Genomic DNA, 137358 nt, shown 5'->3' with positions numbered 1-137358 from the left:
CTATTACAAGTAAGCTCAGTTATAAATCAACTCTCTATTACAGGTAAGTTCAGTTACAATTCAACTCTCTATTATACGTAAGCTCAGTTACAAAACAACTCTGTATTACAGGTAAGCTCAGTTACAAATCAACTCTGTATTATAGGTAAGCATAGTTACAAATCGACTCTCTAATATAGGTAAGCTAAGTTACAAATCAACTCTGTATTACAGGTAAGCTCAGTTACAAATCAATTCTCTATTACAGGTAAGCTCAGTTACAAATCAACTCTGTATTACAGGTAAGCTCAGTGACAAGTCAACTCTGTATTACAGGTAAGCTCAATTACAAATCAACTCTGTATTACAGGTAAGCTCAGTTACAAATCAACTCTGTATTACAGGTAAGCTCAGTTACAAATCAACTCTGTATTACAGGTAAGCTCAGTTACAAATCAACTCTGTATTGCAGGTAAGCTCAGTGACAAGTCAACTCTGTATTACAGGTAAGCTCAATTACAGATCAACTCTGTATTATAGGTAAGCTCAGTTACAAATCAGCTCTGTATTACAGGTAAGCTCAGTAACAAATCAACTCTGTATTACAGGTAAGCTCAGTTACAAATCAACTCTGTATTACAGGTAAGTTCAGTTACAATTCAACTCTCTATTATACGTAAGCTAAGTTGCAAATCAACTCTGTATTACAGGTAAGCTCAGTTACAAATCAACTCTGTATTACAGGTAAGTTCAGTTACAATTCAACTCTCTATTATATGTAAGCTCAGTTACAAATCAACTCTGTATTACAGGTAAGCTCAGTTACAAATCAACTCTCTATTACAGGTAAGCTCAGTTACAAATTAACTCTCTATTACAGGTAAGTTCAATTACAATTCAACTCTCTATTATACGTAAGCTAAGTTACAAATCAACTCTGTATTACAGGTAAGTTCAGTTACAAATCAACTCTGTATTACAGGTAAGTTCAGTTACAATTCAACTCTCTATTATACGGAAGCTAAGTTACAAATCAACTCTGTATTACAGGTAAGATCAGTTACAAATCAACTCTGTATTACAGGTAAGCTCAGTTACAAATCAACTCTGTATTACAGGTAAGCTCAGTGACAAGTCAACTCTGTATTACAGGTAAGCTCAATTACAAATCAACTCTGTATTACAGGTAAGCTCAGTTACAAATCAACTCTGTGTTACAGGTAAGCTCAGTTACAAATCAACTCTGTATTACAGGTAAGCTCAGTGACAAGTCAACTCTGTATTACAGGTAAGCTCAGTTACAAATCAACTCTGTATTACAGGTAAGCTCAGTTACAAATCAACTCTGTGTTACAGGTAAGCTCAGTTACAAATCAACTCTGTATTATAGGTAAGCTCAGTTACAAATCAACTCTGTATTACAGGTAAGCTCGGTTACAAATCAACTCTGTATTACAGGTAAAATCAGATACAAATCAACTCTGTATTACAGGTAAGCTCAATTACAGATCAACTCTGTATTATAGGTAAGCTCAGTTACAAATCAGCTCTGTATTACAGGTAAGCTCAGTTACAAATCAACTCTGTATTACAGGTAAGCTCAGTTACAAATCAACTCTGTATTACAGGTAAGTTCAGTTACAATTCAACTCTCTATTATACGTAAGCTAAGTTACAAATCAACTCTGTATTACAGGTAAGCTCAGTTACAAATCAACTCTGTATTACAGGTAAGTTCAGTTACAATTCAACTCTCTATTATACGTAAGCTCAGTTACAAATCAACTCTGTATTACAGGTAAGCTCAGTTACAAATCAACTCTGTATTACAGGTAAGCTCAGTTACAAATTAACTCTCTATTACAGGTAAGTTCAGTTACAATTCAACTCTCTATTATACGTAAGCTAAGTTACAAATCAACTCTGTATTACAGGTAAGCTCAGTTACAAATCAACTCTGTATTACAGGTAAGTTCAGTTACAATTCAACTCTCTATTATACGGAAGCTAAGTTACAAATCAACTCTGTATTACAGGTAAGATCAGTTACAAATCAACTCTCTATTACAAGTAAGCTCAGTTACAAATCAACTCTGTATTACGGGTAAGCTCAATTACCAATCAACTCTGTATTACACGTTAGCTCAGTTACAAATCAACTCTGTATTACAGGTAAGCTCAGTTACAAATCAACTCTGTATTACAGGTAAGTTCAGTTACAATTCAACTCTCTATTATACGTAAGCTAAGTTACAAATCAACTCTGTATTACAGGTAAGCTCAGTTACAAATCAACTCTCTATTACAGGTAAGCTCAGTTACAAATTAACTCTGTATTACAGGTAAGCTCAGTTACAAATCAACTCTGTATTACAGGTAAGCTCAGTTACAAATCAACTCTGTATTACAGGTAAGTTCAGTTACAATTCAACTCTCTATTATACGTAAGCTAAGTTACAAATCAACTCTGTATTACAGGTAAGCTCAGTTACAAATCAACTCTGTATTACAGGTAAGTTCAGTTACAATTCAACTCTCTATTATACGTAAGCTCAGTTACAAATCAACTCTGTATTACAGGTAAGCTCAGTTACAAATCAACTCTGTATTACAGGTAAGCTCAGTTACAAATTAACTCTCTATTACAGGTAAGTTCAGTTACAATTCAACTCTCTATTATACGTAAGCTAAGTTACAAATCAACTCTGTATTACAGGTAAGCTCAGTTACAAATCAACTCTGTATTACAGGTAAGTTCAGTTACAATTCAACTCTCTATTATACGGAAGCTAAGTTACAAATCAACTCTGTATTACAGGTAAGATCAGTTACAAATCAACTCTGTATTACAGGTAAGCTCAGTTACAAATCAACTCTCTATTACAGGTAAGCTCAGTTACAAATCAACTCTGTATTACGGGTAAGCTCAATTACAAATCAACTCTGTATTACACGTTAGCTCAGTTACAAATCAACTCTGTATTACAGGTAAGCTCAGTTACAAATCAACTCTGTATTACAGGTAAGCTCAGTTACAAATTAACTCTCTATTACAGGTAAGTTCAGTTACAATTCAACTTTCTATTATACGTAAGCTAAGTTACAAATCAACTCTGTATTACAGGTAAGCTCAGTTACAAATCAATTCTGTATTACAGGTAAGTTCAGTTACAAATCAACTCTCTATTACAGGTAAGCTCAGTTACAAATCAACTCTGTATTACGGGTAAGCTCAATTACAAATCAACTCTGTATTACACGTTAGCTCAGTTACAAATCAACTCTGTATTACAGGTAAGCTCAGTTACAAATCAACTCTGTATTACAGGTAAGCTCAGTTACAAATTAACTCTCTATTACAGGTAAGTTCAGTTACAATTCAACTTTCTATTATACGTAAGCTAAGTTACAAATCAACTCTGTATTACAGGTAAGCTCAGTTACAAATCAATTCTGTATTACAGGTAAGTTCAGTTACAATTCAACTTTCTATTATACGGAAGCTAAGTTACAAATCAACTCTGTATTACAGGTAAGTTCAGTTACAATTCAACTCTCTATTATACGGAAGCTAAGTTACAAATCAACTCTGTATTACAGGTAAGCTCAGTTACAAATCAACTCTCTATTACAAGTAAGCTCAGTTACAAATCAACTCTGTATTACAGGTTAGCTCAGTTACAAATCAACTCTGTATTACAGGTAAGCTCAGTTACAAATTAACTCTCTATTACAGGTAAGTTCAGTTACAATTCAACTCTCTATTATACGTAAGCTAAGTTACAAATCAACTCTGTATTACAGGTAAGCTCAGTTACAAATCAACTCTGTATTACAGGTAAGCTCAGTTACAAATCAACTCTGTATTACGTGTAAGCTCAATTACAAATCAACTCTGTATTACACGCTAGCTCAGTTACAAATCAACTCTGTGTTACAGGTAAGCTCAGTTACAAATCAACTCTGTATCACAGGTAAGCTCAATTACAAATCAACTCTCTATTATACGTAAGCTTAGATACAAATCAATATCAGCAGAATTAAAACAAGACCTGAGCTTTATGATTGTCTATTACGCGCTGTCAATAGTGTGACCTACAAACTACTTATAAATTATCTTTTATCTAATAAATCATTTATTAAATATTTATCTCGAGCAGCGGTTCGTAACTTTGTTGGGCATACTGAACCCCACCAGTGTTATTTGCCCTTCAACAAACCCTTCTTTATTGAAAAATAATTTGTGATACTTTGAAAATACGGGTTGTCAACTCATTATATTTATGGAAGTGAAGGATATTGTGAAGTATTTGATCATTTTCATTACTGGCTATTCTGTGTCAATAGCTTTACAAACGACAATTAAGCGGGAACAAAAGGTTTATTGAGATATTATGAATGCATGGATCTATGTGATGCTTAGTTTTACTCCATGCCAGGCAGTTCTGTTTATGTTCCAAACAATCTGGTGCCCCAGATATAGCTTGAAGGCTGGTTCACAATTTATCGCTGTATGATGGAGTTTTAATTTTGGTGTTTATCGTTTATTATGTGAACCATAAACCGATGGCATCGATGAAGCAACATAGATATGTCGGGAGTGTTTGCAGCTGTCATACTTTCGCCGAGCATGGATGACTGACTACCGACTACAATGTGAACCATTTCACTAATAGTAATTTCCAGTTGCGGAATTGTCAGTCGCGGAATTCCAGTCAGAATTGTCGGAAGATAAATTTAACCCTATTACGAGTGAAGCGAATGTTGCCTATACTTTGCTCTCTTTTTCTGGTGGATTGATATTAAACATTTTCGATGCAACAATTCTGCTAACTTACCTCCAATTCGTCAAAAGATTTTTAATAAATATGCATTGAGATACCGAAAATTATCTCTACCGGTTGATATCTATTGCTTGCAATTGACCTGCAATGATATTATAGTCCGTGTCCTTTTTGCAATTTGTTGGCATTTTCGATTTTTATTTCAAAACAAATTTGAAGAAATATTTTTATTTCATATCTAACTTTAACAACGTTCCATGAAATCTCATTGCGCTCGTTGATATGTTTGCTACAGTTTACAGCCAAAACTAGCTTTTCATGTGCAATAGAAGTGGAGTTATAAGCATCGATCCCTTGTAAACCATGTTAAGATAGCCGCAAAATGCAAGTAAACAACATGCTATAAATCTGCATATTTATAAGTTATATATTGATAATCTATCAAATGATAAATACACATAATTATGAACAAGGGACATAAACTAACCATACTTATATTGCATGCAGAAACAAAATTTAACGTTTTTTCAAAACAAAAACACTTCCATCGTTTGTTCAGATAGCTGCGTTATGGTTGTTGCTTTTGATGGAACGAACATCTTCTAATTGTCCAATACCTATTACAATATCTCTTTGCCTCAATTCTTCTTCTGCACTGCTGAACTAGACGATAGTATTGTACAAACCATTTTTGTCAGAGCAAAACTTTTACGTGCTGCATTCAGCACAAATGCAATGCGTAAAGGTTTGCTTACTGAACGTAACTTTTGGTCCAAAACTTGCAAACCATTTTTTATATGCATGTTCTTCAAAGTATTAAGACCGTGTTAAAGGTTGAAATGCAACAAAATTCACTTTACAATTAGTTGGTATCAAAAGGTTCACCATACTCTGCTGTGTCGTAGGTGCAAAATATGTGGAAATGTGATTACAAGCTCTTTAAAGCTCAAAAACGAACAGTTAATCGCAGCCATCACGAAAACGCCGTAGAAACGAATCCCTCTCCAAAGCAGCTTAAATGGGACATAGTTGAACATGATGGCTTCTGTTTACACTTTCATGCAACCTCATCCATCGAAATAATTTCACAAATATACTTCACACATTCAATAAAACCATGTCTTTCATCTTTACACGTCTATTTCATCATCATCGTATTGCTGTCACTTTCAGCACTGATATCTCAAAACCTACCGTAAAAATCCGTTTAATTTTTTAACCTTAGCTCGAAGGAGTGCATATCATCTTCTTATAAACATGACGAGCCTGTTGGTCACCTGTGATAGTCGAAAAATGCTGCAAAAATTGTTCGTGCTATTTGGCAGGAAGTATGGATCACATGATCAGATTATGACTAGATGATTAGACCAAGCTGAAACGAAACTGTAAAGTAGTGAGCATCTATACTTGATACGGGCTTTTTGGTAGAACCCGAAGTGTTTGTCATAAGCTAGTGCTACAAGACGTTTTATGTTGAGCCTTTTATTGGTCTTTCATTTCACGTGATAACATCACGTGTCACAACAATAACCACAATGTTTGAGAATGTCATCGGAATAAAGATATTCCAAACTACGGCGTTTTCGTAATGGCTATGATTAACTGTTTGCTTTTTAGCTTTTAAGAGCTTGTAATCACATTTCCACATATTTTGCACCTACAACACAGCAGAGTAAGACATGGTGAACCTTTTGATACCAAATAACTGTGATGTGAATTTTTTTGCAAGTAAACCTCTAAAGATAAATTTACCTCCATTCTCCTATCTTCCTCTGCGGCATAACGCTGCTGACGCCTGTGAGTTCTAACCATAAGCTGCCTGCTCCATACTTTAACCGCTTGATGCTCAGAAAACTCTGAGTCACCTTCGCAGGAACTGGAAGCATTGTTACAATTATGTTGTTTGTCAATAAAACGTGTCGGTGCAGGAATTCAGTAAATTAACGATGTAAATTAATTCAGTAAATATCGATGTCGATGTGTGATCTAGTAATTGAGTAAAATCCCTGTATTATGACCTATGTAAAAAAACATCATGCTGATGATTGGCTAAAGAAAAAATTTTATATTTATCGCTCATGGCCTCTTTTCACATGTATCACTATACACGTCACGAAAAAAGCACCCGCTTGAATCTGATCGTTTCAAAAAATAATTTCATTCAAACGCTTATATCTCTAGACAGGGTTAGTCTACAAAGACAAAAATGACATCAAATTGTTGCTGATGTTTTACCCTTTTATTGGTCGTAATAGCATTTGATCGACTTTTTGACGCAATCACATCTTTAAAAAAAGAACTACAATTAGCCTGAGACAGATAATTAGTTATGTCAATGGTGTTGCTTTGAAAGTTCATCTATCAATGTAAATTTGAACCATTTTTTATATAGGTACATGTACTTCAAAGTATCAAGACTGCGTTAAACAAGAAACTACTATTAGCCTGAGACCATTATTAATTATTTCTATGGTGTTGCTTTCAAAGTCTTAACAAAAAAGCGAAAAGTTTTAGAGTTGGACAACGAGTGAATTGATTGTTATTAATGTAAACGATTCATTATTATACGATTTTGTGGACATTTTTCTACTGATCACTTGATATTATGAGTTTATAAAGATCAAAAATAGTTAAAGTGACGGTCAAATAAAGGTGGTGTTCAAATGGAGGGTGGCGCTCTATTTTTCAACCCTTCTCTCATAGTGGTGGTCAATAGAGGTGGCGTCCAAATAGAGGTTTTACGGTAACAGTTCTGCAAGCTATACTAAACTTCATTAGGTTCATGTTTTTTCTAAAAATTCAAAATGAAAATTTTTGTTTAATTCCCACATAATCTGGTTATTTCACATAAGCAGATATATTTAAACATAACAATAAACACATAACATTGACATTAGAAAAGATTGCACAATAGCTGATCAACTCGAATCCTGATTGCTTGTCTACATAACAATAAAGATAATATTATAACTGATTTCACATAAATATGTTTGAGCAAGTAATTTGTCATTTGGTGTGTCGATACAAAGGCTGCAGACCATAGTTATGTAACAAAGGCTACAGACCATAGCTATGCAACAAAGCCTACAGACCGTAGCAATGTAACAAATACTACAGACTACAGCCTTGAAACAAAGGCTACAGATCACAGCCATGTATCAAAGGCTACATACCATAGCTATGTAACAAAGGCTACAGATCAAAGCTATGCAAAAATGACTACCGACCATAGTTATGTAACAAAGGCTACAGACCAGCGCCATCTAGGTAACTGCCAAAGTTTTGTTACCTTGCAATATCAATACTAAATCTGATACATAAACAATTAATTGTTTGTTTAAGTACTGCAACTCCCCAAAAATAGCAAAAAGTAAGCTTAGATGAGAAGATTGAGCAATGAAATACACATGAACTTTGGAGTTGTCTTCTGACTGTCACTAAGGTTTAGTAGTAAGAGCCCTTAGCTGCTCTGTAGCTATCATAGTTGTCGGAGTTGTAATCTCGATTAGAGGAATAACTATAACTGTTGCTGTTATCAGTTGGTGTTACACTTCCTCTCTGTGACCTGCTTCCTGAGGCACCCTATAAATGTAATGAAAACACTGTTAAAAACCATAAAATTAATATTTTTGGCTAACATAGCCAATCTATGATTATTGATTATCAGAAAGCTAGCCTTGTAACAGGAAGAGAACTCAATCTGTAAACTTATCTGTATTACAGGTAAAATCAGTTACAAATCAACTCTGTATTACAGGGAAGTTCAGTTATAAATCAACTCTGTATTACAGGTAAGCTCAGTTACAAATCAACTCTCTATTACAGGTAAGCTTAGATACAAATCAACTCTGTATTACAGGTAAGCTCAGTTACAAATCAACTCTCTATTACAGTTAAGCTCAGTTGCAAATCAACTCTCTATTACAGGTAAGCTCAGTTACAAATCAATATCAGCAGAATTAAAACAAGACCTGAACTTTATGATTGTCTATTCCGTGTTGTCAATAGTGTGACCTACAAATTATTTATAAATTAGCTAATAAATGATTTATTAAATATTTATCTAGAGCAGCGGTTCGTAACTTTGTTGGGTGTGCTGAACCCCACCAGTTTCATATGCCCTTCAACAAACCCTTCTTTATTGAAAAATAAATTATGATACTTTGAAAATAAGAGTTGTCAACTCATTATATTTATGGAGATCTAGGGTATTGTAAACTATTTGATCACCTTGTTACCGGTTACGCTGTGACAATGGCTTTACCACAGAAAATTATGCAGGAACAAAAGATAAGTTCATTGAGATGTTATGAATGCATGGATCTATGTGATGCTTAGTTTTACTGCATGCCAGGCAGCTCTGTTTATGCTCCAAACAATCTGGTGCACCAGATATAGCCTGGAGGCTGGTTCATCCTATATCCCTGAGTTTTCATTTCCGTGTTTATCATCGATTATGTGAACCATAAACCGATTGCATCGACGAAGCAATGCGGGTATGTGGGGAACGTTTGCAACTGTCAAACTTTTGCCGAACATTAACAACCGCCTTTGCAGTGTGATCCATTTTCCCAATAATAATTCGCAGCCGCGAATAGCATCACTTACTTATTTTCGTTTGTGATAGTTACTGTGAAACTAGTATTTGATTCAAACACACGAAAACAAAGAGGTTTCTGCACGAAATTTTAAAAAGAAAAATGAGAACACAACGGCACAGAGTATTTGCTGATGCAAACGCGGATGGGTTTGTAATACTGTGAACAATGTTATCATCGACGATCACCGAAGTACTGTGGCATCAACGTTGAGACATGGCAATATATTGTGAACTAGCTTTTAGATGTAATCGTGTTGCTACAATCTCAGCTGCAGAAGTTAATTAGTGCGAATTACCGTTAAAGCTCTAATTGAACGCCATGGCGCTCTATTTTTCAATTCTTCCTTTATAGTGGCGGTCAATTGGAGGCTGCATCCAAATAGAGGCTGGCGATGTACTTTTCAAATGGCTCGTCAGAATTATCGGAAGATAAACTTAGCCCTATTACGGGCGAAACAAATGCTGCCTGCATTTTGCTCTCTTTTTCCGGTGGAGCGATATTAAGCCTTATGGATGCAATAAGTCTGATAAATTACCTCCAACTCGTCAAAGATTTTTTAATAAATATGCATCGAGAAACCAAAAAATATCTCTACCGATTGATATATATTGCTTGCAATTAACGTACAATGATATTATAGCCTGCGTACTGCTTTGCAATCTGTTCGAGCTTTCAATTTTTATTTTATTCTAAATTTGAAGGCACATTTTTATTTTATCTCTATATTTAACGATGTTGCATCAAAGCTCATTGCGCTCATTCATATGTTTGCTACCGTTTACAGCCAAAACTAGCTTTTTATGTGCTGTAATTGTGGAGCTATGAGGATCGATTCATTGTAAGCCGTGTTAAGATAGCCGCATTGATGCTACTAGATAACTTGCTGTAAATCTGCATATTTATAAGTTATATAATGATAATCTATTAACTGATACAAATATATATTTATAAAAAAGTGGCATAAACGAACCATACTTATATTCATGCAGAAACAAAAATTAACGTTTTTCACAACAAAAATATTTCCGTCGTTTGTTCAGATAGCTGCATTCTGATTGTTGCTTTTGATGGAACGAACATCTTTTAATCGTCCAATACCTTCCACAATATCTCCTGGCCTCAACTCTTCTTCTGCACTGCTGAACTAGTTGATACTAGTATCAAAAAAATTTTTGCCAGCACAAAACTTTTAAGTGCTGCATTTAGCACAAATGCAACGCGTAAAAGTTTGCTTGCTAAACATAACTTTTGGTCAAAAACTTGCAAAGCCTTTTTATATGCATGTTCTTTGAACTATTAAGATTAGAAGCTGACTTGCAAAAAAATTCACATTACAGTTATTTGATATCAAAAGGTTCAGCATACTCTGCTGTGTTGTAGGTGAAAAATATGTCGAAATGTGATCACAAGCTCTTAAAAGCTCAAAAACGAAAAATTAATCACAGCCATCACAAAAACGCCGTGGATTGGAATTCCTCTCCAAAGCAGCTCAAATGGGACTTAGTTGAACACAATGGCTTCTGTTTACACTTTCATGCAACCTCATCCGTCGAAATATTTTCACAACTATACTTCACGCATTCAATAAAACCATGTCTATTGTTCTTACGCGTCTATATCATCATCATCGTAATGCTGTCACTTTGAGCACTGATATCTCAAAACCTATCGTAAATATTCGTTTAATTTTTTAACGTTAGCTTGAAGAAGTGCATATCATTACTCTGATAAACATGACGAGCCTGTTGGCGGCCTGTGATAGTCGAAAAATGCTGCAGAAAATGTTCGCGCCATTTGGTAGGAAGTATGGGTCACATGATCAGACTACGACTAGATGATTAGACCAATCTGAAACAAAACTGAAGTAGCGAGCATCTATACTTGATATGGGCTTTTTGGTAGAACCCGAAGTGTTTGTCATAAACTAGTGCTACGAGACGTTTTATGTTGAGGCTTTTATTGGCCTTTCATTTCGCGTGATAACATCACATGTCACAACAATAACCACAATGTTTGAGAATGTCATCGAAATAAAAATATTCCAAACTACAGCGTTTTTGTGATGGCTGCGAGTAACTGTTTGTTTTTGAGTTCTTAAGAACTGTAATCAACTTTCCACATATTTTTGCACTTACAACACAGCAGAGTAAGACATGGTGAACCTAATGATACCAAATAACTGTAATGTGAGTTTTGTTGCAAGTAAACCTTTAAAGATAAATTTACCTCCATGCTCCTATCTTCCTCTGCAGCATAATGCTGCTGACACCTGTCAGTTTTAACCATAAGCTGTATGCTCCAAAATTTATCCGCTTGATGCCCAGAAATCTCTGAGTCATCTTCACAGGAACTGGAAGCTAATCATGCTGATGATTAGCTAAAGAAGAGATCTTATATTTATCGCTCTTGGACTATTTTCACATGTACATTATCACTATAAACCTCACGAATAAAGCACCCACTCGAATCTGAGCGTTTCAAAAAATGATCTCATTCAAACGTTTATAACTCTGGAAAGGTTTAGTCTACAAAGACAAAAGTGACATCAAATTGTAGCTGATGTTTTAGCCTTTTATTGGTTTTAATACCATTTGATCAACATTTTTGACGCAATCACATCTTTAAATAAGGAACTACTATTAGCCTGAGACAGATATTAATTATTTCAATGGTGTTGCTTTGAAAGTTCATTTATCAATATAAATTTAAACCATTTTTTATATAGGTACATGTACTTCAAAGTATTAAGACCGCGTTAAACAAGAAACTGCTATTAGCCTGAGACCGTTATTAATTATTTCTATGGTGTTGCTTTTAAAGTTTTAACAAAAAAAGCGAAGAAAAGTTTTAGAGTTGGACAACGAGTGAATTGATTGTTATTAATGTAAACGCTTCATTATTATACGATTTTGTGGACATTTTTCTACTGATCACTTGATATTATGAGTTTATAAAGATCAAAAATAGTTAAAGTGACGGTCAAATAAAGGTGGTGTTCAAATGGAGGGTGGCGCTCTATTTTTCAACCCTTCTCTCATAGTGGTGGTCAATAGAGGTGGCGTCCAAATAGAGGGTGGCGATCTATTGTTCAACACTTTTCTCATAGTGGTCGTCAAATAGAGGTGGCATTCTAATAGAGGTTTTACAGTAACAACAGTTCTGCAAGCTCTACCAAACTTCATTATGTTCATAAATTTTTCAGATTTTCAGATGGAATATTTTTGTTTAATTTCCACGAAAGTGCATTTGTTTTAAATATACCAGTTTTATTTAGAACACTCTGGTTAGTTCACATAAGCACCTATATTTAAACATAACAATAAACACATCACAGTGACGTTAGAAAAGATTGCACAATAGTTGATCAACTGGAATCCTGATTGCTTGTCTACATAACAATAAAGATAATATTAAAACTGATTTCACATAAAGATGTTTGAGCAAGTAATTTGTCATTTGGTGTGTCGAAGGCTATTGAGCACAGCCATGGAACAAAGGCTACAGACAATAGCAATGTAACGAAGGCTACAGATCATATCTATGTAACAAAGGCTACAGACCATAGCTATGTAACAAAGGCTACAGACCATAGCTATGTAACAAAGGCTACAGACCAGCGCCATCTAGGTAACTGCCAAAGTTTTGTTACCTTGCAATATCAATACTAAATCTGATACTAAAACAATTAATTGTTTGTTTAAGTACTGCAACTCCCCAAAAATGAGCAGAAAGCAAGTTTAGATGAGAAGATTGACCAATATATGTAGCTTTTGTTACATATTCTGCAAATGAACTTTGGAGTTGTCTTCTGACTGTCACTGAGGTTTAGTAGTAAGAGCCCTTAGCTGCTCCGTAGCTATCATAGTTGTCGGAGTTGTAATCTCGGTTAGAGGAATAACCATAACTGTTGCTGTTATCAGTTGGTGTTACTCTTCCTCTCTGTGACCTGCTTCCTGAAGCGCCCTATAAATGTAATGAAAACACTGTTAAACACCATAAAATTAATATTTTTGGTTAACATACCCAACCTATAATTATTGATTATCAGAAAGCTAGCCTTGTAACAGGAAGAGAACTCACATGTGTTCAATTTTGCAAACTCATTTGTTCCATATAAAATGTTTTGTTTATTTTCTATTACCCGATATGTTTGTTTTAAACTTACCCTGTCGCCTTTTGGGCCTCTCTGACCATCTTGTCCATGTCGGCCATCTGTTCCCGGAAGACCAGAAGCACCTCTCATTCCTTTTGGCCCAGGTGCACCATTAGCGCCAGGTGTTCCAGGTTCTCCTTTCATTCCTCTAAGTCCGGGTGCACCATCACGTCCTGGAGTACCATCGGTGCCGTCATAGCCATTTGCTCCAGATTCTCCTCTTGGTCCGGGAAGACCAGGTTGGCCATCTTGACCATTGAATCCATCTCGACCAGGAGCGCCGGTATCTCCTTGCTCTCCTTGAGGTCCTGGAGCCCCGTCGCCACCAGGGATACCAGCACTGCCATGCAATCCTGGCTCACCCTTCATTCCAGGTGATCCTGGTGCACCAGCCTGACCCATAGCGCCTTTCATTCCAGGAGCACCAGGAGCTCCTGTGTCTCCTTGAGCACCCGCTCTTCCATCATATCCATTTTGCCCTGGCTCTCCTTTAGCCCCATCAGCTCCATTAAGGCCTGGCATTCCGGGTGCACCATCTTGACCAGGAACTCCTGGTGTTCCAGTTTCACCATTAAGTCCATCATATCCTGGCCGTCCCATATCTCCTTGGTCTCCTTTTGGGCCAGGGGCACCCGCAGCTCCAGGAAGCCCATCGATGCCATTATAACCATCCAATCCCCTTTCTCCATCTTGTCCTGGGACGCCATCTCGGCCATCAGCTCCATTAGCACCAGGAGCTCCGGCTGCTCCAGATTCCCCTCGTTGACCAGGCATTCCAGTAATTCCACGAGTTCCTGGCATTCCAGGTTCACCTTTAGCACCCGGCGCTCCATCTCTGCCAGTGTTACCATCAGTACCTGGATATCCATCTACGCCATCGACTCCATCACGTCCTGGATTGCCAGGCATGCCATCGACTCCTGGCTCTCCCGGTGCTCCAGTTTCTCCATCATTTCCAGCTGGACCGGGATAACCACGTTCACCCGTTTGACCAGGCTCACCATCATTACCATCATATCCATTTGTGCCTGGGGCTCCAGCTTCTCCTTTTTGTCCTACAGCTCCGGTAAGACCCGTTGCTCCTGGAGCACCTGGAGCTCCATCATATCCGGGTGAACCAGGCTCTCCTTTAAGACCGGGAGCACCATCTACGCCATTGTAGCCATTAGCACCAGAAGCTCCTGGAGCTCCAGGTCCACCTGGAATACCATCAGCACCATCTATTCCTGGTAAGCCTGGTGCTCCTGGTGTCCCGTCATTTCCTGGTATTCCATCATATCCATCTTTACCATTAAGCCCTGGTGCACCAGCCTCTCCTTGTTCTCCTGTAGCTCCAACTGCACCAGGTCGTCCATCAGCACCAGGAAGACCGGGGGCTCCATCAGTGCCATCATACCCATCTCGACCTGCCGCTCCCGTTTCTCCTCTTTCTCCTGGTGCTCCGATAGCACCATCATACCCTGGGCGGCCAGCATCTCCTTTTTCTCCAGGCGCTCCCGGAGCTCCTACGCCACCAGCAGAACCTTGGAAGCCTTGTGCACCTGGAACACCTTTGTCTCCTTTAGCTCCTGGTAAGCCAGGTGCTCCATCCGCACCATCTTTACCATTGAGTCCATCATAACCTGGAGAACCAGCTTCTCCTTTTTGTCCGGTTGCACCATCTCTTCCTACATAGCCATCAGCACCACTAGCTCCAGTATCTCCCTTGGCTCCGCGTTGACCAGTAGCACCTGGTACTCCTGGATAACCTGTTTGTCCTGGGCTTCCTGGAGCACCAACATTGCCTCGCTCTCCTTTGCTACCAGTCTCTCCTGGTTGACCCATATCTCCATCATACCCTTGCATTCCTGTCGCACCAGTAGCTCCCATTGCTCCAGATGCACCTGGATAACCTGCGACACCTGTCGCTCCCACAGCTCCAGGGTATCCATCAGATCCAGCACTACCCGGTTCTCCTTTGTCACCTTTCGCTCCTGCATAGCCTGGTATTCCGGCGGAACCTGGCATTCCACGGTCTCCCTTTGATCCAGTGGGCCCAGGCAGACCTTGGAAACCTCTTGGACCAGCAGGGCCAGCAGGACAATCGCATGCAACAGCATTGTTGTTAGTACCAGTTCCATAATCTCTTGAGCCGCCTCCTCCGTAGTAGTTTCTCTTTACTATCTGTTATACAAACAAAAGAATTATTATACTGAAACTTTGCAAGCTAAACAAAATATTACCTTATCTTATTCACACACTGACAATATCCTTGTTACAATAGAAGACAACTACTAAAGATTTTTCTAGAGTTAATTGTATAATCCATTTCATGTTGTAGATTTGTATTTGCAGTTAAGAATAAACCATTAATTTGTACCTCTATTCAAGACTAACATTTTTGTAATAAATTTTAAATAAAATTAAATTCATTGATTGGTTTCTGCCTCTGGTTTGCCATAGTTATTCCACAAACTCACAGGATATCATCTTCCCTTTATTAAAATTATTGTTGACTTACCCTTGAGTTTTCTTTTTCATCTTGAGTGTTCTGGAGGATCAATGACTCTAGCCTCTGGTCTCCCTACAATATAAAATTACAAAATTAATAAATATTTGAGGCCACAAAAACTGTGTATTTATAGCTTTACATGTCAAGGTCATATCTGAACCTTTGTAGTCGAGTTTTAGCCATTCGCATTGTCAAAGTGTTGAAAGGCAAATAACACCGAGATGTATTAGTAAAAATCACCTTAGATATCAACTCTTACCTGGTCAATCTTCTCAAATATATAGTAGTACATGACAGCATTGGAAACGATGACTCCAATAACTAATATCGCGAGAGAGACAATTCCAAAACTGTGAGCCTTTGAAGTGCTTCTTCCAGTGGGATAATACTCTTCTTTACCTTCCATCTTAAAAATAGCAAGTACTTTCAGTGAACAAATAATTTTGATTCCATTATTTGGCTATAAATACTGGATTCTTTATGGATATATATGTAAACCACAAATAATAATTGGAAGGGCATATAATATTGGTTTGACCGATCTTGAGCTTTCATGAGATGCTTTTGTCACACCTAGCCGGTTTCTTTGATTGGTTATAGTGGTTTGAGTGTTTAGCTTTTTATGATTGATTATAAATATTTAGTTTATTTTGACTGGTTAAATATATTTAGCCTCTTTTGATTGGTTAAAAACATTTATCATCTTTTGAATGGTTAAAGATATTTAGCCTCTTTTGATTGGTTATAAACATTTATCATCTTTTGGTTGGTTAAATATGTTTAGCTGTTTATGATTGGTTACAAACAATTCACCTCTTTCGATTGAGCATAAGCCCTAGTAATTGACTGGGAAGACAATATGAGATAGGTTTTGCTTGAAAATAAGTCTAAAAACACTCTCTGTCTGAGCTTTTCATGAAATATTCCATAAAATAGAGCTACAAACATACAATCTCAAGGGATTAAAGATCAAAAATCTCTATTAAAACGATTTTCAAACACTAATAAAAATGCATAAAAAGCCAGTTTCAATTGCTTAACTTAAAACATAATCTTCATGTAGAAACCTTTTTTTCATTATGTTATAAGCATAGCTTACCTTGTTAGGCGTGCTCTGATCAGTCCAGCTGACAAAGTTATTTCTTGGCGATCAACACCAGTTCTGCTCTTCCTTAGGTTTGGTAAAGGCTTATATACTGAGCCACACTCGAGTGCATTTTCTAAGGAGGATGTGCGTCACGCCTCGGATCCTTCAATATCTTCCCATCAATCACATGAACTGCGCAATCTGGTCGCTTCTCTGCATCTGACCTGCTCTTCGCCGATATGAATCTCTTGCGCCTTCCTGTGAATAATTCAAATTGCCGGCACGGAGTACAGCTTGTTACCACTACAGACACGCATGGTAGTGTTTCTTTACATGACATCACAAACTTTTGTATCTAAACAGGATATTCACAGTGTTAGTAGGAAATAAGGCTTTCTTGGTACTGAATAGCATAATTAAACTTGGTATTGTGAAATAGAATGGAAAAGGGTATCAACCGTATCTCTGGTAGCGCTAACAACTGATTTGAAGTTATACTCAATAGTGCTTTCACAGTCTATCAAGTACACTGGATCATTGCTCACTTCAATACATACACCTCAGACGATGTGATGCCATTCAGATACAGTTACAGCAGCTCCCTAGTGCTGCCAGAGAACTAAGGTGATCGTTTGTTATAGGTAAATATTTGATGCTGTACCTGCATGGCCCCATTTCAGACAGCAAGTATTGTAGAACTTGTTTAAGTGCTCAATGTCAAATTCTTATATGGACAGCAAAGAAGAAGTTAGACTGTTGGCTTAAGTTTAAAATACAAGTGTATTATAATGTTGGCCTAATTAATAAATCATCACTTAATGCTAGATTGACTTTGAAACGTTTATTAGATTATTTTCTTAAAAGAAAAGTTGATTTATAGGTGGCGTATGTACAAAGCTGATGACAATGAGATTATGAGTTATATAAAGGCAAAACGAATGTCTAATAAAAGTACATTTCAAAGTAGCACGCGTACGAAGCAAATGAAAATAAAAACAATATTGTTGCTTAGCAAAAAGTCTTATGTGATTACACTGGCCGACAACACTGTGTATGCATAAAATGCACACTGATACAGATAAAATGTATGCAAATCAAGTTCATCTCCATATCAAAACTTACACCATTCAAGAATGTGGACATAGTAAAAAACATTCTAGCTATTTTGGTCAATTGCTAATCTTGTTTCGCTTTTATGCAAGTCAACTCTGTATTACCGATAAGCTCAGTTACAAATCAACTCTCTATTACAGGTAAGCTCAGCTACAAATCAACTTTGTATGACAGGTAAGTTTAGTTACAAAACAACTCTGTATTATAGGTAAGCTCAGTTACAAATCAACTCTGTATTACAGGTAAGCTCAGTTACAAATCAACTCTGTATTACAGGTAAGCTCGGTGACAAATCAAATCTGTATTATAGGTAAGCTCAGTTACAAATCAACTCTGTATTACAGGTAAGCTCAGTTACAAATCAACTCTCTATTACAGGTAAGCTCAGTTACAAATCAACTCTGTATTACAGGTAAGCTCAGTTACAAATTAACTCTCTATTACAGGTAAGTTCAGTTACAATTCAATTCTCTATTATACGTAAGCTCAGTTACAAATCAACTCTGTATTACAGGTAAGCTCAGTTACAAATTAACTCTCTATTACAGGTAAGTTCAGTTACAATTCAACTCTCTATTATACGGAAGCTAAGTTACAAATCAACTCTGTATTACAGGTAAGATCAGTTACAAATCAATTCTGTATTACAGGTAAGCTCAGTTACAAATCAACTCTATTACAAGTAAGCTCAGTTGCAAATCAACTCTGTATTACGGGTAAGCTCAATTACAAATCAACTCTGTATTACACGTTAGCTCAGTTACAAATCAACTCTGTATTACAGGTAAGTTCAGTTACAAATCAACTCTGTATTACAGGTAAGCTCAGTTACAAATTAACTCTCTATTACAGGTAAGTTCAGTTACAATTCAACTCTCGATTATACGTAATCTAAGTTACAAATCAACTCTGTATTACAGGTAAGCTCAGTTACAAATCAACTCTGTATTACAGGTAAGCTCAGTTACAATTCAACTTTCTATTATACGGAAGCTAAGTTACAAATCAACTCTGTATTACAGGTAAGCTCAGTTACAAATCAACTCTCTATTACAGGTAAGCTCAGTTACAAATCAACTCTGTATTACGGGTAAGCTCAATTACAAATCAACTCTGTATTACACGTTAGCTCAGTTACAAATCAACTCTGTGTTACAGGTAAGCTCAGTTACAAATCAAATCTCTATTACAGGTAAGCTCAGTTACAAATCAACTCTGTATCACAGGTAAGCTCAATTACAAATCAACTCTCTATTATACGTAAGCTTAGATACAAATCATTATCAGCAGAATTAAAACAAGACCTGAGCTTTATGATTGTCTATTACGTGCTGTCAATGGTGTGACCTACAAACTACTTATAAATTATCTAATAAATCATTTATTAAATATTTATCTCGAGCAGCGGTTCGTAACTTTGTTGGGCGTACTGAACCCCACCAGTTTCATATGCCCTTCAACAAACCCTTCTTTATTGAAAAATAAATCATGATACATTGAAAATAAGAGTTGTCAACTCATTATATTTATGGAGATCTAGGGTATTGTAAACTATTTGATCACCTTGTTACCGGTTACGCTGTGACAATGGCTTTACCACAGAAAATTATGCAGGAACAAAAGATAAGTTCATTGAGATGTTATGAATGCATGGATCTATGTGATGCTTAGTTTTACTGCATGCCAGGCAGCTCTGTTTATGCTCCAAACAATCTGGTGCACCAGATATAGCCTGAAGGCTGGTTCACCCTATATCCCTGAGTTTTCATTTCCGTGTTTATCATCGATTATGTGAACCATAAACCGATTGCATCGACGAAGCAATGCGGGTATGTGGGGAACGTTTGCAACTGTCAAACTTTTGCCGAACATTAACAACCGCCTTTGCAGTGTGATCCATTTTCCCAATAATAATTCGCAGTCGCGAATAGCATCACTTACTTATTTTCGTTTGTGATAGTTACTGTGAAACTAGTATTTGATTCAAACACACGAAAACAAAGAGGTTTCTGCACGAAATTTTAAAAAGAAAAATGAGAACACAACGGCACAGAGTATTTGCTGATGCAAACGCGGATGGGTTTGTGATACTGTGAACAATGTTATCATCGACGATCACCGAAGTACTGTGGCATCAACGTTGAGACATGGCAATATATTGTGAACTAGCTTTTAGATGTAATCGTGTTGCTACAATCTCAGCTGCAGAAGTTAATTAGTGCGAATTACCGTTAAAGCTCTAATTGAACGCCATGGCGCTCTATTTTTCAATTCTTCCTTTATAGTGGCGGTCAATTGGAGGATGCGTCCAAATAGAGGCTGGCGATGTACTTTTCAAATGGCTCGTCAGAATTATCGGAAGATAAACTTAGCCCTATTACGGGCGAAACAAATGCTGCCTGCATTTTGCTCTCTTTTTCCGGTGGAGCGATATTAAGCCTTATGGATGCAATAAGTCTGATAAATTACCTCCAACTCGTCAAAGATTTTTTAATAAATATGCATCGAGAAACCAAAAAATATCTCTACCGATTGATATCTATTGCTTGCAATTAACGTACAATGATATTATAGCCTGCGTACTGCTTTGCAATCTGTTCGAGCTTTCAATTTTTATTTTATTCTAAATTTGAAGGCACATTTTTATTTTATCTCTATATTTAACGATGTTGCATCAAAGCTCATTGCGCTCATTCATATGTTTGCTACCGTTTACAGCCAAAACTAGCTTTTTATGTGCTGTAATTGTGGAGCTATGAGGATCGATTCATTGTAAGCTGTGTTAAGATAGCCGCATTGATGCTACTAGATAACTTGCTGTAAATCTGCATATTTATAAGTTATATAATGATAATCTATCAAATGATACAAATATATATTTATAAAAAAGTGGCATAAACGAACCATACTTATATAGCATGCAGAAACAAAAATTAACGTTTTTCACAACAAAAATATTTCCGTCGTTTATTCAGATAGCTGCATTCTGATTGTTGCTTTTGATGGAACGAACATCTTTTAATTGTCCAATACCTTCCACAATATCTCCTGGCCTCAACTCTTCTTCTGCACTGCTGAACTAGTTGGTACTAGTATCAAAACCATTTTTGCCAGCGCAAAACTTTTACGTGCTGCATTTAGCACAAATGCAACGCGTAAAAGTTTGCTTGCTAAACGTAACTTTCGGTCCAAAACTTGCAAACCCTTTTTATATGCATGTTATTTGAACTATTAAGATTAAAGGCTGACTTGCAACAAAATTCACATTACAGTTATTTGATATCAAAAGGTTCAGCATACTCTGCTGTGTTGTAGGTGCAAAATATGTGGAAATGTGATCACAAGCTCTTAAAAGCTCAAAAACAAACAATTAATCACAGCCATCACAAAAACGCCTTGGATTGGAATCCCTCTCCAAAGCAGCTCAAATGGGACGTAGTTGAACACAATGGCTTCTGTTTACACTTTCATGCAACCTCATCTGTCGAAATATTTTCACAACTATACTTCACGCATTCAATAAAACCATGTCTATTGTTCTTACGCGTCTATTTCATCATCATCGTAATGCTGTCACTTTGAGCACTGATATCTCAAAACCTATCGTAAATATTCATTTAAGTTTTTAACCTTAGCTTGAAGAAGTGCATATCATCCTCTGATAAACATGACGAGTCTGTTGGCGGCTTGTGATAGTCGAAAAATGCTGCAGGAAATGTTCGCGCCATTTGGTAGGAAGTATGGGTCACATAATCAGACTACGACTAGATGATTAGACCAATCTGAAACGAAACTGTAAAGTAGCGAGCATCTATACTTGATACGGGTTTTTTGGTAGAACCCGAAGTGTTTGTCATAAACTAGTGCTACGAGGCGTTTTATGTTGAGCCTTTTATTGGCCTTTCATTTTGCGTGATAACATCACATGTCACAACAATAACCACAATGTTTGAGAATGTCATCAAAATAAAAAGATTCCAAACTACAGCATTTTTGTGATGGCTGCGAGTAACTGTTTGTTTTTGAGCTCTTATGAGCTGTAATCAAATTTCCACATATTTTGCACCTACAACACAACAGAGTAAGGCATGGTGAACCTAATGATACCAAATAACTATAATGTGAGTTTTGTTGCAAGTAAACCTTTAAAGATAAATATACCTCCATGCTCCTATCTTCCTCTGCAGCATAATGTTGCTGACACCTGTCAGTTTTAACCATAAGCTGTTTGCCGCAAAATTTAACCGCTTGATGCTCAGAAAACTTTGAGTCATCTTCACAGGAACTGGAAGCATTGTTACAATTATGTTGTTTGTCAATAAAACGTGCCAATGCAGGAATTCAGTGAATTAATATCAATTAATTCAGTAAATATCGATGTCGATGCGCGATCTAGTAATTGAGTAAAATCCTTAACTTCGAGATCACAGACAAAGCGTTTTATGAGTGATAACATTTATTATGACCTATAATTATAAAAAGATATCATGCTGATGATTGGCTAAAGAAGAGATCTTATATTTATTGCTCTTGGACTATTTTCACATGTATCACTATACACTTCACGAATAAAGCACCCACTCGAATCTGATCAAAAGATCAAATATAGTCAAAGTGGTGGTCAAATAGAGGTGGCGTTCAAATAGAGGGTGGCGCTCTATTGTTCAACACTTTTCTCATAGTGGTGGTCAAATAGAGGTGGCATTCTAATAGAGGGTAGCGCTCTATTTCTAAACACTTTTCTCATAGTGGTCGTCAAATAGAGGTGGCATTCTAATAGAGGTTTTACAGTAACAACAGTTCTGCAAGCTCAACAAAACTTCATTATGTTCATGTTTTCTTTCAGATTTTCAGATAGAAAATCTTTGTTTAATTTCCACGAAGTGCATTTGTTTTAAATATGCCAGTTTTATTTAGAACACTCTGGTTAGTTCACATAAGCACCTATATTTAAACATAACAATAAACACATCACAGTGACATTAGAAAAGATTGCACAATAGTTGATCAACTGGAATCCTGATTGCTTGTCTACATAACAATAAAGATAATATTATAACTGATTTCACATAAAGATGTTTGAGCAAGTAATTTGTCATTTGGTGTGTCGAAGGCTATTGAGCACAGTCATGGAACAAAGGCTACAGACAATAGCTATGTAACGAATGCTACAGATCATAGCTATGTAACAAAGGCTACAGACCATAGCTATGTAACAAAGGCTACAGACCATAGCTATGTAACAAAGGCTACAGACCAGCGCCATCTAGGTAACTGCCAAAGTTTTGTTACCTTGCAATATCAATACTAAATCTGATACTAAAACAATTAATTGTTTGTTTAAGTACTGCAACTCCCCAAAAATGAGCAGAAAGCAAGTTTAGATGAAAAGATTGACCAATATATGTAGCTTTTGTTACTTATTCTGCAAATGAACTTTGGAGTTGTCTTCTGACTGTCACTGAGGTTTAGTAGTAAGAGCCCTTAGCTGCTCCGTAGCTATCATAGTTGTCGGAGTTGTAATCTCGGTTAGAGGAATAACCATAACTGTTGCTGTTATCAGTTGGTGTTACCCTTCCTCTCTGTGACCTGCTTCCTGAAGCGCCCTATAAATGTAATGAAAACACTGTTAAACACCATAAAATTAATATTTTTGGTTAACATACCCAACCTATAATTATTGATTATCAGAAAGCTAGCCTTGTAACAGGAAGAGAACTCACATGTGTTAAATTTTGCAAACTCATTTGTTACATATAAAATGTTTTGTTTATTTTCTATTACCCGATATGTTTGTTTTAAACTTACCCTATCGCCTTTTGGGCCTCTCTGACCATCTTGTCCATGTCGGCCATCTGTTCCCGGAAGACCAGAAGCACCTCTCATTCCTTTTGGCCCAGGTCCACCATTAGCGCCAGGTGTTCCAGGTTCTCCTTTCATTCCTCTAAGTCCGGGTGCACCATCACGTCCTGGAGTACCATCGGTGCCGTCATAGCCATTTGCTCCAGATTCTCCTCTTGGTCCGGGAAGACCAGGTTGGCCATCTTGACCATTTAATCCATCTCGACCAGGAGCGCCGGTATCTCCTTGCTCTCCTTGAGGCCCTGGGGCCCCGTCGCCACCAGGGATGCCAGCACTGCCATGCAATCCTGGCTCACCCTTCATTCCAGGTGATCCTGGTGCACCAGCCTGACCCATAGCGCCTTTCATTCCAGGAGCACCAGGGGCTCCTGTGTCTCCTTGAGCACCCGCTCTTCCATCATATCCATTTTGCCCTGGCTCTCCTTTAGCCCCATCAGCTCCATTAAGGCCTGGCATTCCGGGTGCACCATCTTGACCAGGAACTCCTGGTGTTCCAGTTTCACCATTAAGTCCATCATATCCTGGCCGTCCCATATCTCCTTGATCTCCTTTTGGGCCAGGGGCACCCGCAGCTCCAGGAAGCCCATCGATGCCATTATAACCATCCAATCCCCTTTCTCCATCTTGTCCTGGGACGCCATCTCGGCCATCAGCTCCATTAGCACCAGGAGCTCCGGCTGCTCCAGATTCCCCTCGTTGACCAGGCATTCCGGTAATTCCACGAGTTCCTGGCATTCCAGGTTCACCTTTAGCACCCGGCGCTCCATCTCTGCCAGTGTTACCATCAGTACCTGGATATCCATCTACGCCATCGACTCCATCACGTCCTGGATTGCCAGGCATGCCATCGACTCCTGGCTCTCCCGGTGCTCCAGTTTCTCCATCATTTCCAGCTGGACCGGGATAACCACGTTCACCCATTTGGCCAGGCTCACCATCATTACCATCATATCCATTTGTGCCTGGGGCTCCAGCTTCTCCTTTTTGTCCTACAGCTCCGGTAAGACCTGTTGCTCCTGGAGCACCTGGAGCTCCATCATATCCGGGTGAACCAGGCTCTCCTTTAAGACCGGGAACACCATCTACGCCATTGTAGCCATCAGCACCAGAAGCTCCTGGAGCTCCAGGTCCACCTGGAATACCGTCAGCACCATCTATTCCTGGTAAGCCTGGTGCTCCTGGTGTCCCGTCATTTCCTGGTATTCCATCGTATCCATCTTTACCATTAAGCCCTGGTGCACCAGCCTCTCCTTGTTCTCCTGTAGCTCCAACTGCACCAGGTCGTCCATCAGCACCAGGAAGACCGGGGGCTCCATCAGTGCCATCATACCCATCTCGACCTGCCGCTCCCGTTTCTCCTCTTTCTCCTGGTGCTCCGATAGCACCATCATACCCTGGGCGGCCAGCATCTCCTTTTTCTCCAGGCGCTCCCGGAGCTCCTACACCACCAGCAGAACCTTGGAAGCCTTGTGCACCTGGAACACCTTTGTCTCCTTTAGCTCCTGGTAAGCCAGGTGCTCCATCCGCACCATCTTCACCATTGAGTCCATCATAACCTGGAGAACCAGCTTCTCCTTTTTGTCCGGTTGCACCATCTCTTCCTACATAGCCATCAGCACCACTAGCTCCAGTATCTCCCTTGGCTCCGCGTTGACCAGTAGCACCTGGTACTCCTGGATAACCTGTTTGTCCTGGGCTTCCTGGAGCACCAACATTGCCTCGCTCTCCTTTGCTACCAGTCTCTCCTGGTTGACCCATATCTCCATCATACCCTTGCATTCCTGTCGCACCAGTAGCTCCCATTGCTCCAGATGCACCTGGATAACCTGCGACACCTGTCGCTCCCACAGCTCCAGGGTATCCATCAGATCCAGCACTACCCGGTTCTCCTTTGTCACCTTTCGCTCCTGCATAGCCTGGTATTCCGGCGGAACCTGGCATTCCACGGTCTCCCTTTGATCCAGTGGGCCCAGGCAGACCTTGGAAACCTCTTGGACCAGCAGGGCCAGCAGGACAATCGCATGCAACAGCATTGTTGTTAGTACCAGTTCCATAATCTCTTGAGCCGCCTCCTCCGTAGTAGTTTCTCTTTACTATCTGTTATACAAACAAAAGAATTATTATACTGAAACTTTGCAAGCTAAACAAAATATTACCTTATCTTATTCACACACTGACAATATCCTTGTTACAATAGAAGACAACTACTAAAGATTTTTCTAAAGCGAATTGTACACTATAATCCATTTCATGTTGTAGATTTGTATTTGCAGTTCAGAATAAACCATTAACTTGTACCTCTATTCAAGACTAACATTTTTGTAATAGATTTTAAATAAAATCAAATTCATTGATTGGTTTCTGCCTCTGGTTTGCCATAGTTATTCCCCTAACTCGTCTTCTCTTTATTAAAATTATTGTTGACTTACCCTTGAGTTTTCTTTTTCATCTTGAGTGTTCTGGAGGATCAATGACTCTAGCCTCTGGTCTCCCTACAATATAAAATTACAAAATTAATAAATATTTGAGGCCACAAAAACTGTGTATTTATAGCTTTACATGTCAAGGTCATATCTGAACCTTTGTAGTCGAGTTTTAGCCATTCGCATTGTCAAAGTGTTGAAAGGCAAATAACACCGAGATGTACTAGTAAAGATCACCTTAGATATCAACTCTTACCTGGTCAATCTTCTCAAATATATAGTAGTACATGATAGCGTTGGAAACGATGACTCCAATAACTAATATCGCGAGGGAGACAATTCCAAAACTGTGAGCCTTTGAAGTGCTTCTTCCAGTGGGATAATACTCTTCTTTACCTTCCATCTTAAAAATAGCAAATACTTTCAGTCAACAAGTGATTTTAATTCCATTAATTGGCTATAAATATTGGGTTCTTTTTGAATGTATATAAACTACAAATAATAATTGGAAGGGCATATAATATTGGTTTGACTCAATCTTGAGCTTTTATGATATGCTTTTGCCACACTTACATTAGCTGGCTTCTTGTGATTGGTTATAAATATTTAGCTTCTTTTGATAGTTTATAATTATTTATCATCTTTTGATTGGTTAAATATATTTAGCTTTTTGAGATTGGTTACAAACAATTCACCTCTTTCGATTGAGCATAAGCCACATTGATTGGCTGGAAAGACAATATGAGATAGGTTTTGCTTGAAAATAAGTCTAAAAACACTCTCTGACTTTTTCATGAAATATTCTATAATATAGAGCTACAAACATACAATCTCTTTAGTGAATAAAGATCAAAAGTCTGTATGAATTGATTTTCAAACACTAATAAAAATGCATAAAAAAGCCAGTTTCAATTGCTTAACTTAAAACATAATCCTCATGTAGAAACATTGTTCTAATGATGCTATAAGTATAGCTTACCTTGTTAGGCGTGCTTTGATCAGTCCAGCTGACAAAGTTATTTCTTGGCGATCAACACCAGTTCTGCTCTTCTCTAGGTTTGGTAAAAGCTTATATACTGAGTGACACTCGAGTGCATTTTCTAAGAAGGATGTGCGTCACGCCTCGGATCCTTCAGTATCTTCCCATCAATCACATGAACTGCGCAATCTGGTCGTTCTCTGCATTTGACCTGCTCTTTACAGATATGAATCTCTCGCGCCTGTGAATAATTCAAATTGCCGGCATTGGGTACAGCTTGTTACCACTATTGACACGCATGGTAGTGTTTTTTTCACATGACATCACAAACTTTTGCATCTAAACAGGATATTCACAGTGTTAGTAGGAAATAAGGCTTTCTGGGTACTGAATGGCATGAATAAACTTGGTATTGTGAATAAGAATAGAAAAAGGTATTAAGCGTATATCTGGGAGCACTAACAACTGATTTGAAGTTATACTCAATAGTGGTTTTACAGTTTATTCAGATGGATCAGCTATAAACTAGTATTGTTACCACACTTCAAATACATTGGATCATTGCTCACTTCAATATATGCTCCTCAGACGATGTGATGTCTTTGAGATATAGTTACAGCAGCACTTAAGTGTTGCCAGAGAACTAGGGTGAGCGTTTGTTGTGTGGGTATTTGATGCTGTACTAGCATGGCCCAATTTCAGACAGTAAGTATTGTAGAACTTGTTTAAATGCTCAATGTTAACAGCTGTCAATGCTTAATGCTGTCAATATTCTTATATTTACAGCAAAGAAGAAGTTAGACTGTTATCTTAAGCTTAAAATACAAGCGTATTATAACGTTGGCCTAATTAATAATTGTCACCTATTGCTAGATTGACTTTGAAACGTTTATTAGACTATGTTAGTCAAAGAAAAAGTGATTCATAGGCAGCATATGTACAAAGCTGATGACAATGAGATTATGAGTTATACAAAAGCAAAACGAATGTTCAATAAAAGTACATTTTAAAGCAGCGCACAAAGAGAGCAAATTAAAATTACAATAATATTATTGCTAAGCAAAAAATCTATCTTATGTAATTACGTTGCCCAAACCAGTTCTCAAACCAGTCATGTGGAACACAAAGCTAAATTCACAAAATGGATTAAAAGTTTTGGTCTTCTGTAATTCCATTTTAATATTAGTTAGATTTTCAAAATCCGGTAAACAATATCCTAACAAAGATGACAATGAATAAGTAAAATATTTTTATCCTATCAGTATTTATTGTGGCTAAAACTATTTTTCATAATTCCAGTTGACTGGTTTGTTCACAAACCAGTTTAGAAGTTAGAGCACAAAGCAGCCAACTGGTATATTATTGAAGCAAAACAATGTGTCTGAGAATGCACAAGCGCATAGAATTACATTGGTTTATAATAGTTCTTATATAGTAGTTTACAAATATTGTATTTGCTTTCTCTAGATGAACAACCAGATAGTTTTACGACATTAAGGTACATAAGCACAAATTTACGATAGTAAACTTAGTCTATTTTAGGAGCAAAATCATGTATGATTTGTTTGTTTCTGCCAAAAAAGGAAGCATTGACTCGAGATCTTTCATTTTTGCTTCAGCTAACGTTATCACCCTTTTTGTCTTCTGGAGCATTGGCTAATCTGATCTCAGTTGAGGATCCTTTTGACAGGGTTTTACTTATAACAGAATCCAATTTTAGACTAGGCTTATTCGTGTGCTCACGATGAGAAACATTTTGAGGTCTAGCTGCGCGGTAAACAAGCGTCTTCACCTTGGTGTAGCGTACCAGATTATAATGCCCTGTTTTTGTCATTTCACTATACTTTTTGATGTGTTGTTTCCAAAGGGTGACTTTCATAGTTTTTTTTGTTTGGTTTTATATTGAGTAGGTGGTGAATAACATGAAATTTTTTTTGTTGGTACCAACGTCATTGCAAGGTTTGCTACAACACCATATTTAATGCTATATATAGAGAAGAAGAACTGATAATAATACGAGCACCATTTTGCGGTATTCAAAAACAAGATTCAATATTGATGACGAAAAATGCTGTAACAGTTTAGGTTAAGTTTTTTTTTAAATATGGTTTAATATACAAAACCTACTCACTTAGACATCTAGTTTAAGACTTCTCTTTTTTCAATACAATTTTTCTTTTGCTTCTTATTTGCAACCTCCATGCTTGTTCAAGTCTTGCAACGAAGCAGTGTTGATTGTGAGTTGCGTATATGCAATGAAGCAGTTTTTACAAAACACTATATGCAATTTCAACTGTCTGAAACCAAGACTGCCAAGCAAAAGGGAATTTCCTCACCATAAAAACTTTACTAATCACTGATAAAAATAAAACAAATCTGATTAACACATCTCAACTGGCTTAGTAATGAACTTTTTAAGTTTCATCAGGACTTTACGGACACCCAGCATATAGTCTGTATTGAACAAACCAGTTGAGGGGTTTGAGCTCTAACGACATTGTAGAATAAACCCATTTAGCTGATTTGTATGACTGAGATCTTAGAGGAAAACAAAAACTAGGCAAAGAAAATTTGTCCATATATTTGTAACCATGTAAACACCCCAAAAATGCCATTATCTTAATTTCTTCCATTTTCGCAGTTAGCTGATTTGAGAACTGAGACAGCGCGATAACACTGCTGCCTCTGTTAAAGTGCTTGCAAATCTAGTTCATCTCGTTGTCAAAACTTACACCAATGCATTGAAACATGTGGACACAGTAAAAGACATTGTATTTTTTTGGTTGAGTTTTAATTTTGTTTTGGTCTTCTTCAACTCAACTCTGTATTACAGGTAAGTTCAGTTACAAATCAACTTTGTATTATAGGTAAGCTCAGTTACAAATCAACTCTGTATTACAGGTGAGCTCAGTTACAAATCAGCTCTGTATTAAAGGTAAGTTCAGTTACAAATCAACTTTGTATTATAGGTAAGCTCAGTTACAAATCAACTCTGTATTACAGGTGAGCTCAATTACAAATCAACTCTGTATTACAGGTAAGCTCAGTTACAAATCAGCTCTGTATTAAAGGTAAGTTCAGTTACAAATCAACTCTGTATTATAGGTAAGCTCAGTTACAAATCAGCTTTGTACTACAGGTGAGCTCAGTTACAAATCAACTCTGGATTTCGGGTAAGTTCAGTTACAAATCAGCTTTATACTACAGGTGAGCTCAGTTACAAATCAACTCTGTATTACAGGTAAGCTCAGTTACAAATCAATCTCATCAGAATTGTAACAAGACATGAGCTTCGTGATTGTCTATTCAGGTGCTGTCAATAGTGTCACCTACAAATACTTACTTTACAGGGCAAATAGAGCAGATGTTACAGATAGATACCCATAAATGACAATCTTTATATATAGTGTATGCCGTATAACTTGACTAGGTTTTTGTTGTTGTCCTGAGAGACACCTGTGAACTAGCAAACTCTACACTGCACATGGTTCAGGGAGAAAAAACCATCATAGCTTTTTCATAACATTCATGAGGTTATGGCTTGTGTAACAATGGACCGCGTGTAATACATTTTAAACTAAGTGAACATGTAAGTTACTAAGTGAGCCGCCAAAGATACTCTGCAATATACTACGGATACAAGACTAATGTTTAGTCTTGATGTGTCTGGCGCATGCTTTATGTAATCTCAGCATGCAGACACCAACATATTGACATATTGTAAGAATGCTTTTGCAGTTCATAGACTAATCTTATTATCGTCTAACAAATTTCTTTTGTTTTTACAAATTTTTAGTTATAATGAGTTGTTTTTCAAAGCAAAAAATAAAACAAGAGTTGTTAAAAATAATTGTGACTAAAAAACTTGACATATTATGAGAATGGTGAGCGCATGGAAAGCTTTTGAAATAACACTATAACAAGTAAGGACTGAAGAACCAGAATAATGCCTCTTGTCAAACAGCTGTGCCCTGATGCCATATTCAGACACTGTTTCTAAATGAAATTCAATTTAAAACTATGTTACGACAATAATCGAGCTTTTAGGCTTCTAAGAAATTTTTAACCAAATGTGTACTTTAGGATTCTAGCATCAACAACTAGTATGATGAGCTGCACCCACATCCTATGTCAACAACTCGTATGATGAGCTGCACCCACATCCTATGTCAACAACTCGTATGATGAGCTGCACCCACATCCTATGTCAACAACTCGTATGATGAGCTGCACCCACATCCTATGTCAACAACTCGTATGATGAGCTGCACCCACATCCTATGTCAACAACTCGTATGATGAGCTGCACCCACATCCTATGTCAACAACTCGTATGATGAGCTGCACCCACATCCTATGTCAACAACTCGTATGATGAGCTGCACCCACATCCTATGAATGAATGCCATCAACTATCACCAAGTGTTGTAGAATATTTAAACAGAAGATCTTCGATGCTTTTCAAAGTAGAAGCTTACCAACTTTGTAAGATGTTGCCTAGCGTAAGATCTACATAAGACTTGGTCTGACATGTGGCTGTCTATCACACCTTCAAGCAACAGAGAATATCCACACAGAGTGATTCAACTGAGTTCAACGGTCACTCTTTTCAAACTGGTTGGTTAATTAGTCTTGTAACAGGGCAACATTCTAGTCTGATTCTCTGGATATTTCCACAGACGACTACTTGTATGTTGTAGTTGGTTTTCATTTTCAGAATGCTCTCTTGTCTTTTTGAGTGCTTGAAAGATGATTCAAAGTTTGTTGAATATTTAACCATCAGTGAACACAGTTTAGATCAATTACTTAGTGGTAAAAGGTAGGTTTTATCAGCTTTCAGAAAACTTTTCTGTGTAGTATGCGTTTTTACTAAAAAGAGCTTATCACTTGCTACTGCCAAAGACAAACTTATTATAACATTTAAACATTTACTAGCTTTGAAAGCAATGTCAAGAGCTACTTGTTAAATATAACTTAACCGAGACCTGCCTACTTATCTAATTTTAAAGAGATGGTGAATGTTGCCTTCATTGCCGAGTTATGCCAATTTCTGTGGGCCCAGCACCTCAACTTGCTGCAGTGCAACCGCTCATGTGGGTCTCATCACGCCTTAATATGTAGGAAATAGGCTTTCAATTATTTGTTTTTATTTAACCAGTAGTGTAACTACATTTATTTTTTGATTAACGTTATATCTTTACATATTGATCAAATAAAACACAAACATACTGTAACAAAGCAACTCATCAAAATCACATCAAACCAAATATAAACCATAACTTGTATCAAACTACACTGTACACTTGTCAATTTGGAGTCTCTCTGGCAAGCACTGACCTTTGGCTGTCCATTTTGATATGTCAGTGTTATAACTGGGTATTGTCTTGCGATATTTGTATTTAACGCTTAGTTATACCAAAAACGTTAACTGCATTCTGTAGCTCATCGTTAATTAGTCTTTTCCTTATGTCTCATGCTTTTCCTCAAAAATCTTGCAACAAACTGGTAGCGGGAAACAATTTGTTTGCTCTCCTTTAGCTAATGGTGCGATTTATTTCTTAGTTGATTGTTATCTAGAGCTTGGTTGGCAGAGACTATAGCTTTCTCTTGAGGTATCCAGTATCCAACAAGGAATTGCATATTAAGATGTTAACCCACTCGATATAGTTTTATACCATGTGGACATAAACTTCGAAGTCATTTTGCTCCCACTTATTTCAAATCTTGGCAAATGTTTTCTTATTGTTATCGAATTCCATTAAAAATAAATGATTTGGAAAATGATTGACCATCCTCCAAACAGAGGTGGTAATTGGATGCTTGGGTTACCAGTTCCTGTACAGATGTGCGCCATCTGGAATCGGTGCCAACCACCCATGCTAAATATAGATGCATTTAGCAACGTTTGACTTTTGCGCAACGGATGAATGCATGTATCATACAGTGGCTGTGAGTAAGATGATTGATTGCCCTGTAAGACATTAAAATTCTCTGTTCTGAGTCATCGTCATGACAACGGGTCTCTGGTTACAGTGAGGCAAGCTAGCGGTAAAACAGAAGGTGTTACATCAATTGCTGGAAGAACCATATGGCGTGGGTAGAAATAGCAAGTGTTACCAAACATGCGTGAATAAGCTAATCATCTTGAATACTTGATGTATGCTTCATGTTTCTGCCTTTTCCAGGTTTCCATTAATGTTGTAAAGGCTCTCTGAATCATTCATCTAAGAAAAGAAAAAACTGCTATAAGCAGACAAGTTTTTAGATGTACTGGCAGCCAGCAGTAGCCAATACAATCTTTGTTTAACTTGAAATTAATATTCTCTTAAGTAGAAAGACTAAGAAAACTATTCCAAGCAGGTTCAGTCATTCAATAAATGCTGATGTCATCTCAACCTGCACGCCTTAGCAACAAGCCTAAAATAGCAGGTTCTCAAGTTCCTGCTTGTGACCTCAAATATATGTAAATCATACATACAGATGTAATCAAAGTTTTTAAAAGTTTAAGTGACGAAGATCTGGTTGAAGTGTCAATAACTGTCTAAAAGCAAAGATGGCTTAAAATGAATAAAAACACAATAATTGATTAAGTTACAAAATTAGTCTGCAGAACAACTTCATAGGTGTAGATGCAAGATGAATATGCAGGTTTTGACGGCGTAAAACTGAACAGTTCATTGTGTTCGACAGTGATTAACTACAACATTTACGTCATTGTACTTTTGTACCAAAGCATCTTTTGAGCACTGTGTGCTATTATATAGTGGCTCACTGTGTACTACTATATCGTGAGCCATTGTGTAGTATATCGTGTATCATTGTGTATTCTATCGTGTACTACTGTGTACTATTATATCGTGTACCACTGTGTACTGTTATATTTGTAGCACTATGTACTATCATATCGTGTACCACTGTGTACTACTATATCTGTAGCACTGTGTATTATTATATCGTGTACGATTGTTGGCAGAGAAGACAGTTTAGGTTTGGTAAGGAACTCAATGAAATTATAGCACCTCGCCATGGATGAATACATGATATAAACATTTCTTTAAATTAGCGCACACAAAGAAGCAAAGGTTATGTTTTGAATACAGTTTCTCCATTCTCTACTCTGGTCAGTGAAGCTGTATGCCTAAACATCTCTAGGGAGTTATGAGCTGGACAGTGATGAACTGAGCGTATTCATTCTCTTGGTGAAGAGCTCTTGTATATCCTATTAATTCAGGTCAAACTGGACAAGGAGAACCTGCTCATACTAATCAGTCTACAGATATGAATAATCTATCTACCAGCTGTCCGCAGCTTGATGTACTGATATCTGTTAGCAAGTAGCTGGCAGAATATTTTGTTTAAAAAAATTGGTGTCTGCAAGAAATTTATTAAATCAAATATTGCAGCAGTATATCAAATCTTTTCTATAATAATTACCCACACTAAGAGTATTAGAAAAGATTATTAAATCATCCAGGAATTGAACCTGGGTTTTGGAACTCTCAGACAAGCGCACTAGCAACTGCACCACTGGACTACCTTGCTATAGTGTGGAATAATTGTGCACATACTTAGTACACATGACAAAAAATTTCAGCGCAATAGACTGCCAGTGTACTAGTTGGTTTAACAAAGCTGAGGGCAGCGGCTATCTATCTCTGATTGACTTTGTTACTGTTTATGTGACATCATGCTGGTTAGCTTTCTGTTTCTGCTATTTAGCAGCTTTGTGGGTCAGGACTCCATATGTTTTATAAATACATGTACACAAAAATTAACATGTATTATATGATAGCATGAACCATACGTTAACACAGTCTAAATCTTAAAACAGTCAGTATGTTACCATAGGCCATACGCTAAATTGAGCCACGTGTTAACACAGGTCATGTGTTATTTTGTCTGTATTTCAAAATGGCTCTATGTTAGCACAGTCTACTAGCTGGTTAATGTTAATACATGCTAGATGTTACCTGAGGCTGTATATTATTATGGAACATATGTTAACATAGGCTAGATGTTAACTTAGGTTACAAACCAACAAGGGTTATAAGTTACACGGGGCTACATTGATGTGAGCTAGTCGCTACTTGAAGACTGGTACACACTGTATCACAGTATATCCGCAGTAATTTACTCACTACATCGGTGATCGTCTGCAGTGCATTGCCGAAAACTAATTTCTCCAATGTCACAAATTATGATTAACATGTGCTTGCATAAAAATAGGTTAACGAGCACTATTATTTTGTAAATTAGTTATTTGGAAGCTAATATTTCAACAATTGTTCAATTTTTTTCCGCAGTAAAATTTAACGAAGACTTACGTTCATTCTTTCTATCGTTCATTGTAGTAGTACATGCGCTGAAGATCATTTCATTCTGTATATTGTTAGAGTTCTCAATAAAGCTATTTCTGACATGCCTAGACATGCATAGACATAGATGTGCCACAGTTTTTAACTGCATTAGAGAACAAAAAGTATATTTCTGAAATCACTGTCCGAAAGGGGAAAAATATATTAAAGCACAATAACAAGTCTGCATATGTTTAAATTCTAAACCTTCTTGTTATTAACAAGTTAGCAGATATAATTTAGAGTATAAGTTATTTTGAAGTAAGATTTATAAGTGGTAAATATACCATCTCATCGGTATAGAGTACTTACATGTATATGTTTACACAGTAATTAGAGAAAATGATTGAAGAAATTTTAACTAACGCATCTTTAAATTATGTGATACATCTATAGCAATGTATCTGAGGCTATATGTGAAGTCTTATTCCAGCAATCATGAGTAAATAGTATATATGTCAATGGAGACATCTAACACTACAACTTAAATGCAATTGCCGGTGTCATAACCAGAGAGACAAACAAGGAGTGTGACTATTGACAGCCTTTATAGAGAAGTCTTTTTTTCAAGTGTTTTAACTGCAAACTAGTAATTTTGAAACATCCTGGCAGTTAAGTCACCTAAAACAGCAAGCAAAACCTCAAATGATAGAAAAATATTTCTACTTTAAGATGAAATCTTTTAAAATTTGACATCAAAACCCTTTAAACATTCCTCAACTTCATGAAGCTCTCAAAGTTAATTAGCTGTTGGCTAATCTTTCACACTAATTAGTCTTACATCTTGTTCACAGCGACACGTGACAGTCTGCGGTAGCTTATGTTCGTTTATAAAAGTTCACAGATTTTATATTCTTAGCGACGCGTGACAGTCTGCGGTAATTTGTACATTTGAAAAAGTTCACACAACTCTGGTTAAACAAAAACTTATAAATTTAAAGCAAAATCCGCTATAGGAAACTGCACTAGGATAAAAAAGGATATTTAGGGCGTATTACAGAAAGCTTAGCAACCTTCTTCAAGGGTATTTGATCTATTATCGTCTAAAAATGAACATTTTTAAACTAATAGCAACGCCTTTAGGTGGATTTGGGTATATAGGTGACATTAACACACAAAGTGCGATTATAGTCTAAGCATAACATGAGCTCCTCCAGATCACCAGATATCTGACTCAGTAGTTCTGGGAACAAAGAAGCTTATGCTAATATGAGAGCGACGTGTGCCACAATACGGGATAATCTCTCACGACTTGGTTACTTTCATCATACAGGCACCTACAAGATAAGCCTATGTCGACACGTCATGACATGCAAAAGTCTGAGCACCTGCAAGATGAGTCTAGCCCAACAAATGGCAACATTCTAAGATTCAAGTACCTGCAAAATAAGTCAATCTCAACAAATCCCAATAGACTACAACTCAAGTTTCTGCAAATAAGTTTATTTTAACAAGTATGTACTCGCAAAAATACAAGCACCTGCAAGATGAGTCTAGCTCAACAAATGGCAACATCCTAAGATTCAAGTACCTGCAAAATATGTCAATCTCAACTAATCACAATAGACTGCAATTCAAGTTTTTGCTAATAAGTTTATTTTAACAAAAATACAAGCACCTGCAAACTGTGTCTAGCTCAACTAATCACAACAAATCACAACACGTAGGAATTCAAGTACTTGTAAAACATTTCCATCCCAATGGTCCCCAACACAGAACTGAGACAGAAACTTTGGAATGTTTGTTACAAGACTGATTGTATCATGGTTTAGAGTGAATCTAGTTTAAATTGAACAGAATTACTTGCACTGAGTATTTCTAGCTAGGTATTTACCCTCTGCATCCACAGCAGATCTTTCAGCATAGTAGCTGCTGTACACATTTTACAAGTATTCAATTAATCTTTCTAGGTACAATAGTCACTGGTTAACTGCGCTTACTCTATCGTAACTATTAGAAAGGTAAGTTGATGTAAAGCCAAATTGTTACGATTTTACGAGATTTTCAACAGGTGATGTTTGCTTAGATATGGTTTGACATAGAAAGGGATACACGTACTCATGGCTAATCCTAGAGCCCATTGTAGCGGAATCTATCATATAGCATATGGCCTACGTTAAAATATGACCTACATTAGCGTATGACCTACATTAACATATGACCTACATGTACATTAACATATGACTTAATATTTCTGTGTGTACATGGGAGACTCATGAACATGGGAGAATGGCAAATATTTTTGACAATTGTAAGCTAATGGTGCTACAAATTCTATATTGATAGCTATTCCAGACTGCAGGTAAGTTGTCTCTGGTTGGTTATTATAAAAGCTATTTGAATGTCAGTGTGTGATCAGTTGCTTCAAGGTCGAGTATGTCTGCTTAGCAGAGGCTGTGCATGTTTTAAGAGCATTGTTGTACAGACCATGGCTCTCTGATCTTGGCTAGACACGTCTGATTTCAGTGGTAAAGAAACTTCAAAGACTGAAGACATGCCTAATTAACAGAGTAATTTAAGGTTGGATGTCATTCCTGTTTACCACCAGTGGCCTTTTTAGGAATTTAACCTCAACCCATTGTTTTCAGGTCAGGCATTTCAGACCACCAGGCCATGGCACTCAGTAACAAGTGATTTATGCTATTAGCATGTTATTCATGAGGCCCTTGAGTTCATACCCAATGATTATCATGAATGCTAATTGAAGAGCAGGAGTGTTTATACTTATTAAGGATAATAACATTGTCTGTATCCTTAACGATAATCTCTTTAAAATTAATAAGTGGCTACCAGGGCTGAGGCCTTAACAAGGAGCCTTCAGTGTCTGACAGCCTCGAGCAATCCTTCTTTTTGTCGCACTGTGTTTCTCAACTATGCTTGCGCTGTCTGCATATTAGCCAATCAAGTTGTAGGTTCAAAACAACTTTGGACGATGTTTTTCTATTTTAGCTGTATTAAGAATTACAGTGAGACAAGCTTATAGTACTTAACAAATTTCAAAGATGCAAAAATATGCTTATCTCTCTGAGAATTAGCAAATTATATCCGAGCGATATTAAAAGTCTCTAAATGGTTGCCAGGATCATGGACCTGAGGCTAAAGCTATCAGACTGTTTACTTTAGTGATTTTCATCATCGGTCCATCTGGCCTCAGTTTAACTAGGTGCAACAAGTATTGCACGGAGTCACTGCACAGTAACTTTTGGAAATACTAGATCAATATCATGCAGACCAACAAGAAACTGTTATAAAGAATGTATTTGTGTTTAGAAGATCCAAAATATTAACTCATTTTAGGAGACAATTTGAAGACAATTATACTGTTTGTTACCTCCAAATAATCACTGATGATAGCTGGGCCAAAACAGGAAATATGAAAGGGCTATTAAAGATTGTCGTTGTCTAAAACTGAAAGAACAGATCATCAGAGCACAGCATGGAGTGATATTCAGAGAAGAACTTCTGAAATTGATGGAGAGCATGTCAAGGTGTTACCAGCTAGTAAGGGGGACCCAACAAGTACTAAAATTAATTTCCTGACTCCAATAGCTCTTTTCAGGGCCATATTATAAAGAGCTGTTCAAATTTATACAAAATAATATTGGAGAGTTCTGATCAGAAAATGTTTTTATTAATATGAGACAATTAGTGATGCTTGTAGAAATGCTCCCTTAAATGGTGTCTAACTTGACTGAAAATGATATAATTAAACTCATTAGATTATTAAAAGTTGACTTGCAACAAAATTCACATTACAGTTATTTGGTATCAGAAGATTCACCATGTCTTACTCTGTTGTGTTGTAAATGCCAAATATGTAGAAATGTAATTAAAAGCTCTTAAAAGCTCAAAAACGAAAAGCCGCCGTAGATTGGAATCTGTTTATTTCTCTGACGTAGACATTACGTTTGGTTATTGTCTTGTCACATAATGTTCTCATGTGAATTGAAAGGCCAATTATAAAGCTCAATATAAAACTTATCGTAGCACTAGTTTATGACAAACACTTTGAGTTTTACCGAAGACCCCGTATCAAATATAGATGCTCGCTACTTTACAGTTTTGTTTCGGCTTGATCTAATCGTCAAGTCGTAATCGGATCATGCGACCAAATACTTCGCAAATAATTTCTGCAGCACTTTTCGATTATCACAGGTGACCAACAGGCTCGTCCTGATTATCAGACAATGATATGTACTCTTTTGAGCTAAGGTTAAAAAGTTAAACGAATTTTTACGGTCAGTTATAAGGTATCAGTGCTAAAAGTGACAGCATTACAATGACGATAAAACAGACACGTAAAAACAATAGACATGGTTTTATTGAATGCGTGAAGTATATGTGTAAAAATATTTCGACGATTAAGGTTGCATGAAAGTGTAAACATAAACCATCTTGTAACAACTACGTCCCATTTGAGCCATTTTGGAGAGAGAATCCAAACTACAGTGGTCTCGTGTGGCTGCGATTAACTGTTCGTCTTTTTGCTTTTAAGAGCTTGTAATCACATTCCCACATACTTTGCACCTACAACACAACAGAGTAAGACATGGTGAATCTTTTGATACCAAATAACTGTAATGTGAATATTTTGTTGCAAGTCAATCTTTAACAATATAGGGAATCAGAATATATACGGTTTTATAGGAATCTGTCGGTAAAAACTTGAAATTTTAAATTAAAAATGTAAAACTTTTCATACTCGAAGCTAAAAACCTGCATTGTTGATTGTGTGCTCAAACTATTCTGTCTGGTACTTCAAAACCACATTACCGAGATAAATTTATCCACTGATGTACAAATCACAAATATTCAATCTATCAAACTTCTATCTCTGTGTCCATAAAACAGACATTTATAGACCAACTTAAATTTTCTGTCCTTTAGTTCAACAAAATACTTATAAAATATTTAATGCTTTTATATTTCATCATTTATTATGTTGATAAGCACTGAACTGCTGAAGGAGATATTAACATCTTTAATAAAACGCTCAAGTGTAGATGCCATCGTAAATGTAGGAAATTTTCACGAGACAACAGATAAAACACAACTAACACAAGCTAAAAAAACAAAGCAATATAATTTTATTGCTATATTAAAACTTTCCTTTGCCACTTTCTCTTGGTCAAGTCATTTTCATTCAGTATCTATAATTAATTATATAATTATAATTAATTATTAATTAGTTAATTAATTACAACAACTTCAACAATGCAATTTCTTATGTTACTGTCGACACATGGCATCACACTCTATCCTTTTATCTAAATATTCAACTTAGCATAAACTTTATATTAGATGAAATTTTTACTGCTTGCTCTCGTCTTAACTGACACCCATCAACAGGTTACTTTATGGGCTCACTACTAATAAAACTAACCAGCTACTAAATAAACAGGAAATACTGCCGCGACAGAACTCTAGAAACTTGTTGGACAGTTACCATTTTCAGATTAAAGGTTAATAATCACATTTTAAATTAAATGTATTATTGGTGTCTAGTATACTAATATAATCATGATATTATTTGAAGCAGTTATGATTTTATTGTTAGAAAAACAAAAAACCAGTTTTCAAGACAAAAACATTTGCAATGCAAGTTCCAAGCTGTGCCGTAAGGAGGTCATCTTTTCATAAAACAGTGACATACCATATACGATGTCAATGCAGATGATAAGCCAATTCATGACGGCAAGACAAATGCACTTCTGTTGGTCATCATTCTTAAGCATTTTCCCAATCTAGTCCATGGAACTGATAAAAACCTGGTGTTTAGACCAAATTACACAACAATATTATTCACACCCCAATCTGGAATGTTGTTTGCTGTTGGTAATGCAATAAAAAATCGTGCTGTCAGTTATCCGTTTATTTAGTATAAATAGTTTTGTAATAAATATTTGGCTGGATGGCCAAGCAAATTTTCAAGGGTTCAAATCTTGGATGAAGCAATATTTTTTTCAAATATTTTTTTAATTGACGTTACAGACAAATAATAGTTTTTAATAATTTTTGATAAGGTTTTGATAATAGTAAAGACTAGAACGCTGACAAATGATTAGGTGTAATAAGTATGAACACAATTATTCTTCAATGTGGAAAGGTGGTCGAGAAGCACAGATGGTAGCTGGCTTGGCTAGGAGCCTTAATATCCGGGTTTGATTCAATTTGATTGTGTGATGAGCTTTTGATTTGATCGGGTTTTGAGTTTTCAATTTAATTTGATGGGTTTTGTTGTGGTACATACACTCTTAGCGTGGCTTCAGGCAGACTAACATGACTCTTACTGTAGGAAATACTTTTATGATATATGTACCAACCTTTCTGCACACGTCCTTCCTGTGCATACACTAAAAATATCTTATTTTTCATGGATTGTGTGCTGCTCCTAAAAGACTGTCACTAAGCGTGTGGCTAGATCATTTATGGTACCCACGGTTCAAATACTACTAGAAGAGCAGTTGTTTTTTTTATCAAAACTTCTAAGATTTCTCTTCGGTTCTGATACTTTTGTGCCGATCTTACTCTATTCTTTATCATATTCGGTCTACATTCTTTAGGACCACAGTCTTGATTTGTGTTTTTGCTTGACCATGATTGAAATAATTACTGTTGTTATTATTGTTATTATTATTGCCACCTTTAGTTTGTTTATAAGTCGAGTGATTGTTTGTTACCTACTCTGCTAATCTCTCCAGAGCACCTAAATGCATATAAACAAACACCTTCCCTTTCATGTTGTTTGTAGATATCTGTAGTGCAGTTTGGTTGATGCTGTTAAGCAATATTTTTGATCTTTGTAGAGCACCTGCTCCAGTCACTCAAAAGTTAGAAAGCTCAAGTTTTCTATTGCCTATTGGGATTATTATTGTTATTAATATCTATATTCTTATCACCTTTATTACAAATAGTAGTTTTTATCATTGGTACTATCTTTGCTGTTGTTACCATTTTTATATTTATTATTATTATGATTGCTGTTTTACGTATGCGCAATTTGTAATAAACCAGGAACTCCAACCTTTTACATATTAGCATTATTTATGCTAGCCATATGCAATGAATCTTTTTCTCAATATCTAACTTGTCCAAAATATTTACTGTACCCGCGGTCCATACAACTTTGCTTACAATTAATGATCATAAGTTGAGAGCACTCAATACTGACAACTAGTAAAGTTACTTTGTGTTGTATAACTTAGATTTATAAACTGTTTCTTTTTATATTATTACTAGAACAGTCAGCAGGCTTGTGCACTGTGAGAGCTTGTCATGAGTAAACAGTATGCACATAATTAACAATTGCTACCAAATTCATTTCTTTACATAATTAAATATTTGGTAAAATCTAATGTTTAACAGCGGCTTGTATAACTCATCATAACCTTTGAATCGCATGGTCTATAGGAACATTTTGATACCAAATTATTCAACATAAAATGTTACATCAGTCACATCATGCTACAATTTGAACTATAAAAATCTGTTTATAAACGAATATAAAATATCTCTAGCATAATGCTTTGGAATCATGTCTTTATCATAGCTGAGTGTATCTCCTGCAGAACATCAAACAAACAGCAAATAGGAAGTATTCTAAAACTATAGCTAACATGCAAGTGTTATACCATAGCTCAATGAGTTTTTCTAGAGATAGGATCAAATAGGTTTTTAAATGGAAATAAAAGAAGATGCCTTAACTTATCTAGTTTCTCACACAAATGGAGCATTTGCATCGGTTGACTCAACAGGATTCTTTATAACAAAGTATCTTAAAAGAATATTTTGAACTTACATCAACATTATAGCAAAAATTGAAGAGGTACATTTACTCCTTTATATGTTTCTCTACAAGCTCACAGATGAATGTAGTTATTGGTACTTATCCTAGAAAGAAGACAACTCCTGCTACAATCCAAATGCACCCCAAAAAAAGGGCCAGAAACAACTTTTTACAAAAAGAAGATAATTTTAGGTTATCTACCAAAGTTGATATTTCACTGCATTTTTTTTTCATAGGTATCAGCTCAATCTTGGTATCTTGGTAGCTGCTGAGAGAGAGAGAGAGAGAGACAACTCTTCATGCTGCAGGTTTACTATCAAGCTGTAGCTACTACTACTTTTGTTACTGCTGCTATCACTACTGTTGCTGATGCCAATCACTTCTACTACTATTCCTACTATTATTACTGCTACTTTTTTTAGTGCTACTACCTACTGCTTTTACTATTTCTAACAGCAATACAAACCACAACTACATATTCTTCTAGTACTTACTACTACTTTTACGACTACTTATAGTATTATTCCTTCTGTTTTTACTAATACTAAAGCTACCAATACTACTATTACTACTAATAATAATATTACTACTACTACTGTTACTGTAACTTCTTTCACTAACATTACTACTACTAGGAGCACTACTACTGCTACTATGAGTACTGCTATCACTGCTACTACTATTATCGCTACCCACTACACCAGATGATGACATTTGTGGCATCTTGCCTATTAACTAGTTTATCTCAGTGAACAGCCAATCAAATTCTACACTCAGAATGAGAAACAGAACTGTAAATGCACATTATATAAGACAACTGTATGAAATTGAGAGTAAGAGTAAGAATAATTTGAAAGTAAGAGTTGCTTTGCTTCACTGGTCTAATGCATCAAAAACACTCTTACAGATTACATTACAATTAGTTTAATGAAATTGCACATATAATTCAATTTTAATATAATAATTCAGCTATAATTCAGCTGATGAAGCTGTCTTTAGTTGGAGGCTTAATGAGATGCATGTTCAGTCAGTTTTTAAACATCGTGTTGTAGAAGGAAAGTTTATGCAAATCTTCTAAATCGCATTATTGAGTAAGTCAGGATTCTATAACAGGATGTAGAACAAGTTACTCTTAGTCCAGAAAACCCTAACACTGACCTTAGTCCAGAAAACCCTAACACTGACCTTAGTCCAGGAAACCCTAACACTGACCTTAGTTCAGGAAACCCTAATACTAATCTTAGTTCAGGAAACCCTCACACTAACCTTAGTTCAGGAAATCCTAACACTAACTTTAGTTCAGGAAGCTCTAACACTAACCTTAGTCCAGGATACCCTAACACTGACCTTTCTCTAGGAAGCCCTAACACTGACCTTAGCCTTAGTCCAGGAAACCCTAACACTGACCTTAGTCTAAGAAGCCCTAACACTCACCTTAGTTCAGGAAGCCGTAACACTGACTTTGGTTCAGGAAACCCTAACACTAACCTTAGTCTAAGAAGCCCTAACACTCACCTTAGTTCAGGAAATCCTAACACTGACTTTAGTCTAGGAAAACCTAACACTGACTTTGGTTCAGGAAACCCTAACACTAACCTTAGTTCAGGAAACCCTAACACTAACCTTAGTTCAGGAAACCCTAACACTAACCTTAGTTCAGGAAATCCTAACACTAACCTTGGTTCATGAAACCTTAACACTAACCTTAGTTCAGGAAATCCTAACACTAACTTTAGTTCAGGAAGCCCTAACACTGACCTTAGTTCAGGGAGCCCTAACACTGACCTTAGTTCAGGAAAGAAAGAAGTAAGTTTACTCCTTCATATCGTTAACTAGTTCGTGTTACTAGTAGGGCAATGTAGTGTGTGTAAGGTTGAACTCTGTTCTTGCTGATGTCGACTTGTAACAACAGCAATGTAATGAAGTGATTGCCTAGCAGTAACTAAAGTATGAAAAAATGATTAGTGTATGCTGCGCCATTCATGCAGAACTCAAACCATGCTTTGGTTTGTGAACCTGGTTTGTCTCTCTCTGGGAGACAACTTTGTCACCAAAGTGAGCTGCATTTCCTGTTACATGACAACCTAGTAAAATGATATCAAAATATGTTTATTTGTTAGTTTAGTGTGTATTTCTGTGAAAGACACACCTACTCTGTAAAAGAGTTCTGCTATGGAACGAGCCATTGAAGGGAAGCATTGCAGAGCTACAAGTTGTAGTCTATGCAAGTTACTATTTCATCATAGCTGGTGGTGCTGGCATTGGCTGTGTCTTCTTGCAGGGCAACTCTGGAGGCGCTCTGCCATGATTGATTAAAAGAACTAGTCAGCAGCGTCTGACAGGTCAAAGCCTTGAAATTTTCCTATCGCTTGTTCTCTTTGGTTGTAACATAATAGAGACAAGATGCTTTGTGAGTAGGGCAACTGGGAGATGAAGGTGCTGAGGCTGCTTCAACTGGACGAGCGGATCATATTGAAAGATTACTCAACACAGTGCAACAGTCTGAGTGTAGCTGAGCAGAGTATGCGCAATAGCAAATATTAGCACAGATAGGACACATAATTGATAAAAAATTTAATTTTTTTTATTAATTTAAATAAAATTAATGCATATGATAAATAGAATTAATATAAATTTATAAAAAGGCTTATCAGTTAGCAGATATTTTGCTTTGACAGTAAATCAAACATCAATCGTTCAACTTGGTTCAGTTTTAAAAGTTACCAAATTGATAAGCTTGTCGTTACAATGATTGTTCCTAACAAGAATATGTGAGGGACACTAGCTGACCAACATTTTAGACAAATGCTTGGTGGCTCAGCTGTCCTCAACCCTACTCAGCCGACAAAAAGCAGCTGGGCCTTGTCGGGTTGCAAGAGAGACGGCTCGGGCCCACTGGGCAGAGAGGAGGAAGGCACGACACATCAGAAATAGTGCCCAGTCGACCGTCGGCCACCGGAGAGACTGGCCAGCTTCTGGGAAGAAGTGGTTGGAGCCAGCAGCTATACAAAAGCTGCTCTTTTTATAGTTCCCTTATCCTGGCTGCTATCAAAAGAAGCAGCTAGGACCAGGAAAAGGCAGAGCCGAGAAAGCTTCAGAACGAACGGTTGTGTTCATTCTGATGCTATACGCTGTACCAATATGTTTACTAAAATATATTATTTCATTTCTCAAACAAGCGGCTGGTTCCAAGTGGAGAAGTAAAAGGTCTCTGAAGATCTTTTTCAAATAGAACAGGTTAGTTGAAAATAGCTTTTAAATATTATTGATTATTAAAAACCCACAAAACTAGTTTAAAACGTTAGAGAAAATTTTCATCAATGACCAACACATAAATAGAGCGGACAATATTAGATTTTTAGGAGTTTTAATTGGCAGCTCTCTAAATTGGTGAATCCACATTGAAAATCTGTGAAAACAACTATGATCTAGCTTGACACTTGTCTATCAGCCTTCTTCTGAGCTACCTGTAGATTCCTTATCATTGCTTTATAGTACATTAATTAGCAGTAAATTAGTTTATTGCTTAGAAGTTGGGGTAATGTACCAAAAATATATTTAGACAAAATTGTTGTAACGCAAAAGTGTATGAAATGTGTGTCTTTTCCGTAGACTTTAACACAAAAAGTAACACTTATATTAGTTTCATTAATTAAAAAATCTAGAGCTGCACCCATTCATACACTTTACAAATTTCGTAATCTCTCTTAGCCTTCCATACTTGTAACAACACTACTCTACTGGTCACATATAACATGAGTCACTCTTTGAGGGCTCTACCTCTTCTACATTCTTCTTCTGCATTGGCTCATAGGTGAGTCATGTTTCAGGTGTCGGTAGCATGGAACTACTTATCAACTGATCTCCGACAGATAAGCAATGTTGGAAGATTCATATCAAGTCTCAAGCAGCATCTCCTTGATTCACTCAAAGTATTCATTGTGTCTGTTTTTCTCAGCTAATTATTAAACAACTGAATCCAGGACCCAGCCCCATGACTAGCTATGCTACTGCGCATGTGGGTCATCATTGCGCTTTCCTTTTCTTATGCTTCCAAGTTCCAACTCTTAGTCTTTTTCAATGAAATAAAACAAACAAACTTTATTTTATAACACACTTGTTCATGGCAACCTCCAGCTTACCATCATTTGCGCTTCCGATAATATGATTTATTTCTAACCTTTCCTGCCTCCTAGAATCAAAACACTAAACCAAGATGATGAAAGAAGCTATTCCAAGGTCTCAGTAACTTATATCCTTAGCTGTACGCTCTATTGCCAACTGCCTATACCTGTCTTGTCTCAGAGGCTGCCCAACATTTAATGTCATTCCTGTTTTGTTTCAAAAAGGTTGGAATGTCAGAGGACATACGACATGGATGTCTAAAGAGCACACTGATTATATAGTAAGCACACTATGCTGAGATGACCTGTTTCTTTCATTATATACTGTTCCAGTAATTTTTCAATCTCCTCTCATATAAAAGGAACCTTACAAACCTTACCTTGATGACAGAGGCTTTGCTATTCCTGTCGGTTTGCTACTGAGTATAGCTTTTGTATCAGTTCCTTCTATCTTAAAATACTCTTTTGTTCGGTATTTATTTACAGAAAGCAAGTTTAGTAACTCAGACAGTAGAGTTTATAAAAATTAATAACACAATGTTCAACAATGGAACATAGAGGTCAGAAGTAGAACAAGGATAATGGAATGACTTCAAACCTAATGTGTCACAACAATGGGCAGACAACTGCACTGATAACCAGTTAGCATTTACTTGTAGGCTATACTAGTACCCTGGCAGTCCAGTGTGTCATCAGACATCATGTGTACTAACTGCGCAGATATTCCAGAGCTGCAAGGCAGGTGATTGTGTCTAGTAAGCCACATGTTGTGAATTTGAATACTGTTAAAAGCAATCTTTTCTTATTTCCATAGGTATTTATATTTAATTAGCCTACTGCAATCAACTACATGTATGCCTGTGTCTAGCAACTAGGTTATCACTACTATGTCATCAGCTATTTGCATCTCATGAATGAATCACATGTGCTGTACATATATCCTCTAAGATTTTTGGAGGGGAAATAACTCCAATTGTATTGCCTTTTACAAACTGGGTTTGATAGGTAGTTTGGCTACTACTTGGCAACACAGACAACTGATTTGAAGCTAGAACTAATGCTGGCTTGGACGAAGGCAGGTAATTTCAGCCGCATAGCTGAAAGCTTTTCATCTATAGATACAATAAATCACAACTATGAGTTTAAAACATACGCTCCTTAGGCATAGAAATGTACTTCACAAGCAACAATCTGGACTTGATGTTTTCAAATGATAGCTAAATATACCTATCGCTTCTAATAATGGCAGTTTAGTAAATAGACATCCCATCATAATTTGCATGACCTTTTAACAATTGTAGAATCTAAATTTTTAATGCATGGGTACCCTGATAATTTCGGTATATTGATCTATTGATCACAAGGTGTGTCATGAGCAAGATGTGGAATTCACTGCTGCTACAGCCTATATTAACGACTGTTGAACTATGTGAGTTACCATCAGCTGACTAGGATGCAGAAAATCAATGGAAATATTTTGAGCAGATTTTCATCACCCTAATTTCACCATCTCCGTATCAGTAGCAACTAGTACTAGCATTTAGTCTCCTTATCATTTGACATCTGAGAATGAGAGAATAAACCAAGAGTTGCAAATAAAAGTTTATTCTGCATCAACATTCACAGTCATGAGCCCCTTAAAGCTAGGTACAGCAACATAGGTGACAAGGGTGTATAACTTCTCAGCAGAGTCTTCATCTTCATTTCTTTTCCTTGCTAGTCTCACCCTCAGCCTATATGGCACATTTCTGTAAAAAATAGCTTCAAGTTTTATTCAAAGATGAGCTATATATAAGCTGGTAAGTACAATGACCACAGACTTTACATCACAAATATAATAACACCAATTAGAGATGCTTCCACATTGTAATGAGCGGCAAAGTACCCTAGGACACTTATATTTTGCTAGTATTTAGTTTTGTGAGTAGCATACAGAGTAAAATTTCGCTGCAACTTAATTTCGCAGCTATGATGAAGGCGAAAATATAGTGATGTGAAAATAAATGCAGTGGAGCAAACATAATTACATTCCTCAGGTTCGGTTCACCGGTAAGAAAAATTTTTTTAAATCGAGACTAGTTTGTAATTGTGAATCGCAGGTAGAATTGTGTGGGCGAGATCGATAATGCAATTTGATCGCTCGCTGCCAATTGTTTCATGGACTATCAATGAACAAAGCTATTTAATTCCGCGTTTTCGTTCGTTATGATAGTTTAGTTTCGCTGATAAAATTTTCGCGAGAGGATGACTCCGCGAAAACGCGAAAGTTAGATGCGGCGAAGATATAAGTGTCCTAGGGTAACTGAAAACGTGATTTTCATGTAAAGAGACTTTCACAAGGTAAAAATACTACTCCCGCTGTCACAAGACCTGGGTTAGGGAAGGGATTTTTTCAACGCCTTCGAAGAAATGAGCTCAAAATGGAATCAATAGAACCTTAGTCTTTCAAACATAAGACCGCTGTAATAGAACGTTACCCTTTTAACAAGATTAAGAGTGTCCATTAAAAAGTATTGAGTGTCAGCCATATCTTTTATAGCATATGGACCAAGGCTTCAAATTATGATGGGTCATATTTTTGAAGACGTGTCAAAAACTAGTAGAAAGTTTTTACCATCAAATCCCTTCTAGAAATATTCAAAGAATTACATAATGGTTTATGATATGTATTAGCTAGAAAAAATTGTTTTGAAAGATGTTAGAATAGTCTCTCCATCAAACATCAAGTTTCAATTGAGCCTTTGTGATGACAATGGTTACTGTTAATGAGGGTACAACTCCAACCCATGTTTTTGATGCAAAAAGCAGATGGCTATGAGGACCTAACACACGCTGCTGAAGGGTTCAGCTGGTGCTGATTACCACAAAATCTCTTAAAATTATGGCATAACCAATGCCTACGCCATATGCAAGAAATTCATATAAACCTTTTACAACAATTGATGAGACAACCACATTTTAATATAATTACCACCTTTTAAGTAATTTCAACAAGCTTCATAAAAAAATTCATATACCGTATTTATAACAATTTTACCATTATTGACTTATTGAATTTAAAGACTACATGTCATTCATATAAACACTCAAAAAATCTGTTAAAAGTTTCAGAGACACAAAAACAATTAATGATTACTATTTTATAAAAGATTTAAACCTGTAGTTTTAAAATAGGCTGTTCATAATCATAGGCCTTTGTGAAATAACAAAATCATTTGCTCCGGGATAAAATGTTTTGCTGCAGAGCTCTTTTTACATTAGATCTTTGTATAGAAGGGATCACAGAGAATCACTATAGCCAACTTATTAACTTCCTCAGCAACTATTCTTGGCAAACAAAATCAGTTTCACGTAAATTGCATGTGAACATCCAAAAACATTGGCCATAACATCTACAACAATACATACGGGAATAGATAGAAAGCATTTTTGACTGTTAATAAACCCTTATTAATGCATGCAATTTATTGTTGTTGTTGCTACAAAGAACATGATATGTTAACCCTTTGAACCCTAATGGCTGTTATTCCGACATCACGCAAGGTGTGACAGAAACCCTAGCAGCCGTAATACCGGCATTCACATGGCTCTGTTTAAAAAAGATGTTTCTAAGTAACAATGTAATCCAATCAAAATAATTCTTGCACAGGATGTTAGAATAGAAATTTCGCTAGCATTTGTAAGTTTTAAAATATCTTTATCTACTTTCTTTGCTACAATAACAAATTTTATTATAATGATATCGCAAAAAATATCGATACAACTCGTTCATTGGTAGGTCATGGATAAATGTGATTCAAATGAAGTATTTTATAATACTGATTATAATTTTTCAGTCCATTCAGAGTCATGAGATGATGAATGTGTGTGCTCGATGGACATGATATTGCCGGATAATGATGAAATATTGTTTTTTTCTGTTTGATGACATTTGCTGTGGGTTGACCGACCTTTTTACTAGTGTTCACCAAATATCATTGTATTATGAGGACATTTGGATATACGTAATAAAAGTTTCAAAACTTTGGATCGTTGGACAAATTGCCCAGGGTTACTGACACACATTGACATTCAAAGGGTTAAAACTACAACTGATATTAACGCAGTTTAACATGAGACACAAAAACAAAGAAATTACAATAGATCGATAGGAATCTTGGTTGACCGAAAGCATGAAATATCTATGAATATTCTACCGGTAGCTCAAAAGCAAATGGGTACCTCCAGGGCATAATATATCATTGTTCTAAATGATCTTTTGCTAGTTGTTCGAATAAATAAAGGCTAATATATTTTGGTTGGGCATGATTACAAATTATCCTTCGAGTCTAATATCCCGTGTCATCGAGACCCGTAGTTGTCCAGTCATGAAAGTATTTAAGAATTGTTGCATCGTGTTCGTTTACTTCATCCAAGGCACTACAGACTCACCTGATACCACATGACCAGACATGCTTGTTTAACCTAGAATCGATTCTAACATCAGGGGTGCCCATTGTCTTGTGGGCAAACTTTCTGATCTCTTTGATGGCTCTGGGAGCTCTTTTCTTAAATCCCCTAACAAAACACAAATAAGCTATACACTACTTGTATTCAAAGTATCATCAACAATACAGGACATACTTCCAGTGGTTTTTTTGTAAACAAATTGTTTTATGATCAACGAGAATGAGAGATTAGTAGTTGATAATATAATCTCATTTGAATCTCCAGCCAAATTTTTGTTGCTATCGTATGGCGAAAACTGTTTCGGATGCAAAGCATTAAAAATCCTTGAGTTCTACAATGTAAGACACAAAAAAGCATTAAACAGGGTCATCGTAGCCTGAGACCGCACTGTATATATAGATATATACAACCATAAGCTCGACGTACGAGTGCCCCAACACGATAGGCTTGAGATACTAGCATAATATCAAGTAAGTTTTTTGCTTAAAGATAAAAGCATACGAGATAAATTTTGATGTAGACACTAGATGGCCAAGCACGCGAGAGGCAGTTTTAGAGAACAGCACGCTCAGTGTTTTTGCCACATCAGTTTAAAAGGCCGACTAAAATGAATAGCAAAAGCGAAGACAAAATTAGAATTGTAAAAACTATTTTTCAGCGTGAGTTTAGTAAGTTAATTAGGTTTCATTAAATTTCAAGTTTGTTGTGTTACATAATGTCATAAAAGTGTAGTGTAGCGTACCGAACGTGTTGCTATTAAGTCTTTCTCACACCATCGTGAGCCATGTGAATACGTCTCGCAGGCAAGAACTGCATACAGTAGTGTACATAAAAATGTTACAGCCATTGTAAACCATCACCACTAGATAGATATACATGTGTTACTTTGTAAGTATAACTAGTGCATTAGAACATTAATAATACCTTTTCCATTGTAACATTCTGTATTTGAGTGTTTTTTTAGAGGATGGGAACGGATTAATTTGTATTTGGTTATTTCATGTAGGAAATATTGCTTTGAGATATGCAAAAATTGGCATACTAGCTCCACGCTGGAACACATCAAGCTCTTATGCTGAGGTATGATTGTGTAAAGATTAATGTGAAAAAATAGACTGTTAGCTTATGGACCCCAAAATGAAGTGAAAAAATTGGGCCCATACTATTAAGAAATTTTGGCTTTTACATACTTTAGAATAATTTCATATGTTTAGACGACTGTATTAGGTAATAGTAACTGACCTATCCCAGTGATGCGAGCTGTTCATATCACTGGGATGAGGCGGACATTAACCAAATCGTTTTGCAGGATCTGCTTTTTACTTAATGGCACCAAATTCAATTAAATTCGTAGCAAGCCTTTTAAAGTATATCTGACAAAAAACAACAAGTTTGACTTTGGCTGAATGCTTTTTTAATATAGTCTAGCTTATCAAAATAATTTCAAGGTATATTTTAGGTAACACCATATCAACTGTCTCAATGCACACCAGACACAGCAGCCAGTTTTTTAATGGATTTCTATTATTACTCAACTTTTCATTAATACAGGCTTGCTCCAACTACGTTTCACAATAGACCGCGTTCATATATGTTATGGTAGTCTGCTAAGACCTGGTTGAGACTCCAACTTGTTAAGGAACAGGCATCACTCCGTTTAAAATGTGGTATATTAAGGGTCAATTCACAATGCATATCAATAAAAATTACTCACATTCCATGAATGCGTTTGTGCATATTGATGGTATACTCCCGAGTGACGACCTCACTCATAGCAGACTTCTTTTTCTCGCCTTTCTTTGACGGAGCCATCGCTGCTTCTAAGGGTATAAATATATAATGATCAACGGGAATCCTAGAACGCCATTCAAATTTCAATTATAGGCTATGCAAGCAATATATAAATAGGAGAAAATTACATGGAACTTTTTTGCAGTTATTTTATAACTGACACAATTTTCGATGACCAATATACGTAATGAATAAATAAAGATTTGTTAGTTGATTTATATTATAACCCTTACCTCTATGTGAGAAATATACAAAAGGAAATCGTTAGACTAATGGTTTGTGGGTAATTCGACCTTGACCGTAGTGAATTTCTAAACTCATTGAGCGAAAACTCATATTAAAACCTCACGGATGAGTAGTGACATAGGGTCTACAGCTATATCGAGATCGCTTTTTACGGTTGGCATTTCTGAAGCTCCTCCGTTAGCAATGAAATACCCGATTTTCATCGATATGAAAAAATCTTGTTAACAAGTTGACAATGACGACACCGTCTGTTCTCTCAGTTTTGGAACCATGTGTTCTTGGAGGAGACATTATACAAATACCGAAGGCAGCGTTAACCCAGGTAGGTAACAAGCAGACCTGCCAACCCAAGAGTGGGGCAATGCGTGAGATTTGGTTTTGGGGCAATTGATGTAACAATGATAGTATATATGAAATTGTGGAAATTGGGGCAAAAATCTCACGCATTTTCATTTTTTCTTTGGGGTGATTGCGTGAGTCTCACGCCCAATGCGTGAGAGTTGGCAGGTATGGTAACAAGTTATATATATGGTGCGATCAGCGAGGCGTACAGTTTAGCTTACAACTGTAGCCGCAATTACATTTGTAAGGCCTTAAATGGGAAAGTTTTATAACTGTGCATATTTAAAGAAGCGTGATTAGGGCTAATATTCGCTGGTGTTATTGTCGTTTTATGTTTACAACCCCAACTGGTCTTTCATTATTTGTTGCGTTTCTTTTTACCTTGGCAAAATTATTTCTATTTTCATATGTATGTTTGCGTTTCTTGAGAACGAGCAAAACTATTTATATAAGTGGCTACTTGTGCACTCACGCTCGTGAGCGGCTTTATTACTGCTAGCATGCTCATTCTGGATAAGTAATGTAACTTAGTAAGTGATTTCCTTGAGCAGGCCATTTTCACTGCATTTGTTAGAGTCAGTAGTAGTTTTTGTCTCCTGTAACGTGATTAGACAACCTTTTGGTTGAAAATACTTTTGCCAGCCATTTTCATGATGGAACATAGAAAGATTAAGAATAAGATACTTGAGCGTTATGAGTATCAGGATGAGATCCATTCAGTACAATCTCAATGACGTTGTTGTTAAAGGTAAACCTAAAAGTTGAATAATAAATAAGTTCAACATTTTGGTAGCTACTTTATATAGTGGCAGATAAAGATCATTGTTGGGCACAAATGTCAAGTGACAAACCATTTATTGTTGAAAGCACATGCTGTAAATCTTCTATTTGAATGCCACCTTTATTTGAATGCCACCCTTAATAGAATGCCACCCCTAATAGAATGACACGCGTAATAGAATGATTCTATAGGAGAAGGGTCAAAAATTCAACACCACCCTTCAATTGAATACAAACTTTGTTAGACCACCACTTTGACATTCATTGTTTGATCTTTATGAGCCCATAATCAAAAGTGATTGGTAAGAAAGTGTCCACAAAATGGTGCTAATGACGACACTGTTACATGAATAACAATTAATTCTTTCGTTATTGCAGTAGTTGTTGCCATGGTTTTAGTGACGGTGTAGCCTACCTAAGAAGATCGATCGTCGCAATCATCGAAAATACATTATGACGATTGTGGTGATTGTCTCTAAGGTCTAAATCTGATCCATTGTCTTCAGTTTTATCCAGAATGTAGTTTAAAATCTGACATGAAGACTTTGAAGCGCTTTGATGAATGGTGAGAACACTCTTTAGGAACATTATGCTATAGCATTCAATGTAGCCTAATAGCAGCCATTTTTATGGCTTATCAAAGTCTGTTTTCTAACTCCTAAGCTTTACAGTTTTTTTTAGAATTTGGAAAGTGACGCCTTCGAAATAATTAATGTTTCACTCAAAGTAGTTCCTTGTTTACCTCGGTCTCATACTTGGACGTATATGAAAAGCAGTTCAGCAAAAGTGCTGAGGCCGATGACATTTATGTCAATAGCATCGCTTCCTCGGTTAAAGGGTGAAATTGATTTTCTCAAAATTTTGACGAGCTAGTCGGAAAATACAGCGCTACCCTCTATTTGAACATCGCCTCTAATAAATTGCCACTATCGGGGATGGATTTAAAAATACAGCCTCATGGCGTTCAAATAAAGGTTTTACAGTATCTGCACTTAGCGATAATTTGTAGTCATGCTGTTTTTTAGTTTTGTTGTTTTTGTAGTTAGTTCAAAGTTTGATTTTGTAATAACAGCAGTGGAGCAACAATAATCTATTATGACAATGGAGAGAAAATGTTTCCAAAACTGATCAACCTATGTCGTATCAACCTATAAATACCCCTTGTTTGTAGTACAGAAACATGCTTCCTCTGATTTCGAACTCACTGGAAACTGTACAAATGCAATATTTGATTTCTGTCGCAAGTGAAGTTTGTTGATTATTTAGGAAAAGTCCTTTAGACATGTATTCAGTGACAAGACATGGAAGAATGTGCTGTCTGAAGAGGACCGCACCCGGCTCAGAGTGGGTACTGCATTGATTCATTCTTATCTGACTAAGTACGTTGAGTAACACGGTTTACTAACGATTAGCACACGCTATAGACTACATCATAGTAAGTATTGTATTCAGCATAGCAGTAGCTTGTTTAGTGTATGTTACTACTCTTGATGATTCCATTGTACAAATAGATCTTGGAAATTTAAAAGACAAGTCAGTCTCTTTGGTTACCAGCTATCTCAATAATAGAGCAATAATTAGCATTCGCTTTAGTGAATTTAAAAAGTGCGATAACAACGCTAGCTTGTGACAAAACCACGCTTTTTAGCTCAATTTTCTCGATGTTCAGCCTATTAAACATCCTGTAACAAGCTACTTGTAAGCAATGTTAAATGTTGACTTGCAACAAAATTCACATTACAGTTATTTGATATCAAAAGGTTCACCATGTCTTACTCTGCTGTGTTGTAGGTGCAAAATATGTGGAAATGTGATTACAAGCTATTAAAAGCTCAAAAACGAACAGTTAATTGCAGCCACACAAAATCGCCGTAGATTAGAATCTCTTTCCAAAACGGCTCAAATAGGACGTAGTTGTACAAGATGGCTTCTATTTACACTTTCACGCAACCTCATTCGTCGAAATATTTTCACAAATATATTTCACGCATTCAATAAAACCATGTCTATTGTTCTTTTGTGTCTATTTTATCGTCATTGTAATGCTGTCACGTTCAGTACTGATATTTTATAACCTACCGTAAAAATTCGTTTAATTTTTTAACCTTAGCTCGAAGGAGTACATATCATTGTCTGATAAACATGAACAGGCCACCTGTGATAATCAAAAAATGCTGCAGAAATTGTTCGCGAGGTATGGGTCACTTGATTAGATTACGACTAGACGATCAGACCAAGTCGAAACAAAACTAAAGTAGCAAGCATCTATATTTGATATGGGGTCTTCGGTAAAACCCGAAGTGTTTGTTATAAACTAGTGCTGCGACAAGTTTTATATTGAGCCTTTTATTGGCCTTTCAATTTATGTCAGAAAATAATATGACAAAACAAGAACCAGATGTAATGACTTCGTCAGAGAAGTAAACTGATTTCGATCTACGACAGTTTTGTGATGGCTGCGATCAACTGTTCGTTTTTGAGCTTTTAAGAGCTTGTAATCACATTTCTACATATTTTGCACCTACTACACAGCAGAGTAAGACATGGTGAACCTTTTGATACCAAATAACTGTAATGTGAATTTTGTTGCAAGTCTACCTTTAAATAGCTCATTTACCTCTCAGAAAAGACTGAGATTATTTTACAGGCTGAATTTAGAGAATAATGGGTTTTAAGACACCCATCTCTATAATTCTAGATTGGACTAAACATCTCCAACTTGCGTCCCTAAAAAGCTAGGTTACGTCACATATTTATGGGCGAGGCTTGTTGTGTCGATTGCGACACTGATATTGAATCGCTGTAAAAAAGCCTTCAAAAGTAAAAATTACTTCTACCAGTTAGTGGACCAATCTTCATTTTTGGTACAAAATCGGAATCGGCGTGTCTGACTTACCTATGAACAAACAATGAAAGCTGTTTGTTGCAGTTATAGTTTAATTAATGTACATTATACTAGTGTGACTCTAGGGTAATAATTGTTAAAAGCTCTTTTTGTCATCACAGTGCAATCTTGTTCGTTTCTCAACCTTGGACTGAACACTTGCACGTAAGATAGATTATTGACATTGTGTCGTAGTTAATTAATAAGTTTTATTTTGTTACTTGCATACAAAAGTTAAAAACACACAAAGGAGGGACATCAATAAAAATAATTAGCAGTTCACTGTAATTGGTTCGCAGGATTGTGAGAAAATTGGTTTGCAGGTGAAAAAAATTGAGATGTCTTCAAGAATCTTTTCAGAAGATTTTAAAGTTGTCAATCTTAAGCCCCTGCCGATGAATTCGTCCACTACCTTTTTAATGACTCTAGGTTAGGCTATAGATCTCTCCAAGATTTGTGATGTTACGCTAAAAGGTTGTTATTTTGTCCTCGTATGATCAGCCCGTCCTTGGAATGTAAATATTAACGTAAAGACGAAAAGTCTGGTAAAAAACAGTCGTGAGCAGCAGTATAACATTTTTGTAGTAGTGCTCTACGTGGCTGTGTGCTGAATTGTTTTACCTCCACTGGGAAGAGCTTAGCCAAGTATTATCGTTACGGATATATCAGCAAGGAGCATTTCCATGATGTCGAAGTACCCTCACAGTGAATGCCTTTACACAAATGTAGTGAACTGTAATACCGTTGAATGCATTCGGATTGTACCGTTTCTATAATTTCGAGTGGAAGCAACTCCAAACCCATGTGACGGATAAAAACGGTGAATATCTCATCATTATTTGATAGCGATTATGATGACGTGTATTTGCAGAAGTTATTGCCAAAAGGAGAGAATAAGGAGCAAGACACAGCCCTTCATAAGCTCTTCACCCTCCAGAATATTAAGTTTGGAAATCCTCTCAAGAGGTTCCACAAGTCACTGAAACGCAATCACTATTACCCAGAAACATACTACTATCGGTAGGTGGAGTAACTCTAATAGATATGTGAAGTCATTACTAAAATAAATAGATGGTCATTGTTATAGGAAGACCAGCTGAAGGATCGACGTTGCTCGTTACTAGCGACTGCCCTGACTATTCGAATGACCGGGTAATAAAAGTCTTTGCACAAAAAATTAATTTTATTTAACATATGACAACAGTTACCATTCTAACTTTCAAACATCCTACCATTTAAGAAGTGTTTTATGCAGCTCAAATGAATTAGAGAAAAAATAAAACGACTGTAAAGGCTTTCAAATGGCTGTAGCTTTTAAATATCCTGAAAAAGTGCTTTGTGCAGTTGAAATAAATTAAGAGAAAAAATAAAACAACTGTAAAATTGTTTAAATGTAAATGTTAAATAATTGTGAAAATATTGTATAGAGGCGTATAGAAACCCTTAGTAATTATCTAATTGCAAACACCCCCTGGTAAAAATCATCCAAATTTTATATATATGCTGTACATATTAAAAGTTAGTATCAAAATAGTATGCTAACCTTAGTAACTATAGCTACCTACAGTAACTTTTGTGTGTTTAGTGGTTATGATCTGCAGTGTCTGGAGCTCTTACTTTCGAGACAGACGTATAACATAAATGTTGAATTTAACTTGAATGAATTTTGCTTAATGAACACATATTTAAAGATAAGTTTCAGTATGTATTTTGCTAAGCTAAGCTTCAACTTTGTTATCGGCTAAAATTTTATTACCAATCTGTTTCCGGTTTCATTTTCGCCATAACTTATAACGAATAACGCTGAGCTGAGAAAGTGAGCATCGTATCTCCTTCAGGCGTTATGAGAGTGATTTCAGCGAATAGCATATCGGCATTTTTCGTTATTTCGATGTAATCAGCACACCAACTGCCAAGTTTTAATTTCGAGAGAATTTTTTGTTATTATATGGCAGCAAAAGGTCGAAAAAAATTTCGTCTTCATATGGCGAGGACAGAAAAACATCGTTTTCCACGTCGTACGACAAAAAAATTATATAAGAAAGGGCATCGTAACCCGAGGGTCCACTTTATTAATTAATAAAAAGTCCACAATTATCGAGTGCAGTCACACAACATGCTCGCATTGACATATATTGGTTATCCTGTCTACTACTGGTTTATTCAGGAGACATCAAATATGCAATATAATTAGCCTTGCGGAAGAAGATATGATTTTATTGCAGACAATTGAAGAGAAGATCCCTGTATAAAGCGCACAAGCAGAGAGTTCTGCAGCAGCATACAGAATCACTTCAACTGCTACTCCTTCTTCGCCAGGTTTGTTTACGCTGAATAATCAAGCACTAACCTGCACTTGTCATGTTTTCATTGTGAGCATCACTTATTGGCATAAATGCTACGTTCTCAGAAGGCTGTTAGCTTTTTTGCATTCTAAAGCACTTGTATGCACTTGTCAGTAATTTCTACTTGCTACATAACACCTCACCTGCCTGTCATGCTCGCTTTCATACTTACTGGATATTGCTGATGTCAACCCATCAAAAAATGTGAATAGACCTTTCCAACATCGTGAATAGGCTCTTCATTCTAAACCTCACGTTACAAACTGCATCTTGTATCTCCTTTGCTGCTTTCTGTTGCAATGTTTCTTATAGGGTATCAGATTGTTATTTGTTTTGGTTGGCATTAGCCCTGTTTTTTCTTTTAGTTGATTTGATGTACGCCTGTAGTTTTCTTATCCACCGATAGCATCTTTTCTTGCCTTCGACTCAAGTGTTTTTTCCTAAATATTGTCAATTGGGTGTCACAGTGGCTCAGGAGTTGATTGTATATGCCTTAAAACCTTTATTTGAATGCCACCTCTATTTGAACGCCACCTCTATATGAACACCACCTCTATTTGAACGCCACCTCTATTTAAACGCCACCTCTATTTGAACGCCACCTCTATTTGAACGCCACCTCCATTTGACACCACCCTGAGAGAAGGGTTGAAAAGTAGACCGCCACTCTCCAATTGAACGTCACCTTCATTTGACCACCACTTTGACATTCTGCGATTTTTGCGAGCCCATATTATTAACTGATCAGTAGAAAAGTGTCTACAAAATTGTTTTAATAATGAATCGTATATATCAATAACAATCAATTCTCTCGTTTTCTAATTATGAAGCTTTCATTTTTTTCATTTAAACTTTAAAAGCGACACCGTAGCAATAATCAATAACGGTTTCAGGCTATTAGTAGCTCTCTGTCTAACGCGGTTTCTCTACTTCAAAGTAACCTACATACATAAAAAACCAGCTTAAATTTACAATGGTAGATGAACTTTCAAAGCAATGCTATAGAAATAATTACTGTCTCAGGCTAATAGTGGTTCCTTGTTTAACGTGGTTTTGATACTTTGAAGTAACGGTATAAAAAGTTTAAAAAACTGTTTAAATTTACGATGGTACATGGAACTTTAAAAGCAACACCATACAAATAACTAGTAACTGTCTCAGGCTAATTAGTTTAATAGAGCTAAATATAGGCGACGTTCGCTTCACCCGTAATAGGGCTGAATTTATCTTCGATAATTCTGATGAGCCATTAAAAAATATACCCCTAGCTTCTATTTGAACACCGCCTCCAATTGACCGCCACTATAGAGGAAGGGTTAAAAAATAAAGTGCCATTGCGTTCAATTAGAGTTTTTACGGTATTCTCCAATTTCTGACATCTAATAATGGGCTTCACTAACATTAACACTATTGACCGCTTGACTACTATCCTCAGGGACTAGTTGGATGGTTTGATTTTGATGATCGAATTGTTTTTTTTACCAACAAATGCATTTCAACATTTCCTTCTAGTATATTCTGGTCCACTGTCACCTTTTTTTACATTTGATTTTTAGTAGCTGATTTTTTTTACATTTTGATTAGATCCATTTTCACTTTTCCAATTTTTTTTTTTTATTGAATCTTTGGATTGCATCTTAAAGCTCTCGTCTCTATCATCATGTTGACATTGCTTAAAACAGTATCTGATTAGATGCTGGTTATGGCATTCAGTACAACAGCATTTGATTGAATGCTGGCCTTGAGACATTCAGTAAAACAGTACCCGATTGGATTCATCCCTATGGATTCAGTGTTATTATTATATTACAGAACTACATGGAGGAGCTGCAAGGCATGACAGAGCAAGACATAGAGGAGAAACTTAACCCAAAATGGAGAGAGAAAGCTCGGGCCACCCTCAACCTCCCTTCCTCAGATATAGATGGCAACGCTAAAGCTCTCTATAAGAAGTATGACTCATCTTTCTTTATAGCTTTTCGATTTCTATCTAGTCCAAAGCAAATTTCATAGCAGTGTGAGCTTATATTTCTACCCAACAGAAAGATTACATTTATAGTGACAATAAGAATACAGTTTGTGAAACCTTTCTTGTTCTACCTCCTCACACCTTTCTTGTTCTACCTCCTCACACCTTTCTTGTTCTACCTCCTCACACCCTTCTTGTTCTACCTCCTCACACCTTTCTTGTTCTACCTCCTCACACCTTTCTTATTCTACCTCCTCACACCTTTCTTGTTCTACCTCCTCACACCTTTCTTGTTCTACCTCCTCACACCTTTCTTGTTCTACCTCCTCACACCTTTCTTGTTCTACCTCCTCACACCTTTCTTATTCTACCTCCTCACACCTTTCTTGTTCTACCTCCTCACACCTTTCTTGTTCTACCTCCTCACACCTTTCTTGTTCTACCTCCTCACACCTTTCTTGTTCTACCTCCTCACACCTTTCTTGTTCTACCTCCTCATACCTTTCTTGTTCTACCTCTTCACACCTTTCTTGTTCTACCTCCTCACACCTTTCTTGTTCTACCTCCTCACACCTTTCTTGTTCTACCTCCTCACACCTTTCTTGTTCTACCTCCTCACACCTTTCTTGTTCTACCTCCTCACACCTTTCTTGTTCTACCTCCTCACACCTTTCTTGTTCTACCTCCTCACACCTTTCTTATTCTACCTCCTCACACCCTGCTCGGACAACCTGTTACCATATAGAAATCCTTAGAAAGTCTATCAGAGTGAATAGATATATGTAATCTGCATGGGTTTCTCTTGTCCTCTTTGTGGTAGGACGGTGGGAGGTATTCGGAGGTATTGTCGGGACGGATATCAGAGTTCATCAGATGGTAAGTCATCCGCGCAGCTATTGTTCAGGAAGTCTGTGATCTGTTTACTTTCACATAATTATGGCTTGATTGTAGCTATTGTGTTTGTCTATCTATGCACTCAGTTTAGATTATAGTGTGTCTTCATGTATTTCATGTTTGTTTTTGTAATACTGGCTATAATAGGTCTGAATGGTAAAGACCCGTTCTAGATGTTGTGTTAACCGGCAGCATATTTGAGGCTCAGCAGCATGTCGAGTTGACCTTGCCATTGGCTAAAAGGTCATAGCATTAAAACATTTAAAAGGGAGGTTGAATTGTTAACTGTTCAATGAGGACCAATCCTTTAAATAGATCAAATAAACATAAATTATTACACGTATTTCTCATTCGTCAATTACGAAGGCTTATGAATGAAAGCTGTAGCTATCATTTAAAATGCTCAATGGTAAGAAAAAATAATTGTGATAATCCCTTCCGCTTCAATTTTAAACAAGCGGAATAATAAAGATGCTTGATTATATTATTATTGGAAAGTATTTAATAATATTTATAATTATAGTGATAAAAATTGTGTTTTTATTATATGGTAAACGGGCTATTTAAATATTAGTAGTCTTTTATTTCTTTTCACATGGTTCCTTTTTACATTAATTTGTATTATTATCGAAGTCAAAAATAACATCTTGATATTTGTAAATTTGATTTTATTGAGTTAATTTCTTTTATTTATCCAAAATATGGTAAAATTTATCATTTTTAGTTGATCCAAATTAAACTTCAGATTCAATTGAAGCACTTCATTGAACTTTTAGGAAAGAGAGAATAAGGCTGTTTTGTAGTAAAATTGTGAATGTTGACATTCGTTGTAGACAAAGAGTAGGACATTCCCAAGAATACATGTCTCATGTCTTTGCTGTTGCTTGCTGAAGAAATATTAATACTTAATTTTGTTTTAGATTTACAACAAAGGTTGGTAGCATTTAAAAAACATTGATTGCATTAAAAATAAATATGAAAATTTTAAATTCACTCAAGAATAAAATCAAAGCTTCATGAAAAATAAAGAAAGATTGTCTTTGAAGTTGTCAGAACTTTACAGGAAAAAAACAACTTTGAATTTGTAGAAATGTGAGTGTTGAACTTATTTATTGATGGAAATATATTAAGAAACATCTGGTCATTTTCAACCTTATTTGTTTATATATTTCAAAATTCTTAAAATCGTTAAATACATATTTTAATACAGTTGAAACCTCCAAAAGTGATTTTGCCCTAGGTTGCTCATAAAAAATCACTCTGCAGTCTGTTGTACATGTAGACGTCTGCTGCAGTGTATACCGAATCAAGTATCACATTAGAGTGCGGCACACATCGTTGTAACCCAAACAGCTATACCGCTTTAACAGCTAACCTTATGTAGGGCGTGATGGATAGTACGCCTTTCTGCAGAAATGGGACTTCCGATTATTTCAGAGTTAAGTGGTTTTTTTCGCTCCTAAAACTATCGCTATAACTGGACATACGGTGAACAGACCAACAAACACTTCGATGTATATATATGTGTGTGTTAAAATCGTAGTCTGAATGACGTCTACATACGTCTACATGTACAACGGACTGCAGAGTGATTTTTTATGAGCAACCTAGGGCAAAATCACTTTTGGAGGTTTCAACTGTGTTAAAATATGTATTTAACGATTTTAAGAATTTTTAAATATATAAACAGATAAGGTTGAAAGTGACCAGATGTTTCTTAATATATTTCCATCAATATATCAGTGTAACACTCACATTTCTACAAATTCAAAGTTGTTTTTTCCTGTAAAGTTCTGACAACTTCAAAGGCCTTGGCCCCAGATATAGTAATTGACCCTTCAGAAAAAAATTTCCTAAGGAGCATCGTAACGCATATCCGCATTGGTAAAATAATCAGCATGCACTATAACTATATCTATAGCCGGAATGCATACAGATTCACATCTGACGACGACAGACATACTTTGAGAAATATATATACATGTATATATATACATGTATATATATATACATGCATATATATATATATATGCATGTATATATATACATATATATATATATACATGCATATATATATATACATACATTAATATATATATACATGCATATATATATATATATATATACATGCATATATATATATATATACATGCATATATATATATATACATGCATATATATACATGCATATATATATATGCATATATATATATATATATATACATGTATATATATATATACATGCATATATATATGTACATGCATATATATATATATATATATATATATATATATATATATATATATAACAAAAACTTAATTAAACTTTTAGCACACACAGAAATAAACAAACACCTTCATTTCACTTTTGACAGAAATAAATAAATACCTTCATTTAAAGTTAGAATGGTACATATTGTATATGTTGATTAAAAATTAAAAAAATTTGCGCAAACCTTTTTTATCCACGCAACACTGGACATTCACCTAGTTCTTTATATAACATTTTATATGTTGTTGTTTATTTTATATGTTGTTTATGTCGAAAACAGCAATTACCTTAAAGAATAGAGAAACCATAATATTTTTATGCTTTATTATTTATCTTGAGGTGTTGACTAATGTTCTAAAAAAAGAATCAAGGAGATTGACCAACCAGAAGCTGAGATATAGCCAGCCAAACACAGGTCTACCAAAAAACATAAGTGTTTTGGTAATCATCAATATATGACGTATGAAATCGACTTATGTGCCATTGGTCAATTAAGCCAACTAATGCGCTCTCTTATAACAATCACGGCGTTTTAATTGGTTTAATCCCTGGAAGTATAGAACAATCAAATTGGGCCTAACAATCATTGCTCTGAGAATTCCGAACCAGTCCCTCTGACGTGTAAAATAGTTTTAGAATGAAATAATTACACGCATCTATTATTTCGCAACATTCTGCTATCACTTTCTACAAATTATATTAGTTACATCATTTATTCTATACGCAGTTATATTATTATTTTGTATAATATGCATCATGATTATTATATTAATCATAAAAATGATCATAGATAAGATAAGAGATCAATAGAAAAATCAAATCAAAAGTTATCGTTTTCTTTTCTTACAGCAAGAGCAGCACGGTCAAGTTATTCTTTTTTAAGATTATGGCTGTAGTGAACTTACAGTCTGTTAATAGTGACGATAATCATGAAAATCAACTAAATGCCGCAGTAGATACACAATAGAAAAATGATGAATGAACAAAAATTCACATTCTCATTTCTTATTCTAAACGAACTGCAATCGCGGATGTCGCATATAGACTATACACGCGCCGTTCGTTGAACAGATGATCTTCGGAGCATATCCGTGGAGATCGAGTTAAAATTTGAAGCACAATAGTCAAAATCTGCTCTTCTGTTTTGAAAAATCACAGCGAGGGGTTGTGGGCAAATGCCTTTACCACACAATGTTTGCTTGATTTTCCTGAGAAACCAGAGCTAGTCTGTAAATTATTTACTATCGCGAGAAGCGTTTCCCATCTCGTAGCCAAAACAATCATTATACGTAACGGCGGTAAGGGTACACAACTCCGGCACATGAACATTAAGTCGATTTTATACGTCACAGTTTTTGGGATTTTTGAAGGGTTTTCCTCTGATTCTTTATTAGGTAGACCTGTGTTTGGCTGGCTATATCTCAGCTTCTAGTGGGTCAATCTTCTTGATTCTTTTTTAGAGCATCAGTCAACACCTCAAGATAACTAATAAAGCATAATAATATTATGCTTTCTCTATTCTTTAATCGATATTTTGACTCCCTCTATGTGGGTTTATTGGGCAGATGAGGAAGATGGTGAAGGAGAGAATTCACATGGATCAGGATCTGTGGATATACCGTCTATACTTACCGCTCACTACAAGAGGCGCCTCAGCAAACAGGTAACAACACAGAATCTCTTATCGCTATCGTATGCTCAAGTCCTGCATCCTATACCTCGCGCTGTAGCTTCTAATTCATTCTTTTTGTGTTTGCATGTCAACTCAGGGTTGATCTAGCCGTAAAGCTCTGAATAAACGTGTAACAAGCTTTCATAATGTATACAGCTTTGCAGGCTATGTCTGTAGGCTTTCTAACCAGATTACTGTAGGCTCCTCTTGTAAGAATCAATTTTTTTGTCTTTCTGCGATGAATTCTTCCACCATGAAGAGGGATGATTATGACACGCTGGATTTTTGCACTTTGTGGGACAATCACTCCTTTGAGCTCGGCAATCTAGTAATATATTTAGCTTGTTATTATTCTGATGAGTTTAGATAATCTATTGTTTGTCATTGATGTTTGTTATTGATGTCATCGTTTGAAGCTCGAATCCTGGTTCAATAACTCACTTTTTTGCTAAATCTGGTTGACCTAAACGATTGTGTTCCTGATAACGTTGTAGCTAGGCTGTATTTGTCGTGGTAGAGTGGTTTATCCGAAGGGGGGGGGCACACACTAGAGATGGTTGGTGGTGTACAGACAGCTGAAATTGGATAATTTATAACAAAAGACATCAAGCTGTTCATTGCTTTGCTTAACTACTTTCTATTGTCTTTTATGTTACATCTATGTAAATTAGTGGCAGTTAGGTTAGTCACGGTTAAGTAATTAAGTAAGTCACAGCTAATTAGGTTATAATTAAGGAAGTCAATGTTGAGTACGTCACAGCTAAGTAGGTCATAATTAAATAAGTCATAATTAAGTAAGTCACTGCTGACAAAGTCGTCATCAACCTGCTTATGTAACCTTGTGTGTGATTCAATGACCTAATGATGTGTTTACTTTTACACCGACAAACATTATTGATGATGGCTGAAGCAGTGGTAGTGTTTGAATATTGGTTGGCACATCAATTTTGTTTCATGATTTTTTGTTAACAACTCAAATTAGGCAAACAAATATGGCTATACAGAGATGGTAACTAATTAAAAATGGCATTCACTGTTGTTAGTAAATTATTATTCTGTTGAAAATACGTGTTGGAAATTCTTGTGTAGTTATTCTTGACGACCGTCTCTGATATCGGGCGGTTGAAGAGTTGGTTAAGCCATCGGTTAAGTTCCTTGATTGAATCATTCATCTGATTATCTACTGACCGCTGGCGACTTTGCATTTCTATATTTGATGGACAGATTGCTCCTACACTGGATACGAGGGGCACAACCATCGAGAGTGTGATGGACCGAGTACTGAATGACAAGCATGACAGTGATGAAGATTCGGAGTCGCCCCCTCCTGCTACACCACTCGGATCTATTCCGGCTAAGAAGCCTAAACTCAAGCCTACCAGTCAGCCAGAGAAAAAAATAAAAACTGGAAAACCAACCAAAATAGAGGAGCCATCAGCTGGGACGTCTCCGGCCGTCAGCAGGTTTGTTGATGGAAGGAAATGTGTTTAACTGTTTGTTACGAGTTTGGAAGGGAAGAGAAGCATCAGTGGTACAAAATTGAAAACTAAACTGTCAAACTTTAATGGAGAATTTTGAGAATATTGCTAATCATCAAGCATGAGACATTTCTGTGTCACATATTTGGTATTGCGGGGGGAGGTTATCGATCATCCTAATGAATTCCAATACACAAATGTTCTTTGACATAGGATTCTTGCTTAACTAAAGATCGATGGCATAGTGGTTTTAGAACTTGGTCATGGCCCTAAGCGGAACGTAACATTTGATGGCATAAATAATGTTTTTGCTGCAAGAAAGTTTTTTCATGTTATCATGAAATTTAATAATACATACATGTATGATATATACAATATATATCGTATACATCATATATATACATTTGTATATATCATATATGATATATATATCATATGTGTGATATATATGGATTATACATATCATATATATATATATATATATAAATAAAATAATATATAACAAAAATTATATATATGATATATATGCCAACTGGTAATAATATAATCAGGAAATAGTTTTTTTATATTGCTTTGATCTTGTGTAAGTATTTTCATTCTGACATAGCGTCTCTTTCCATGCTAGAATTGGTTTATGGGTTTATCTAACTATAGTCTCTTTATATTGCAATTTATAGGAATCCAGCAAGCCTCATCCCATATCCAAATGTCCTTGGACTTCTCAAGGCTATTATGACATCCTCAAGCTCTTCGTTGACCGCCGAGATGTCAGAGTCTGAGGTAGGTATCTGAAAGTACTACGAATTGCCCTTCTTTTCTGTTTAGTTTATATTTATGCTAGTTTCCGCAGATTATGACCACATATATTTTGACTAGCTAAAATGCTTTTTTAGAGATCATTTTTGAGAATTGAATGGCTTTTGTGGTCAGCTTAAAACAACCCCGAGTATCAGTATTGAATTTGGTTTTTAGACGAATTGAAGACTTGAGTTTGTTTTATGAGTATCCCATGTGAAAGGGAGGCATCGCTTCTGAGTTTCATTTAGTTCAATCATCTCTTTTGTCTTCGTTGATAAAACAAACAGAAGTCATCATTTGAGGTGTGAGTCTCAAATTTTCTTTTGGCTGTTGTTTGCTTTGTCCAGGTATTATCATGACTCGTGCAATAAGCATCTTGTTTATCTGACAACTTTTAAAATACAGTGCACCTCCAGGCTACAATGTCCCTGTTATACACTTTTTTCACCTTACGATGCGGAATGAGGTTATTTTTTTCCCCAGCCATACAACAATTTCTCTCAAAATTCTAATTTGGGAGTTGGCTTATACTATGGAATAACGAAGATGCCGTTTTGCTGAAATCCCTCCCACAATGCATGAAAGAGATACGATAATCTTCCTGAAAGACATAAGAATGCTCAACTCAGAATTCTTTGAGTTTCGTAAATACTTGACATTCCGTGAATGAAACAAAAATTAGTAAACAGTAAGAGAAAGTGAAAATTTACTGTACATTTTATCATTTAAGTTTAATACAATATTTACTATAAACTTTAATTCATTATTTGTATATAACTACATATATAACTTTAATTCGTCGTTAGCCATGGGCTCTAAGGTTGATAACGACATTAATTGGAGAAATAATAATCATAACCATAAGCAGATCATAACCACTAAATACACTAAAGTTACTGTAGGTAACTATAGTTACTAAGGTTAACGTACTATTTTGTTACTAATTTTAAGAGTGTACAGTACGTATATAAAATTTTAATGATTTGTACCAGGGGGTGTTTGCATTAGACAATTACTATGGGTTTCTATACAACATTTTCACCTTACGATGCCAACACTGGAACGAATTAATGTCGTATGACACGAGTCCACTGTATTGTATAAATGTATTGTGTATATATATACATAGTCTATAGACAATATATAAAATATAATCGTTCTATTTCTACTGTTATAGATTCAGTCAACATAGCAAACCAATCTAGTTCACTGCTGTTTCATTAGCCCCTATATTTCAACTTTGCCTCTCCTCCAACATTCCCTCCTCATCTACTTTCTCCTCCTCATCTACCATTCCCTCCTCATCTACCATTCCCTCCTCATCTACCATTCCCTCCTCATCTACCATTCCCTCCTCATCTACCATTCCCTCCTCATCTACCATTCCCTCCTCATCTACCATTCCCTCCTCATCTACCATTCCCTCCTCATCTACCATTCCCTCCTCATCTACCATTCCCTCCTCATCTACCATTCCCTCCTCATCTACCATTCCCTCCTCATCTACCATTCCCTCCTCATCTACCATTCCCTCCTCATCTACCATTCCCTCCTCATCTACCATTCCCTCCTCATCTACCATTCCCTCCTCATCACCATTCCCTCCTCATCTACCATTCCCTCCTCATCTACCATTCCCTCCTCATCTACCATTCCCTCCTCATCTACCATTCCCTCCTCATCTACCATTCCCTCCTCATCTACCATTCCCTCCTCATCTAACATTCCCTCCTCATCTAACATTCCCTCCTCATCTACTTTCTCCTCCTTTACCACCCTCTTTTATGCCACCTCACTTTTATTCAGTAAATTCATAATTTATTTCCCGTAGACCACTCTTATGATAGACTCCACAGCAAGGGGTTATAGCATAGGATACAGTGTTTTAGTCATTTTTTTTAATCTCTTTTAATAACAGATATGCGAAGAAATAAATCGCTGGCAGGAGACAGAAGTTGCAAAGCTTTGTCCATGGGCTTCCATAATTCATGACTGGAGACCACATATAAGGGATATTCTCAACAATCTTTCAGGTAAATAGACCATGTGTCTGTTGTAGCAGGGGCTTGTGTGTCTAGTGAAATTTTCTATGGTTTTAATAAACTCGCAAGAGCTTTGGGAGAGAAACTTGAACTATTTCAAGTCTCGACTACACCAACCATCACAGTTGTAAGTACTCAACAACTTGGAACTTTAAATACATTCATACTTGACACCTAAGGAATTAAGGGATTGAGGCCAAAGAAATTAACAGGTTGACACCTATGTGCTCAATCCTTGACACCTAATCACACAAATGCTTGACACCTCACTATTAAAGTGCTTGGATGTTAAGTACTCAAGTACTTGAAGCTCAAGTTCTCAAGTACTTGGTTTCCAAATGCTCAAATGCTTGGCCAAGCTACTAGTGACACTCATACTGTCAATCACTCTGCTCATAGATAATTATAAAATTGTGCTGTCCATTTAGAGTTTTAGACAGTGCTAACATATTTCGATGGCAGAGCTATGCAGGTGCTTCACTGTTGAACATAAATAGCTTCCCTTGAACTTTTTAAAAACAGAAATTGTGCGTTAAATGGGTATCACCGGAACAGAATATTCCTGGGATCTATAGTCCACTACAAGACGCCTTGAAGTTGCCAACTGCAAGACAGGAATGGTGATAAGAAGTGCTACTGTCAGTATTGCTGTGACAATAAAAAGCATGTTGAGGCACCTGTTTTGTCATATCCGGGCCTTTGTCTGGATTTTTATTATTGGTCTAGCCTATCCTACTTGATAAATTTTTTTGAAAGAGTATGTCAAATACGTTGTTGCAGTAGTACAACAATGTTACACTATAGGGAGAATGACACCAAAAGGAGAATGACACCCTTTAGTGTCATTCTCCCTATACTGTCAAAGTATTCGTTACCCGAGCAAAGTGTATGTTCGGGTAACGAATACTTTGACATTCTAAACAACTTTGAACACTTTGATTAGATATTTAAATTGTAACTTGTCCTTGGGTGAGATAAGTTTATCGGGATAGATTACCATGTATACATACAGTCATAGGTCGGTATATTTTCTTAGCAGACCTCTAAAGGCGGAACTGGCTAGATCGGAATTCTAAGCACCAGACTGCTTTAACACATTCTCCCATTGCGTACTATTGTTTCAATGTACCCGAAAAACTTTTGTGTTTCTCAATTAATTCGACAGGTGGTGAGGAAACTAAAGCTGAGCATCATAGATTTACTTTTAGTAAAAATGTTCATTTGCCAGTAAATTACTCAATTTGGATTTTTTGAGTGATATTGGTACTGTATATTGTTTCTCTAAACTGGCATCAATAGACAGGTGCTTGTTTGTCATACCTGTTGACAACTTCAGGGATGTGTTTTCAGCACATTACATATACCAATTTATTGTCATGCGAGGCAGGTGCTTTTCCTAATCCTGGTTATGTGCTTTTTGTGCTCTTAAGGCAGATATTCTTCATCAGTGTTTCAACAGTGGCATTTCATTATTGATTTTAGAGCATCCAGAATCTCCTCTGCTCGTGTCAACCGCAGCAGGTTTCTGGAGGTGGTCTACTGATGCTAACAGCTCTAAGGAAAGACTCAATAGCGAATGGGCTTCTTTGTTGGAAAACATTCCATCTCTCAGTAAGCTTTTTCTCACATGTTTATTTCTAAATGAGGCAATGGGGACTTTAGTATATACCATAGAGATACATATATCATTTCGGACTATTAGCCACTAATTTTTTCAGACATTTTGAGCCTTGCGGTTTATTTAGAGGCTGCGGCTATTCTGTCGTTTTTTCTTTCACCGCGAGGGAAAGAAACTAGCGGAGTCTCACTAATCACTAACGGAATCACTAACCAGAATCTCCAGTTAGCGCGCGCCTCTAGCGGTGAAAGAAAAAACGAAACAGTGCCTAACAGTACTGTTTCGTTTTAACCAGCAAAGTTGCTGCCGTGTTAAAAAGCACTGTTATGAGTTCTGCTGCCTATACAAAAGGTGCGGCCTATGTATTGTTTTATTATCAGGTTTTTGAAATAGAGCTGATGCGGCTTTTATAGGGGTGCAGTTGATAGTCCTGAAAATACGGTATGTGGCTGTGAATATTTTTGACACGTGTATGCAGGTGTCAAAAACGTCACATGGGTATGCAGGCTGTATATATTTAGCGTATCATTTACTCAACCAAAAAAGTTGTGCTGTTTCTGAAAGCTCATTTTTTGCAATTCTCTATTGCTGTACAGTATTCCCTCGCCATATGTTTATAATCTGTTCCAGGGTTAGCATCGCATAGCGAAAATGTCTTATAGAGGGGCATAAAAACCCTTAGTAATTTTATAACGCAAAAATTCCCTTGTAGAAATCATCAAAATTTTATGTAAGTACTGTACATATTGAAAATTAGTAACAAAATAGTATGTTAACCTTAGTGACTATAGCTACCTACAGTAACTTTAGTGTACTTAGCGGTTATGATCTGCAATAAAATGTAACGCTGCAGTATAATATGTGCAGTACGTATCATAGGGAGGTCTTTTTTCAAGGCAGACATATAATATAAACGTTGAATTTAATGCGTTTAGCTTACTAAACACACACTTAAACCATAACTGTCACGAACAACTTTTATCGTATTTCCTAGGTAAATCAGACACGCTGATGCCGATTTTGTAATCAAAATAAAGATTAGGCCACTAACTTTCAGAGTAATGAAGGATTTTTTATAGCGTTTTAATATCGGTCTCGAAAACAACACGATTGGCATAACAAGCTCCGCCCATAAATACGTGACGTAACCTAGCTTTTTAGGAACAGAAGTTACGTAAGTATGTTTAGACCGATTTAGAATAATAGAGATGGGTGTTTTAAAATCCATTAATATCTAAATTCAGCCTTAAAAATAATATCAGTCTTTTCTGAAAGGTAGATAAGCTATTTAGCATTGCATATTTAAAAAGCGCGATAACAACGCTAGCTTGTGATAAAACCGCGCTTTTTGAGCTCATTTTTCTCGGCGTCCAGCCCATTTAAACGTCATGTAACAAGCTACGAGCAATTTTAAATAGTTTATATCCCTTTCATAAAAAACTGAAATTAATTTACAGGCTGGATTTAGATAATAATGGGTTTTAAGACACCCATCTCTATTATTCTAAATCGGACTAAACATTCCTAACTTCCGTTCCTGAAAAAGCTAGGTTTCGTCACATATTTTTATGGGCGGAGCTTGTAATGCCAATTGTGTTGTTTTCGAAGCGGATATTGAAACGCTTTAAAAAAGCCTAAATGACTTTGAAGGTTAGTGGACTAATCTTTATTTTCAGTACAAAATCGGAATCAGCGTGTCTGATTTACCCAGTAAATACGATAAAAGTTGTTCGTGACAGTTATGGTTTAAGGCTAAGTATTACTGAACTTCAACTTTTTTGTCGCTAAAGTTTTATTGCCTATTGCTTTCAAGTTTCATTCTCACTATACTTTTTAGCCGACCTCATTGAAACCTTTTTCAACCCAATTCGATAAGAAAGCCTAAACAATGCTGTCCTCGAAAATGTTCTGCTTAATATGTAATGAAGTAGATTATTGTTTGTTACCAGACCAAGAGAAGTTGTCTGATCCCTGACTCTCTGTTCGAAGGGATCGCAACTCCAACTTTGCTACTGGTTCTAAAGGGAAAATATTACCGTTTTTCACACAAGGCATGCTGAACTGAGAGATATCAATCATTGTATCTCTTTCAGTCGTTGTGAGAAGATTTTCGGCGAACAGCATATCGACATTTTTGTCATTTTAAAGTAATAAGCACACTGATGGCCAAACTTAAATTTCGAGCGGAACTTTGTTGAATTCGCATGGCAAAATAGGATTCGTATGGCGAGGATGTAAAAGCATCACGCTCCACATTTTATGGCGCAAAAATCGTTTAACAGGGTCATCATAAGCCGAGGGCACACTGTATTATGGTTTGGTAACTCTCATCCGCAGTCATTCGTGATTGGTTCCAGCGAAGATAACAATGATAGTAGTGATATTAACAAGTTCAAGCAATGAGTTGATAAATATATAAATATTAGGTCTATTAGTTGACTCCAGAACATGGTTTATCTTTAGCTGTACATGTATCCTTTGAGCTCTCATGTTCTACCAATATCTCAGGGTGTATGTTGGTTGAAAGGTAAAGCTGCTATATTGCACTGTCATATGATCAAGTTCGTTTTTCTTTCCAGCCCTGATCATGGGAGATGTTGGTGGTTTGAAGACGGAGGAGGACAAACCCGAATCTCATCACGGACAAACATTTCATCAGCAGGTCAGTACTCTTTCTAGGAGTTGATTTGAAGAATAGTCTCGTGTAGCAGTAAGCTCTTTAATAATATTTGTAAATAATATTTTACGATGTGTGTCTATATCTTACAATTATATTATATTTGCAATCATATATATATAAATTATATATAATTATGTATAATTATATATATAATAAAACCTTTACTTGAATGCACAGCATTGTATTTTTCAACCCTTCTCTCATGGGGGAGTTTTATTAGCGGTGACATTCAAATAGGTTTTACGGGCATTATATATAATATGTATTGTATTGTATATACACAATATATATATTGTATATGTATTATATATGTATATATATGTTTTATGTATAATGTATAGAGACATACAATATATATATAATCATCATTTCTATTATATAATTGTATTATTTTACCCAATCTTTTTTCCAAAGACTATCACATCGCCGATAAAGTTAGTAATTGTTTCACATACTCAAGTGTAGGACAATAATACAACAGCACTATATATTAAAATAGTCTTTCTGGGCAAATTGTCACTTATGATTTCTCAGGTGACAGAACTGAATTTTTTTATTTTGCTCTAAGTTATTGAAGTCTTACTGTTATTTTTGCTTTTTTTGTTTATTGTGTCAGAAACGAACCATTTCCTTTTTAATGAATTTTACATATTTAGTGTTTTATATCCCTGCGTTGGTATGTACTACCAGTAGGGTAAGTTATAGTCATTATAAAAACTATAAAATGTAGACCCTCCAACTCATATTGTTATTGTTAGGCATTGTCTAATAAGGTTGTATTGTCATGCAGGAGAAGATACGGTATGCCCACCCACACAGGTGCTTCACTTATAAGCTAAATGGCAAAGAGTACCTGGTAGGGCCCATCAAAGGTGTCTACGACAAGGTGTCACTCAACTCTAATAACAAAGCAAGAGAACACGTACTGCTTGTCAATGACCGGCCAAGCTATGTCACGATATTGACACTAGGTACCCCTCTATTTCTCTTTCCTCGCTTCACTTTTCTCCTCAGTTTTTAATGCACTAGATATGGCATGTTCACTACCCTTGTAACTTATGTATTGATGCAATACATTTATTGCAACTAGAGTATTGATGCAATGCATTTATAGCATCATATGTATTGATGGAATACATTTATTGCATTTTGAGTATTGAGACAATACATTTAAATTTGAGTATTGATGCAATACATTTATTTGATCTTAGGTATTGATGCAGCATATCTATTGCAACTTGTGTATTGATGCAATACATGCATTGCAACTTAGTTTTTGATGCAATACATGCATTGTAACTTAGTTTTTTGCTGCAATACATGCATTGTAACTTAGTTATTGATGCAATACCTTTATTGCATTGTAGGTATTGATACTGCATGTTTTTCCAAATAATTCACCAATAATCTTGCAATATTTTATGATGGTTGGAAAAGTAAGATTAGATAATGTTAATAGTAAATGGTAACCAATAATATTGCCTTACTGATCAATAAGTACCATAAGTTAAACGGTTTATTTTGTATTTGCATATTTCTTCTCTAAAAAACTGAAATCCTTTGTAAGATTTTAAATTAGTTATTTTTAATGACTCTCTTAGCGCTGGTCACTGGTTTGATACCAGCTGACTATAGTTATAGTCAACTGGCATCAATATATTGTTACCACTCTTATCGTTATCATCACTGTTTGATATTTCCTCATTTTCTCTGTTTTGTTGCATGTTATGGGTTATTTGAGGCGTTTTTTAAATTAATATAATTGATGTCTACAAGTGTGTATCTATCTTTCATATTACTATAAAAGATGAAAACCAGAGACTACTACAAAGGAATGAAGCAGCTAATGCTTCAATGTTTAGCATAGCATATAGGAAACTTGTTGTAAGGTCTGGCTGTCGAGTTTTAAGTTTTCTATCACTTTGTTTGAAGTATCTCTACTGTGTATACCGATAGCTTTATGGAATCTCTGTGTGTCTCTTATGTATCTGTCATACATTGGGCTCTTAAAATGAAACATTTAGATACCTGTCGTTGCATTTTGAGAAAATCTGGTGTCTTGTTATTGTTACCTAATTGTAAGGTTTTACCAATTCTCATTGACAGTGGCAAGTGTTCTCTGCACTCAAGTGACTTTGCAATATCATTAATTGTTCACACCTCCCACTTGTCACTGATTATCTGATTATAAATTGTAGTGAGAGATGCTGCCGCAAGGCTACCCAATGGAGAAGGTACACGATATGAAATATGTGACCTGCTTCAGCAGTCGCAGTTCATCTCAGAGTCAGCGCCTTCCAGCCACATCAACACTGTATGTTTAGTGACCACCACTTCACGCCATACTCAGTACAATGCATTAGTACTAAAGTGCTACATACCCTGTTTGCCTCTGCGTAAATCTAAAACGTAGAAATGCTAGATTTGTGTGATATGGAGATAGATAAGTAAGGATAACTCCTAAAGCACAGTTTGCATCGTAGCAGAGGCTGCAGGTTATTATATAGGCTCAAGGTGGATGATAGATTGTTTTCTTCTTGGTATGAGAGACTCGCTTGCTAGAAGCACACAAGTGGTAACTGAAAAATCTATTAGCTCAAATCATCTTAAAAAGATTTTCAGTTACTCTATGATCCTACTCCCACTTTTTATGATAATATCTGCAAAAAAGCAAAAATTAAATATTAAAACAATTTATTAATGTAATGAGAAAAGAGATATTGTTCGTACGATTTGACTCGTAGGGTCCCAATAATGTGCTGTATAATGTGTAAGGTTTCCAGGTGCAGTTACCTAGCCTGAATATTTCTAGTGAGGATATATCGTCTCTCTAACCATGATGTCTCACAGCAGCTGGATCTCAGCACTAAATCTCTGAACTCTTCGTAGTTCTATCGTATACTTTTACCTTGTTGCTCACTTGTCAGTTTTTTGCATTGGATCAATCCTTCTACTCCGAGGCCTTATTGAAAGACAACAAGTTTAGCTGAAATTAGAGATGCTTTAACATTGCCTTAGAGAACCCTTTTTTAAGGTTCTTCGAGTAAATTTTTGACGAGTATATTCATGAGGTCAGTTACATTCAGGTGGTCAGCGGTGCCCTGGACAGACTTCATTATGAGAAAGATCCTTGTGTTAAGTTCGATTCTGGCAAAAAAAATTGGATGTACCTACATGGAGACAGGACAGCTGGGGAACTTGGTATGTGTTGGTCACTTTTATTTTTAGTGCACTTTGATGTCTTTATGGATGAGTAACTCGATGCGTGTTGGTTGTTTTGATCTTAAATATTTCTTGTCATATTTCTGATTTATCATATCTACTATACAGTAAATATGTACGCCAGGTACAGTGTACTACATATCTGCTGTACAGTAGATATGTAGTACACTGTACCTGGTTGTTGTAGGAAGTGCTGATCTTTTTTACGAATCAATAGACTTCAAAGACAACATTTTGCTAAAGAATGACATATTTGAAGAATAGAATAATACAAATATTTAAAATATTGTTTTGATTTCTGGAGGGACGTTTTTCTATAAATATATGCATACATTTACATGATGAATTTACTTGCAGAATATACAGATAGTCTTTTATGTGCATGCATAACTTAGTTTTAGAAACACAGATCTGTCTCCACTCATAGACAAATGGTGTATTTGCTATTTCAGAAATGTTGCACCAAGCGCAAGGAGCTGCTCTGAAAGCCAAAAAAGCTTCGAAACCTAATAAATCCTCAAGTTCACTGTCGGGAACCGTTGCTGAATCAGTGAGTTGATCTCTTTAGTCCTATAGCAGGGTTGCAAAATGAAATATTTGTAGTTATGAGTACAGTAAAAATAAAATGTATAATTATATATTACTAGGAGTTATCTTTTCTATCAAATTCAAAACTCAAAATTTGCATAAATGTGAGAGAAATAAAAAGTAGTCCCAAATTTGTTCACATAATTTCTATGGAATGAATCATATTTTAGAGCTATTAAGTAGAGATGGTTGAACAAGTGGTTTGTATTTGGGATATGTTGTCAGGGTGTCACCAGTTGTATGTGAATACTCATGACTCTGTATGATAACGAGGTCCATTGCTTTGCAGGAGAAGGTCAGTAAGTCAACAGCGAACCAAGCGAGTCCGTTTCTCAGCATGCGTGCAGAGACGCAGCTTGCTGAGCAGAGTATTATGGATGTAGACTCGGTCAGCCCCCTTCTCTCCGCACCTCCAGCAGCACCTAGCTCTCAGTCCACGGTATTATCTCTTCTTTACTGTTATATATACAATATCAAACACAACCATATGATAAACTAAGCAACATAATTTATCTTTGGAACTTTTTGTGTGATACAAATACGTATATACTAACAGTGAGCACACCATTTCTTTTATTACCAATCAGATGACCTGCAGGGGGTGTTCAAGAGGCTGATTCTAAGAACCCTGACACAGTTTTGAAGTCTAATATTTTTGACGACCTGGCGCAAGGCAAGGAGCATGTGCAGTTTGAATGAAATCGACCGAAAGTGTGGAAATGCATAAGTCTTTCACAGACTAACAAACACACAATGACAATGTTGAATTTATTTACTAGCACAGATTTCACCCAATAATTTCTATTCATAAATTATTTTGGTTGCCTTTACACAATTATTTAATCATATAGTCGTGTCTCGTATTATCTCTGTCGTACAAACCTCTGCAATGTGTTTTCCAAGCAACATATACACTGATGCATACATCTCTGTATAAATAGTAGAAATACTTACATGACATATGATGCAGGTGAGTGCAAAGCCTGCTGTTGCGCCTCAAATGAGGGCTCTTAAAGTGGACCACCCTGGAGAACTTAGCAGGAGTCTGTCTGTGACATCTCCTGGTCCTACAAGGTTGATTAGCATGCAGCTTCCTCCATCCATGTCCCAGGTAAGCATGAGTCATTCCCGTACCTGTCTTTTTTATACAATTATATGTGGAATATCTCGAGTCATTCCTAACACCTAGTATTCATCAGAGTAGTTGTCTTGTTCATGTGAATTCAAGCAGTATTAGTGTTGATATGCAGTTCTTCCTTGAGTTTGTCTTTCCTAGCCTGCTTAAAGAATAGAGAAAGCATAATATTATTATGCTTTATTAGTTATCTTGAGGTGTTGACCGATGTTCTAAAAAAAGAATCAAGGAGATTGACCCACTAGAAGCTGAGATATAGCCAGCCAAACCCAGGTCTACCTAATAAAGAATCAGAGGAAAACCCTTCGAAAATCCCGAATACTGTGACGTATAAAATCGACTTAATGGTCATGTGCCGGAGTTACGCACCCTTACCGCCGTTATGTATAATGATTGTTTCGGCTACGAGATGTGAAACGCTTCTCGCGATAGTAAATAATTTACATACTAGCTCTGGGTTCTCAGAAAAATCAACCAAACATTGTGTGGTAAAGGCATTTGCCCACAACCCCTCGCCATGATTTTTCAAAGCAGAAGAGCAGATTTTGACTATTGTGCTTCAAACTTTAACTCGATCTCCACGGATTTGCTCCGAAGATCATCTGTTCAACGAACGGCGCGTGTATAGTCTATATGCGATATCCGCGAGTTGCAGTTTGTTTACAATAAGAAATAGGAATGGGACTTTTTGTTCCTTCATCATTTTTCTACTGTGTATCTACTGCAGCATTCTTCTACTGTGTATCTACTGCAGCATTCAGTTGATTTTCATGATTATCGTCACTATTAACAGACCGGAAGTTCACTACAGCCATAATCTTAAAAAGGCCAACTTGACCGTGCTGCTCTTGCTATAAGAAAAGAAAACGATAACTTTTGCTTTGATTTTTCTATTGATCTATTATCTTATCTATGATTATTTTTTATGATTTATATAATATTCATAATGCATATTATACAAAATAATAATATAACTGCGTATAGAACAAATGATGTAACTAATATAATTTGTAGAAAATTCCAAATGATAACCGAGATTGATGATTGATTTAATTGATTCTATTTATTAGCTATAGTTAAAAAAATCTGAACAACGCTAAAGATGAGTCTGAATAGGGAAGCTAAGTAGGAGAACAACAAAACTGAGCTGAACTAGCAAGATAGCGAAATGTTGCGAAATAATAGATGCGTGTAATTATTTTATGCTAAAACTAATCTACACGTCAGAGGGACTGGTTCGGAATTCTAGGAGCGATGATTGTTAGGCCCAATTTGATTGTTCTATACTCCCAGGGATTAAACCAATTAAAACGCCGTGATTGTTATAGGAGAGCGCATTAGTTGGCTTAATTGACCAATGGCACACAAGTCGATTTCATACGTCATATATTGATGATTACCAAAACACTTTTGTTTTTTGGTAGACCTGTGTTTGGCTGGCTATATCTCAGCTTCTGGTTGGTCAATCTCCTTGATTCTTTTTTTAAAACATCAGTCAACACCTCAAGATGAATAATAAAGCATAATAATATTATGCTTTCTCTATTCTTTAAACATGATCAGGGGGTCAGTCAGCGAGGTCAATATCTGTGACTCTAGTGTCATAGGTGCCGTTAGTCAGCAACATTAATATCTGTGACTCTAGTGTCATAGGTGCCTTAGGTCAGCAACATTAATATCTGTGACTCTAGTGTCATAGGTGCCGTTAGTCAGCGAGGTCACTTCAAGCATCAAATCAATCGTAATCCAAACCAATATTATTTTAGAAATGATTTGTTGAAGGATTCTCCTTATCAGTCTATAGGCTCATTAGGTGTCCAGAAAGAAGCTGCCAGAGTAAAGATTGCTTCAAATTCTTGCAAAAGATGTAGATCTCTTTATCTTAGTAGTATGTGACAGGCCCACTATATAAAGGTCTGGTAGGCAGCCTCTCCACATGTAGCAGAGCTCTACAATATAGTTGGCTTTTCATAGCGCTTTTCATTTAATGACACATTACACAGTGGTAGACACATGGAAGTAACCCCGCTGCTCACTAATCATCTGTGATTTCTTTTGAGATATTTCGAAGAACAAGGTTTATTAATGGTTGCAAATCTTTCACCAGCTCTCAAAGCTGAAGGTAGGAAACTAAAATCTTAACCACCATTACTTACATTATGGTAATAGCTTGAGAAACAACACCGACGGTACAGCTATCAGCGTTAGACCATTAGCAAGCTCTGCAGTATCCAATGTTGTTTTTTGACACTTGTTAAACATCTTAACATGTTAACATCTTAACATGTTAAGATGATGGCTAACAGAAGACAAAAAGGGCTGTGACTGTTCCGGTGGATCTTTGTCTGACATGTTGGCTTCCCGCATAATTCCATGTTCACTTCAAAAGAGACACTCGTCATCACTTTAGCTGTTTGAGCAGCGGTTAGTGGTGCTAGTAATAATTCACATTCAATACTGTTCTTTTCATCTTATAAATGTGCTTTACAGAGTGGCAAGTTAAGCCAGTTCTTTGTTGTATCCACCAAGCGTAGCATCATCTTTGTTATACTTGAGCGGTTAGACACCATGCTGCCGCTTGTAGCTTAGAGCTGACACCTGACCATTCTAGTAATTTTTATAAAGAGACCCATTTTTCAAGATATCACCCACAAATTACTAAAATGTTAGTAAAAATTATTCATTTGTAAAATGACTCTGCTAAATTCTCGGCATCACAAGTTTAAATTGAAGTCATCCATTTGTTTTGTTTGTATGAATTCTTGACTGAGTTTTCAGTACTTCCCAGCAGCTGTGAGAGACAAAGCAAAATGTTAATAGGCTGATTCAAAGATGCTGTTTTAAAAATTTGTGGCTATAGCGAGAAAAGATGCAAGCTGGCAGCTGACAATCAATTTGTAGAGGAATAAGCAATACATAATTTAAAGCTTTCTGGTTGGAGGGAAGTACGCTGTTACAGCAGTTACCATATATACTTGTGTATAAGTCGAGTTTCTGGGAGACGATTTTAGGGTAAATATTTTATGGTTGACTTATATCTGAGTATTGTTTGTGGTCATGTTGCAGCCGAGTTGAATAACGTGTGAACATGCAAGGAAAACTCGGTTATTATACAAGCGTTATAATCATGGCTGTATGAAGTTTTAAAAAAACACTAAAATTATTGGTGACTCATATCAATGGTAAAGTTCCTACACAGAATTACCAGAATCTTTTCAAATGTCGGTGAAACGTTACAGTAGGTATACGTTACCTGTAAACAAGCTTATGACAGCTTGATCATAACTGCTGAACAGAAATGTGTAATCATATGGCTAGACTAGCTTGTACATAAATATAGTCTGAATAGAGCAGTTTGCAGCTACGTTTGGTGATAGTTGAGGAAAATCTGTGGCCTGTTTACCAAGCCATTATTAAAATATTCACTTGAACTAGCGTGTGCATCATTAACCCTTTCGGGGTTTGATTTTTTTTCTAAAAAAATACCCAAAATGCTAATTTATTTGCGAAAATATGCAATTTTCAATACCTATTTGCACTACTTTGGCTGCAGGTATTTCAATATTTTTTTTTAGTTTTACTGTCTATAAACATAGAAAATAAACATCATGCTGTGTTGGAGCTGCTAAGTATGCCTTGGTAGAGTATCTGAGTGCTGTAATAGAAGCAGAATACCCCATTTAAAAAAAAACGATTGTTGCAAAATTATAATCGTTTTTGTCTTGTATATACTTGTACTATATTTGATGACTTTGGCTGCAAGTATTTCAATGATATTTGTTAGTTTTACTAGCTATAAACATGCAAAAGAACCATCCAGCTGTGTTGAAGTAGCTGAATATACTTTGGTAGGTTATCTGAATGCTATCATTGTGTCAAATAATCACTAATTTGTAACTCATAATAAATTAATACTGCGGAATTATAATTTTTTTATCCAGTTTATTCAAATTTCAAACAACACTTACAAACGGTTATAATACAAACAATACAACATTGTTATAAACTATTATAATACAAAAAATACAAACATGTATATCATCGAATATCCTGTCTGAATATAAAGAAATATCAAAACGTCATAAAACGTCTTCTATTTGTTGCCATTATAATTTTGGTAATAATAAAAATAATTTCAACATAAAGACAAACGTGGTTCCAATGCAACTAGTTGTAAAAACATCGAGGTAAGTGAGGAAGTCCTACCTCAATAAAAAACATCAACTACGCAAATGATCTCTCGTCATTGTTTACAATTATAATAATAACACAAACTTTTGAAGATGATTCGCAGTAAATTACAGCGAGTATAACTCAAAGCTTTCTGTAGATCACTACAACAACGATCTCCATCATAAACGGCTTATATATGCCTTATGAATCAATAGAAACAAACGCGGTAGACGTTCTACAGGAATCGACACATGTGTCGCCCTGACAACGCATTAACTATACGCGCAGCGAATTATGTGTCTTTCAAACCTTAAAGGGGTTAAGGAACTAGAGCAAGCCATCATATAATTAGCAGTCTGCTTTTTTTTAAGTTAGTCTGAAAGAGAAGACAATTCTTATGAATATATGTTAAAACTAGTAAAATACATTTGCTCGTGATATATGTGTGACTTACTTATCATACAGTTTCCTAAATTTGCTAACATTCAGTGTTAATCACTGATTGTCATCGGGAATTTCCCTACTAGTGCATGGTGACAGGATAGCTCAGGTTGTCCTAGAAGTTTTTTTTTTACGGAGTTAAGAAGAAAGGAACCATTGCATCCCGTTAAATGTGTCAAATATTTTCTAAGCACCCATTATTTGGTAACTCACTTGAAGCCTTCACTCTTTCATACTACAGAAGAGGCCGGCATCAGTTGGTCAGATGAATCGAGCAGCATCTGTAGACAGTCTCCACCATACTAGTCCGAACTGGCCAACTAGTGAAACAGCACCAGCTCTATTCCACAGTTCGAGCCTTCCAAAGGGAGCCGTTGTTTACCAGCGTATACCTTCTACACAAGGTCAGTCTCACCTCATTCCTTTGTCCTTTATACGAGCCCTATTACAAGATAAGTAATATTATTTTAATCATTTGTAATCTGTAATCAGTAAGCGTGCAGGAATGAGGGAAGTTCATTTCAAAACCGCAAGAGAGGCAACTCATCACCATGTATAACTCATGCTAAATATTCGCTGGTGGGATCAGTTCATCTAGCCGGTTGTCTCAAACAAATTATATCTACTGATGCATCCGTTTGAAATTTATAGTCAGTCACACAAAATTTAGAGCATCATGCTAAACACTCATTCGCTACGGGAAGCCTTCATAACGGTACTTATAAAAGCCTTCATAACGGTTCACCTTGGTACTTATAAAAGCCTTCATAAAGGTTCGCCTTGGTACTTATAAAAGCCTTCATAACGGTTCACCTTGGTACTTATAAAAGCCTTCATAACGGTTCACCTTGGTACTTATAAAAGCCTTCATAACGGTTCACCTTGGTACTTATAAAAGCATTGATCACGGATCACAGAGTTTACGGATCTAACTACACTTTTGCCACAATAAATTTAGGATATTAGGTTATTGGCAATAAAGCGAACCAGTTAGTTTTCTTTTTACTCAGAAGTCACAGCATAATATAGCAGTTTCCAATTTTTTTATTGAGGATGGATGGAAAAAAAATTGTAAACAGGGACCTCTAAATGTATTTCTGCTGGTGATATTTTTCAACATTTAGCCTCAGATGTTTCTGATAATGATATTTTATTCGAGAGTGGGTTTTCGTGGGTATTGATATACATGTATATGAGACTGTGTTTTGGTCAAACAGCAAAAATGTTAGCGTTTTTCTTTTGCAGCCGTTTTCGCTAAGCTAAAAACAAAGACTGAGCATGATTTTTGTTTGTCAAATGCATTGATTCTAGTGCAGAATTTTTTGTTGATTGCAAAGTACTTTAGATTAAAGTTCTTTGACAGAAAATCTAGCTTTTATAGCAAAAATAGCGAGTCCACTTCACAAAAAATTTTGGCATGAATTAATTTCGTCAGAAAGAGCAAAAGTTCTGTAGTAAAAGAGTTAAAAATAAGGATTCAACTCCAATGTTGAGCTTTTGTCTAAATCAAATCAGTTCTAGCAAGCGCCTTTGTGTGATCTTTTATTTTCTTTATCCAAGTCTTTCTTTGTTTAATATTTTAGGAGTAGGGGCACAGGCTAATATGGTGCAAAAGGTTATGACTGGCTCATCTGGCTCTTCCGTTGGCAAGCAATTGTCTGCAAGTTCAAGTCTGGTGAATAGGATTGTGGGTAACACTTCCGGGACTCCTGTGCTGGCCAGGCTGGTCCCGACTCAGGGAGTTCAGAAAGGAGCAGCGGGAGGAGCACCGCAACCACATCTCACCCAGCTACATATTCCTGGTAGGATTCGTCTTTTCTTAGCTAAGCATTTTCTTGCTATACCTGATAGCAAGCTCAGCATTCATATTCTCGGTACCTTGTTATAGGTGGAGACAATGTGTCGGTCGCTTCTAGATCAGTGCAGATAGTGTCTGGCTCTGGGCAAACACCCCCTAGAACTAATGTACTGCAAGTGCAGAATGTAGGCGGTCTTAACAGAAGCTCTACGGGTGGGGTTACTATGACAGTAGGCGGAGCTAACAGAGCTGGAGTGACGATGAATGTAGGCGGAGTTACTCGAACGTTGGGAATTGGGAAAAACATCAGCTCTGCTGCATCGTCTGCTTCTCTCGTGAAGACTACCGGTAAGTTGGTATTTCTATGTAATGATCAGAGGTTGGCTATTTACTGGTCTCACGCCTTCACTCTGATAGATTACTTGAGTAATTCAATTCTCTGCTCTCATAAGTGACATCTGGTCCGAATTATGTGTCCATTTTTTTTCTAGATGATGTTTTAGAATCGGGGTTATCTAATAGCCAGACCGTCTATATAGCCAGATATATAGACTACAAGTGGTTTCTAATATCCAGTATTTATAAGCATTTATATGAAGATGTATTCGTTAGTTGGAGTTGTTTTCTCGTCGCTTTAAGCGTGCAGACAATCCCAAAAGCCTGGGTAACTCAAGTCTGTCGTGCCAAAGCCTCTCTTTAACCCTTTCTCTGCCCTTCGCGAGTTTATGCAAAATCTATGATCAACTGCCATAGACACATTTTTGCGAAATTTTCAGTGGCTGTGTAGTAACTGAATTTTATTGATTCGTGACAACATAACCATAACATAACATCTTTGGTACTTCTCTGGCATTGACGATGATGTCGAATATTTCTCTCTCATAAATTAGCCTATATTCGCGTTGAAAATTGTAATCTTTGATCAGAAATCAGAAAATCATACATTTTTTGTCGTCCGAACTTTTTAGCTGCATTATGGCTTCTGCAAGCACCTCACGTGCTATAAAAAGAACAGTTGTTGTTGATAACATTTTAGCCAATTCAGACTTGAGTGAATAATCAGATGATAAAAGTAACAACTCTAACGATGATGAAACTAATATTGTTGTAAGATTATGGAACATTGTAGAAGATTGTAATAGCTTTGTAGTGATCGTAGCTTCACAGTAGCTATAGCGATGCACAATATAATATACTGATATATAATATAATATACAATATATAGATACAATAAATATTTTGCATAGTTCTGTTTATTAGCATGTTGGCAATATAAAGTATGTAACAAAAATACTCTGAATAGTGTTTGAAATTGAAATAAAGTGTTTCACATGTCACGCAGCATAATGGCTGGCAGTGGGCCAAAAGCTAAATTTACACATGGCTGGAAGTGAAATGGTTTAACAGGCAGCTTTGCTCTTTCTGACTAGCTTTTTAAACGAAAGCGTTTAGACAATGTCATTTCCGTGTTAGTATTGCTGCAAGTTGAGTTGTCTGAATCATAAATTATCTATGATTCAGATAAAAACCTTCCCTTTTAAGACTTGATATTCGGATAAAGGAAGAAACTTTGAATTGTGAAGTGGCACCAGATCGTAAAATAACAAGAAGGAAGTTAAACAATTTCTTGGAATGAGTAAAATCTCAGCCCAAGCTTGACATTTTAGTTGTACTTTGGTATGAGCTATCACTGCAGTGGCAAAAGGTACAATAGTTCATCGTTCAACTTGTCTGAGATATGCCATGCATATTATCCGGTTGTCACTGAATGCGCCTGTCAGGCATTGTCACTGACCATCTCTCATGGTGGACGACAGTCTTAAAAACTGTCAGAGGGTGAAACATTGTAGAATCACATAAGTATTTGCTTCACAACTAGTAAGAATGTTTATATATTGTGTATGTGGTTACTATTATGTTTGTTATATGTACATTTACTTTATGTAGTGATCTCTGAATAGGGAGTAGGGAAGACAACCCCTTTACTACGTACTGAGTTTTAAACAAGGGATAGGGGATATAATTACCTTATAACATACAGGGAATTATTATTGCACATTATGCGCTATACATTATGCGCTGACCTTCAAGTAGGGAATAGGAAAGGTAACTCCTTCACTATGTACCGAGCTCTCAGTAGGAGATATGGAATGTGCTGATAAATTTCGTTGTTATCATAATAAAATGGTAATACTAGACGAAAATAATACACATGGCAGCTACTAAAAATGGTTGTTATGGTATTTTATTGAAAGCTTATAGAACTTTGCTCTTGTTTCACCATTTGACCGTATGAAGGTGGAAACACATAGTTTACATGAAAAAATGTTTTACTATAACTAATAAATACAATGTTTTTACCTGGCTTGTTACTAGTATTATTATGTTGTGATTACAGAGGTCTAATAACAACGCTATGAGTGTTAGTAAATAGAGAGCTGTCAGTGCTAAGATAAATGCTCTGTTATAGGTACCCCAGCACAGTCTGTCTCCCAACAAGTTCGAATTTCCAACCTGCAGCAACAACTCGCATCCGGCAAGACTCCTCAAGCTGTCACAGGAAATAAAGCCTCTCTTCTTACCAACCAATCAGGTTAAGCTAATATTATTCGAATGACCAATCAGAATGTTCAGAGTTCCTGGTTTTCTTAATCGCATGTCTTTAGCGTATTGGATTTGTCTCCACATCACTACTTAGCTTACTAATTCGATTGGAGGTAGAAGCTCATCATTATTCTTAACCTGTTTCCTCATCGAAGTTACATTTGCACAGGTACCAGTGTGTCTTGTCATAACTGATATTTTAAATATCTGTGATTATTAACAAATACTTATATTACTACTACATGTATATTATTACAGTAATACCTTGAGGTACGACCGTGTTCCGGGATTCGAGTTTGTGTATTAATTCACTCGTATTCCAAATCAATTTTTCGTATGCAAAATAAACAAATACAAATTAATGAGTTCCCACTCCATTCAGTAAGTAGCATGCTGTATGTGGTTCCTACTTTCGAGACAGGTGGTAGCGGCTAATGGTGGTATGAGACTTGATGGCAACGCGTTCCATTTTGTGACGCTACGTAAATAACACAAACTTTAAATTTGACTTAAATGAACTCAGCATACTATAAGTTTAATCTTACGTTACGCCAAGCTTGATTTTAATTTTGTTTTTATTTGCATTTTTACTTTTGTTTCGACTTGGCTCTTTTTTACTTCGCTTTCACATTAACTTTTAGCTGACCTTTTTGTATCCTTTTTGATCAGACGAGAATGACCAAGTGATGCTATTCTTTCAAGCAGTCTCGCATACTCGGCCACTTAGTAGCCGCATCGGGAACCGTCGTGTTTGCTTGTATCTCAAAGTTGTCTCATATCTAAGTTAAAAAATCTGCTATAAATTTTCCTCTTATCTCAAATTTATCGTATGATGGGGCACTTGTATGTCAAGGTATAGTTGTATAATGTTTTAATACTGATCAGGATGCGAGTTTTGTGTCAAACAAATTCCTTAGATGTATATTCATAAATAATTGATGGCTTTTGTGTGTACTTGTAATTCTTACAACTGTTCCGTTACCTTATCTACACTTCAGCCATTCATTAAGATCAAAATTTATTTCTGGTCATATTTAATCGTATTTATAACTTCTGTTGCCTAAACAAAACTTGAAGTTTATACTGTTAGCATCTCTGAAGGTGTAAAAACTGTTCATTTTACCTTTGAAAAGACTTATATGAACTATTATTAAGCTAGCAGTGACAATACTTGGTTGACATCCTGTCAATGTACCAGTGATGAAGTCGTAAGACAATTATGCATTTGTTGTAGCCTAGTTCTGAACATCAGAAGTAGCCTCCTAGTTAAATATGGTAACAATATCTGCATGAGCAATCAGCCAATCAGCACACGCTTCAGTTGCAACATCTTTTAAAAACCTGTCTGTTTGTGATCATCGTTCATTGGCCTTAGTCACTTGTCACATGATTAGAAAAGGGTGAAGTTGACTCACTAGGAAACCCTGAGAGTTGAGTCAAAAATTGGAAATATACTTCACTTATGAAGATCTTTTTTAAAACTATCATAGCAAGTTCTTCTAAGTTCATGATGACCACAACTTTAGAAGGTGCATTGTTTCATATAGCCAACTATTCTTACAGATGTTAAGGGAGGTCCGGTGCAGTTAGTAAAAGCTCTCATAACCTCTGCTGAGGGTAAGCCTGGATCTCAGGCTTACATTCTCACATCTAACTCGGGCCAGGTAAGTTACTGAGTGACTGGTCTGACCAGTGTTGGTCGAGTGTTTTAAGTTTGGTTCATACAATACCGCAGTATGTCGTGTTAATCACATAATACTTTGGTGATCATCTGTAATAACAAAGTTCACGCTATCACAAACCCATCCGCAATTCATCAGTGAATAATCCGTGGTTCAGCATTCTCATATACTGCGGTCGTGAAAATGATTAAATATTTGTTTCGCAGCAACTGTCGTGAAAGAAAATATAGATCGAGCAATTCGTGGCAGCCAATCTCTATCCCCGAAGTGGTACACATCGCTCAGGGTGTTGTCAATGCTTGGCGGACTGTCGGGAAATATTGACATTTGTAATTTTTCCCGACTTATCCGCATTACCTCGACGATCCCATCGGTTTACAGAGCACGTAGTCGATGGATAATCGCTGACATGCGGCGGGGAACCAGCCTTTAGCCAGTCACTAAAGAGATTGATTTATAGATTCTCCTTGATTGACTAAACCCTTTGGAACTGTGTGAGAGCATTTCATAGTGATCATAACAGTCATAATATGCTAGTTTAGCATTGTTACTAGCTAGTTCTTTCACTGTTGCCAGGTAACAATATTGTACTTGTTTCTAGTAACAACTTTCAGATAATTGTATAAGTCTAATTAGCACACAGAAGATTTGCTTCTAAAATAGCTCAACTAGACTCTAAAGCATTTGATGCTTGGGATTTTGTTCGTTGCAGCGGCCCTTTGTTACCACAAAACCTTCTACAGTGAGCAGCGGAAACAAATCGGGTATGATAGCCCGAGTTCTTCAACCAGATGGCAGTTTGACAGCTGTCAAGTCAGGCAGGGTCGCTATGCCAGGTATGCATGGCCCATGAATATCAGCTTGCATCACTCTATGCATCGTTGTTCGCTCTATTGTAATCGGTAAAGTCAAAGCTGTATAGCTTCACAGAGTCCCGCGACCAACGGAAGCGTATATGGGAGCGCGCTCATTTCTAAACAAACAGGCCACACCCACTATTTTTATATAAGTTATAATGGCGAGGTTAACAACATTAACTAACAAAAATTACTCCCATTGGCAGTCACTTTAAATTGACTGTTGTAATATACAGCATTTGAAAGAGGACAAAGTTCCCTACAAGCAACTACCATTAATTTTTTGTAAAAATGTTAAGTAAATGCAAAAAAGTGAGATGTTGAGAGCGAGGTATGAATATTCCATTAGAGATCAGTATGTCGATTGGGTTTGTTTGGAAACACGGATTTTTGTTTCCGGTTTTGGTCGCGGGACTCTGTGAAGCTATACGACTCTGGGTAAATAGGTATGTATGGCCCATGAATATTAGCTTGTGTCACTTTATACATTGTTGCTCACTCTATTGTTATCGGTAAAGTGAGAATTAGGGAGCATTTGTGATTTGTGCTCAAGTCATGCCTTAGTCCTGAAGTAAAACATGCAAGTTAGTCAAGTGCCCAGCGCCATGACTAGCTATGCTACTAGGTATATGGGTCCTCATTGCACCTACATTTTGTCTATTTCTTGATGTTCCATACTTTTTTTCAATGAAATAAAACAACAAACAAATGTGATGACACCTACTGTAAAACCTCTATTTGAGCCCCACTGCCAATTGAACGTCACTACATGAGAAGGGTCAAAAACAGAGCGCTGTGGCGATCAAATAGAGGTTTTATGGTATATTTCATAGCACTCACAGTAGATAACATCTGTAGTAAGTTATCGTAGTATATAAGAAGGCCAGGACTTGAGTCTCAAACCTTCCCTTCTGTTTTCTAGATACCAGTTGCATTTATACTCATTACTACAAACAAGTGTACTTACACGGGGGTATCTTATATCGGGGAGTTTGAAAGGAGGATATTATCACCAAAAATTTAACACTGCTTATATCATGGCTCCAAGGGTCAAGGTCAAGTCGGGAAGGCCTGTGAAAGTTTTATCCGGTGAATGTAGTCACAGTGTAGAAGTGGAGTACTTTAACCTCCATGTAAAGTTCTCATTCAGATTAATTTGGCCTATAGTTCGAACCGCATAATAAAATGAAGAGTATTGTTATCAGTAGAGTTGCCCCAATTTTGGTATCTGAATCGGTATCGGCCGATCTTTTCTTAAAAAATCCGGAACTTCAGATACTTTTTACAGATCAACTATTTAGCAGAAAACAGTATTTTAGCCTGCTACACTAATAATAAATCATCAGCTGCAAGTTCCTTAATCTTACCTAATGAATTATGGGCCTGTCACACAATCTATTTCATGTCCATAGCTTGATCAACATCAACACAGCTGAGGAACCTTTTTGCTTTAGTCAAGACGTAATCACAATGTGTGTTATTGCTGCAATTACAGCAATAGGAGTTATTGCAGCCAATCACGAACAAGATAACAAAGATGAGAAACAAGAATGCAGTGTAATATTTGTATTTACTAGCATTACAAAAGTAATTCAAGCAGTCGATGCATAAAGTTATCTATCACTCTCTTGATTCTGACGATACCATGTATCGTTTGTATCGTACAAAATACTGTAACAATCCTCCATCATCTGTGGCAAGTGAGTCCCACTTCAGTACGACTGGCTACATTGATAGTCTTTGAAGAAAGAGACTTCTTACTGAGAGAATTGAATCACTAACAGTAATTAAAAGAAACATTTACTTGCTCTAAACTTGTACAGGCGCAGCAGTTCGTTCAGCAGTAGAAGAGAGACTTCGTTATCACAGAGAGGGCTGTACCACTAACAGTAATTACCATTATTAATTACAAATTACAAGAAACATGGACTGTTTTGTTACTACATGCACGTTATGTCAGTATGTGAATGTTTTTCCATAAATACATTTAATTTTTTTTTGCATTATATTTGCATAATAAAATAGAAAATTATCTATGCAACACAAAAGATCTGAATTGGATTATTTTTCAATAAGAATCGGTATATCGAATCGGTATCTGAATCGGCTGGTGAATTTAGCATCGGGGCATCCCTAGTAGTCAGATGCACCAGGTAAGGTATGTTAAGTCGCTATAGGTTCATATCCTATTTCAGGGAAAGTGCTCATTCCATGTCTGGCCAAGATGTGTTGAACCTCTTGTCTTCCATGACATGAGGTCCAAGCATATGATGTATAGCATATGCTTGTTTCACAATAGTACTTTCTGAGGTTCTCCTTCCGCACATTAGTGTTACCAAGCTGCCTGTCAGCTATTTGTGAAGAGTGTTTGGTTTAACTGCATTTTCAGCCTCCTCGGCAGCATTTTATCAGCTTTTCTAGGAGTCCTTTTTTATAAACTTGTTATTTAGAAGTATTTATCATTGTAGCTGGTGGAAAGTCAATTCTTACAAATGTTGCTGGAGCTGGTTTAAAGAATCCATTGATTGTTCGGCAAGTTTCCTCTCAAAATCAACTTCAGACACTTCAAGGGCACTTACAGACAGTCTCTGGTCAGCGCGCTACGCTGCCAGGTCAACTGCATGTCATGCAAGGTCAACGACCAGCTGCTCATACGATGCACCAAGGTCAAGCTAGACTGGTGGAAGTGCACCCATCCCTAACCTTGGGGCATACAGTTATGAAATCTACAGGAGAGACGCCTAGAAAAATAGAGCAATCGGAGTTGTCTCCCTCAACAACTGTAAACATTGAAACTGACTAACTGTGGCGAGTGCTTAAGTGTATATAGGCTGTATATTTGTATTTAATTACTGTTGGACCCTTGACTGTAATCTCGTATCATTGGTAAATAAATGTCCACTTGTATTCCAATCCTGTGCCTCATAAGTTCCTACACATCAAATGTTAGGCCTTCATTTCTTGCATTTCTGTTTGCTAGCTCAGGTGGCCTTACCTGTTTATTTCTCATAACGCTGCCACCACTCAGATTGGCTCATAACGCTGCCATCACTTGGATTGGCTCATAACGCTGCCATCACTTGGATCGGCTCATAACGCTGCCACCACTTGAATAGGCAATTCAAATTGTAAAACTACCATTGGTTTTCGTTTCACTTCAAGATATCAATTTCTTAGACTAATGTCCTTAGATGTTGTCTCAGTGGGCTCAGGACTGTTTAAATCAGATTTTATTGTAAAATGTTGACTTTGTTATGTGAAAGTAATACTGTCAGATGATTATGTACAGTTATTTAGCCTTAGTGCAAGACTTTAGAGTGTATATTCCTTATAGTTAGGTGATGTTGAATAGTTTTGTTGGTCTTGGCTCCGATTTGCAGCCCCTGTGTATTTTATGTTTTTTGTGGATATTTCTCTATATCTATGTACTATCGTAATTACGGTTACCTATCTTTCTGGATCTACATGCTGTTCACGCTTGGAACATAAAGGCAGCAGGGGTCAACAGGGTCGAGAGTCAACAACCTAGACCTGATTTCCATAGTAATGAAGTTTCGTCACTATTTCTACTTTTTTGTCGACCATAAACCGGTAAATTCAGCTATGGTCAAGGCCAAGAAGTATCATGTGCATGTTGTCCATAATCTTATAGTCTAAAGGTCAAGGATGCTACTGCTTTTCTTCCTGGCATAACAAGTGCCATTCACAACTTCTTGCACCACCCTAGTGACAGTTTTTGTTATGATTATGAAGGTATGATATTGCTTGCTGTGTCTGTGTAATAACTGCTGACCAGGTATTAGTACTTTTTTCTGTAATGTTATTTATACTATCATATATATAATATATATTATACTATAATATAGTAGGTTATGGGCTATAACCTCTTTGCTGCGTACAAACAGTTTCTTTTGGCGGCTGATGAGGAGTTTATTGTCCACTTACGGTATGCAATTTAATAAGGAATAAAACATTTCAAATAACAAATGATAAAGGGCAAAGCCGTGAACAAATCTGCCTTTCATCTGGCAATCGTAAATTGGCAAAATCAGGCTGCACTGACCATTTCATTTTATATCAGGGGCATCTATTGCAATAGGCAAAATATGAAAATTAAAGTGGCTTTTTTCGTAGCCACCTGCTATGATAGATAATTCATGTTTATAAAAACAACAAAATAGGCTGTTAATAATCTTCTTCACCTTTACATGTAAATCATTCTTGTTACATCATTAATCATGTTAATACCCTGCTCAAAATGAAGACTATGTCTACTACGCCCGTATAAAGTATATATATATACAGGCTATATATCTGAACAAAAACAATTGGATAGATGCATTGGCTAATACATTCTGTATTGTCTTTTTCAGTGTTATATCAGCACTGCGCCAACACATCGTTTATAGATGTGCTATTACAGCACAGTATATATTATTGCAGTACTTTTATCTGTTATTACGGTACATGTATAGGTTTTCACAGCACATATATGTTATTACATTATTTATATATGTTATTACAATACATGTATGTGTTATTACAGTACATGTATGTGTTATTACGGTAGGTACATGTATATGCTATTACAGTACAGTATATATTATTGAAGTACTTGTATCTGTTATTACGGTACATGTATATGTTATTACATTAGCTGTATATGTTATTGCAATACATGTATATGTTATTACAATTCATGTATCTGTTATTTAGAATTCATTAAAAACGATCGTAAACTGCTTAAAAAAAGCTCCGAGAAGGCTTTTTCAAGAAGTTTAGGCAGCATTCAGCAATTTTGTCAGGAAATATAAATACTTTTTTTCATTGCTACCTGTGAGGCTTTAAATTAAAAATTGTTTATATGATTGTTGTTACAATATTAAGAAACAAGCCCAACAACTCTTTCTATAGCGAGTCTTTTTATATTTCTGTTCCCAGACCATGAACAAATACTTTTGTGAGCCTATAAGAGTGCGGTTAGCGAAGAGCCGATCTCTTCCTAGTGTTTCAATAAACTATCCTGGCGAATATTTTTGACTGAACTTCACTACAATTTTTTCCGTTTACTTATCCATGGCACCTGTAGGTCAGGTAAAGAGAGCAAATCTATCACATTACACGTTCAACTTGTATCTTTTACTCACTTACACATACACTTACCTTACTTACACGTACCTCATAAAGGAGACACCCTGATAGCTTATGTCAGGCAGGAGCAAATAACGAGTATGTACTCTTTCATATTCTGTAGAATTTGTTTTTCAATGTGTAGCCTCCAGAACAGCAAAACCTTGTCATTTGTTCAGTATAATATCAAGAGATGCAACTTTTTAACATTCCGTTTAAGTTTCAAGTGGTACAAGATATTCTGTTCGCTCATTACTTTTAGAGTGAACCACATGTTGTTGTATTTCAGTAACCTCTATGTTATTACAGTTCAAGCTACTATTATGTTTGGAACTTGGAGGTGTAGAATGTCTGATAATATCACTTGCAATATACATTGTACAAATCATACGTCTTCAGGCACACATAAACAGGAGGTGTAGAATGTCTGATAATATCACATGCAATATACATTGTACAAATCATACGTCTTCAGGCACACATAAACAGGTTATTATTTTATAGAATTTTAAAACCGGATTTGAAAATCAAGACCGTGCCAGAACTGCATAACAAAACAATGCTAAGGTTTGTACAAAGTTTAGAAAATCCTTTTCTACGCAAGTCGAGTGTTCTATTTGATAAATTATCCACGCATCGCGCCGGACCTATCAAAGTTTATAATGCTTCAATATATCTTGAAACTCTTTGGCTGCAGAAACAGTCTCTGTGTACATTTCATCGTGGCCTTGTTTATAACAGTAGGCGCACTTACCCTCACCTGTCGGCTGTATCCATCTCAATAGCCTATGTAAGGGTCGAATGGATGCTGATGCAACCAGATGGTATATTCTAGTTTAATGACATTTCAACTTTACCAGCTTCTCGAAGAGCCATTTTTATTAGTTTTAAAGGTCAGTGGACTGAACCTGTTGCTATGTGGAAGAATGGTTCATCAAGTACAACAGCATCCAATAACAAATGAATCAATCATTGCACTCACCCAAAGGCAGAGTCTTTATTAAAGGTTGACTTGCAACAAAATTCACATTACAGTTATTTGGTATTAAAAGATTCACAATGTCTTACTCTGTTGTGTTGTAGGTGCAAAATATTTGGAAATGTGATTACAAGCTCTTAAAAGCTCAAAAACGAACAGTTAATCGCAGCCATCACGAAAACGCCTGAGCTTTGAGCTTTTAAGAGCTTGTAATCACATTTCCACATATTTTGCACCTACAACAAAGCAGAGTAAGACATGGTGAACCTTTTGATACCAAATAACTGTAATGTAAATTTTGTTGCAAGTAAACCTTTAAATATTGTGTTTTCAAAAATAGGTACAAAGATACAAATAAACAGAATAAATAAATAAATTCCACGACAAATGTGTTCTATAAATAATATCATCTTTATTTGTAACTTGTGCAAAGTAGAGACATAATAAATATTTAATAATAATTTTCTCAATAATGTAAGACTAAATGCAAAACTGACTTGAAAAATTATATGCTACTCGAGTGAAGATGAAAATGAGAAATCGCCCTTTTACAGTTTTCTTGTGAGACCACTTGTTATCAATTGAAAGTTAATGTCAAGGTCAGAACAAAATACAGTTTTTAAGTAACATCGTACTATACTTTCAAAAAAAAGTTTTTGGTGTTCGACTACCAAAAAGTGATAATTGGAAAATACCATTTTCGAGCTTTTCCATTGCAAAATAACGAAATCTTTAGAAAGAAGTTTTACAATGGTTGTGTCATTGCTACTGACCAGAGTCAAATACCCACCAGACACCCAACTACTATACATTGTAACAGAACAAGGAAAAATCAAATATTGCTAAAAGGTGCTCGAAACAAAGCCCCATGGGTCGACATTTTTTCTCTACTTCGTCTGTAGTCGTTAAGCTGCTTATTGCTATTATAATTGCACTATACATAGGTTTCATTTCGTATTTTCTTAGATCCGATAGATATATGACTTTGGTCCAACTCGTGCAACGATGTCATCTGTCGATGCGATAGTGATGGTGACAGATTGTCATCTATTCCAGGACATGATGAATTGGAGTGTACACCGCTATCTCCACTTCCTGTTGAGTATTTCACACCATGATCATCATGGCTCTGAGTCTCAGATAACTGCTCTGCATCAATATAGTTTGGTTTGTAATACGATTTCCCTATACCATTCACGAGCTTTTCTGTGGGAAGCGTTGTGTCTATATTGTTACGCGGTGTACATGCCGGAGTGTTCCCATCATACAACTGATTGGTTGATTCGAATCTGACACGATGAGGTGTTGGCCATGTGCCAGTATTGACAGGTGTTTGCCAGTTGCCTGTGCAGCTGATGGTGGGTGAGTAGAGAGGGCTGGTGTAGAACCTAGATGATGACCTTGGATGCTCTGCATACCTTTTTTCTGTAGACAAGGGGATACCTGTATAAGTGCCAGTGCAAATTATTCATTAGAAACAACAAATACTTGCAGCCCATATCATCTTATATTACTAAGTGTAGAGTTGTCTCCTCTTTACACAGTCAAAAATTTATGAAAGCCAGTCGCGCAACACTTGTTGAGTCAAAAAAGGGACTTTGAAGCTTTCAATGAAAATTGAATTGACCGACCATATGGTTCCACTATGCAAACTCTTTTATGTAGGGCCTACATGAATGGCAAATTGTAATTTCTGCTGTAAAAAATTGAAAATTACCCAAAAACAACATGCAAAAGACAGGAATATAACAAACCATAACTTAGAGAGATTTGGCTTTCCATTTTGAAAGTTCTTTTCATCGATTTAATCATTCCATTTACTTACTAAATATGGAATCGTTGTGATTTTTTGAAGTTGTCGCCCCTTTAAGCATTCTGTCTAACTTCAGGGTTGAATCTGAAGAGTGGTTTTCTTTTTTGTCCATATAGACTTTGGTTCTGCTGCCAGTGTGGTAGAATCCTGAGACACCGTTGCTGATAATGTAGCCATTCTGTGTTCCGTCAACTCTTGGCTCTTGATATGCCACCGTATAATCGTTTGTTGGTTTCTGGGTGGTTAAAAGGTTTAAAGAATAACAAAAACTCAGTGCATCATGCACAAAAAGTCTTCGAATTTAGGCATAATGTAATACGCTCAGATTTGACGTAATTACTAAGCAATTTGAAATCCTTAGGTTTTTACAGCAATTTTTTAAAAGTCACACTCAAGTTGTTATGGTTATTAGTTTTACAACTTCGCGTCGATGTAGCTCTAGTAGCGTGCGACCATGAATTGTGGCTCTGTAATAGCAACACTATGAATATAATTATCCTCTTCAACAAATTTCATATCAGAAACAAAAATTACCAAAGCAGGTAATGGCTGCGTAGAACCAAAGATAATGATGAGGAGCGATTGATCCAATTTAACGCCTAGACCAGGCATAACAAAATACCTCAAATCTAGACAAAGACTTTATTACTCCGATGTCCGACGACTCATAAAAAGCAAAAACTGCAAAAGCTCTACCATGCCAATTGTTTAACTTGCCAAGAGAGAAAAACTCCAAGATGATGAGATACGCCTTATCCAAAAGCAGGTATACCATATAACAACTTTGAATTTTTAAATGAATTACTAACTAAACAATGTAAAATATAGTATTGGTATTAGGAGGTTGAAGAATTTCAGTGTGAAGCAAAATCGATATTAAAATGATCTGAGGGTCAACCTACCCAAATAATGACAGTTTACAACTGATTATAGACAGATTATAGAATCGTTAGATTAGTCTCAGATCTTCATGTTCAATATTACTCTATGAAAACTATTTACTTGAGAACTCTGTTATAGTAAAAATATTATTACATTATTTGATTAACCGGCTGTTAGCGGTTAATCAAAAATGAGAAACTTTGGTTTTTGAGTTGAAAAGAACATCTATTTGATCATTCTATCATAAAGCATTACTTGCAAAAAATTGAACTATTGTGGGACAGTAACAATACATGTGCAGAAAAAAAGAAAAATTAGCAAAAACAAAAAGTAGAAGTGGGAAGAATTTGTTTTTATGTAAAGTACAGGTTTTTTCAGTTGTCCACAAAAAATTATCCTCTCTACGAATCGAGGGAACTTATGCTAAGGTGCTTAGACTAAAATCTCGGCCACTGTTTATTTTTTAAATTTATTTGGTAAGCAGAAATCTTGTTAAGTTCCTCTACTGTATTTAACAATAAAAGTGGAGCCATATTTTTGAGTGACACCAATAATTTCTAGATATAACATGCAAGGAAATGGAGTCTCTAATACTGCTTTTTGCAATAAGGGTGATGAGAAAATAAACAAGTTATTTAATATTTCAGTGAATAGGACAGTTTCTAAACAACAGGAACAGTCAATCTTAACGCAATGAGAATTAATCATTTGTGGTATTTAAAAGAGCTAAAAAATGCATATAATTGGTGGTACAACTTTAAAGGTTGACTTGCAACAAAATTCACATTACATTTATTTGGTATCAAAGAAAAAGTTTGGTTACCTGAGCTACCTTGTCTTCATCAACCATGTCTGGTCGAATAATGTATTTGGTTTTCAGAGTTCCTGTATGCCTCTTGGCTCTTTTCACACCACACAGAATAAGCACAATGATTACTATCAGTAGCAGCGCAGCACCAGCACAGCTGCCAATAATAATTGATCTCTCCGTCACCTTAAATTTGCTGTCATCAGCTTCCTGTAACCATCAGAGAGTACCGTTCATAACATCTGCTTTTAATGCTAACGGCTTAGGCAAGTGTTTGTAACATCACAAGCTATGTTAAAAAAAAATCAAAATTGAATAATTTTTTTGCTGTTATGAGTTACAAATTTTGTGGATATTCAAATAATTCTTAGTATTATTCGACAGATTTGTAGCTTCTTCCACAAATGGTTTACAAATAGATTTAGGTCATGCTTGGCGTACACGCATCAGAAAAAGTTTTTCAAAGGTGACTACAAAATTGTAGTAAGCTTTGAAAAACTCAACATGTCGTACTACACGATGTGGCTTCATCTCTATCCTCTAAGAATGACCAAATTCTTGTCTGAGCTGACAACTCTCTGAGAGGTGACAACTTTCTGAGAGGTTACAACTCTCTAACAATTTCTCCTTTGCGTATACCTAGGGTGCTACTTCACAAGCATCATATGTAAATAGATGTTAACAATTTTAAACCAAATCATTAAATTCAAAGACAATACTTAACAGAGTGTTAAGCTGTTTGCAAAAAGTCTAGCCACAATTACTCCTGTCTCCCAATCGTTCCCCGTGTCTGTTCGAAACTCCATTAGAGGTTGAGAAAAATGATTACATCGAACAGGATTTGAACCCACAACGGTTGGCATCACTGCCCTACATACTACCACTTGCACCATTTGTTCACCTTCAAGCATGTTAAGAGTTATCGTGGATATACATGTACTAATTTCCTGTTCCTTATTGGCACTCTCATGACATTCAAGACTGCCAGTAAATATAAATGTACTAGCTGTACTAGCCAGCGTTGCCCGGGTAATAAAAAAAAGTCTTTGAACAGAAAATTTATTTGTATTTAACATATAACAACATTTGCCATTGCTAGCTGGATGCCTGGAGTTGCCCGGTTATTAAAAATCAGCCTCTAAACAATGAGGGGTAATGTAGTTGCCTGCCACTTGCTATTCCCCTGGCACATTGCCAATAGATAATTTGAGTAAGCTTACTAATAAAAGCTAACCACTTGCTACAACGATTGAGCACGCATAAAATTACGCTACCCTCGGTTACTCAAGTTGCGCCACCATGATGCGTCGTAACGCAAAGCGGTAGTGTATTTACTCCCAGATAGTGACATATATCGCCTATTGATACCATCAAGCTTGTGTGGCTGAATTGGTAAGGGATTAAACTGGCAAACGAAAGAATCCGAGATCAAACCCTTTGTGCTATGGATTCTTTTTTTCAATATTTTAATCAGCTATAGCTGAACAAACGCTGACACAAACTTTGAGAAATCTATATATAGATTCCAGCAAAACACATTCCCAAAACTTGCAGGTGAATATTTTCTGAAATCGGAAATCATCAGCCAGAAATCTCAATACGCGTCTGTATCACTACACAAACAGATGTTTAAAGTGATGCGTTTTTGTAAATAGCTTGAGCTCTTAAAACAGTCTGTGTCGTTATTGATGGTTTATCAAAGGAGCGATGAGTCACTCTGACTGTTACAACTGCAGTAACTCGTAAGATCTGGTCTTACAAAACATCAACTTGTCTCCCACAACTAAACCTTGCAAGCCTCCATCTGTGATGGTATTTATGGAGGCAATAATTTTAGTTGAGTTTCCAATTTAAATGTTAGTATTGCATAATTATAGTTTATAAGAAGACACCAATTGTTGCAAAAAAGCTAGTGAGAATGCTGTTCTTCAAAGTAGAAACACTAACGGAAGTATTGAAAGATGTTTAGTCAAGGGGTGAATTATAGCACTAGATGGCTAAAAGGCCCTTTTTATATATTGTAATGAATTGCTCCTTTTAAATTATAAAGTAGTTTCGTGCAAAAAGATCTTCTGTTGAAATTTCCCAAAAGTTTACAACTGCATCTATGTTAAAGCTGGCAAGATAATTGAACTGTGTAGTTGTGTTTTCATTGGCCAGTCTGAGCAAATTCAATTTTCCTGTTGATAAACTTCATTGTCAATAAACACTAAAAGGCAAAATAAAGACATAATTTTAGATTCTTATAAACTAGCCAGCTTATACTAAATCCTACCGTAATCTCTGGATGTTTGTCAGCGTCTGGAGTAACTGTGCTGTTGGAGGAAGAATTATCAGTTTGAGTTACAGAAGGAGACATATTTCTTGAGTGTGAGACAGTCGTGGGCACAGTTTCAGGAGTGCTCGTTGTTGTTGTACAGATAAATCTGTTTTCAGGTAGACTAGCAATAGGTTGGCCATAAAGGTCATCTGGGAAGTTGCAATATCCTGTCAGCTCTTGATCCCACCGGATGGATCTCTGCTTAAACAATGATAATACAGTTCTCATCACAGTTAGTACTACGGTAGCCCTGTTACACAAGTCACTTTGTATATGGCATCATCTACCTAACTCGCTAGTGATTTCTACAGTGTAATTCAAGTAGTTGTCTGCTTAATAATAAAATATGATACTCTGTTCACTTTCTATTATTCACCATTAGCCAAAATAGTATAATAGTAATGTAAACGGTATCACCATATTTTACAGTAATTGTCAATAAGCTTCAATTAACCTCAATAAACTCTGCCTAACCTTCAAATGTCACTACATATATACGCACGTATACACATATTTATATGCACGTATACACATATATACGCACGTATTCACATATTTATATGCACGTATACACATATATACGCACGTATTCACATATATACATGTACAAATATATGTATACTTACATATGCAATAAATATGCAATACATATGCAATACACATGCAATACATTGACAATACACATGTGATATATATATAATACACATGCAATACATATACAATACAAATGCAATACACATGCAATACCCATGCAATACACATGCAGTACACCTGAAATACATATACAACACAGATATATTTATGTACATAGACATAAACATAGACTTACACGCCCTCTATTACAATATATACATAGACATAAACATATACTTATATACCCTCTGTTACATGGTTAAAACTCACATCAAGCCAGAGCTTATAGCTAAGCAGTTGGCAATCGCAGTCAAATGGATTCTCGCCGATGTCAAAGGTCATGAGCTGACTCAAGTTTTGGAATATTTCTCCGTTCACTGTCTGTAGACTGTTCTTTCTTATTCGTAACTCTTTTATCATCTTATTGTTTTCTAGTGAAAGAAGAAATATACGGTTTCAGAGTTACAGCCTCTATGAATCAAACTAACTTGTGCTTAGGTGCTGAGGCTAAAATCTTAGGTACCTTTCATTTTAAAAGTTCATCTGTTAAATAAAATTCTGTTAAGCTCTTCTAGTGTGTTAAACAAAAAATATCTCTACACTTTTCAAGTTACACCATTAATTTATAAGTGTAAACCGTCGTGAAATAGAACTTTTAGAATTGCTTTTAGCAACGGTGCTGATGAAAAAACGAAAACATTATTCTAGTGAATGGCAGTTTCCAAACAACTGGATCAACATTTTAATGCTATGAGAATCAATCATTTGGTGGTAGCCAAGAAAGCTAAAAAATACATATAATCAAAGATTATTTATTATTGATATTAATAAACAATAATGGAGTTGTCCTTTCCTCATTTTGAAGTATATAACAGCGACTTACTTATGAGTTGGGGTTGGAGTTGTGTTATCTTGTTGTCATCAAGGTTTAGAATGTCCAAATCAGGAAGACTAGAGAGTAACCCATCAGGTAAGACTGTTATTCCAAGGAGTGTATTTTCAAGTCTACAATATATATATATATATATATATATATATATATATATATATATATATATATATATATATATATATATATATATATATATATATATATATATTACTTTGTTGGCAATAATTTCATTTTAAATAAAAAACTAGTTCAACCAGAAAAAACTCAAATTTGATAATTATTACAGTTGTTTTATCTCAACAGTATTGGAAAAAAGAATTTTGTGTAGTTTACATTTTTTCAAAAATAGGCTAACTATAAAGTTTGAATTATATTATAGAAGGGAACACCAACAAATTGATCGCTTGCTGTAGTTGATGGAAGGTTTTACGTGTTGTGAAAAAAATTTGCCGAATCATGGAATGGTATGTATTATATGCACTAAAGGAAGGTTTGCAACATTTTGGGACGATTTGTTACACTATGAAACAATTAGTGTTACTGTAAAAAGATTAGTTGTACTATGGAAGAGTTGCGGTGGTCTATACCTTGAAGCATATACAAAAAACTTGTAACGTCAGACTCACTGAAGATTTTTGAGACTCTGTAGGGGTTTGAAGAGGTCCTCATGAGCTGACTGAAAGCTGTTGAATGACAAGTCCAGGTGTTTGAGGTTGACGAGTCCTTCAAAAACATCCACTGTCAAGGCCTTCAGAGAGTTATATGACAGATCTGTGCAATTTTAAAATTAGATTAAATATATATTTAATATAAGGATTTGAAGGTTTGCCAAATTTGGATCTCATTTTTATGAATATCTGGATTTTAAAGTTTTCAGAGAGTTACACGAAATATATTATAAAATATACGAATTTAAAGCTTAAAGCAATAGTTTTGGTTTTTGCATAATCATTTACTTGCTTGTCTGGCATATTCAAACACATTTTAATATGCCAAACAAACACTATTCAGTAAAGCAAACTGTAATTGCTATATTTCTAGTCACGACTAGCATACTTTGATCAATATATTAATTGGTTTTCAGTAGACATACCCATGCTTTGCAGCTGAGTCAAATCCGCGAATACTCTTTGTGGTAGAGCCTTGAGGTTGTTATTAGCGAGGTTGAGAAACTGGACTGCGTACAAACCTTGGAATGCTTCTTCCTCTACCATCGTTATAGAACACGCCTCTATTCTTAGAAACTGCAACATAATTATGATTTTATAGTTGTCTTTGAGAGTTATCCCTACTTGCTTAAAGTAGCAGCAAGTCTGATACATTTTTAGAGCATGAGGCTATGAAGGTCTACCAAAATACAAAACAAATAAAAGTTGAATGGATAACATAGTAATTGTGTACTATTTATGTCTACTGTTTTTCCTATTTGCAGAATATATTTTTTATGAGGTATGACATGCCCAGTAAGAGACCTTTAAATTTTCTTATTAATGTTTACACGACAACCAATTTTATTTTGTCATTTTGGGCTTTTTCAGTCAGAATCTTAGCACGTCAATAATAAATTTGTAGCTGTATCTATCAATCTATAATGTATGTTTTTTCTTCTGAAGGTGTCAAATGTGTGACTAGAGTGAGGTCAAAGGTCGTGCTTTGAATTTTGGCATTAAAGTTTCTTTAGGAGTTGATCAGTTATTCATTAACATAGTGACTCATAATTTTCCTTGACACTAGCAGATATTAAATAATGTTGTGGTTCATTTCCTTGAGAAAGGGACTTCTATTTGATTGTCATGTTTGAAAATAAAATTAATGAATCAGCCAAATGATACTTTTATTTTTTTTAAATAGCAATCTGACAACTATTGTTTATCAAATGCTGCTGCAGCAAATTAATAGTAGTTTTAAACATATGCTGTACAGGTTATGAATTTGAACAATACAACTAGGAGTTGTCATCTCTTATGTCTCTACAACTGTTTTAAAAAGAGCAGACAACTCTATGTAATGAAGCACTGTCCTCATTATAAAGCAACATACAGTTATTTAGTTCAAAGGTTTAGTAGATTCAAAATTCTTTTAATATTGTTTTACATTTCAACAGCATATTACAGCGAGGTTTACAGAAGTCTCTGCATAATATCCAAAAAACACGAAAGGCAGTTTTCAATCAGTAGGAATTTAAATCAGTATTTTAAAAATATTTTGCTTGAGGCAGAAGTTTAAAGATACACAATACAGCACTATTCACAGCATTCATCATTGAGTGTTTGTTGCTTGTAACTTACCTGTAAACTGACAGCCTGGCGAAGAGAAGTTGCACTGATGCGTGATTGATTGGGGGAAGTCCTGAACATGTTCAGTTCAGTGACGACATTTGTCAGAACTGGCACTTGGAATGGTGGATTGTTGAGCCTGTCACAGGTTAGTTTATATCCTTTACTAAATCCATTGCCAGACTTTACTGCGCAGCTACACTCTGTGTCATCTACAAGCAGACCAAATAAATTTTCCTATAGATGCATCAAGTTATTTATGACTAGAGGTTGAAATTTGTCTAAATCAAATTATGTTGCATATGGTTATTTCGTAATGTCAGATCTGATCCTATGGTTGCAATAAGATAAATTGTGTTATATAGAGGTCTTACTCATAAGTAATCTAGGACTTAAAGCTATGACTTTTGTAAGCTAAATATTTACTATAATAAGAGTCAAGTCTGTTAATCCATCTGTCTGTCTGTCTGTCTGTCTGTCTGTCTGTCTGGAGCCACAGTTGGAGGTTTGAAAAAAGATTGCATCGCATGAGATATCAATTTGCAAGATATCAACATTCAGATTGGTAGATCTATACTCTGCCAACCAACCCTTAGTAGGACCATAGTTGTGTGGCTACTTAGTATCAGTGCTCTATCGGCACACATGACGATCTCTCACGACACACTGAACTGCTAGGATACTAGTTTTAACTGATTTGAGCTAGTGTGAAATTTAGACCAGCTCAAATTTCTCATCTTTGACAAAATCTTTAAAGATTTACTTGCAGCAAAATTTACATTACAGTTATTTGGTATCAAAAGATTCACCATGTTTTACTCTGCTGTGTTGTAGAAGTAAAATATGTGGAAATGTGATCTTACAAGCTCTAAAAAGCTAAAACCGAACAGTTCATCGCAGCCATCACGAAAACGCCGTAGTTTGGAATCTCTTCATTTTGATGACATTCTCAAACATTTTGGTTATTGTTTTGACACGTGATATTATGACGTGAAATGATAGGCCAAGAAAAGGCTCAATATAAAACACCTCGTAGCACTAGTTTATGACAAACACTTCGGGTTCTACCGAAAAGGCCGTATCAAATATAGATGCTCACTATTTTACAGTTTCGTTTCAGCTTGGTCTAATTATCTAGTCGTAATCTGATCATGTGACCCATACTTCCTGCCAAACAGCGCAAACAATTTCTGCAATATTTTTTGACTATCACAAGTAACCAACGGGCTCGTCATGTTTATCAGAGGATGATATGCACTCCTTCTAGCCAAGGTTAAAAAATTAAATGAATTTTTACGGTAGGTTTTTGAGATATCAGTGCTCAAAATGGCAGCATTACGATGATGATGGTGAAATAGACGTGCAAAGAAAATAGACAAAATATTTGTGAAAATATTTTAACAAATGACGTTGCATGAAAGTGTAAACAGAAGCCATCGTGTTCAATTACGTCCCATTCGAGCCGTGTTAGAAAGAAATTCAAATCTACAGCGTATTCTTGATGGCTGCGATTAGCTGTTTGTTGTTGAGCTTTTAAGAGCTGGTAATCACATTTCCACATATTTTGCACCTAAAAAACAGGAGAGTAAGACATGGTAAATCTTTTGATACCAAATAACTGTAATATGAATTTTGTTGCACGTCAACCTTTAAGCTGTTAAAGAACGTAGCATTACGGAGCAAACAGAGACTCAAATGATTTTTTGTGGCCACCTACTACTTGGTGAGTGTCTGTGGTTTTATAAACTGATTGACAATATTTGCCTTTCATTTTGTAGTTCAGATTTAAAGAAATAAACTCCAAATATTTGAGATTTTTAGCTACTTTTACGTTAGAATTAGCAGCTTTTTACACCCTCTTCCGTTGAAGCATTTTAAATTTGGCCACACAATAGTTCAGTTCAGACTGTTTAGTAAACAACTGTCATTACACTTAGACTAAGGCCAGGTAAAAAAGGAATTGTCACTCCTTTTGTTTACGTGATTTTTATAGCGATCAACAGGCCAGTTGAATTTTAGCTACATTTTGAAACGATTGGCAATGTTTGTGGTCGGCACAATCAGTGTTTGACCAGATGCTTATAGTGCTCAGAGCATTGAAGCACCTTCATGTTCACATAGTGTGAGCAAGTTGTCATTTAACTAATGACTAGCAACGTAGAGATATAAAGTTTTTTGAAAAAAATCATTTTTAAAAAACTGCTCAAGCTCACTGACAATAAATCATCGAAGTTTAATAACGGTTTTTAATAAAGTTTAATTACATTTAAGGAAATGTGTTTTTACAAACACATTTCTTTTTCTGGAAAATAAAAGAAAGGAGCTGGCATAAGACATAGCTAGGAAGCTTACAGATTACTGTTGCTTCATAGCACCAGTGTCTAAATTGGTTTCATGAAGCCAAACAGCTTATGGAATTATTATTTTTGTCGCGGTTTACAAATGCAATTAATATTTCTTCATCAAAAACGCTTTCACTCATTGAAAACTATAAATAAAAAAACTAAATTTAGTTCAACCTATAGTCATCACAAATTAAAAAATAGCCAAATTATAAAAACTACAAGTAATTCAGCTTGAAACTCTGTTTTTGTCGCTTATTACACACATACTTTAAAAATTATCACCGACTAATCATGCTGAATCCACTTTAGAGTTGCCTTCACTACCATCCCAAATTGCCTGAAAAATTGTCTGCGCCAAACGGGACTAAAATAATTACCGGGAAACCTCTAATTGAATGACACCTCTATTTGACCACCGCTATAGAGGAAGTTTTGAAAAATAGAGTGCATTGGCATTCAATTTGAGGTTTTACGATATGTGTTATAAAGATAAAACCAAACTTTATGGAAAGACAATTCTAACATGACAATGAATAGTGTGATAGCTTGTAGCTTTCTAAATGAAGAGAGCCACAGGATGTGGAAACCACAGCAAGTAATTTCAAATTATAAGACGCTTAATTCACATCCCATCTAAGCCAGCATCTTAAGTGAAAGAGCGACTGGCTGCTGCGCATGTGGAAGCGTGCCATGCGAATTATTTTTCAATTATCCGTAGCTAGACAGTAACTGATAGCCTTGAATCCATGGCTGATCTTGACGTATGAGTGGGTAATAGCTGCTCCTGTCAGCTGCAGACACTTTAATAGCATCTTCTTCAACAACCCTTCAACTTGTCCAACCTAAATCACGTTTTTGCTATTCGCCGCTAGGGTTAAAATGAGCCACCAGTTAAGGGAATAGATGAGTAACTCAAAAATAAATCTACTGACATTTTTGCAATTCACTTTGAATTACTGACTTAAATCTGTGTTGACAAAGTGTATCAATAAATTTCAAAATAGAGTGAAGGTTTGTCGTTTCACCATCAGCAGTCAGCTTTGGCATCAGTTTTCACATCAGTGTACATTGGGAGAGCAGCCGTAGTCTAGTGGTCTAGAATGCCAGACCCGCATGTAACAGTTTGAGGTTTGATTCCCAAAAAAGGCAACCGGCAGTGATAAAAATGACATCCAAACCTAAATTACTTTTTGCAACTAGGTGTGTCTCCAGACATCGAGGTTTCTTTGCCACTGGACTCAAGCATGTTCAGCCAAGATTGCAGAGCCAATGCTTGTGCAACAAAACTCTTAAAGAAACATGCACAACACTCTGCGATAATGTACATAAAACTCACACGTTGTGTTTTTTGGAGTCAAGCAAAACAGTTTTAGTTTTACTTTAAAGTAGTGAAACCTTTAGCGAGCCTTTGTCATTGATCATTGTCCATTACATATGTCAGCAAGTTTTCATATCAAAATAGTTCATTTGCTAGACGCTGCATCAGCTCAACCACAGGCTATCTAAATTGGCCTAATTTCAAATCAAAACAGCTGAGCTTGTTTATTTTATCCATGCTAATTTATTTTATGGATAAACTAATTAATTGGATGCTTGTAGAATTTTCAGTTGGGTCAAAGGCCACAGCAGCACAAACGCTGAATCATTTGTAATAGAGTGCAACTTCTTTCAATGTGTTTTCCTCGTTGTCTTGTGGAAGCTGCTGACAATATCCACCAAAGTGGGCAGCTGACAAGTTTGGACGGAAAAGAATATTCAAAGCTACTTTGGCAAGCACTCAACTTCAAATTTAAAAAATCTTCAGCCTTTTCAGAAATATCTTATCATGGCTTTTGAGCAGCAAGAAAGCTGACGCTGCCCAAATCACTCAAACTTGTTGTGCAAAGTGAAAGACCCAAATGTCTATCAAGTGCTGTACCACATATTGATGTTGAACTGCAGTTTGCTGTCTTTTGTTTGATAGACTCAACTGTTACACAGAAAAGAAATTTCTGAACAAGTAGGGTACTTAAAAATTATTTTCTAATCAAATCACTTTAGACAGCCTAACTAATATAGCGAGTCAAAGAATTTTTAGAGTGCATGCTCTCTAAAAATATGCTATTTCAAAGATTGAAGCAGCATTTGAACATTTCAAACGTTCATTCAGAGTAAAATGATATATTGGATGTATTTATCAGTCACGATTGACATGAGACCAGAGAAAGCTTTCGTTTATTTGAATTACAACGTGGAAAGGAAGAAAATCTGATTTAATCGGTTTACAAAGAAAGATGTTTTATTTTGATAGAGAAGGGTATTTAAAAGAAAAAGTAAGTCTCTCATCGTGCAGGTGCTGACCTTGTGTAGGTGCTGAAACGTTTCAATTGATTCTGCACTATAAATGATGTGTTAGTCTTTGTTCTAAATATTTTTCTTACTGTTGTCTCACTGTTTAGTCTTTCTGTGCCAAGTGCGTTATATCAGAAAATTTTTAAAAGCCACGAAAAGCAATCTCTAAGAGTGCAATAAACTTATCAATGTTCAACCTTATCAGAAACCAATTCAAAATCAACTTTAACCAAATCTTTTACTTGACCTAAACTCTAATAATTTTTCTAGAAAACATAATTTGCTATGAACTTTTATAAAAGCATCATCATAGAGTTCAACATTTCAAAATAATTGAAGAATTGATAAAAACTTTAAAAAAATGCAGAGAGAATTTGAAAAATGCTGAGTGAACTCACCGCTGGTACAAATGTTTGTTTCTCCCTTCAAAATGCCAGTCCAGAAAACAACCAAGAGCAAAAGTGTACTAAATCCTTTCAGCATTATCTCCTCCTACTTTGCTGACTGTTCATGTTCTATTTAGACCAGTTGCTGCTGCCTCTAGCTTGACTGCACGTCCTTCAAACAGATGAAGTAGCTCAGCTACAATAAGAATGCTTGTACTAGCTATAGCTTATCCCACAGGATATGGAGGTGGGCGGAGACTGTGATGCTGAAATTTGAAGCTAACAAAATATTGTTAATTGCAGTAACTGTGTCATGGTTTCTGATTGGTTGTCTGGTTGCTAAATAAAAACTTACCATTGGTTGATTATTGAGTCTTTCAAACAGGAATTCAAAACAGAGATAATTGAAGCTATTAGATATATGACATAAGGCTGCATGATTACAGAAAGTTGCAGCAGATAAGTTATGTCAAAAAAGTGTAAGGAAGTAGAATTGGCTGTACAAGGCTTTTCAGCACATTTTAAACTGTTTGTAAATGGGAACACAGCAAAAAATAACATAGACATAAATTATGTTTTAATATAAACTTTTATGAATTGGCTATTTATCAAACAAAGACTCAGAAACTGTGCTTCTGTTACATAAACAAATGTGTATTTTATAATTATATTCAACCTTTAAAACTATACAATTTCTTTATTTTTATTTATAAGAGCAAGTGACACTCTGCCAACTTGGCATAAGCTTTTTAAGCTTTCTAATAATATCGTATTTTAGAACAGTGCAAACCAATTAATTATATAACAGTGCAGTGCCTGAGAAAATAAGCAGTGTACGATCATCATTAGATTTCTATTCATTATGACATAATGTTCACATTTTCCTCCTGCTGCCTTGGAAAGTTACTTCAAGAGATGTTCATTTAGTTACCCTTCATGCCACCCTCCCCCCCCCCCCGCCCCATTTTCTCCTTTGCCCTTCCCCCTTCTCTCCTTTGCTCCTAGCTCCTACCTTTTGCCTTCTTCTCCCTCTCCTCCATAAAACATCCCACTAAACTGTATTAGTCCAAGACAGCAGCAAGAAAACTGATTACCAACAACACATACTAGAGACTCGACTATGACAGGGAGACTCATCTACTCGTTGTCTACCTTTTCCGCAAATCTCTGAACTTTCAGAATTGTCAAACAATGTTAATTATATTATATGTTTATGGTGCACAAGATATTAGCATTATATTATTGATATTATTGTTGTTATTATGAAAAGGAGTTTAAAACATGAGAACCAATATAGAGAAGTACACTCTTGTCAGTCATACCTGAGTGTAGCCTTAGAACTTATCTGACTGAGTATATACCTCCCCCTTACTTCTTCCCTTCCTTCTCTCTGATAGGCTATTAACAAAAACATTTATTTAAAATTTGATTTTGGTAATTTTAAGTATAAAGTCTGTCCTCAAGATAAGACCAATAATATGTAAGAGTTACTAACAGTCAAACTTTCTAATGCATCATTCTGTAAAGATTCAATTCTCAAAGGTATGACTAATTTCAAACCTTTTGTTTCAAGCGCACTCACTCCATTAGCGTCAAAGTTTGACATAGAAAAGATATAGCGGCATTAGACCCGTCGCCTCCGTCTCATATTCCTAACTCAACGCTCATCAGCGAATGTTTAGATCGCTTTCAAGCCAGTTGTAATTAGAAGAATTAATAGCTTTTATGTAAACAAAACAATATTTACTCTGCCCTCTTCATCATAAAGCCAGCTACGAGTTGGCGCGAGCCTGAATGCCTGTTGAAATTCTGTGACGGACAATAAGAAACATGGAGCAGCGTCAGACAATAAGAAACATGGAACAGCGTCGGAATCTACAAGTTCGCACCAATGCCCGCAGCTATGAGAAAAAGCTAGGAGGTGCAGCGTTACAGAACAAAATCATGAGCTGTTTTGTTTTTAGTTTTAAATTGTTATATCATGTCATTTAAAAATTCTTTCTCTGTGGTATAAGCATTATTGTATCCCAAATAAGTGCTGATACACTGTAAAATCTGCTGTACATTATGCACTGTATACTTTACACATTGAACTATATACTATGCACTATATACTATGCATTATAACTATGTATTATGCACTATGCATTAAACCTTATAACCATGTACATGTATTAAGCCTGGTTCCCATATAAGTCGCAAAGCACCGGTGACAGCACCGCAGGCTATTAGCTGTGAAATGGGAACCTACGTGCCAGGTACAGCTGAGAACCCCAGGTAGTTGCCGGCGGCAACACAATAGTTTAGCGCTGTTCAAACTTCGCAAAAGGCCGCAGGCAAAACCTTCCCGAAATGCACTGTACAGGTGAAGGTCACCATTATAAAAACAACACGCTGAGCGAACATTTTATTTGATTACACGATTATGTTTAACGATGCAACTTATATGCGAACAAATGCCGCCGAGCGCAGCGTCGCAAGTGTTTTTCTGCACAAGTTATCGCCAGAGTCTCGCAATCGATATGGGAACCAGGCTTTACGCATTATGCACTAAACGCTGTACACTACATATTATACACTATACACTACACATTATACATCATAACCATACTCTATGCACTACAACTATGCACTATAATCGAGCATTATGCACTAAGCACTATAACCAAGGGCTATGCATTATGCATTAAGAACTATAACTATGCAAAATGCATGATCCACTATGCACTAAACAATATATATATACACTTTATACTATGTATTATGCGCTATATACTTGGCAATATGCACTACACATGCATTATATGTTGCCTTTTCAGATTGTATGTTATAAAGTTATTTGCATTCACTCGCATCATAAAAGAAACATCAAAATTTCAAATACTAAAAGTATTTGCCAAATAAAATTCACTCTTTCAAATCTATTTAAATGATCACAATGAAAACTTTAATTGTAATCCATCGGACTAAACCTTCAATGTTAATATTATTCACTGAAAATGGCAGCAGTTCAATTTATAAACGATTGTCATTCCTCTGATCGGCTTCATTTTAATGGCAACATTAATTAGAGAGGCGGACGGTCTGAGATGGTCTAGCTGTATTTACAGTTACATCACATATGTTTGGTGTCTGTATTGTCAGTCAATAGACACGAGGGCACTAGAGTTTGGTTTTATATTTCAGAGATCTATCCATAAGTGGTCCCAAGTGGTAAGCAAACAGAACTTTAAGGTAACTTGTCCTCTAATACCACTTGAGCTGATCAAGGCAAGGAATTTAAAGCCACAGTTTAACCGAGCTCAGCAAATATTTTCAAAGGTTGCAAGTCTAAGCTCAATGAGTACAAACTGCTCTTTCGGCACGTAAGACGAGCAAATATTTGTCTGCAATCTGTTAGTTGATTGTACACAAAGAAACATATGTTGCTTAATATTTAGCACTTTCCTATGGAATTCCCAGGGTTTATGTCAAATGTGTAAATGTTGATCAAACGACCTCTTAGTTTGTGGTGAGTGGTGAGTCATACCTACAGCCTGGTATACCAGGTCATAGGCTGAGCTACATTATGTACTAGTATAATTGTATACGGTTTTCACTTGGATTTATAATGTTGCATTTGTGCACAAGTGCTCAATAGAAGAGATATAATTTGGATATATATTAAAAGGTTTTATCACATAAAAATTTAAAAGATTTTACCAGAAACTATGCATATCTGTGTATCAGTTAATACGTATTGTGTTTGCTGTTTGAGGTGATCTGACTGCCAGGATGTTTCAAGATTAAAATTGACAAAACTTGATCGCAGTTGAAACACTCAGAAAAAAGGCTTCTCCAAAAATGATGTCAATACTCGCACTTCCTGTTTGTCCTTCTCGTTATGACATCAGCTATTGCGCTTAAGTTGCAGTGTTGACATATATTATATTTCGTATTCGCTTGTGATTGTTGGAATAAAACAACAAATACAGTTTCTGATACATTGCTATAAATGTTTCAAATAGTTTGAAGATTGTTGATTAAAAATTGTCCTATTGCTTTTCTCTAAATGCTGTATAAACATATGAGTACCCGAGACTGATGAAACCGTATACTTATAACTTGTAAACAATATGTACGACTATTAACGTCACTGTTGGAAAGTTGGGAAACGTTATTTTACTCGGAGAGTTTTTAACCACGATCAAGTTTTGCCAGTTTTAATATTAAAGAAACTATATACTTGTATATAATACTTGTATATACACGGTATAAAATATATACTTGGTAGTCACTTAAAATAACAAACAAAACTTTAAATAATAAAAAAAATTTATACCGTGCTTTTTAATAAAATCTTTTAAAATTTTACACAAAGACAATTTGTACATTTTTAGCCTATGACACCCCTTCTATAGTAGGTACCATATTTATTGTCTCTCTGTAATGATTTTAAATCCTACCTATCAAATTGCTATTTGTCTATTTATTCAAACCTCTATTATAATCCTTGCTATAATAAGAGCCGTGTCTGTCTGTTCGTCTGTCTGTTCGAAGGTAAGCTTAGAGGTTAGACAAAATAATTGCTTTCAATGGGATTTCAACCCACAGATTTGTTACCATCCGCACCAATCAGCATGCATCTCGGAAGAATTGTAGTGATCTTGCGACAGCTGATAATATCTCGCAACACACGGGACGGTTGGGGTACTAGTGCTAGAAAAAAACTGAGGCTACACACAGCTTTTCTCTTAGCATTCCTTTTTACAGCAGACTGTGATGGAGAAGCTAATTTAGCGTTGAATACCACTTTTATTACCACAAAAGATCTTTTCTAGAAAATAAACTTCAACCCGTTGTGTGCAGGTCAAAAGTTCTAGGCCCCTAGAGCAACCATGGCCTAAAGCCCCAGACCTGAATATAACAAGTTGTGGTTCAATTCCCAAAAAGGCAACTTATAATGGCAGGAATGACATCAAACCTTAATGGTTCTTTGCAACTGGCCATGTCTCCAGTTTTCAATGTTCTCCTTACCGTTGGACTCAGACATGTCCAGACAATATCACAGAGCTACTGTATGTGTAACAACGTACAGCCTCCGCTGAACAGACAGCATACTTTATCTTTGAAGGATTGTTCACACACCATGGTAATTCATAGTCTAGTAACCAAAGTACTTACCTTGAATATTCACTAATATTGACTTTAGTCTATACAATATAAGCTGAAGTTGTATTGATGAACTGAACCATGAAAACTTTGATACACAACCAAGTTAAAACAGTGGAAGTGAGGGAAGTGTTTAGCAACTGTATAAAAAATATATATTTAAATATTACAACTTTTTAATATAGCCACTCTCAAGCATATCAGTGTAAGTAATTTGACATTAGCTGAGGTGATTTATCACATCCTTACTATCTGCTAATCCACTGTTAGGTCTTGTGTTTGTGTTATTGATAGCGATGCCAGGCTAGGCAACTGTTTCGGTATTCATTTTATTTAGGAAAAAAATATTTAGCAAAATTCAGTTAACTAGTTTTCAGACATACTTTGAATGCAAAAGGTTTTAAAAAAGTATAAAAATTAAAATAAACTGCATTTCAAGTCTGAGCAAAATTTTATTTTGAGTACATAATACTATAGTCAATTTTTTACCTTAAAACTTTGTTTTACAAAATGATTCAGTCAACTGCACAAAAAGTATAGTTTGTGATGAGTTTTAAGAGGAAACAACTCCGAGAATTGATTTAACTTTTTTCATTGTGGGAACACAACATGCTATTATGACTCTATTGAATGTCTTTTTCAATCTGCAGTAATACAGTTCAGCATCTAGGAAATATGACGTAACCCACATGTTTGGTATACTTTGGTAGTGTCAAGCACATTTAGGCTTTTTAAAAAGTTGCTAGGCACAATAAGAAAGCATTTGTAAGAATCTGCACCGATGAATATGAAACTATTTACTATAATGAAAGCTATGTCTGTCTGTTTGTCGGTCTGTTCAACGTCACATTTAAAGGTTAGAAAAAATATTCCTTTCAACAGGATTTGAACACCCAACTTTTGGCTTGTTAAACCAACACTATCACCGGCACCGATCGACTACCTTGCCACTTTGTGGGTAATTACGCGATTTTTTATTATACCTGGCAATTCATAGCGGTGAACCAGAGTAGCAGTTGTTGATGAACATAGTCCTTCTATCGTAACTTCAAATATACTTACTATCACTGTATCAAAGTAGCCATAAATATCTAAAGTCTGTATACAGCGATGGCCGAAGCACTCGGCTAATGCATCGACTCGAACCACTCCCGAAAGATCGACTTTAGCACGCAGTCAAAACAATAACAATACCTTTCGCAGGCCACTGACCTGGAGAATGGACATGTCTCCCAGACTAGTAGTAAGCAAAGAGAAAAGAGAAACAAGCGAATTATACCATTTTCATCATAATCCACAGCTGACTGATCCCAATTACTCACACTTCTATAGGCCTTGTGCTGACCAGGTCACTTGTAATTGCATTCTATTCTTTTCTATTCCCTTAACGGCAATTCAATCTTTTCGCTCTTGGAACAGACAATTATTGATTTAGATTGAAATCTTTGTGACAATTGACCTGGCTAATGGTTATTGCTGACACAGAGGATTTCTGTGTTTGTATGTCTAGCTTGTTGAGGCAGCCATGCAGCTGTCAGCTGACAAGGGAAGGTTCTCATTAGAAGGTTTATTTACTAAAACTGACAATTGAAGAAGTGATTTTCAGTTTTATAAATGCTTCAACATATTAGGGTGCCTGTTGGCAATCTTATTTGAGAAGAGACTTCTATAGCAGCGGGCAGCATTTCCTACACCAAATACATACATAGGAAGCTTGCATTGCTAGTTTTTGACTTGTTTCATACATGGTGTCAGAACATGACTATTCAGTTAAACATCGAAACCACCCATTTAAAGATTAACTGACAGCATTTCAATGTGATATCTATTTATACCAATATAATCATGATATTTTGTCTTTCAGCTATCATTTTGATGTTGGAATACCAAAAAACCAGTTTCGGGTTTTTGGGTCGAGGCATTTTTTAAGCGGTGATATAAAGTTATCTTTAGGCTAAACAGACATTTGATTTATGATACCGATGATTACGATTAGCCAATCCGTCAAGACACGACAACAACTTCTGTTGGCTGCTATTCTAGCACATTTTTTCCATCTAGCCATCATGATACACATTTTGGTTACCCAACATGGCAGATAGTTATAACGCAATGTCAAAGCACATTCTACTAATGCAGAAAATTTCTACGTCATATTTATGCCCCCTCGCTTTAACTTTATAGCAGTAGTCATAGAATATCAATCAGTTTGTGTGTAAGTCTTGTGATGTGGGCTAGCAAGTAATTCTTCCATCACACAAATTGGAAATATGAAAAGTTGCTAGTAAAATTTAGCTGTTCTCCAAAATCGTCTGTTTAAAACCTGTTACTGCATGCTCTGCTTTCATGAATATAGATTTTGAAGGGACAGTTGTCAAATAATATAGTACTGTAGTTCAAAAAATGAATGATTTTAATATAATTGCACAGCGTCACAGATTTTCTCAGTAAATATTTTGCAAAGATCGCAAATTTTTCCATCAATTTTCACAACTTGAAAAATATTGATCAAACCTGGTATCATCGAAATCACAGAAAAATACCATTTAAACCCCAATTTGTAACGCTATCCATCTGCTACTGTTTATGGCGAACTTACACTATTAAAACGATGCAAATGAAAATAGCATCCATGCAAAGCTGACACATCAAGCAGCAGTTTAATTTAATTTTCGTCTTTGTAGACCTACTCAGTCCAGAGATATAATAGTTTGAATGAAATCCTTGGTACGCTCAGATTCAGAAAAGAGTGCGACTATGACATCTATAGTCGCGCTTTGGCAAACAGACAGACAGAATAGAGACGAGTAGCGCTGCAACTTGAACGGAGTAGCCGATATCAATAACTAGAGAGGCAGGCAGCCATGCAATAACTAGAGAGGCAGGCAGTCGTACAATTAGTCATGCCATCTTGGCACATCTTTAATCTTTTATAGTTTTAACCATGACTAAATTTTGTCGATTTTAATCTTGAAACATCTCACAGTCAGATACCTTCAAATTGCAAAGGATAAAAAATACCGACGCTTTCTGATATAATCTATTAAAATTTTGTGTAAGTTTATCTTTAAGGCCCCCAAACTTCGTGCTGTCAGTTGACCTATTTGTATTGATAGGCAGCAGTCAGCAGATTCCTAACATAAAGCCTCTTACTAGCCTATACTCCCTCTCATATAGGCCTATATGAGGAGACCTGCACGGGTGAGCTAAAGCTAACCTTTCCACAGACCCAGAGTGCTGCCGGTACAGACTGGTTAACACCTAATACCAATTACTCGACAGACAGCGTAAGCTAATAAACACGCCTTGGTATGATTTTAAATAGATTGTCACTGGATCTAGGCGCACGAATGCACTACAACGCTAGCACCACCAAATCAGAGGCCACTGCTCACTCGTGTTAGGACAACTAAATGTCTGCGAAGGTAAATTGAGTGAATTAATGTTGGCATTCTGCCAACCCTGCAAGTACACTATTGAGCATGACAAATCATCAAAGAGCTGGACTTACTGAGACGGTCTACCTCTAGTCAATTGCACTTTGGCTAGCTACACTCCTGAACTCCACTTAATTAGTTTCTATTCTAGACAAGCATGCTTGCCACAATCACTTTCTCTTCATCTCTCTAATTTAGATCTGTGGATAAGTTACAGTTGTGAACAGATGGAGGCATTGACCGGCTCTCCTTCTTAGGCGTTCAGTTGCGTACCTTAATTCAAAGAGGGCAGTCTGATGGACTAGAGAGCCTGACCTGTAATCAACCGGTTTGAGTTCAACTCTCAAAAAGGTCATCTGGAGGTGACAGGATTGACTTCAAACCTTAAATTGCTCTGAGCAACTGGGTATGCCTCCAGTCGTCAAGGTTTTCTCACCCCTGAACTCAGACATGTCCAGCCAAGATCATAAAACCATCGTCTGTGCAACAATACTCTTAAAAAAACATGCACAGCCTCTGCTTTCAGTTAGCTAGGCAGACATGATGCAAGGTCTTCGAGGGATTGCTCAAACAAATATTAATTCTATCAACAGTTGTATGTGGATATTATTATTAGGGAAGGTTTTCTGTTACCTTATGCCAGTTCAATCAAATCCATAGTTGAAAATTCTAGTGTCCAGTTTTATGGTAATGATGTACATGAGTTCAACTATAAACTTTATAATCGCACTTTCCCTTCAATCTAAGATCTTAAAATTTATCCATAAAACAAGCTTCTCATTTAGACATTGTTATAAAAATCTATTTAGCAAGTTCCCTGACACCTATGTGCAGTAAAATAGTAAAAATTATATTATATCCGTTTATCTTTTCCTAACAACTGAAGTAGGCAAAAGGAACTTAGTGTAGCTCGTTTCGCCTTGTACCTTCTCATAACCGACGATGATAATGACGACGATGACGATGGTGATGGTGATGATGATAATGACGACGATGATGATGATGTGGATGATTCGTGAGTACATAACCAAATAAATACTGTAATAAGTTACTCTTTATGGCAGACGCTCTCATAAAAATGTCAAGGCTACCACTTGGAATGTCAATAAAAGTCAATACAAACTAGATTTGAAAACAAAATTTTTTCTACTAGAAACAAAGCTTTCACTATAGTCAGATTTTTTATTCTCAGGCAATTTACTACTGTTAAAAATTGTTCTATTTGAGCCTTCGGGAAGTTTTCATCTTCAAAAAAGACACGAGGTACTTTTCCTTGTCCTTCCCGTCTATTCCTGCTTCTGTCTACCCAACAGCTAATGATATGCCAAAGTAGAAATTTCCTTCCCTAAACTAATTAGCAAACGTAATTGAAGTATTGAAAACTGAGCATTAGGCTGACCTAATTTGACTAATTAGGTCACCAAGTGTTTATATTAGTTAGCTACTAACAACACTAATACACCTAGTTCAAGATGAGGAGTTAGGTGAGGAGAGACTCACCAGCTGTTGTTGCATTTTTGTATGCCGTAGCAAACAGAACTAGCACTTTGACCTATAGCTGTACAAAATAGTACATTATTCGTGCCCTGACCTATTTGTTATTACGGATGATCTAGTTGTCAATTGTGTTTCATCGGTGTCTACAAAGAGAGACTCTTGTTTCAGCTGTTTAAAACCAACATGGCTGCAATATGTTATTCATATCCTATGCTTGCACTGGTGTTTTTGTACCTTGGAATGTTTTTATACCACAGATAATAAGTGCACATTGTATTCCACCCTTAGATGTGTAGTATATACACACTGAAATGTTTGAAATAGACACCTGTCAAATAAACAGCTTTAATGCGTGATATCTTAGCTGAATTCGTGTTGTTTGCAGAAGGGTAACAGATTCCAAAGTTGATAGTTATTTTCTAGGAAACAGGAAATTGGGTCCACAGAGAATAGCTTTAGCAAAACTTTCCCTGAATTTTACATAGTTTAATCTGTAAAAATGTGGGAATTTGATGGAGGTTGTGCAAGCCATTGTAGGTTCTGTTGTACTTGGCATAAAATTTCGGCAGCATCCCTGAAACTAGTATGTTTATAGTCATTCCGAGCTACCTGAGGCGTAACATCCAATGATAGAAAAACAAACGGATGCGCGTGATCAAACTAAGGAGAAGGACATACTTCCATTTTAAAAGAAAAGAAATGGGTTAGAGATGTTAGCAAAATGACGAACGACATATGGATGATTATGGTCACAGATTGGACACCAAGATACGGAAAAAGAAAAAGAGAAAGGTCAAAGGTCAAACAAAATGTGAAGAGATGAAGTAAACCCACTCTGGAATAGAACGATCTGGAAAAGAGAGGCGATAGACAGCTTATATTGGAAGAACAATGCAAAAGCCTTTGTCCAACAGTGGAAAACGGATGTGGGTGAACATCTCAACAATGTTCATGGTTGTATTAGAAATTTTATGAAGTGAATGAAAAGGCAGCCCAGCTAGTAGAGGTTTGGAGAGAGCCATTCATCAGGTTCATACGCTGATTAGCTGTGAATTTACCAAGCAATTAGTTATTAATTGATTGATAAACAGCTTGAGGGATAGAAAGTGTTACATGGCTCTGCTAAGTGTCCTTCTGCAGCACTTCAACCTCTTTCTCATTTTAACACGCAAGCATACAGACTGAGAACTGCTTAACGGCAGTAGAGGGTGTTCCACATAGCACCCTAAGTTAACTGAATCTGTTCAAGAGCTCTGGTTATGAATATGATGATGGTTTTACAGCCACCTGCTGCTGCAAATATTTCTAAAAGATTCCAATGATGTATAGTTTGAGTACTGCTGCCGAGTAGCTTAATAGGCGATTAGAGGAAAGAAATCAGCCAGCAAAAGATATTGTTTAAGAAAAGTTACAATGCGGCAAACTTGGAGATGTTTTTCACAACTGACTGAACTAGGAATTTGGCAGATGACTTGGTAATAAAAGCAGCCATCACACTGCTTATAAGATCACAGCTTTGGCCTAGTGGTCGAGGGTGCCTGAGCTCCAAGCAACTGGCTGGGGTTCAATACCCAAAAAAGGCCACTGGTAGTGAACTGCCACTGGTAGGCCACAGGAAATCTCAAATTAATTTCCACAACTGGGCATTTTTCCAGTCGTCGAGGTACATTTGCCACTGGACTCAGACATGTCCAGCCAAGATCACAAAACTATTGTATACATAATAATGCTCTTACAAACAGACACAAATTCTGCTATCAGTGAGATAAGCAGATAGCATACTGTATCCTTGAGAGATCGCTTGCACATTAGCCAATGAGTGACCATTTTTTGGATGATGTTAACATCAACCGTAAAGTTATAGCATAATTTTTCTCCTCATTGTTAAATTGTTTACTAAAAAGTCAAATTTAAATAAATTTTTGCTGACAGTATTCAGTAAAAAGAGATGACTATAAATCCAAAATTTAAATATCTTAACACTGCCATGTCTGTCTGTTTGTCTGCCCGTCAGTCTGTTCGGAGCCTTGATTGCAGGTTGGAAAATAGATCGCATTGTACGGTATTTGAACGCGCAAAATACGGTTTGGCAGCCCTGCATTCTATTATCAGTGCTAACTGTTTACGTTCCACAATTTAAGAATACTTGTGCACATACATATTCTCTGTGCCTTATTGGCACACCTGACGATCTCTTACGGCAATATATATGTACACCCTAAAGTACATGGTACTCTAGGGTGTACATATATATATATATATATGTATATATATATATATATAACAGTATTATATATATAGTTATTATATATAATTATATATTATAGTATATATAGAATATATAACTATATATTATAGTATATATAATATATAATTATGTATTTTAGTATATATAATATATAATTATGTATTTTAGTATATATAATATATAATTATATATTATAGTATATATAATATATAACTATATATTATAGCTATATATATTATAGCTATATATATATAACTATATATTATAGTATATATAATTATATATTATAGTATATATAATATGTAACTATATATTATAGTATATATAATATATAATTATACATTATAGTATATATAATATATAATTATATATTATAGTATATATAATATATAATTATATATTATAGTATATATAATATATAATTTTATATTATAATATAGTATATAAATAATATATAATTATATATAATATATATTTTAATATATAATATATACATATTATATATATAATAGATATATATAACATAAAATGAGAAAGTTTGGATTCTGCCGTTACTACAATTGAAATTAGTTCAGAATATACAACATCAACTCTGAATCGTAGTCAGATAGTCTCAACTCAAGTTTAAATGAGTCACTAACCTGAAGTATGTTATTACTGAAGGCAGCAAATACGTGATGCCAATTATATCTATTACTTCAACTTCAGCTGATCAATGAAGGCTCAGGGAACTTAAAGGATGCGAAAGGTCAGATGTAAATAGAATCATTCTTATTCTAGGAATGATGAATCACATAGTTTTTCACATTTAATAAGTTTACAGATAAAAGATTTTATGGCATATTTTTAACAACGATTATAAAAAATAATGCAGTACTCAGCAAAACTTTACCATAGGGTTAAAAGGTCATCATTTCTAGCTGGAACCTAACAGTGTTTTTAGTAAAGAGCTTTTCCACAGTTTTATACAAAATGTCATTCTCACCAACACCTACACAGGTGGCATTTATTGTATATTGAGATGGCATGGTATTTATTAGCATGACTACAAACCCTCTTGTGATGGCAGCTTATTATGTCTGGTATTATAAGAAGTTATATCTTTATAATATTCTGAAATGTGATTTATAATATCATACTTCAAGTAGACTTATATTATTTCTCCGCAATAATATGAGTTTACTTAAAACCAACGCAGATAAAAACAACGCCATAAATATGGTCACAGGGATGTTTGAACCAGAACCACAACTCAGCTAGTCAACGTTGTCAAGAAAAGTCAGCTTTTGTAGGCAGCACTGAGAGTTAATATTCATCACTGTCATATCTTTAGGTACAGCAAGATCAGGTTAGTAGAAGCCTCCAGCATTGTATGAGATCATAATGTTTGACAGGTACCAACAGGTGATTGTAAGCCTTTATACAACACATTGAGCCAAATGACGAGACCTCAATTTGACACATTGTAGCATGTGATTGCATGCCTTTATTCAACACAGAATACCATTTGATTGATTGCCTAGTTGACAAATTAGGCCAAACAAACTCATGTATCCATTCTACACTACAAACCTTGTTTTTAATTCAAATATGACTTGATATAAATCGTGTCTTATTTTCCGCAACACCTCCTTAAACTTTTTATCTATCTTGTCATACGCAGCTCCTTGCTGGCTTCCATAATTATCAAAAATATTTATCGGAAATATAGAAAAGCTAGTCAGACTACAAAAACTTTGTCTTTGTGTGAAAATGTCTTGTATGGAGAATTATGACTAATGATAGGAGACAGTTGGGCTTGATGAACATTCAGCATTTCGGAGTACCTCCTGTCTGAAATACTCTAATAGACTACCCTGTATACCGGACCACCCACATCATAGCTCCGACCCACAAACAAAAACCACTGAATACACCCAAAAATAGTTTCTTGGTTTATACTGTATCTAGAACATTTTATATCATAATAATTTTTTTTTGATACTATTGATTTCCCCTATGATTATGTGTCTACACTAGCTGATTTCCTTTTATCACCATTAAAATACAGTTAGGATCAGAACAAACACTAAGTGCGTATGGTGACTCGGGAAGAAATTGCCAAAATGAAGACTTGACTGGCTTTGTATAAGGTTGACTTTGTACGTCGCTGAATTTGTACATCGCTGACTTTGTATATCGCTGACTTTGTATATCGCTGACTTTGTATATCGCTGACTTTATATATCGCTGAATTTGTACGTCGCTGAATTTGTACGTCGCTGACTTTATAAATTGCTGACTTTGTACATCGCTGACTTTGTACATCGCTGACTTTGTATATCGCTGACTTTGTATATCGCTGACTTTATATATCGCTGAATTTGTACGTCGCTGAATTTGTATATCGCTGACTTTGTACGTCGCTGACTTTATATATCGCTGACTTTGTACGTCCCTGACTTTGTACGTCGCTGGCTTTGTACGTCGCTGACTTTGTACGTCGCTGACTTTGTATATCGCTGACTTTGTACGTCGCTGACTTTATATATCGCTGACTTTGTATGTTGCTGACTTTGTATGTCGCTGCCTTTGTACGTCGATGATTGTTGCAACAGGTCGGCTTATCATACTCCCTTTTGCTTACAGTAAACCACAAGACTTTGTTAATCAGAGAACAATTACACCTGTTTTCCTCAAGTATAATTATGAATTAGCAAGTCTCATGAAACTCACCAAGTTCATTCACAAGTCTCATAAAACCTAATCATTGAAGCTGATCTAAAAGTACAAACATACCACGGATTTTTCTTCAAATCCCTTCAGTATTTGACTCACAAAGTATCCGTAAGCAATAAGTGATAGTTTTTATTATAATCCTGTACCTTCTTCACGCCTCTTCTTCCTTTCTCTTTACAATTTCTACTGACGGTTGTAGGCTCTGTTTTGCATTGATTTTCTAGAGCAGCTTTTGAATGTGTCCATTGTGAGTAGAACAACGCGCTTGTCACCAATTACAGTAATAGATCATATCTTAATACTCCTTTACATCGTGGTGGACTAGCTACATTCATTATACACTCCAACCCATGTGTTATTGCTAACATGTATCTATCAGTAACAAAGAGAAGCTTTTCATATATTAGTTCCATACGAGTCAGCTATGGAAATACAGAGATTTCATTATTTTATGCTCAACATAATCTCAAACAGTAGATGGTAATAATAATCTTTTTAATGCTAAGAAATTATCTATTGTCATTTAATAGTTGATATAATATATAACATAACATATACTACAATTTAATATTGTACAATATATTATGTTATGTAATAATATATTATGTATTACAATATAATACAACCAGACATGATGTAATAGTATATTATTATATGTTATATCATGATACAATTTAATCGAATATAACATAGTACATATAAATAGTAAAATTTAATGTAAAATGGTATATTAAAAAAGTGCTATATTGTTATATAACAAATTAGGGTAGTATAATATAGTACAAGGTGGTATAATATACCAATACATGATATACTGAAATATATTAATACATGCATGTAGTTTCAATTTGTTTACATTATAGTAAATTATATATTAATAAATAAATGTTATTTAAAAAGTATAAATATAATAAGTATGAAAATATAAAATATATATATTTTTATATAAATTAGTAGAGAATTAGATAGTGTACTTATCTTCCGTCAGCTACTGTCAGTTTCTTGCTTACGCAATCATCAGGTTGTAGATGCCAACCTTTAGAATTATTAGGTTGAAATCTACAACCTGATGACTGCGTAAGCAAGAAACTGACATTAGCTGACAGAATATAAGTACACTATCTAATTCTCTACTAATTTACACTGCTCCATCCTATGTTAGGCACTGTGGTTTTAGTTCTGATATGATAATTTCCAATTTATCTAGATATAAATATATAAATATTATGAATGTTTACTTAATTATACTTATATTTTAGGTAGTTTAGTTAGAATGGGCCCAGAAGTATTGGTGAGACAATGCTGACTTTGATCAGACGATTTTAACACATTTAAATTAGTTCACTAGTAACAGATATATCGATTCTAAAACTAACAAACTTGAGTTATAATAACTGCCTAAGATTTTATTCACGCTTCATTTCCCCTTTCCGTTTGCACCAAGAGCCCTCTCTAACTTGTCTCATTTCCTTATCTTCAGTTCTCAGATATCAGTTTCTTTTTTCCTTTGATTACAAGCACTCAGATCACCTCATCTTGTATAAATATCCCACACTTTCTAATTTGGTTTTCGATATTTTTAATTCCCTTAGGAACCCGAGGTAAACATTGTCTAATGTCTGCGCATGAAAACCATTTAATAAAACTTTTGCAGAATATAGTCAACCTTATGGCAGCCCATAGCGGACCTTGTGGCAGCACATAGTCTACCTTGTGGCAGAACATAGCTCACCCTGTAGCAACACGTGGACGGCGTTGTGGCAGCACATAGCTGACCCTACAGCAGCATTAGGTCAACTTTGTAGCAGCACATAACTGACCTTGTGACAGCGCATAGTCTACCTTGTGGCAGCATATAGCTGATCTTGAGGCAGTACATAGTCTACCTTGTGGCAGCATATGCTGACCTTGTAGCAGAACATAGTTGGCCTTGCATAAAAAAGCTCTTTTCTTCACATTTCAACAGCCCAAAAAACGAAATTTTAATCACTTCAATTTTGAGTCAATGTGGATGTTACATTGTTACCGATCAGCTTGCTGACCTTCCATTAAAAATGTTCTATAGCTAGTTGCCTAACAGCTTTGAGCTATAGCTAGTTGCCTAACAGCTTTGAGCTATAGCTAGTTGCCTAACAGCTTTGAGCTATAGCTAGTTGCCTAACAGCTTTGAGCTATAGCTAGTTGCCTAACAGCTTTGAGCAACGGGGCTTTTAATCCTTGCTGGTTTTTCTTTAGGGTTTTTAAGCCATTTTGCCTCTTAGTAGTCTACTGGCTGTCAGGAAGGCCAGTGATAAATTATTTTATTGTTCTGGTGAGCCTGAGTGCAAAAACCATCAGCTTCAATTACGAAGAAAACGAAGTTGATATTATTTTGTTTCTTTGTTCAAAAAACATTATTTAGATAAAAAAGTGTCATGTCAAACATATACAACATTCTAGTTATAGCAGTGACTGCCATCTCTTACTAAAGAGGTAATAAAAACAATGTCATCATTTGACAGAAGAGTCTGGCACTCGTCTACCAAATCTCTGAAGAGAAAATAAGTTTTCTGTCATCTGCTGTCACACAACATTCTCTTTATTATATAGTTGCAGGACTAACATCTCAGGGCTAAATCCATTTAAAATAAGCACCTTCCAACACTGGCTAACACTTGTCAACATATAGATCTAATTCCAGATCCTTAGGCTATCAGCGCAGTAAAATTAAGGCTATCATTGTCTGGCGCTGTCTGGCTTGAGCCAATGAATGCATTGATTTGCTGGTAGGTTGTTAAAGTTAAAAAGAAAAAAATGATTAAGGGGAGATCTCAAGTCCGTCATAAAAGTATATGAAAAGAATGGCTTGACAGAAACACTAGAGCACTTGAGACTGATAGTAATAATTATGCTGCCAAAGAGATGCCCTTTGGAAAATAATTACGTCTCCATAGAGATCTGTATTAATCACCAGGTTATGAAAACTTAGTGATAGGGATATGCTTCCCTTATATGTATTTCTACCTCCTGTCTGACATGTTAGTATCAAGTGTCTACTGTGCAGAATATGTGTTACCACAAATCATTGAGATTGTCTAACATCATTAGAATAAACTTAAATCAGATTTGACAAACCAAATTCACGTTCATTAGAAACAATCAACCAAATGTACTATCTTTAAAGGTGTGACCAATCACATTTACTCGCAATAAAAGTGTGACCAATCAGATTGACTCGCAATAAAAGTATGACCAATCAGATTGACTCTCAATAAAAGCATGATCAATCAGATTGACTCTCAACAAAAGTACGACCAATCAGATTGACTCTCCTCAAGTGTGTGACAAACCAAATAGACTGTAACAACTCTAGGTACTTTCAGAAGTTGCCACACCTAAGAGAATTGGCTGGAAGAAATATTCTTGCAATGATTATATAACATTATAGTACTGCAGACTTCTATTTATCCAATACACCACACTGTCCAACTTGCTACAGCATGAAATAAATTTGGCACATACTCGAAATACATGCCAATCTTTCATGGCTGCAAGTTAAACACTGCAGTTGTATGTAGAATTATGTGTAACGCCATACCAGAAAAAACTCTGTAAAACCTTACCGGAAGAAAAATGCTTAAACTCATATAACCAACAAAACTATTGCAATCAGTATAGATCGGTAGTAGACACTGCAGCCGGTATGGTATGAATTACACAGAAATAAACACAGTAAACATGAATAGCACTGTACACAGAAATAAACAAATACCTTGATTTGAAAGTTGAAATGGTAAATTTTGATGTTGAATATGTTGATTACAAGTAAATTTTCTGTACAAAAACTTTTTTATTACTCGTGCAACGCCAGGCATTCATCTCGTTACTACTATTGTCTGTGAATATATTGTTTAACAGCAAGCGCACAGTATCATCTCGTTCAAGCGTTTCCAAACCACCTGTGTGCTACTATTTTCTTGTTTAACCGTATAGTACCACACCAGCAGCATGTAGTTGATTATAAACTGTAAATGAGATAACTTACAGTGACATTAGCGGCTGGTGTTTGTGACATGCAGGAACAGGTTCCCAAATAAAAAGTTATAATATTTTTCAAGCAACAGGTTTAACGAACTAAGCAAGCATTGTAATGTTCTATTGAATACACTCTAGTTATCTTACTATAACTTTATAACTAAACAGTGCTAGCGGACTCGGCGGGCAGCATCTATATGTATATATAAATATCAAAGTTTGTTGTCTGTCGTCGTTCGGTCTGTCTATCTATAGCGACTAGTATCTAGCAATGAAGAATCCGTATCGCAGAAGATTTGATCTTGGAACTTTCCTTTTACCAGGCCATAAGCTAACCAAGTGAGCTACACAAATGCAGTAATGAGTTCATTGGATGATATGAATCATTATCTAGCTTCAGATATGCATAGCGTCTCAGCATTACGTTGCAGCACAACATCACAAAGCTTGCTGTCACGGCTTTTATTGGGAAGTTTAGCAATATGGATACTAGCTTGCTAAAGTTAGCTATTGGCAATATGCCAGGCTAATGGCAGGTGGCAGGCAACTACATAACCCCTCACTGTTTATAAGCTGTTTTTAATACTCTTGCAACGTCGGACATTCCGCTAGTTGGTTAATAAATTACTTGTTAAACACTATTTCAAATTTCAAATGTTTTCCTCAGGTAAAGTTTAGGAGCAAAGATAGCATCAACACCCAAAAAATTGTTAATTATTCATATTTGTTTGCTAAAGAAGGTTGAAAACCATCTTATATACGTTTACTCGTTTAGTTACTTTCTCAGTTTTTAGGCAGATAATGCATCACATGCATTCAGTAGTTATTATTATTATTAAGCACAGGTATTATTAACAGTAAGAAATATTGTGGTATTAAGTGGATATACAGAAACCAATGTTGTTCCCCGCTCACATAGCGCCATGACTTTTAACAAACCAAATCTACAATTACTATTGAATGCATGATCTTTAGGTTCCATCTATCGTTACCATTGAGGCTGTGTTTTATCTCTGCCTCATTTGACACGCTGCCTTTGATAAGAACTTGTATCAATATCTAATGACGTTACAAAGCATAAACAAAAGAAATCCATACGCTAACGTTTGCACCTTCATCAAAGAGATACAACAAAGAAACAAATTAATTGTTAACACAATGAGGAGTAAACATCTCCATGGCTTCTGCGAGGCTCTCACAGATATCAATAGGTTCAAATAATAGCCTAAGATAGTTTACACGCCACCAAAGTGCACAAGTTGCTGTGGTCCCCCAACTCCAAAATGGTACAGGTATGGCAGGTCTTGAGGCTAGAAAAAGTGATCAATCAGCCAGTTGATTCCATGATTGCCCAGTGAGCTGCTGCTGTAAACATTAAACGGTTGAATATAATAGTATTGTTTTTTCGTTATGTGCATGTTGAATACTTTAGGCATTGACTCCGTATGACACGTATCGATTAGGGCTGACAGATCGCTCGCCAATTTATTTGTAACCATTTTGACAGAATTCAAATTAGGACACAACACAATAAGTACTTATTTATGGTTGTGCATGGAATTCGCACAACCATAGATAAATTACGTTTATCTATAGTTAAAAAGCACAAGTTTAGAGTGAGAATGCTTCTAACGAGCTATGGCAAAGAACCTGCTCAAGTTGGCCAAATATAGTTATGTATGTAACCCAAATGTCAATTTCGAATGAGAATGATTCTAATGAGCTCTGACAAAGCACCTGCTTAGATCTGGCTAATATGTCATTTCTTTCACAACGTAGTCATTACATGCAGATAGTTTGAGTCCGATTATGATAAGATTGTCAACATAGACATTTTGACAGAGAGCATAGTTGTGACTGGATGCTGTTACTAAATACATAACAAGATGGATTTGTAATGTTTCTATTGTGAAACTACCATATGCAGCTTAAATAATTCACTGATTTGCAGGCTAAAATGCTCTGCCTAGGGTTCTTTACTAGTAGGTCAATTGGGTACGCTAGAAAGTGTTGGACTCCAAGTCAGTACAGTTCACAATTTAAGGAGAAATATGGTGGTTTTGCTGTTTAATTAAGTACTTAGTTGCAGCATATAGTCGACCCTGTGGCAGCACATAGTCGACCCTGTGGTAGCACATAGTCGACCCTATGGCAGCACTTAGTAGACCTTGTGGTAGCACATAGTCGGCCTTGTGGTAGCACATAGTCGGCCTTGTGGTAGCACATAGTCGACCTTGAGGCAGCATATAGTCAAATTTGTGGCAGCAGATAACTGGCTTCATCTTGCATAAAAAAGTTGGTAGTGGAGTCAGTTAGAGTCAGCTAACATTTAATGAGGGCATAAGTGGTGACGCATCAACAAAAGCCATTGCCTGTGATCTTCATATATATTTTAATTTTTGTAGGCTATGATATCCACTCTCGGATCTATAACAAAATGTTGGATCTATCCTAAATGTTTATTAGACTCAATTGCATGTAGTCCATACAGCAGCTAATCTGTTTATCACGTATCGCTGAAAGCAGCTCATGGAAGATAACTCCAAGTTCATGATTACGTGTAGAAGCAAAGAAGTGCACCTCGTGTCTCCCACAAGGCTTCATGGTTGTTTGGGAAGTTGTTAAAAGCAAACTTCCATTTTTTTTATTTGTATTACTCAAAAATTGTTAAAGCGTAGAATCTTGTTCGCAGCTTGGTAACAAATCCGACCTTTTTTCACCAAAGAGGTACTAATACCGAGGCTATCAACTAGTCAGGATATCATACGATGATAATGAATTAGCGATTTGTATCAAAGGTAGTAAATCAAAGACCTGATATTGTCCTTATCAGAAGTGGTTAGGAGTTAAAGCACATTAACTGGTTTTCAACATAAAGTGGACAAAAATTATTGTCTACTTTCTATTGAAAAAACAATGAGTAGTCTACAGACATAGTTAAACCCAAGTCAAATTGTGTGTTGTATTTTATAGTTATAGAAAAAATGAGGCGTACCTACAAAACTCTTTTTATTGAGCAGATGTAGTGGCGTCCTAATGAGACGCTTCCTATTTTACAGTTAGTATTAGCAGCAAGGTAGTGATGATGTACTTTCTTTATCAAGGATGTATTATTTGTATACTTAGCAGACACCTGCTCAGGCTTGTCATACCGCTTTGGAATTTTTATCTCTCAATCGTCAGATTTTAGCAAATGCTTTTTAGCATGATTTAGTACAATAACATTGTGATGCAGCTGGCTATATTATGGCACACTCAGCAGACACTTGCTTAGGCTTGTCGCCCACAGTTATGCCAGACATTGTTTCAATATTGTCTGGAGCTTAGTCTGTAGCTTATTTAGCTATATAATTGTGACTATAAAGCTGTGTATTGTGACATTGATCTCGTGTAATTCTGTTTAAATGGACGGCTAAAAATACCCCTCAAGGCTTAAATGCCAGCAGAAAACTGTAATTATAAGCTTTATAAGAAATAATTGAATACATTAGCGTCAGACGTGTGTCACAATTAATGCGAGGAGCGTACAATAGCATATTGTTTAATATCATGAAGAATTAAATACAAGGCAACCATAATATTGCTGGCTGAAGGAAAGCGGGCAGCACTAAGTTTTTATATTGTAGCATATCGTCATCGTCTCAATCGTCAGGTTATAGCAAGTGCTCAACATAACATTGTTATGCAGCTGGTTTCATTACAGCACACAGTCCACACACAGCGGACACTTGCTTAGACTTGTCATCCACAAACGGCAGCAATTATAAGCATTTCTCTAACTTTTAACTTATCTTTGTTTTAATCTGAGTACTTGACAGCAGTTGGGTTTTTAAATAAACAAGCAAACATATGCTTGTACAGCACAGCAGGGTACAGGTAAGCGCTTATCATCAAAAAAACATTTACTTTCACAAGTTTCACATTTTGAGCCATTACTCACAAACTTGTTAACCTAACTTTATACACTGTACCATCTGTCACAACACAAAACAGAGCATGTCCACTTTTCAATAAAACATAGAAATATACCTTTTGTGAATCGATAATATTATATACGACTGTCGGAAGTCGACAATGCATGCTTGAGTCGAACAGTATGGTAGAGAAAAGGTGACCCAGTTTTCAATATCTACCACATCCGGAACTATCAGATCAACCTGAAGCCTTTGCAACGCGTCCAGTCTGACAGAGCCAGGTAGCCATTTTACATGCCCAATGTGCAAAGGACATACTGTAGGTAGATCTTTAACGTGCCCACGTTGTCAGTGTTGTACACGGGGCCTCCAAGTTATGGTTTAGAGTCGAAAGACCCAGTAATTTAGGGTTGAAAACTTGCTGAGAACTTTTTTGTCGGATCAGCATTAATGACTTGAACCACCAACCCCATGGTTGACTTGTCAAAGGCACTACCGCTAGTCCACCCTGACACCGCGAGTCAAAGATTAATGAAATTCGGAAAAGCTTTGCACTGGCAGCATTTAGCCGCAAGCTGGATGTGCATCTATTGAAGATGGTTCAACCCTCAACAGTAGACAAGCTCTTTCTTTGCATATAAAGAATTGGTGTTAGCTCTGAATAGAAGAAGCTATTGTTTCCCGTATTTCAATTGATTACTTGTGTGTAAGTATCAGAACATGAATGAGCTTTCTAAATATTGCATGAAAGTCTGCAACTGTTTCAAGTTTTAGATTCTATTAGCTATAAGAGTCAGCATCTTTTCATACATCTGCTCATACATCATACAGAAATTCCTACTCTTTTTCAACTTTTACTAAACTCAGTTCCCAAACAACACAATGTCAAAGGTTTTGGTACAAATGTGGTAAAATGTTAAATGGTCTTTGTGATAAAAACATTTTAGGATTATCTGTTCGAAAGCATAGACTCAGCTCCTAAGTAACGATGAATAAAGAGGACGTTGCTTAAACTCATACCTTTGGCTCGTAGGAGGTCTTTGGGCTCTTCCAGTACATCCTGCACGCAGTAACGCATTCACTATATC

At 36.1% G+C, this 137358-nt stretch overlaps 5 protein-coding genes across 8 annotated transcripts; 2 read left to right on the top strand and 3 right to left on the bottom strand.

Annotated features, from left to right (window-relative positions):
- Nucleotides 1-12619: 12619 nt before the first annotated feature.
- LOC137402598 (collagen alpha-1(III) chain-like) lies at nt 12620-27523 on the bottom strand. Its single transcript, XM_068089103.1, has 10 exons — nt 27473-27523; nt 26750-26896; nt 26500-26562; nt 24017-26167; nt 23680-23814; nt 17108-17158; nt 16268-16414; nt 16018-16080; nt 13530-15680; nt 12620-13327 (listed from the first exon to the last, which is right to left on the bottom strand). The coding sequence occupies exons 2-10, from the start codon at nt 26894-26896 to the stop codon at nt 13190-13192; spliced, it is 5046 nt and encodes a 1681-aa protein (XP_067945204.1). The 5' UTR covers nt 27473-27523; the 3' UTR covers nt 12620-13189.
- Nucleotides 27524-33252: 5729 nt separating this feature from the next.
- Nucleotides 33253-45301, top strand: LOC137402597 (sericin-2-like). The gene is made up of 2 exons (XM_068089102.1): nt 33253-33375; nt 44726-45301. The coding sequence occupies exons 1-2, from the start codon at nt 33253-33255 to the stop codon at nt 45299-45301; spliced, it is 699 nt and encodes a 232-aa protein (XP_067945203.1).
- A 4024-nt stretch (nt 45302-49325) lies between these two features.
- Nucleotides 49326-54260, bottom strand: LOC137401487 (large ribosomal subunit protein eL31-like). Its single transcript, XM_068087861.1, has 4 exons — nt 54210-54260; nt 53900-54005; nt 52168-52293; nt 49326-49484 (listed from the first exon to the last, which is right to left on the bottom strand). The coding sequence occupies exons 2-4, from the start codon at nt 53995-53997 to the stop codon at nt 49340-49342; spliced, it is 369 nt and encodes a 122-aa protein (XP_067943962.1). The 5' UTR covers nt 53998-54005; nt 54210-54260; the 3' UTR covers nt 49326-49339.
- A 130-nt stretch (nt 54261-54390) lies between these two features.
- On the top strand, nt 54391-95403 carry LOC137401524 (nuclear factor related to kappa-B-binding protein-like). 3 transcript variants are annotated; one of them, XM_068087920.1, is made up of 25 exons: nt 54391-54544; nt 56611-56688; nt 59103-59248; nt 60454-60547; nt 62386-62525; nt 63363-63418; nt 67274-67371; nt 68605-68843; nt 69536-69638; nt 71575-71689; nt 73181-73309; nt 75896-75978; nt 76787-76967; nt 78195-78310; nt 79083-79197; nt 79671-79768; nt 80096-80245; nt 80777-80917; nt 85797-85959; nt 87139-87357; nt 87444-87701; nt 89824-89946; nt 91521-91621; nt 92352-92475; nt 94965-95403. In XM_068087920.1, the coding sequence occupies exons 1-25, from the start codon at nt 54458-54460 to the stop codon at nt 95297-95299; spliced, it is 3492 nt and encodes a 1163-aa protein (XP_067944021.1). In that variant the 5' UTR covers nt 54391-54457; the 3' UTR covers nt 95300-95403. The 3 variants fall into 3 exon arrangements, with proteins under 3 accessions (XP_067944021.1, XP_067944020.1, XP_067944023.1); XM_068087919.1 differs by having other exon boundaries at nt 59100-59248; XM_068087922.1 differs by lacking the exon at nt 79083-79197 and having other exon boundaries at nt 59100-59248; nt 67292-67371; nt 68605-68825; nt 78195-78319; nt 79646-79768.
- Nucleotides 95404-99036: 3633 nt separating this feature from the next.
- LOC137401704 (leucine-rich repeat transmembrane neuronal protein 3-like) lies at nt 99037-128515 on the bottom strand. 2 transcript variants are annotated; one of them, XM_068088163.1, is made up of 11 exons: nt 128489-128515; nt 113304-113463; nt 108242-108441; nt 107047-107197; nt 106580-106724; nt 105945-106066; nt 105332-105492; nt 104384-104626; nt 102124-102318; nt 100431-100653; nt 99037-100048 (listed from the first exon to the last, which is right to left on the bottom strand). In XM_068088163.1, exons 2-11 carry the CDS (start codon nt 113386-113388, stop codon nt 99540-99542), a joined length of 2034 nt encoding a protein of 677 aa, XP_067944264.1. In that variant the 5' UTR covers nt 113389-113463; nt 128489-128515; the 3' UTR covers nt 99037-99539. The 2 variants fall into 2 exon arrangements, with proteins under 2 accessions (XP_067944264.1, XP_067944263.1); XM_068088162.1 differs by having other exon boundaries at nt 128403-128509.
- Between the last annotated feature and the right edge of the window lie 8843 nt (nt 128516-137358).

This window comes from Watersipora subatra, chromosome 8 (genome assembly GCF_963576615.1).
Source record: "Watersipora subatra chromosome 8, tzWatSuba1.1, whole genome shotgun sequence".
NCBI lineage: Eukaryota > Metazoa > Bryozoa > Gymnolaemata > Cheilostomatida > Watersiporidae > Watersipora > Watersipora subatra.
The sequence above is the reverse complement of the archived record's forward strand: the minus strand, read 5'-3'. Positions and strand labels throughout refer to the sequence as shown.

Coding starts and splice junctions, on each gene's coding strand:
- LOC137401524 (XM_068087919.1), top strand. CDS start 54,458: ATGACGACACCGTCTGTTCTCTCAGTTTTGGAACCATGTGTTCTTGGA. Junction 73,310..75,895: donor GGAAAACATTCCATCTCTCA/GTAAGCTTTTTC, acceptor TTTTCTTTCCAG/CCCTGATCATGGGAGATGTT. Junction 87,358..87,443: donor CACCCAGCTACATATTCCTG/GTAGGATTCGTC, acceptor ACCTTGTTATAG/GTGGAGACAATGTGTCGGTC.
- LOC137401704 (XM_068088163.1), bottom strand. CDS start 113,388: ATGCTGAAAGGATTTAGTACACTTTTGCTCTTGGTTGTTTTCTGGACT. Junction 108,442..113,303: donor AACAAACATTTGTACCAGCG/GTGAGTTCACTC, acceptor GTCTGCTTGTAG/ATGACACAGAGTGTAGCTGC. Junction 106,725..107,046: donor GACTCAGCTGCAAAGCATGG/GTATGTCTACTG, acceptor AAAATTGCACAG/ATCTGTCATATAACTCTCTG.
- LOC137401487 (XM_068087861.1), bottom strand. CDS start 53,997: ATGGCTCCGTCAAAGAAAGGCGAGAAAAAGAAGTCTGCTATGAGTGAG. Junction 52,294..53,899: donor CACAAACGCATTCATGGAAT/GTGAGTAATTTT, acceptor GTGTTTTGTTAG/GGGATTTAAGAAAAGAGCTC. Junction 49,485..52,167: donor GTCTGGTCATGTGGTATCAG/GTGAGTCTGTAG, acceptor TATTTTTTACAG/AAATGTGCCATATAGGCTGA.
- LOC137402597 (XM_068089102.1), top strand. CDS start 33,253: ATGATTGACCATCCTCCAAACAGAGGTGGTAATTGGATGCTTGGGTTA. Junction 33,376..44,725: donor ATATAGATGCATTTAGCAAC/GTTTGACTTTTG, acceptor ATTCTATAACAG/GATGTAGAACAAGTTACTCT.
- LOC137402598 (XM_068089103.1), bottom strand. CDS start 26,896: ATGGAAGGTAAAGAAGAGTATTATCCCACTGGAAGAAGCACTTCAAAG. Junction 26,563..26,749: donor TATTTGAGAAGATTGACCAG/GTAAGAGTTGAT, acceptor TTTATATTGTAG/GGAGACCAGAGGCTAGAGTC. Junction 17,159..23,679: donor CAGCTAAGGGCTCTTACTAC/TAAACCTCAGTG, acceptor AACTGGTGTTGA/TCGCCAAGAAATAACTTTGT.